The sequence below is a fragment of the Solanum lycopersicum genome, chromosome 2, assembly GCF_036512215.1.
Source record: "Solanum lycopersicum chromosome 2, SLM_r2.1".
NCBI lineage: Eukaryota > Viridiplantae > Streptophyta > Magnoliopsida > Solanales > Solanaceae > Solanum > Solanum lycopersicum.
The window spans coordinates 46,710,026-46,851,037 of record NC_090801.1 but is presented as its reverse complement, the minus strand read 5'-3'; the positions used below and the strand labels follow the sequence as shown (position 1 = coordinate 46,851,037).

General features: G+C 31.3%; 2 protein-coding genes and 1 pseudogene across 2 annotated transcripts; all 3 read left to right on the top strand.

Moving 5' to 3' along the window:
• Nucleotides 1-44,230: 44,230 nt before the first annotated feature.
• Nucleotides 44,231-78,630, top strand: LOC101253737 (glycosyltransferase BC10-like; annotated as a pseudogene).
• Nucleotides 78,631-81,713: 3,083 nt separating this feature from the next.
• On the top strand, nucleotides 81,714-95,351 carry LOC138342094 (protein RGF1 INDUCIBLE TRANSCRIPTION FACTOR 1-like). Its single transcript, XM_069294280.1, has 4 exons — nucleotides 81,714-81,719; nucleotides 94,095-94,361; nucleotides 95,058-95,210; nucleotides 95,325-95,351. Exons 1-4 carry the CDS (start codon nucleotides 81,714-81,716, stop codon nucleotides 95,349-95,351), a joined length of 453 nt encoding a protein of 150 aa, XP_069150381.1.
• A 17,451-nt stretch (nucleotides 95,352-112,802) lies between these two features.
• LOC138342297 (protein RGF1 INDUCIBLE TRANSCRIPTION FACTOR 1-like) lies at nucleotides 112,803-115,635 on the top strand. Its single transcript, XM_069294636.1, has 3 exons — nucleotides 112,803-113,063; nucleotides 113,751-113,903; nucleotides 115,517-115,635. Exons 1-3 carry the CDS (start codon nucleotides 112,821-112,823, stop codon nucleotides 115,598-115,600), a joined length of 480 nt encoding a protein of 159 aa, XP_069150737.1. The 5' UTR covers nucleotides 112,803-112,820; the 3' UTR covers nucleotides 115,601-115,635.
• Nucleotides 115,636-141,012: the final 25,377 nt, after the last annotated feature.

Sequence of the window (141,012 nt, the reverse complement as noted above, 5' to 3'; positions counted from 1 at the left end):
AGGAAAGGCTTGTTTAATCTTGGGGAACATTCATACTATTGAATAAGTTTCTTAGGAAAGTGCCTAGCACGACTCAAGTTTATGTGTATGTATCACTTAAGAATATTATTGTAGTAATATTTATCCTAATTCATGTATTATTATTTTGATATTTTACTTTCCCCATTTATTATATTTTTCCAACATATTTATGCACACATGAGCACTATAAATCAATATACAATTAAAAACTTATTAAAATTTGGTGACTTTAAAAATTTAGCATATATCACACAAATTAAGACAGAGAGAGTAATATATTTATTTTTTAAAATTATGTCAATAGTCCTATAAATCAGTATAATTAACAACTCAAAATACTTTATAGTTATGTAAAAAATTAATGAGCACTCTTAATTGCATTTGTAACATATAATTTGAAACAAATAAAATAACATATAATAATCTTGTACTTGGATATGCATTATATGATAATGTTGATTTTAGAACAAGCCCACTATAGTTTAAAGGTAAATGATTTATGTTTTTCCATCAAAGTTATATCATCTAATTTCACCATCTCTAAATATACATGATTCACGTTATTTCACTTCTAACACGTCACTTCTTATTGAAAAAGATGATATAAAATCCTACATACATTACTAAAATTGTCCATATAATTCAAAAATGGAAAAACTATGAATGTGCTTACTCCAAATCAAATAAAGTTTTTAAGAATATAAATAAAAATGTCTTATCATTAAAGCGTAGTAATCTATTAAAGGAAAATTAAAAGATAATTTAGTGAAAAAAATATAACTCATTTACCTTTCAATTATGTAAAACAAATTATAAAATGAAACTTGAGTGGAAAAAAACTTAACTCATGAACCTTTAAAATTAGAGTCAAAATATATTTAAGGTTTGTAAATCTCTAAGAAAAATACATAATAGGAGATTCATTTATATACATAACCACGAAATAAAAAAAAATATCACTGTCACGCCCGAGCCTATACACTGGGTGTGGCCGACACTCGAAGACCATTGTTGGCCTCGAAAGGACCCTTGTTTTGTCTTACTTACTCAACAGAATACTTAAACATAAGAGAGATAACTCCAAGATATATAATTACTTAAACAATATTTAAAATAACAATGTAAAGATAATTGAACTACTATCTGTCTATCAAGCCTCTAAAAACAACTAAGATGGATGTTGGGAAAAACCCCACAACATCCTAATTAAATACACTAAAGATAATAAAAGAGTCTTCCAGAATGTAAGGAGGCTTCCCAACTGACTCGGGAGTGCTCAACTGGATCAACTGTGTCCTAGTGTTGATCCTCGTTATCTGTGTCTACATTATAATACGATGCAGGACAACTGGTGTCAGTACATTAAATATACGAGTATGCGAGTTGGAATGATAAACAACATAGGTTTGACAGAGGTTCTGAAAGAAACATATACCTTACTCTTCTCAACTCATGAATATTGAACTAAGTTCATTTCATTATAAAGCAATTTATTGAATACACTATACAAAACATGTTTTGGTACATGGATGTCATCTATGTGTATACAAAAGAATACAACGTAACTCTAAATGTATGTAAAAATACAATAAACTGATGTAAATCAAAATACAAAAATTTCTCTGGGCGATTATTTAACAAACAACCATCACTATGAGCCTAAGTGATGGTACAATGCTTTACCTCATATTGACAAGGACCATTCTAAACTTTGACTTGAGTATAGATCTTGAACTCACTAACTAGATGTACTAGTCTATGCTAAAAAGTACCAAGAAATCATCTAAAAAGTATGATCCTTTCTCTGCCCATGATGATTACATGGTTTATGGGGCTTGAGTTATATGAACTCGTGTCCACATATCAGTGCTCAATACTACTCCCAAAATATACTTAGCTCATATGTGTTTGAAACAACTTCTTCTATGGTTTTAGATAATTGCTCAAACTTAGCTTCAAAACTCTCTAGGAAATCATAGTCTCATTTTTACTGAAAAACTAGCTAAATGGCTCTTTTGGAAATCTCAGTTTTTGTTGTTTAAATGTGAAAACATTTACAAATTTCTTAGGGAATACTTAGTTGACTTATTAACTTTTGAGAAATAAACTTAACTCATTACTCAACTTCAAAACATAAGTCTTAAGCAAATTTAAAATGTGTGTGAAAGACTTATGAAAACATGAAATGGACCTCTCTACTTGACTCTTGACTTCACTTGACTTTGATCTTAATCGTTTTTACTTGACTTTTAACTGATCTTTCAATTGAATTGTAGATTCAAGTATTTTTATTTGTGTTTGAGACGATTTCATGTTGTTTGGGAATGATTCCAGTAGCTAAACATGAGAATATACAAAAATAAAAATTTAAAGGTGGGGCCGCGATGCAGAGGTTAAATTAAATTTTGATTCTGAAAGCATTTCTTTGGGGAAAACACCTCTTGTCAGCTTAGCAAAGTAGAGCAGAATTTTTCAATTCTGAGAATAGTCGTGCGATTTGAGGCAGAACACCTCGTGTCAGCTCAGCAACGTAGAGCAGAATTTTTCAATTCTGGGAATAGGTCGTGTGATGTGCTCCAATGCTCAAATTTTGCATGTTGAAATTACTTGTTTGATTTTCTTCCCAAATCCACCAAATCTCAGTTCTTTTACTTAAATCATTTTAGATAGAAATACCCAGCAAATTTACATAGGAATCTAACTCGAGACGACTCTAAAAAATGACGTAATGAACTCAGAAACTTCCTGACTCAGGCAAATTCAAGAACAATATATGAATTAAAGAATAGGCCTTACAATCATCAATATTCAAACTGTTAGGATCGAATTCACGCACACACACTAGATGAATGAAGAACACAAGAACTTTCAAGATAAAGAGATGAGAAATCTAGAGAGAGAGAGAAAACCCAATATTTTGTGGTAACACTCCATGAGTAAACTTCCACGGCGGTGAGGTATATTTATATGAATAAATCAGAGTATTTTTGGTTACAGAGAATAATAGAGAATAAATAGGAAATCCTAAAATAGAGAATAAATAGGAAAGCCTAAAATTAATCAGGCTCCACTACCTAACAATTCTCCCACTTGGAGACTGACTCAGTCATCCAAAAAATACATTCTCACAAAAAAATCTCTTCATCATCAATGTCTTTACCGCACTGCAACATCTGTAGCAACAACTACAGAAGACCAACCAAGGTTTTACATAACCTCAGTTTCCCAACATCAACACATTTCGTCAACATGTCTGCTGGGTTCTTTGCACCCTCTATCTTCTCCAAGCACATATCACCATCCTCCCTGCCCTGCGAGTGAAATGGTATCGCCTTCTGATGTGCTTTGTCTTCGAATGATAGACTGGATTTTTCACCAACTATATGTCACTCTGGCTATCAGAGTAAAGAATCTTCTCGCTCTGCTTCTTGCCCAATTCCTCAAGATAATCTGCCAGCCATATCATCTCTTTCCCAGCTTCAGCTATTGCCACATACTCAGCTTCAGTAGATGAAAGAGAAACACACTTCTGAAGCCTGGCCATCCAACTCACTACTGTTCCACCTATGGTGTAAATGTACTCGGATGTACTCTTGCTCGAGTCAACATCCCCACCAAGATCAGCATCCACAAAACCCTGTAGAGTCACATTGCCTTTTCCAAAACAAAGTGAAGTACTGGATGTACCTCTTAGATATCTTAGAAGCCACTTCACAGCTTCCCAATACTCTTTCCCAAAGTTTGCCATGTACCTTCTAACAACTCCCACTGCATGTGCTATATCAGGTCTAGTGCAGACCATAACATACATCAAACTACCAACTGCTGAAGCATATGGAACAAGTGTTATGTGATCACGCTCCTTGGAAGTCTTCGGTGACTGCTCCTTTGACAATTTAAAGTGATTTGGCAATGGAGTAGTCCTGGGTTAAGCATCATTAACCCTGAATCTGCTCAGCACCTTCTCAATGTACAACTCCTGAGATAGATTTAAAGTGCCAGCAGATCTATCCCGAGAAATCTTCATCCTAAAAATTTGCTTTGCTGGAACCAAATCTTTCATCTCAAACGCTGCAGACAACCTTGTCTTCAGATTGTTAATCTCCCTCATACTAGATCCTGCAATCAACATATCATCCACATATTAGAGTAGAAAGATATATGAATCAGTGTATTTCTTGAAGTAACAACAAGGATCCTTTTCAGCTTTGCAGAATCCACTCTTGGTCATAAAGGAGTCAAACTTCTTGTACCACTGCCTTGGTGCTTGATTTAGTCCATACAAGCTCCTAGTGAGCTTGCACACCATGTGTTCCTTGCCTGGAACCACAAATCCTTCCGGTTGCTGCATATAGATCTCTTTGTCCAGATCTCCATGTAAAAACGCTATTTTTACATCCATTTTCTCTAGATGCAAATTCTCTGATGCAACAACACTCAACATAATTCGAATAGAGGTTAACTTCACACAGGAGAGAATATTTCAGCATAATCAATACCTTTCCTTTGTGAATATCCTTTAACCAGTAAACGAGCCTTAAACCTTCTTTTGCCATCTGGTTTAGTCTTGATTCTGAACACCCACTTGTTCAGCAAAGCTCTCTTCCCGGCAGGTAGCTCAGTCAACACCCATGTGTCGTTCTTCTCAAGTGACCTCATCTCATTACCCATGGCTTGCTCCCACTTGATCGAATTCTCCACCCGTAGGGCCCCATCAAAAGACTTTTGTTCCCCCTCTTCAGTCAGTAATATATAGTGTAATGACGGTGCATACCTATCTGGTGCCCTGATGGATCTGGATGATCTCCTTAACACCTGCTCAGGTGTAACTTGCTCCACTTCAAATTCTTCAGTAGGAGTTGGTTGAGTATCTGCTTCGACATCTCTGGGGTTACTCTTCTCTAACTCAACCTCAACTCCCACTTGCTTTGTAATCTCTAGAACCTTCTGCTCTCTGTCCTTGTAAAGGATAGACTCATCAAATGTCACGTCACAGTGTCTCAGGATCTTTCTGTTCTTGTCATCCCTAAACTTGTAACCAAATAGATCAGAACCATAGCCTATGAAGTAAAACTTCACACCCTCGGTATCTAGCTTGTCTCTCTTTTCTGGATCAACATGAACATAAGCAGTGCAACCAAAAGTCCTCAAGTGTGAGTACTTGAGTTCTTTTCCTGTCCACAACTCTTCTGGAATCTTGAACCCTAAAGGAACTGATGGTCCCCTGTTGATCAAGTATGCAGTTGTGCTCACAGCATCCGTCCAAAGTGTTTTGGGCAGCCCACAGTGTATCCTCATACTCCTTGCACGCTCATTCAATGTTCTGTTCATCCTCTCAGCAATTCCATTCTGCCTTGCTTTACCAGGAACTGTTCTCATCAATCTGATTCCCTCAGCTGCACAGAATGACTTGAACTCTGATTTTTCATACTCTCATCCATTGTGAGACCTTAGGCATTTGACTTTCAAACCGGTCTGATTCTCAAGTTCAGCTTTCCGCTTCTTGAAAGTTGCAAACACATCTGACTTATGCTTCAATAAGTAAACCCATACCTTCCTGCTGAAATCATCAATGAAGGTAACATAGAATCTGGATCCTCCAAGTGATGATACTGGAGATGGTCCCCAAACATCTGTATGGACCATTTCCAACTGCACTTTCTTTGGCTCTTTAGGAATCTTTGTGAAGCTTACTCTTTTCTGTTTGCCCATAACACAGCTCTCGCAATGACCCATATCAACAGACTTCAGACCCTCTAATGCTCCTTTTGCAACCAACATCTTCATTCCTTTAGTACTCATGTGTCCAAGTCTGTTGTGCCACAGACATGAACGGAAGCACCTTTAGCAACAGCGGCCATGTTTATACATCCTGCAGTGGTGTACGAGGTTCCAGATTTGGTGCCACGAGCTACTACCATAACACCTTTCACGATCTTCCACGAACCTTTCCCAAACTCTGTTGCATATCCCGTGCTATCCAACTGACCAACAAAGATAAGATTTTTCTTGATCCCAGAAATATATCTTGCATCCTCCAATGTCCACTAGTTTCCCGAGGTGGTCTTTATGCAAACATCCCCCTTTTCTTCAATCTCTAAGGCTTTATTGTCAGCAAGATATACTTTTCCAAAATTTCAAGATTTGAAATTTTGGAACAACTCCTTGCTTGGAGACGAATGGAAAGATGCACCAGAATTCAAAATCCATGATTCAACCGGACTAAGGATTAGAGCATCCCCAATGTCTTCTGATGAATTTACAAAATTATTGTCATCTCAAAATTTCTGATTTTGTTTCTTCTTTGGCTTTGTACAGTTCGTCCGAAAGTGCCTTTTTTCTCCACAGTTCTAACAAGTCACGTTTGATCTGTTCAGGGATTTTCCTCGATTCGTTGATTTTGATTGACTATGTTGATTTTGGCCTTTTGTCTTACTTCTCCCCCTTTGATCAACGCTGAGAGCACTGCCTGATGAATCTCCCACTTCTCGTTTGCGAATACTTTCGCTAAGAACAACATCACGGATTTCATCAAACTTCAGTTTCTCAAATCCATGAGAATTGCTAATCACAGCAACAACAGTATCTCAAGACTCGGGCAGAGATGACATCAAAATCAACGCCTTAATTTCATCTTCGAAATTAATATCCACAGAATTGAGTTGACTCACAATCATATTGAACTCGTTTATATGATCAGAAATGGATGCAGTTTCAGACATCTGTAAATTGAACAATCTACGCATCAAATATACCTTGTTCATAGCCAATGATTTTTCATATATGTTTGATAGTGCCTTCAACAGACCAGACGTAGTCTTCTCCTTCACGATGTTGAACGCCACGTTTCTTGAAAAAGTCAACCGGATCAACCCTAGATCCTGGCGATCCTTGAGTTTCTACTTCTCTTCCGTCATTGATTCCGGCTTCACCCCGGTCAACTGTTCGTGAAGATCTTTCTGGTACAGATAATCTTTGATCTTCATCTTGCAGAAACTTAAATTGGATCCATCAAACTTCTCGATTCCAAGCTTCGAACTATCCATCTTCTGTGATCGTGTTGAGTCTCCTTAGCTCTGATACCAGTTGTTAGGATCGAATTCACGCACACATACTAGTTTAATGAAGAACACAAGAACTTTCAAGAGAAAGAGATGAGAAATCTAGAGAGAGAGAGAAAACCCAATATTTCGTGGTAACACCCCGTGAGTAAACTTCCACGGCGGTGAGGTGTTTTTTATTAATAAATCAGAGTATTTTTGGTTACACAGAATAAATAGAGAATAAATAGGAAAGCCTAAAATAGAGAACAAATAGGAAAGCCTAAAATAGAGAATAAATAGGAAAACCTAAAATTAATCAGGCTCCACTACCTAACACAAATACCATTAAGATCAATCAAAACGGAAATAAATATGTTTGGCTCATGGGAGAATGATTCCAACTTTAGGAGAGTCTCACATACCTAATCGAAGTAAATCCTCGGCAAAACGACGACCAAACTAGAAGTATTTTGGCGAATCTTATCATTTTCTTCTTCTTGTTATCTTCTCCTTTCTTCTTAGCCTTAACATGAAATTTCAAGATTGCAAAAAATAAAATAAAATCGGATTTGACCCATATTAAGCTCCTTAAAACATATCAAAATAATAGGGCATGGAAAAGACTAAAATACCTTTTAAATCCCATATTGGATATTTCCATAATCCAAACGGCCAACTTTTGGAATGGCATAACTCACTCATACAAACTCAGAAGGGCGCCAATGCGGCGGCAGCATTCCAAGAGATTTTCAAACCATACCCAGAACTACACCTAACTCATCCTGAGCTAGGGTTATGGTCATTTAAAGTTTACCAAAAACTCATTTTTAATTTACTTAATATTTACTAGATTACCTTACACTTCCCAAAAGTAACTATTTTTTCAGATTTTAAACTATTCTCCGGTTCTTCCTAGTTGAGAAATGTTACAATCATCACTTATAAAGTGCGCAAGTTTCTTCACAAAGTTTATCAAACCTATTCTGTTAAGCCATCTTCATTCACCAAACACTTTTTTACTGACACAAATTAATTTTATGCACTGAGAAAAGACTCAACATAAGGTAATAATATCTACAGAAAAATGATTTGTAGCTTTCAAAAAGATATGGGCATGTGTTGTAAAGAAAGAACACAATCTTTCTAATACAAGGTGAGCACATGTTGCTATTGTTGCTTATCCCCCACGTTCCATACCATGTGTATATGATTTCTCCAACAACTTTGACACAATAAAATAGTTCCTCAATTATGTGAAGTCTTCTATAGTCAAAGTGGGTCATTGATTTGATTGTCTTTATGAAAGGATTTATTTATTTCTCTTTATATTATTTAGTATTAGCTAAGAGAAATTATCACCTAGTTTATGAGTGATCATTTTATCTTAACTAATACTAAACAATATAAAACAAATAGATAAAATCCTTATCTTAAGGCAATAAAACAAATGACCCCATTTGACTGAAGAAACCTTCACATTATTGAAGAACTTATTTATTGTATGAAGGCAATCATAAATATATTGTATGACACCCTGCGATTAAGCCTAAATTGCAACATGTGATCCTATTCTAATAGAAAGTTCGTATACTTCCTTTACAACACTTGTTCATAGCTTTTTTAAAGCGACAAAGTGTTTTGCTTTAGATATTATCACCTTCTGTTGAGTCTTCTATATGTACATGAACTGAATTTGTGCTATTACAAAAGTTTTTAGTGAATGGATATGGGTTGACATAATAAGTTTGAGAAACTTTGTCAAGAAATCGGTGCACTATAAAGGTGAAGATATCTGTTTTTATTTCATGGTTATATTAAGTATATATCTGAATTTCTTATTATGTTTTTTTCTTTGAGAATTACAATCTATAAAATTTGTTTTGAATCCAATTTTAAAAATACACGAGCTACGCTTTTTCAAATCATCTTCTGATTTAATTTTTTTTAAGTTTAACGGTACATGAGTTACACTTTTTCCATTAAAGTAGCATCTAATTTTCTTTTTATATACTACTCTACTACTTCCAATATAGGATATTCGGAAAACTTTATTTAATTTTAAGTAGGCATAATCGTAATTTTTTCATTTTTAGATTATATGGATAATTTTAGTTATATTTGTAGGATTTAACGTCCTCTAATTATATATGATGTTATGTGCTACATTGGAAAAATGTATACATTTAGAACAAGAGAACAATTAGATTATATATGTAGGATAAAAAAACGTAAATCATATACCTTTAAATGGTGTACATTGGTTTTGAGAAGCAAATGTTAGAATTTTCAAATTCAAACGAGGCCCAAAGCAAGAAATACAATTATTTTCCCATTTCATTGTGTATACTAGCACTTGGATCAGGCTCCTTGGACAACCCAGAATACTTTTCTGAAAAAACATAATGATTGTGATCATATTGTTTATTTGTCCAAACTTTTTTGTGGATAACCGTGACGACCTTACTAATGACGTGGCTTGGTTCGGAGTGGAGAAGATCTGTATTTCAAGTCTAAATGAGGCCCAGAACAGGATATACTGAATTTATAGTCTTCCTTTGTTAAAGTCCATGCATTTTGGGATATTAGGGATCCTAACGTGGTTTCAGAATTGTTGATTGGCGTCTGTGACGAACATATAATTGGTGTGTGTTGGTCCAGAGGGGAAAAATTCTATATTTTTAAGTTCAAACAAAGTTTAAAACTTAAAATACCAAATTGCTTTTTTTGGCAACAACAATGAAGATATATTACCAACAACTAAAAAATCTACATTTATTTAGGGTCTGACTCATCGAATATCCTCAATCAAATGTCAAAGAGTATCATCATATTGATACCGATATTCTGTACCTAGTTTAAGTTTATTTAGGGCCTTTCAATACCAACTACTATCATTCAGTGATGTATGTACAGAAAAATATTCATCATAATTTTAGATAAATTACATCAACCCACGTAACCCAAAGATCTTCTTTCTAAGTTATGAGTATAAAAATTAGCTTCCCCGCTACAACATAGTTTCATATCTTGCAACATTTAACTTTCAGACCCCGCCCCACCCCACCCCCTGATTTTTTAATTTGACGGACTCTATCCCATGCTATCAATGTTACTTTACTTTGCTCTTTTGGGATACTCCAAAAGAAATCTCTACATATTCTATCCACCTCCTTAACAACACTTTGAGGAAGGAAAAAAAAATAAAACCCAATATTTGTGCACTAAAAATAACATATATGTTATTTCAAAATCACGATTTATATAAATAACATTACTTAACAATTAAAAATATATTAAAATTAAGTGACTTTCGAAATTTAGCTTATGTCACACAAATTAAGACAGAGAGAGTAACATATAAGTGCTTTAAAATTATGTCAATAGTCCTATAAATTAGTATAATTAACAACTCAATATATTTTAAAGCTATGTAGAAATTTAATGAACTCTCTTAATTTCATTTGTAACATATAAATCGAAACAAATAAAATAACGTGAATTGAGTTTCTACCTGCATATGCATAATACGACAATAGTTGATCTCTAAACAAGCCGTTGTATTTTAAAGGTAAATGATTTATGGTTTTATTCCATCCAAGTTATATAATCTATTTTTACACTATCTCTAAATGTACATGATTTAATGTTTTTCAAGCACACCACTTCTTATTGAAGCAGAGGACATAAAATCCTACAAATATTACTAAAATTGTCCATATAATCCAAAAAAGGAAAAATTATGAATGTACCTACTCCAAATTAAATACAGTTATTAAGAATAAAATTAAAAATGTCTTTTTTTAAAAGCGCAATAATCTATTAAAGGAAAATTAGAAAATACTTTAATGGAAAAAAATATAACTCATGTACCTTTCAAATAGGATTTTTTTTTAAAAAAATGTAACTTATGTATGAAAAAATGTAACTCATGTACCTTTGAAATCAAGAAAAAATATATTTAAAGGATTGTAAATCTCTAACAAATACACATCATAGGAAATTCATTATATACTTAACATTACCGCGGAAATAAAATGAATATCATCACCTATAAAGTGAGCAAATTTCTTTTCAAAGTTTCTCAAACCTATTCTGCCAAGCCATCTTCATTCACCAAACCAATTTTTAATGACACAAATTAATATCTCAAGAAAAGATTCAACAGAAGATGATAATATCTAAAGAAATAAGATAAAACAAATTGATAAATCCTTATTTAAAGGCAATCAAATCAATGATCCCATTTGACCGTAGAAGTCTTTTCATCATTGAGGAACTTATTCATGGTGTCAAAGCTGCTGAAGAAGTTATGAAGATATGGTATGCCACACTTTGATTAAGCAACAATAGCAACATGTGATCCTATTCTAATAGAAAGTTTGTGCACTTCCTTGGCAACACTTTTCCATAGCTTTTAAAAGCTACAAAGTGTTTTGTTTTAGATACTATCACCTTTTCTTAAGTCTTCTGTCGGTACATAATCTGCATTGGTGCTATTACAAAAGTGTTTGGTGAATGAATATGACTTTAAATAAAAAGTTAGAGAAGCTTTGTCAAGAAATTTGCGCTCTATATAAGTGATGATATTTGTTTTTATTTCGTGGTTAAGTTAAGTCTATATATGAATTTCTTGTTATGTTTTTTCTTTGAGATTTGCTATATATAAATATATTTTGAATCCAATTATAAAAATACATGAGTTATGCTTTTTCCATTCATCTTCCAATTTTAATTTTTTTTTATAGTTTAAAGGTACACGAGTTACATTTTTTCCATTAAAATAGCTTTTATAATTTTCTTTTAATATACTACTCTGCTTTAAAGATATGATATTCTTAGTTATATTCTTAACACTTTATTTGATTTTGAGTAGGCACGGTCGTAATTTTTCCTTTTTTTTGAATTATATGGATAATTTTAGTACTATTTGTAGGATTTAACGACCACTAATAAATATGAACTGATGTGCTACAATGGAAAAAATGTATGCATTTAGAAGAAGAGAAAAATTAGATTATATATCTAGGATAAAAAAACCTCGTAAATCGTTTACCTTTAAATGGTGTTCGTTGGTTTTGATGGGCAAATGTTAGCATTTTAAAATTTAAACGAGGTCCAAAGCAAGAAATAATTTTTTCCCATTTTATCGTGTATACTAGCATATGTATCAGACGTCTTGGACCATCACAAATATGTTTCTCAAAAAATATAATGAGTGTGATCACACTGTTTATTTTTTTGTGGATAGCCCTGACGGCATTATTAATGATGTGACTTAGTTCAGAATGGAAAACGTGTCTATTTCAAGTCCAAATGAGGCCCACAATGGGATATACTAAAGTTCTCATTTTACCTTTGCTTAAGTCCATGGATTTTGGGTTATTAGATCGTGACTTGGTTTCAGAAAAATAATAGATTGTCGTCCATGACGACCATATTAATGGTGTGGGTTGGTCCTTAGGGGATTACTTATATATTTTCAGGTTCTAACAAAGCTTAAAACGAAAAATACCCAATTTCTATATTTTGGCAATAAACTATGAACATTTATTACCAGCAACTAAACTATTTATATTTAGGTCCTGACTCATCGAATATCCTAAATAAAATTTCGAAGTGTATCTATGTTGTTGATACCAGTTTTTCGTACCTAGTTTAGTTTATTTAGGGTCTATCATTAGCAGCTACTATCATTTGGTTTTGTATGTACACAGAAATATTCATCATTATTTTAGGTAGGTTTTATCTACGCACTTAACTCTAAGAGCTTCTTTCTAAGTAATGAGTACCCAAATAAGTTTCCCCACTACAAGGTAGTTTCATATCGTGCAACTTTTTAAGTTCAACCCCCCTCCCCCCTTTATATAGTTTGACGGACTCTATCCCATGCGACAAATGTTACTTTACTTTTCTCTTTTGGGATACTCCAAAATAAATCTATGCACTTTCTATCCACCTCCTTAACCACAATTTGAAGAACGATACATACATAAACCAAATATTTGTGCACTAAGAATAACATATATGTTATTTCTAAATCATGAGTTATATAAATCACAATAATTAAAAATTAAAAACATATTAAAATTAAGTGACTTTTGAAATTTAGTGTATGTCACACAAATTAAGGCACAGAGAGTGACATATAAATTCAATAAGATTATGTTAATAGTCCTATAAATTAGTATAATTAACAACTCAAAGTATTTTAAATCTATGTAGGAATTAAATGAACTCTCTTGGTTTCATTTGTAACATATAAATCGAAACAATTAAAATAGAGTATATTGACTTTCTACTTGCATATGAATAATATGACAATAGTTGATTTCTGAACAAGCCCACTGTATTTTAAAGGTAAATGATTACGTTTTTTCCATCCAAGTTGTATCATCTAATTTTGCACTATTATCGAATCTACATGATTTCGGTTTTTCAATTCCTGCACATCACTTCTTGTTGAAGTAGAGGACATAACATCTTACAAATATTACTAAAATTGACCATATAATCCAAAAATGGAAAAATTATGAATGCGCCTGCTCCAAATCTGATAAAGTTATCTAGAATAAAATTAAATATGTCTTATCTTAATAGCTCATTAATCTATTAAAGGGAAATTCTAAGATACTTTAATGGAAAAAATATAACTCATGTACCTTTAGAATTGGAAATTTTTTTAAAAAAAATATAACTTATTGGGGAGGAAAATGTAACTGATGTATCATTAAAATCGAGTCAAAATATATTTAAAGGATTGTAAATCTCTAAACAAAATACATAATAGGAAATTCATTTATATACTTTGAATAACCATGGAATAAAAATCAATATCATCACCTATAAAGTTAGCAAATTTCTTCACCAAATTTCTCAAACCTATTGTGTCAATCCATCTTCATTCACCAAACCAATTTTTAATGACACAAAATTAATATTGTGCGCCGAAAAAAGACTCAACAGAAGGTGATAGTATATAAAAGTAAAATGTTTAGTAGCTTTCAAAAAGATATGAGCAAGTGTTGTCGATGAAGCACACAAATTTTCTATTAAAACAGGAGCACATGTTGCTATTGTGGCGTATTCCCCGGGTTCCACACCATTTATTTATGATTCCTCCAACATCTTTGAAATAATATATAAGATCCTCAATCATGTGAAGGCTTTTGTAGTCAAAGGGGGTCATTGATTTGTTTGCCTTTAGAAAAGGGTTTATCTATTTCCATTTATCTTATTTATTATTAGTTAAGAGAAATTATCACCTACTTTATGAGTGATCATTTCTCGTAACTAATACTAAATAAGATAAAGCACGTAGATAAATCCTTGTTTAAAGACATTTAAATCAATGACCCCATTTGACCGCAGAAGCCTTCACATCATTGAGGAACTTATTTATGGTGTCAAAGCTGCTCGAGGAATTGTAAACATATGGTACACCACCTTGGGATTAAGCAACAATAGAAACATGTGATCCTTTATAAATAGAAAGGTCGTGTATTTCCTTGACAACACTTTCCCATAGCTTTTCGAAAGTTACTAAGAGTTTTGCTTTAGATAATATGACCTTATGTTGAGTCTTCTGTCGGTGCATAATCTGAATTTGTTCTTTTACAAAAGTGTTTGTGAATCAATATGGCTTGAAATAATAAGTTTGAGAAGCTTTGTCAAGAAATTTGTGCACTATATAGGTGACGATATTGGTTTTTTTTTATTTTGTGGCTAAGTTTAGTATATAAATGAGTTTCTAATTATGTTTTTTCTTTGAGATTACAATCTTCAAAATATATTTTGATTCCAATTTTAAAAACACACGAGCTACGCTTTCTCCATTAATCTTCCAATTTTATTTTTTTTAAAAGTTTAAAGGTACATGAGTTACATTTTTTTCATTAGAGTAGTTCCCAATTTTATTTTAATATACTACTGTGCTTTCAATATAGGATATTCTTAAAACATAAATTTATTTTGAATAGGCACTGTAATGATCCAAAATTTATTGAATAAATAGGTACTTACGGTAATTTAATTATTAATTAAAAATCTAAAATTTTAAGGGCAAAATGGTCCTTTCACGTATTAATTAAAATAAATCAGATTTGTATTAATCTAATTTAAATCCTATTTGACTAAGTCTTGAATTTGGTCTTCTAATCCTAATAACACTCTATCTCCCTCTCACTTTCTCCATATCTCTCTCGTTAGTTTCTGCCAATAATAATTTCAAGAACTGAAAATACATCAAGAGTTATTCACACATGAAGAACTCACATTTTTATGTAAAAGACAAAGTAATCAAAACGTCAAGACTAAGAGAGGTTCGTCGAGTGAGGGGTACTTTGAAGTAAATTGGGAGTGGTTTAGAGGAGTTTCTGGGCAGCAACATCAGCGTTTGAACATCGCTTAAGGTATGAGTTCTATTCTCTCTTGGTCCCTTTCCCAAGAGACCCCTTAAGGTTCAGAATATTCATTCCGAAAACTAGGATTGTTCCCCGTTGCATGTCCCTGTCACTAGCGCCCATTGAATTATAGGTTGGTTATGTTTGCTGGTAGAAAGCTAGGGATGAAACATCTTTTCCTGATGTTTATGTGTTTATATGTATGTTTAGAATTATGTGACTTATGTTGATGTTTTAGAAAATGTAACAATGTGTGTATGTGTGTGTCGCCGTGGCTATTGATCTGGGTTTAGGATTTGAAATGACATTATTGTTCTTTATATTTCATGTACACATGTTGATGTAAATGTGATGTTTATATGAGTTGAAATGTGGCTGATTTGAGGGATAATCTCTTGTTTAAACGAATCCATCAAAACGCACCTAAAACGTTCTAAATGCACTACAAAATTCCCCTAAGAACTAAGGTGTAACTTGATAAAAGGATGCTGAAAAATTAAAACAAAATTTCCAGCTTTTTGTGATTAATTTCGATCAGCAAAGAGGGTTCAAAATGTAGAAAAATGAATCAAAACAAGTGAGGTCATGGAGGATGGAACCCGTGACTTCACCATGTTAAAAACGATGAAAATAAAGAAGTAAAAATAAATGTGGAAAGTGGGGATTGAACCCACAACCTCCCTATTGTAGCAATTTTAATTCTAAAAATCAAAGGGGTTGTGGGGGTTCGAACCCCCAACCCTTCTGTTGATTTATAGTAAAATTAAAATTGAAAATTTATGCCTTCATGTAAATATTGAGATTTAAATTAGAATTCTAATTAAAATAGAAAATTAATTCTTTCATGTAAATATGGAGATTTAATTTAGAATTCTAATTAAAATAGAAAATTAATTCTTTCATGTAAATATTGAGATTTAATTTAGAATTCTAATAAAAAATTGAAAAGTAATTCTTTCATTTAAATATTGAGATTTAATTTAGAATTTTAATTAAAAAATGTTGAGATTTAATTTAGAATTCTAATTAAAATAGAAAATTAATCCCTTCACGTAAATGTTGAGATTTAATTTAGAATTCTAATTAAAATATAAAATTAATACCTTCTTGTAAATGTTGAGATTTAATTTAGAACTCTAATTAAAATAGAAAATTCATTATTTCATGAAAAATTTGAGATTTAATTTAGGTTCTAATGTTATGAATATTAGAAATAAAAACAATGAAAAATATAAATGATATCCAAGTGATTCAAGATTTGTGTTCCCGTGTCCAAACCTCCGTATTGATAAATAAGTCATAGGTGAGTAAAATATTCAAGAATAATGACATCTACTTAGATAAAAAATAACGATCTTGGAATATATACAAGATAAATAAGTCTTGTAATACATAACCTAAGGAAAGTAAGAATCACTTAGTGAACTATGAATAAAGCCTCATGGCTTGTACGCATAGACACATAAGTGTAACATATGTTCAAAAATAAGTGAAGCTAAGATATACGTAATGAAATGATGAATCTTACGAGGGTTAAGTACGAATGTAAGATACACTAAATGTCAAAGTGCATTGGCATATGATGAGATGAACTATGAAATGAAGAAATGAACATTCACGTAAGAAGAGGTGAGTAACTATGAAAAAAAAAGTGCTAATAATGAAGAATGTGGTGACAATCATGATGTGAGGATAATGTATATGATGAGAGCAATCTCAAATGAGCCTACGTAAATATTACGAATACGTACTCACCAATGAGAGTCTAAAATAATGAAGAGACCAGTCTCTATGAACACTCTAATGAAAATATTGAGTTTAAAACACTTAATACTAATGATGAGATGAGAAATCATCTAATGATCTATGTTGTCCTCATACTGGAAGCTAACTTCCATGATGTATGAGTTGAATGTAATGGAACTTTACCGATAGTCTTGCTATGAGCGGTGATGCCTTTTTTCGGGAATGGCGGAGGTTCATGTAACTCTCATAAGATGAGACCGTCCGGCTTGCCGGGTATGGATCTCCATACATCTCCTAGTCTTTGAACCTATACTGCCAATATAGGGTTCTGGCGGGGTTAAATTCTCATATACGCTAGCATGTTATTGAGTCACTTTAGCCGGTGATTCCACCTCTTTTCGGTGTGGGGGAAACACTAGATTTCATGATGCTCACATGATCTATGTCGGTTAAAGTTAAAGTTCCCAATGAATGAATGAGGTCAGCCTCAAATGAATCATATAAAGAAACGAATGATATCGAAGGTGTTAGGATAGTATTATAAAGACTTGAGCTAGATTCAGGTAATGACATTAGGTTATTCCTAATCATTGCACAGCAAAACCGATGAAAGTCTTAAACTACATCATAGGTATAGCTGGTGTTCACACTGGCCTATGAATGAACTGAAATGAGTTACGTATGAATGAATGAAGCAGACTCTGTGTTTGCTAAAAAAAGGCTCCCTAGTTGAGGTCCCATATGTTGAGCCCTCATTTTGGAAAGTGTTAAGGTCAAGTCCATGATAACAAGGTCTCATGGCATATTAATGAATAATATGAAAGAAGCTATGTGTTATATGTTATGTGTTATATGAAGGTGTTATGTGTTGTGTGCCATACTATAATTATAATGATGCATGTCACTCTCATGGCATAACTTTCCCAATCTCAATTTGGCAAGTCCACTGACTTGACTTCCAAAAATCATGTCATTAGAAAAAAGCTATTCTTTCTCATGCATGTTCCTGGTTTGTGCTTGCACAAATCCATAGTTAGTACAAGTGTGTACTAATTCCATACAAACATCCACTTTTAGGTCCAGGCACAGTGGACTATAGAGCTACAGGTTCGTTGTTATAGCTATCTGGACGTCAAAATACATCCGGAGTTTTGTAGGTCCTCACGCTTTCGAGGATGCTATTGTTTACATTCTAGCATAGTTTTAGAGTTGAGCTAGTGGAGTATGTTCCACTAGCGTTTCTTTCCTGTTTTGGTTCAGACATTGTATTGGTGCTATTTTGGCCGATATACAATTAATACTTAATGAATTTCTTTTTTAGTTGGTTAACTCTTATGATTAGATGGTTGATCATAAACTATTACAAAATATTAAGAATATTTAGCAAGTATGATTAAAGAATCAAAAATTTCAATTTTTTTGCTTAAATTAACCTATGTAAAGTAAGAATGATGTAAGTAGGCTTAATTGCGACTCTGAGAGGTCAACGACGCCGGTCTCGTCTAGGGTCTAGATTTCGGTCGTTACAAAGTTGGTATCAGATCCCTAGGTTATATTCCGACAATAATGAGTTCACATCAACCACATTGAGTAGTTTCTAAGTCATGGTAGTGAAGTGCACCACTATCCTTGATTAGAGACTGCATAATGCTTAGGAAAAATTTCCCTTTGTCACGACCCAAATCGAGCCGCGAGTGGCACCCACACTTACCCTACTATGTGAGCGAACCAACCAATCTAAACCCCATCATTTAAAAAATAATGAACAAAATACACTGTGGAAGACTTAAAACTCATTAACAAAATCAATTAATAACTTCTAATAACTCAAACACTTATCATTCCCCAAACTCTGGAAGTCATCATCACAAGAACATCTATCCTCAAATTACTAAAGCTAAGAGTGTCTAAGAAGCTAAACATAAATAATAGCTAGTCTATGCCAGAACTCCAAGGCATCAAGACATGAAGAAGAAGATCCAGTCCAAGCTAGAAGCTTTAGCTCACTCTGAAATCTGACGTGATAAAGACTGGCTAGAGTTGCGGTTGAGTTGAAGACGACGGTACGTTTGCTGCACTCCACAATGAACAAAAAGAAAACATACAAGTAGGGGTCAGTACAAAACACGAGTACTGAGTAGATATTATCGGCCAACTCAAAATAGAAAACAGTATATATCAGATACTATCATAAAATCGACTACAATACTCAACAGGTAGCAACAACAAGTACAAGAATCATTGATAATAACGCCAAGTACACCCATGAGGACGCAAGCCTCCATACCATACTCATTTGGGAAATAGGTTCATTAAATCTGAGTATATTAGCAAAATTCAAGATTCATTCTCTTTACTATCCTGGTGTCGGAACGTGACACTCCGATCCCCTAATGCTACGTGTCGGTTCGTGACACCCGATCCCCCTATTACTACGTGTCGGTTCGTGACACCCTATCCCCCTAATACTACGTGTCAGTTCGTGACACCTGATCCCTCTAATACTACGTGTTGGTTCGTGACACCCGATCCATTAATACTACGTGTCGGTTCGTGACACCCGATCCCCTAACCCCATTCTTTTAGTTCATCAAGCCTTCTTTTATACCAAGGCATCATCATTAATGAAGAGGGTTTTAGGTTTAAGCTTCACAACCTTATCTTTCCAACCCATTACAATTACATAGTCACATCATGCAAGCATACAATTAAGCATATAGAAGACTTTACAAAACTACCCAATACATATCATTCGCTATTAAGAGTTTACTATGAAAAGCATAAAAATCATAACCTACCTCCACCGAAGAATTGTGATCAAGCAAGCTAATCCTCAAAATCTTTGCTCTCTTCTTTGTTCCTCTCTCTCGAGATCGTTTCTCCTTCTTTCTGTTCTTTCTCTTTTTCTTATTCAAACCCTTATTGTTTTACCCTAATTAGCATGTAATTAAGTATAAAGATTGTAAAAGTAACCCACTATTTATTCCAAGGTTATCTCCTTTAACCCTCAAGAAATTGGATTAATATTCAACCACTAACTTTATAATTATAAGCAGGAATAGTCCAAAACGCCCCTTAAAATATTTAACCGAAATCCGACCCAGTCCGGGTTACGCAGCCTGTGATGGGCCATCGTGACTGCGACGGTCCGTCCTGCTGATTCCGTTACAAAGTTCAGAGACTCAATTTATTTGAAGAGTCTGTGACGGCCCGTCATGACTGTGAAGGTCCGTCCTGCCATTTCGTCGCGAAGTTCAGAGAGTCGATCTCAGTAACCAAATTTCAAAATTCTAAGTGTTTTGGAACGAGACACCCTCGACGGTCCGTCGTGGGATCCGTCGACTCCGACTGTTATTACCAGAAATACTTTACTGCTCAAAACGACTAAACAGGTCGTTACAATAGATACCAATTTACCCATCGTTCGTCCTCGAACGATCACAAGAAGAAAAACAAGGGCGAGAAGGAGTACCTGAATCTGTAAACAGGTGTGGGTATCTTTCTTGCATATCAGCCTCCTTCTCCCAAGTGGATTCTTCAACGGGTCGATTCTTCCATTGAACTTTGACGGATGCAATCTTCCATGACCTCAGCTTGCGGACTTCTCTATCTAAAATAGCAACAGGCTCCTCCTCATAAGACAAATTTTCATCAAGCAGAACAGAATCCCAACGGATGATGTATTTTCCATCCCCATGGTATCTTTTCAACATAGACACATGAAATGCCGAATGCACTCCTGACAGTCCTGGGGGCAAGGCTAATTCATAAGCTACCTCCCCCACGCGCTTCAGAACTTCAAATGGACCAATATACCTCGGACTAAGCTTACCTCGCTTACCAAACCGCATCACCCCTTTCATGGGAGAAACCTTCTTCAAGACTTGCTCACCCTCCATAAACTCCAAGTCTCTAACCTTTCGATCTGCATATTCCTTCTACTTACTTTGAGCCGCTAAAAGCTTTTCTTGAATGCATTTCACTTTATCTAACGATTCTCTCAGAAGATCAGTACCCCACGGTATAACTTCAAATGCATCAAACCACCCAATGGGAGACCTACATCTTCTCCCATACAGTGCCTCAAATGGGGCCATTTCAATACTTGAGTGATAGCTATTGTTGTATGAGAACTCTGCTAAGGGTAAGAAGTTATCCCAATGAACTCCAAATTCTATCACACATGTACGAAGCATATCCTCCAACACTTGGATCGTACGCTCAGACTGACCATCGGTCTGAGGGTGAAATGCGGTACTAAGATCCAACCTAGTACCCAATTCAGCATGTAATGTTTTCCAAAACTTAGAAGTAAACTGCGTACCTCTATCTGATATGATAGAAAGTGGAACTCCATGCAGTCGAACAATCTCTGAGATGTAAAGTTTGGGTAACTTCTCTGCATTATAAGTCACCTTAACCGGAATGAAGTGCGCAGACTTAGTTAACCTATCAACAATCACCCAAATGGAGTCATACTTACCCATTTTCTTTGGAAGACCAACCACGAAGTCCATTGCAATTCTCTCCCACTTCCATTCGGGAATGGACATTCTCTGAAGTGTTCCTCCAGGCCTCTGGTGTTCATACTTTACTTGCTGACAATTTGGACATTTGGCAACAAACTCCACAATGTCACGCTTCATTCTACTCCACCAAAAATGTTGCTTTAGGTCACGATACATCTTGGTTGCACCAGGATGTATAGAATACCTTGAACTATGAGCCTCTGTAAGAATAGTGTGGATCAAATCATCGACGCAGGGTACACATACCCTTCCCTTAATTCTCAAAACACCTTCCTCATCGATTTTTGCTTCCTTACCCTCTCCTCGCAACACCTTATCTCGGATCTGAATCAGCTTCTCATCATTAAATTGCTTTCCTTTAATCTGGTCAAGAAAGGAAGATCTTGCCTCCACACAAGCCAAAAATCCTCCATTCTCATTTATTTCTAGCCTCATTAAGTCATTAGCCAGAATATGTACCTCTCTAGCCAATGGACGTCTGGAAACCTGTAAGTGAGCTAGCTTCCCATGCTCCCTGCTTTTCTACTTAATGCATCTGCCACAATGTTAGCTTTTCCCGGATGATACAAGATAGTGATGTCATAGTCTTTCAGTAGTTCCATCCACCTTCTTTGTCTCAAATTCAAATCTTTCTGAGTAAAAACATATTGTAGGCTACGATGGTCCGTGTATACTTCAAACTTAACCCCATATAGATAGTGCCTCCATTGCTTTAATGCAAACACTACCGCAGCCAACTCCAAATCATAGGTCGGATAGTTACGTTCATGCACTTTTAATTGCCTCGAAACATAGGCAATTACATTCTTCTCTTGCATTAGCACTGCACCCAAACCCGAATAGGATGCATCACAATAGACAATGAAATTCCTACCTTCCACTGGTAGGGTAAGGATTGGTGCGGTAGTCAATAAAGTCTTGAGCTTCTGAAAGCTTTCTTCACACTCGTCCGACCATACAAATGGAACACTCTGCTTAGTCAAATTTGTCAACTGGGAAGCAACGGAGGAAAATACCTTGACAAATCGGTGGTAGTAGCTAGCTAAACCAACAAAGCTCCTTACCTCTGTAACATTAGTAGGTCTTCCCCAACTCTTTATTGCTTCGATCTTCGAAGGATCCACCATCACTCCATCCTTAGAAACTACGTGCCCCAAGAAGGACACTTTTAGCCAAAACCCACACTTAGAGAATTTGGCATAAAGCTTTCTCTCCCTCAATATTTCCAATACCATTCTCAAGTGCTCCTCATGTTCTTTCTTTCTCTTTGAGTATACCAGTATATCATCAATGAACACGATGACAAAGAGATCCAAATAGGCCTTAAAATCCCGTTCATTAAGCTCATGAACGCAGCAGGGGTATTCGTAAGCCCAAAATACATTACTAAGAACTCATAATGTCCATATCTAGTCCGAAAAGCAGTCATGGGCACATCCGTTGCCCGTATTTTGAGTTGATGATAACCAGACCTCAAATCGATTTTTGAGAAGGTACAAGCACCTTGTAACTGATCGAACAAATCATCAATGCGAGGAAGAGGATACTTGTTCTTAATAGTTACCTTGTTCAGTTGCCTGTAATCTATGCACATCCTAAAACTTCCATCCTTCTTCTTCACAAACAAAACCGGAGCACCCCAAGGGGATGCACTTGGTCTAATAAAGCCTTTGCTTAACAACTCTTGAAGTTGGGCCTTTAACTCTCTTAACTCAGCGGGAGCCATCCTATAAGGGGGTATGGAAATGGGGCGAGTACCTGGCTCCAGATCAATGCAAAAGTCAATATCCCTATCCGGTGGCATACCAGGAAGGTCTGCAGGAAACACATCCAGAAACTCACGGACTATCAATACCGACTCAATTGAAGGTACTTGGGTAGTGTCATCCCTGAGATGTGCCAAGAAAGATAAACACCCTTTACTAACCATTCTCTTAGCACGAAGAAAGGAGATGATACGAACTGGAGTGGAAGTGCAGTCGCCCTCCCACACTAACGGATCTATCCCAGGCTTGGCTAACGTCACAGTTTTAGCATTACAATCCAAGATTGCAAAATTTGGAGATAGCCAAGTCATACCCAGAATTACATCGAAATCAACCATTTCTAAGATAACCAAGTCTACATGAGTATTGCTCCCCACAAAAGTCAAAAGACAAGACCTATACACCTTTTCAACTATTATAGACTCACCCACCGGAGTAGAAACACGAATAGGCATGTGAAGCAATTCACAATGTAAATTAAGACCATTAGCAAATGAGGAAGATACATATGAAAATGTGGATCCAGGATCAAATAATACAGAAGTCATGCAATCACAAACCAAATGATTACCTGTGATAACAACATCCGATGTCTCCGCTTCAGATCTCCCAGGGAAAGCATAACAATGGGCCCTATCACCAGTCTGCCCGTTGCCCCTACCATGTTGTGCCGCAGTAGTTCCAGTTTGCCCGTTACCCCGGCCGTTTTGGTGACCACCATTACCTCGGCCACCACGTCCTCCCGAATAACGGCCTCTTCCATGACCACCTCTACCTCTGATTATTGGGGGTCTGTAACTCGGTTTTGGACAATTCGTCCTAATATGTCCAGTCTCTCCACATCCATAACATTCTCTGGATTCAAGCATAGGTCCCTGTGAGAACGACGGAGTCTGGGGATAACTTCCAAAATCAAAGAAATGTTGACCGGTCTGCGGTGGACCCCCAACTACAGTCTATAGTGAAGACTGAATAGGTCGGGCTGGGTAACCTCCTGAACCCTGCCCTCTGGAGTAAGAACCATTAAACTCACCTCCCTTACGAAACCTTTTTGATGTCGATGCCATGGTTAAGTCATCTGGCTTCACTCCTTCCACCTCTATCATGAAGTCTACCACTTCTTGAAAGGATTTTGCTATAGCCACTACCTGTAAGGCTGAAATCTGCAAATCTGACCTTAACCCCTTAACAAAACGGCAAATCCTCTCTTGTGGACTGAAACAAAGCTGGGTGGCATACCTGGATAATGCACGGAACTTAGCCTCATAAGCAGTAACCGTCATCCTGCCTTGCTCTAGGCTTAGAAACTCATCTCTCCTCTTATCCCTCAAAGTACGGGGTATATACTTCTCCATAAAAAAGCTAGAGAATGATGCCAAAGTCATAGGTGGTGCCTCTGTTGGTTGACACTCAACATGTGACCGCCACCACATTTTGGCGTTCCCTTGAAACTGATAAGTCACAAACTCGACGCCAAATCGTTCTACTATACCCATCTTATGTAGTAGCTCATGACAGTCAACCAGAAAATCGTAGGCATCCTCAGATTCAGCACACTTGAAGACTGGAGGTTTCAATTTCAAGAACTTACTGAAAAGTTCATGCTGATCACTTGTCATTATAGGCCCTGTAGTCAACCGAGGAAACGTGTCTATTTCCAATGAGGCATCCATGCGGGGAGCCACAGTAGCCGCATGTTGTACCTCCGGAACCTAAGGTGCTGGTGCTGAAAACACTGGAGGTGTCTGGACTTGATCCGATAACCCGCTAAGATAAGCAAGAACCTGATTGATCATCTCTGGGGTAGGTTGGGGTGGTAATTCCTCATTTTTCACTTGCTCATTTTCCCCTTCCTCACCCTCTCTTACTACCTCCTCAGTCGGTGGAGGAGTCACCTCCCTAGTACCAGATGGGCTAGGTGCTGGTCCTCTTCCTCTAGAGGGCGTCCTCCCGCGACCTCTACCGCGGCCTCTTGCCACTACTCCTCTTCGAGCTACAGCCCCAGCGGCTGGCTCAGATGCATCTTGTCTTGCCGATGTTGGTGTTGGCGCAGTTGTTGCTCTAGTTCTAACCATCTGCGAAATAGAGTGAAGATGGTCAGATACCAATTTGTATCACCTAGATACCAATTAGATCCAAGTAATAGCACGAAAGAAAGAAAGAATGGAATTTTCCTAAAGTCTTATAGCCTCTCAAAGAAAAGTAAAGGCGTCCCCCTACCGTTCCTTAAGACTCTACTAGACTTGTTCTTGTGTGATGAGACCAACGAACCTAATGCTCTGATAACAAGTTTGTCACGACCCAAATCGAGCCGCGAGTGGCACCCACACTTACCCTACTATGTGAGCGAACCAACCAATCTAAACCCCATCATTTCAAACATAATAAACAAAATACACTGCGGAAGACTTAAAACTCATTAACAAAATAAATTAATAACTTCTAAAAACTCAAACACTTATCATTCCCCAAAATATGGAAGTCATCATCACAAGAACATAAAATACACTGCGGAAGACTTAAAACTCATTAACAAAATAAATTATAACTTCTAAAAATTCAAAATAGAAAATAGTATATATTAGATAATATCATAAAATCGACTACAATACTCAACAGGTAGCAACAACAAGTACAAGAATCATTGATAATAACGCCAAGTACACCCATGAGGACGCAAGCCTCCATACCATACTCATTTGGGAAATAGGTTCATTAAATCTGAGTATATTAGCAAAAGTCAAGATTCATTCTCTTTAATATCCTGGTGTCGGAGCGTGACACTCCGATCCCCTAATGCTATGTGTCAGTTCGTGACACCCGATCCCCCTATTACTACGTGTCGGTTCGTGACACCCGATCCCCCTATTATTACGTGTCGATTCGTGACACCCGATCCCCCTAATACTACGTGTCGGTTCGTGACACCCGATCCCCCTAATACTATGTGTAGGTTCGTGACACCCGATCCATTAATACTACGTGTCGGTTCGTGACACCCGATCCCCTAACCCCAATCTTTAGTTCATCAAGCCTTCTTTTATACCAAGGCATCATCATTAACGAAGAGGGTTTTAGGTTTAAGCTTCACAACCTTATCTTTCCAACCCATTACAATTACATAGTCACATCATGCAAGCATACAATTAAGCATATAGAAGACTTTACAAAACTACCCAACACATATCATTCGCTATTAAGAGTTTACTATGAAAAGCATAAAAACCATAACCTACCTCCACCGAAGAATTGTGATCAAGCAAGCTAATCCTCAAAATCTTTGCTTTCTTCTTCGTTCCTCTCCTCTCTCTCGATCGTTTCTCCTTCTTTCTGTTCTTTCTCTTTTTCTTATTCAAACCCTTATTCTTTTACCTTAATTAGCATATAATTAAGTATAAAGATGGTAAAAGTAACCCACTATTTATTCCAAGGTTATCTCCTTTAACCCTGAAGAAATTGGATTATTAATATTCAACCACTAACTTTATAATTATAAGCAGGAATAGTCCAAAACGCCCCTTAAAATATTTAGCAGAAATCCGACCCAGTCCGGGTTACGCAGCCTGTGACGGGCCGTCGTGACTACGACGGTCCGTCCTGCTGATTCCGTTACAAAGTTCAGAGACTCAATTTATTTGAAGAGTCTGTGACGGCCTGTCATGACTGTGACGGTCCGTCCTGCCATTTCATCGCGAAGTTCAGAGAGTCGATCTCAGTACCCAAATTTCAGAATTCTAAGTGTTTTGGAACGAGACACCCTCGACGATCCGTCGTGCCTATGACGGTCCGTCGTGGGATCTGTCGACTCCGACTGTTATTACCAGAAATACTTTATTGCTCAAAACGACTAAACAGGTCGTTACACCCTTCTTCTGATCTTATCGTGCTTTTCCAAATATATGAATTCTTGGTGTTATGAACGTGTCTAACATTAATCCTTATTGTTTTCAGAGAATGAAAACTTGGTGAACAAAGGGTCTGAGAACAGGAAGGGCAGCAACTAGGGGTAATCAGAATCAACCCCAAGCTCCAGCTAAAGGAGTGGACATGCCAGTTAACCCAGCTAGGTTGACTTATGCTGTGGTGAGGGAATCTCTATCATAGATGGCACAGGCCATCACGATGCAGGATCAAGCTATGACTACCAAAGTCAACCGGCAGGATGTTCAGAGGAAGAACCCACCAGTTCGCAGCATGGCTGACAGACTGCGAGATTTCACGAGGATGAATCCTCTTATATTCACAGGGGCTAAGACTTCAGAGGATCCTCAGGAGTTTATAGACGAGGTGCATAAGATTCTGGTGGCCATGGGACCATTGATATAAAGAAGGCTTAGCTGGTTTCCTACCAACTCAAGGATGTTGTACAAACTTGGTGCAAGATGTGGCAAGATAGCTGTGTCCTAGGTGGAGTGCCAGTCACATGGGAGCTGTTCAAGACAGCATTTCTGGAAATATTTTTCCCAGAGAGATGAGGAAGGCCAAGGTTGAGGAGTTCATCAACCTTAAACAAGGATCTATGACAGTTAGAGAGTATTCCCTGAAGTTTGTGAAACTATCAAGGTATTCCACTTCTCTTGTGTCTAACAGCAGAGACGAGACGAGTAAATTCCTGACAGGAATTGCTGAGGATCTCGAAGACGAATGTACGAAAGCTATGCTGCATGACATCACGGACATTTCCAGGCTTATGGTCCATGTCCAACAAGTGGAGGAAAGCTGAAAGAGGAAACACACTAGGGTAGGGAACAAGTCAAGGCAAGCTGAGGAGAATTTTTCAGGGAAGAGTGGTACTGAAATCAGGGATAAGCCACAGTTTAAGAAGAGAGACTTTCACCAAGGGGAGTCAAGTTCATACAAGGGTCTCCATGATAGGAATTATGAGTCTACGGTTAAGAGAAACAATGAAGTAGATACACCTCAGGAGAGACCACCTTGCAGGAAGTGTGGCAAACTACAAGGAGGAGAGTGTATGAGGGGCACTAATGCTTGTGATAGTTGTGGCAAACCGGGTCACATGGTGAAGGATTGTTTGATTAGGAGAAGTCAAGAACAAGGGAAGAAGAGAGTTCAGTCTAATGGTCTAAGTGAAGAGGCTCCAAGGAGTCAACGATTCTTCGGACTCAAATCTAGGGGTGTAGGAGCAGGAACTTCTGATGAAGTCTCGGGTGAGTAGACATAATTATTCTTTCATGTATTTGACTGTGTATGGTATGTATGCACTAGTATGAGGTTAGAATTCCTACTTATAAGGCTTTAGGTCCTTATCTCTTCGTATTTGTTGATATTGGCTAATTGCGTATAGCGATTAAGTTATGATCGGATTGGCATTACGATGTGTAAAGGTAGTGTCATTCAGGGACTAATGTTCCTAAGGAGGGGATAATGTAACGATCCAAAAAAAATTAAATCGAATAAATAGCTACTTAAGGTGATTTAATTATTAATTAAAAATCTAAAATTTTAAGGGCATAATGGTTCTTTCACGTATTAATTAAAATAAATCAGATTTGCATTAATCTAATTTAAATTCTATTTCACTAAGTCTTGAATTTAGTCTTCTAATCCTAATAACACTCTATCTCCCTCTCACGTTCTCCATATCTCTCTCTCTCATTGGTTTCTGCCAAAAATAATTTCAAGAACTTGAAATACATCAAGAGTTATTCAAACTTGAAAGAACTCACAAGAATTTTTAAGTAAAATACAAAGTAATCAAAATGTCAAGGCTAAGAGAGGTTCGTCGAGTGAGGTGTACGTTGAAGTAAATTGGGAGTGGTTTGGAGGAGTTTTCGGGCAGTAACATCAGCGTTTGAACATCGGTTAAGGTATGTGATCTATTCTCTCTTGGTCCCTTTCCCACGAAAACCCTTAAGGTTCAGAATATTCATTCCGAAAACTAAGATTGTTCCCCGTTGCATGTCCCTGTCACCAGCTCCCATTGATCATAGGTTGATTATGTTTGCTGGTAGAAAACTAGGGATGAAACATGTTTTCGTGATGATTATTTGTTTATATGTATGTTTGGAATTATGTGACTTATTTTGATGTTTCCGAAAATGTAATGTGTGTATGTGTGTTCGCCGTGGCTATTGTTCAGGGTTTAGGATATGAAATGGCATGATAGTACATTATATTTCATGTACACATGTTGATGTAAATGGGATGTACATATGAGTTGAAATGTGGCTGATTTGAGGGATAATCTCTTGTCTAAACGAATTCATGAAAACGCACCTAAAACGTTCTAAATTCACTAGGAAATTCCCCTAAGAACTAAGGTGTAACTTGATAAAAGGATGCTGAAAAATTAGAAGAAAATTTCCAGCTTCTAGTGAAGAATTTCGGTTAGCAAAGCAGGTTCAAAATGTTGAAAAATGAATCAAAACAAGTGAGGTCATGGAGGATTGAACCTGTGACCTCAAGATGTTAAAAACCATGAAAATAAAGTAGTAAAAATAAATGTGGAGAGTGGGGATTGAACCCACAACCTTCCTATTGTAGAAATTTTAATTTGAAAAATCAAAGGGGTTGTGGGGGCTCGAACCCCCAATCCTTCGGTTAATTAATAGTAAAATTAAAATACAAAAATTATCCCTTCATGTAAATATTGAGATTTTAATTAGAATTTTAATTAAAATAGAAAATTAATTCTTTCATGTTGAGATTTAATTAAGAATTTTAATTAAAATAGAAAATTAATTCTTTCATGTAAATATGGCGATCTAATTTAGAATTCTAATTAAAATATAAAATTAATTCTTTCATGTAAATATTGAGATTTAATTTAAATTTCTAATTGAAAATAGAAAATTAATTCTTTCATGTAAATATTTAGATTTAATTTAGAATTCTAATTAAAATAGAAAAATTTATTTCTTTCATGTAAATGTTGAGATTTAATTTAGAATTCTAATTAAAATAGAAAATTAATCCCTTCACAAAAATGTTGAGATTTAATTTAGAATTCTAATTTAAATAGAAAATTAATCCCTTCATGTAAGTGTTGAGATATAATTTAGAATTCTAATTAAAATAGAAAATTCTTTAGGAGAAATGGTCTGGTGGACCCTTATACTTGTATCGGTTTGTATTCTGAACTCTTTTACTTATACATTTGTCATCTGAACCCTTAAACTCAATTGAAATGAGACTTTTAATCCCTTTCGACCATGAGTGTATCTCCTTCTCCTTTATATAATTGACATGCCATATCCACATCACATATACTAATGCCCCATCATAATTATTTCAAAACTATTTTTTAAAAATTATTAACCGAAATTATTTAATAAAATATAAAATAATAATATTTTAATTTATCATTGACATTTCTAATTCTCCCTATTTTCACTATTTCACGACAAAAAGAAAGTCATCGCTGGTGTCATCACCATTTTTACCATCGAATCACATATACTTTCTCCCTCAAGTAGTAATTTGGAGCCTAGCCATGCTCAATGAAATGTGCAAAGGCCATTAAGGAAGCAATTACAAACTTCTCAGCAATAACCGAAGGCAAATTGGACAAATCCTGGCAATTTCTTCATAATCCCAAAACCAGCAGCACCATTCTTCGTCTCCCCCACCTTCTTTTCACCATTTCGTACAGACCGTTCTTCCAATTAAACTTATCTTGGCTTTATAAGATGATTCAGTACCACCATCGGCATTTGACATTAAACATGATTTGTGCATAAGGATTCATTTTCTTGGAATTTGTCCATGTTAGACTTAAAGCCTTTGAACTCCTCATCAGTACCCAAGAATGACACTCTTTACGATATTTGTTGTTGTACACACCAAGAATTGGAGTATTGTGGATAAATGGATGAACCTACTCGTTACACCTCCATACATGGATTGACGCAAAACTCTCGCTTCTGCAAATTTTTACCAAAAAAAACTCCAACATCAATGGAGAATCTGAAGATCTCATCAAGAATGTCGCTTTTGCAACTTTCTCCCTCACCCGTCTTCATCTCCGTCGCACACCATAACTATTTAAATGTCCTTCTCCAAAGTAACAACAACCTAAGCCAACGCACAACAAGATCTGTCCACCGCATAATCAAATCTGGCCAAACTTTTCATAAGAGGTAAGTACTTCTTGTTCTTGTAAACTTCTCTAAGAGTTGTTTTATGCTTCCGTGAGATGACAGTCAAAATCTGTGCAATTGACAACCTTACCACCTTGATTTTGGATAGATTGTTAAGAGCACCATCGGTGACCTTTGCAACACGGAGAAAAGCAATCTCCACCTTCAGATCTAAGCCAAAAAGTCTGTCTTTGACTTATTCTTCGACTCATGAACCTTTATTATCACCATGGTTGTTGCTCTTTGGAGGTTACTGCTCAGATGTGGATGGAGATTGAAAAGCAATTAAGGTTGGAAGAAAAAATAAATTTTTAATTAATTAATTTTTTAGAAAAAATATTTCTTTTATATTTTAATATTTGTTTCAATTAAAAAAGTTGTTCACTCGGCTTAAGATGCGTGAAGTCACAAATTTTCGCCAACTCACCCATCTTAAAAATACATAAGCTTGGTCAATATTTAGAGGAATTTGTTAAATTGTGTTTTCTTGAGTTTAAGGGCTCAAATGACAAAAATGTAAATAGAAGGATTTAAAACACAAACTGATACAAGTAAATAAGGGTCTTCCAGACCATTCACCTTGTTTTTAAGACTCAATTTTCAAGTTAAGTACAGAGTAAAGAGTTGAGTTCATTTTCAAAAAAAATGTTATAAGGCAACTAAGTATTCCCCAAGAGTTCATAAATGATTTACATTTGAGAAAGAAAGGGAACATCAATTCCAAGAGATCCTTTGATCTAAGATTTGAGTAATTATCTCAAACCAAAGAAAAAAGTTGTTTTAAAAACATATGAGCTAAGTATATTTTTGGGAGTATTATTGATCACCATATGGGGATGTGAGTTCATATTAACTCAAGTCTCCATAAATCATGTACTCATCATAGGTATTAAAGGATCAGAGTTTTTATATGATCGCTTAAGTTAATCTAGTGGATCCACTCTGTTGAGTAGTTATATGTGACGGCAAAGTATAGGACAGTTCTGGCAACGTGGGTAAGATGTTGTTATACCACTTAGGCGGATAGTTGTGGTTATGGATTAGAGAATCTCCCGCAGAAACTATGTTACTTGATGGTATCATTACAGTTGAGTTTGTTATTGAATTCTTCAATGACTAATATATATATATATATATATATATATATATATATATATATATATATATATATATATATACACTATATATACACACACACACACACACACACACACACACACACACACACACATATATATATATATATATCACTGTCACGCCCGAGCCTATACACTGGGTGTGGCCGGCACTCGAAGACCATTAGTGGCCTCGAAAGGACCCTTATTTTGTCTTACTTACTCAACGGAAGACTTAAACATAAGAGAGATAACTCCAAGATATATAATTACTTAGCCAAAAATACAATTTAAGTCCTTAAACAATATTTAAAATAACAATGTAAATATAATTGAACTACTAACTGTCTATCAAGCCTTTAAAAACAACTATGATGGATGTTGGGACAAACCCCACAACATTCTAATGAAATACACTAAAAATAATAAAAGAGTCCTCCGAAATGTAAGGAGGCTCCCCAACTGACTCGGGAGTGCTCAACTGGATCAACTGTGTGCTAGTGTCGATCCTCGTTACCTGTGTCTATATTATAATAAAATGCAGGCCAACTGGTATCAGTACATTAAATATACGAGTATGCGAGTTGGAATGTTAAACAACATAGGTTTGATAGAGGTTCTGAAAGAAACATATACCTGACTCTTCTCAACTCATGAATACTGAACTAAGTTCATTTCATTATAAAGCAATTTATTGAATACACTATATAAAAACATGTTTTGGTACATAGATGTCATCTATGTGTATATAAAAGAATACAACGTAACTTTGAATGTATGTAAAAGTACAATATACTGATGTAAATCAAAATACAAAAATTTATGTGGGCGATTATCTAGCCAACAACCATCACTATTAGCCTAAATGATGGTACAATGCTTTACCTCATATTGATGAGGACCATTCTAAACTTTGACTTGAGTATTGATCCTGAACTCACTAACTAGATCTACTAGTCTATGCTAAAAAGTACCAAGAAATCATCTAAAAAGTATGATCCTTTCTCTGCCCATGATGATTACATGGTTTATGGGGCTTGAGTTATATAAACCCGTGTCCCCATATCAGTGGTCAATACTACTCCCAAAATATACTTAGCGCATATGTGTTTGAAACAACTTCTTCCATGGTTTTAGATAATTGTTTAAACTTAGCTTAAAAACTCTCTTGGAAATCATAGTCTCATTTTTACTGAAAAACTAGCTCAATGGCTCTTTTTGAAATCTCAGTTTTCCTTGTTGTTTAAATGTGAAAACATTTACAAATTTCTTAGGGAATACTTAGTTGGCTTATTAAATTTTGAGAAATGAACTCAACTCATTGCTCAACTTCAAAACATAAGTCTTAAGCAAATTTAAAATGAGTGTGAAAGACTTATGAAAACTTGAAATGGACTTCTCGACTTGACTCATGACTTCTCTTGACTTTGATCTTAACCGTTTTTTACTTGACTTTTAACTGATCCATCAATTGAATTATAGATTGAAGGATTTTGATTTGTGTTTGAGACGATTTCATGTTGTTTGGGAATGATTCTAGATAGCTAAACATGAGAATATACCAAAATAAAGATTTGAAGGTGGGGACGCGATGCAAAGGTATAGTTAAATTTTGATTCTGAAAACATTTTTTTGGGGCAAAACACCTCGTGTCAGCTCAGCAACGTAGAGCAGGATTTTTAAATTCTGGGAATAGTCGTGCGATTTGAGGCAGAACACCTCGTGTCAGCTCAGCAATGTAGAGCAGAATTTTTCAATTCTTGGAATAGGTCGTAATTTCACCTCCCTAACCCCTATCTTAAAGAGAAGATGGTTGTTTATCTCCTGAGTGAATTCAAACCTAGGGAGATAATCTAAGCCTTGCTTCTTCTGGTCGGCTCGTATTAGAATGTGCTTTATTACAGGTAGTCATTGCCCCATTCCTTCGACAATAGGATAGGGAAAGAAAATCCATAGACGAGACCAACTGGGACCGAACCTTTCTATCTTCTTCTTTCACTTTTTGTTCCCGCCTGCCGCTACCATATAGTATTCATCACTACCTGGTGATAAATAAAGCATCCGTACCCCGGTTGACCTCTCAGAAATTTCATAAAAAGGGCTTGTGCTCCAATGCTCAAATTTTGCATGTCAAAATTTCTTGTTTGTTTTTCTTTTCCAATCTACCAAATCTCTGTTCTTTTTCTTAAATCATTTTAGATACAAATACCCAGCAAATTTACCTAGGAATCTAACTCGAGACGACACTAAAAATGATGTAATGAACTCAGAAACTTCCCGACTCTGGCAAATTCAAGAACAATATATGAATTAAAGAATAGGCATTACAATCATCAATATTCAAACACCTTTAGGATCAATCCAAACGGAAATAAATATGTTTGGCACATGGGAGAATAATTCCAACTTTAGGAGAGTCTCACATACCTAATCGAAGTAAATCCTCGGCAAAACCACGATGAAACTAGAAGTATTTTGGGGAATCTTATAATTTTCTTCTCTTCTCCTTTCTTCTTAGCCTTGACATGAAATTTTGAAGATTGCAAAAAATAAAATAAAATTGGATTTGACCCATATTAATCTCCTTAAAACATATCAAAATAATAGGGCTTAGAAAAGACTAAGTACCTTTTTAAATCCCAGATTTGGATATTTCCATAACTCAAACGGCCAACTTTGGAAAGGCATAACTCACTCATATAAACTCAGAATGGCACCAATGTGGCGGCGGCGTTCCAAGAAATTTTCAAACCATATCCAGAACTACACCTAACTCATCATGAGCTAGGAGTTATGGTCATTTAAAGTTTACCAAAAACTCATTTTTAATTTACCTAAAAATTACTAGATTACCTTACACTTCCCAAAAGTAACTATTTTTTCAGATTTTAAACTCTTCTCCAGTTCTTCCTAGTTGAGAAATGTTACAATCATCACTTATAAAGTGCGCAAGTTTCTTCACAAAGTTTCTCAAACCTATTCTGTTAAGCCATCTTCATTCACCAAACACTTTTTTACTGACACAAATTAATTTTATGCACTGAGAAAAGACTCAACATAAGGTAATAATATCTAAAGAAAAATTCTTTGTAGCTTTCAAAAAGATATGGGCAAGTGTTGTAAAGAAAGAACACAATCTTTCTAATAAAAGGTGAGCACATGTTGCTATTATTGCTTATCCCCCAAGTGCCATTCCATGTGTCTATGATTCCTCCAACAACTTTGAAACAATAAAATAGTTCCTCAATTATGTGAAGTCTTCTATAGTCAAAGTTGGTCATTGATTTGATTGTCTTCATGAAAGGATTTATTTTATTTCTTTTTATATTATTTATTATTAGTTAAGAGAAATTATCACCTAGTTTATGAGTGATCATTTATCTTAACTAATACTAAACAATATAAAAACAAATAGATAAAATCCTTATCTAAAGGCAATAAAAGAAATGACCCCATTTGACTGAAGAAGCCTTCACATTATTGAAGAACTTATTTATTGTATGAAAGCAATCATAAATATATTGTATGACACCCTGCGATTAAGCACAAATTGCAACATGGGATCCTATTCTAATATAATCGTATACTTCCTTTACAACACTTGTTCATAGCTTTTTTAAAGCTACAAAGTGTTTTGGTTTAGATATTATCACCTTCTGTTGAGTCTTCTATATGTACATGAACTGAATTTGTGCTATTACAAAAGTTTTTGGTGAATGGATATGGCTTGACATAATAAGTTTGAGAAACATTGTCAAGAAATTGGTGCACTAAATAGGTGAAGATATTTGTTTTTATTTTGTGGTTATGTTAAGTATATATCTGAATTTCTTATTATGTTTATTTTCTTTGAGATTTACAATCTATAAAATTTGTTTTGAATCAAATTTTAAAAAAACACGAGCTACGCTTTTTCGAATCATTTTCGGATTTTAATTTTTTTTTAAGTTTAAAGGTAAATGAGTTACATTTTTTCCATTAAAGTAGCATCTAATTTCCTTTTAATATACTACTCTACTACTTCCTATACAGGAAATTCGGAAAACTTAATTTAATTTTGAGTAGGCATAATCGTAATTTTTTCAGTTTTGAATTATATGGATAATTTTAGTAATATTTGTAGGATTTAACGTCCTCTAATTATATATGATGTTATGTGCTACTTTGGAAAAATGTATACATTTAGAACAAGAGAACAATTAGATTATATATGTAGGATAAAAAACGTAAATCATTTACCTTTAAATGGTGTACATTGATTTTGATAAGCAAATGTTAGCATTTTCAAATTCAAACGAGGCCTAAAGCAAGAAATACAATTATTTTCCCATTTCATCGTGTATACTAGCACTTGGATCAGGCGCCTTGGACCACCCAATATATTTTTCTGAAAAAACTTAATGATTGTTATCACACTGTTTACTTGTCCAAACTTTTTTGTGGATAACCGTGACAACCTTATTAATGATGTGGCTTGGTTCGGAGTGGAGAACATCTGTATTTCAAGTCTAAATGAGGCACAGAACAGGATATACTGAATTTGTAGTTTTACCTTTGTTAATGTCCATGCATTTTGGGTTATTAGTGATCCTGACGTGGTTTCAGAGTTGTTGATTGGCGTCTGTGACGACCATATAATTGGTGTGTGTTTGTCCAGAGGGGAAAAAATCTATATTTTGAAGTTCAAACAAAGTTTAAAACGGAACATACCAAATTGTTATTTTTTGGCAACAACAATGAAGATATATTACCAAAAACTAAAAAATCTACAATTATTTAGAGTGACTCATCGCATATCCTTAATCAAATGTCAAAGAGTATCATCATATTGATACCAATATTATACCTAGTTTAAGTTTATTTAGGGCCGTTCAATACCAACTACTATGATTCAGTGATGTATGTACACAAAAATATTCATCATAATTTTAGATAAAGTACATCAACTCACTTAACCCAAAGAGCTTCTTTTTAAGTTATGAGTACCAAAATAGTTTCCCCACTACAACATAGTTTCATATCTTGCAACATTTAACTTTCAAACCCCCCACCCCACCCCACACCCTGATTTTTTAATTTGACAGACTCTATCCCATGCTATCAATGTTAATTTACTTTTCTCTTTTGGGCTACTCCAAAAGAAATCTCTACATATTCTATCACCTCCTTAACAACACTTTGAGGAAGGAAAAAAAAAATAAAACCCAATATTTGTGCACTAAAAATAACATATATGTTATTTCAAAATCACGAGTTATATAAATAACATAACTTAACAATTAAAAATATATTAAAATTAAGTGACTTTCTAAATTTAGCATATGTCACACAAATTAAGACAGAGAGAGTAACATATAAGTTCTGTTAAATTATGTCAATAGTTCTATAAATTAGTATAATTAACAACTCAATATATTTTAAAGCTATGTAGAAATTTAATGAACTCTCTTAATTTCGTTTGTAACATATAAACCGAAACAAATAAAATAATGTAAATTGAGTTTCTACCTACATATGCATAATACGATAATAGTTCATTTCTAAAGAAGCCTGTTGTATTTTAAAGGTAAATGATTTATATTTTTATTCCATCCAAGTTATATCATCTATTTTTACATTATCTCTAAATGTACATGATTTAAAGTTTTTCAAGCACACCACTTCTAATTGAAGCAAAGGACATAAAATCCTACAAATATTACTAAAATTGTCCATATAATCCAAAAAAGGAAAAATTATGAATGTACCTACTCCAAATTAAATAGAGTTATTAAGAATAAAATTAAAAATGTCTTTTTATAAAAGCGCAATAAACTATTAAAGGAAAATTAGAAAATACTTTAATGGGAAAAAATATAACTCATGTACCTTTCAAAAAGGAATTTTTTTAAAAAAAAAAACTGTAACTTATGGAGGAAAAATGTAACTCATGTACCTTTGAAATCAAGTCAAAATACATTTAAAGGATTGTAAATCTCTAAGAAAAATACATCATAGGAAATTCATTATATACTTAACATTACCGCGGAAACAAAATTAATATCATCACCTATAAAGTGAGCAAATTTCTTTTCAAAGTTTCTCAAACCTATTGTTCCACGCCATCTTTATTCACCAAACCAATTTTTAATGACACAAATTAATATCTTGCACCAAGAAAAGATTCAACAGAAGATGATAATGCCTAAAGAAAACTGCTTTGTAGCTTTAAAAAAGATATGAGCAAGTGTTGTCGATGAAGCACTTTCCATTAAAACTGGAGCACATGTTGCTATTGTGGTATATTCCCCGAGTTCCACCCTATTTATTTATGATTCATCCAACATCTTTGACACAATAAATCAGTTCCTCAATCATGTGAAGGGTTTTGTAGTCAAAGGGGGTCATTGATTTGATTGCCTTTAGGAAATGATTTATCTATTTCTTTTTATCTTATTTTGTATTATTTAAGAAAAATTATCACCTATTTTATGAGTTATCTTTTGTCGTACATAATAACAAATACGATAAAACAAATAGATAATCCTTATTTAAAGGCAATCAAATCAATGACCCATTTGACCGTAGAAGCCTTTTCATCATTGAGAAACTTATTCATGGTGTCAAAGCTGCTGGAGGAGTTATGAAGATATGGTATGCCACACTTTGATTAAGTAACAATAGCAACATCTGATCCTATTCTAATATAAAGTTTGTGTGCTTCCTTGGCAACACTTTCCTATAGCTTTTTAAAAGCTACAAAGTGTTTTGTTTTAGATACTATCACCTTTTCTTTAGTCTTCTGTCGGTACATAATCTGCATTTGTGCTATTACAAAAGTGTTTGGTGGATGAATATGACTTTAAATAATAAGTTAGAGAAGCTTTGTCAAGAAATTTGCGCACTATATAAGTGATGATATTTGTTTTTATTTCGTGGTTAAGTTAAGTCTATATTTGAATTTCTTGTTATGTTTTTTCTTTGAGATTTGCAATCTATAAAATTTTGAATACAATTTTAAAAATACATGAGTTATGCTTTTTCCATTCATCTTCCAATTTTATTTTTTTTATAGTTTAAAGGTACACGAGTTACATTTTTTCCATTAAAATAGCTTTTATAATTTTCTTTTAATATACTACTCTGCTTTAAATATAGGATATTCTTAATAATATTCTTAAAACTTTATTTGATTTTGAGTAGGCACTATCGTAATTTTTCCTTTTTTTTAATTATATGGAAAATTTTAGTAATATTTGTAGGATTTAACGACCACTAATAAATATGATTTGATGTGCTACAATGGAAACATGTATGCATTTAGAAGGAGAGAAAAATTAGATCATATATCTAGGATGAAAAAAACCCCATAAATTGTTTACCTTTAAATGGTGTTAGTTGGTTTTGAGGGGTTAGCATTTTCAAATTCAAACGAGGTCCAAAGCAAGAAATAATTTTTTTTCCATTTTATCGTGTATACTAGCATATGTATCAGACGCCTTGGACCACCAAATATATGTTTCTCAAAAAACATAATGAGTTTGATCACACTGTTTATTTGTCCAAAATGTTTTGTGGATAACCGTGACGACATTATTAATGATGTGACTTAGTTCGGAATGGAAATCGTGTCTATTTCAAGTCCAAATGAGGCCCAAAATGGGATATACTAAATTTCTCATTTTTACCTTTTCTTAAGTCCATGGATTTTGGGTTATTAGATCGTGACTTTGTTTCAGAAAAATTGTAGATTATCGTCCGTGACGACCATATTAATGGTGTGGGTTGGTCCATAGGGGATAACTAATTTATTTGGTTCAAACAAAGCTTAAAACGAGAAATACCAAATTTCTATATTTTTGCAATAAACAATGAACATTTATTACCAGCAACTAAACTATTTATATTTAGGGTCTAACTCATCGAATATCCTAAATCAAATTTCAAAGTGTATCTTTGTTGTTGATACCATCTTTTCGTACCTAGTTTAGTTTATTTAGGGTCTGCCAGTACCAGCTACTATAATTTGGTTTTGTATGTACACAGAAATATTCGTCATTATTTTAGGTAGGTTTCATCTACACACTTAACTCAAAGAGCTTCTTTCTAAGTTATGAGTACCCAAATAAGTTTCCCCACTACAACGTAGTTTCATATCGTGCAAATTTTTACGTTCAACCCCCTCCCCCCTTTTTTTTAGTTTGACGGACTCTATCCATGCGACCAATGTTATTTTACTTTTCTCTTATGGGATACTCCAAAATAAATCTATACATTTTCTATCCACCTCCTTACCCACACTTTGAAGAACGATAAATACATAAACCAAATTTTTGTGCACTAAGAATAACATATATGTTATTTCTAAATCATGAGTTATTTCTTTCCTTGCAACTTCTAAAATCTTCTAGACTCATCAATAAACACATGACCATTTTTAGTATACCCCTGATAAGCCTTGCTGGAGGAAGAGTGTACCACAATTATTCTTTTATCAATGTTGAGATCAAACTTCTCTTTATTATCATTTTGGTCACAAATATGTACCATTTATCACTTAAGTCGAAAGTTTCTTGAAAGATTCAAAGTCTGCATATTTCACCTGAAGGATGGTCTAATCTGCTTCTCCTTAACATCATCGTCACAACCTTTGTCATTTGCAAATATTATTTTATGCAGACTGAGACCAGGTCCCTGACACAGGTTTGTGCAGCAAAGCAACACTCTTGAGCACGTTTCCTTAATCATACCTCAGCATTCATACCTTGAGCATTAAGTTCAGTGAGACTATCACAATGAGCAGTAAACATATCAACAATATACATGTCTTGCATCTCTTTTCTATCAAAATCATCGCCCAAGAGAGCAAGTTTGTGACAAAACAGTTATCTGATAAGAGCTTATCTTCATTTCATTCATCACAAATCTACACCAAGAATGTAGCATTTCTTGCCATTCGCCAAAAGAGATACCTCCACCTTGAAGTGTCTTGAGAGAGAGGAAGTTTTGTAACCTTCTTAGTCATGTGTTTTGAACATCTACTATTTATAAACCAACACTAACTGTTTCCTCTCTTCTGCACCAGAATTACTTGTTAGACTTAGGAACCCACTTCAAACGAGTTCCCAATAACTGTCAAAAGGCTTAACAAGATACCTTCCTGTCCAAGGAGGCAAAGTTTTCTTGCTAAGAGGATAGCGAGGACCAGATCCCTTGCACTCCATTTCCACATAACTGTCGGATCTGACAAATTTAGCATGAAGACCAGGTCCCCTTTCTTTCTTTTCTTGATTATTTTCAGATCGGACAAACTTTTTATGCCTTTCTTTAGCTCTTTTCTGCTGTTTAGAATAATTTGACGAACTTCCTTAAAATTTTTCCAAAATTGGACAATCTTTCTTAAGATTTCCATCTCAACCACAATTCTCAGACAATAGATTGTCAGCATCAGGAACTTTTTTGCTTCGAGGATTGCAGAAGGATTTTATCTTGTCACAACCTACCCCTCTTCTACTGTTGTTGTCTTGACCGATCAGATTTGTAAGAATCTTAGAGGAATTGGTCCATTTGAGAGAATTTTCCAATTCTTTTTGTACATGGATCAGGTCCCTCTCTAACTCAAGATTTCTTTCTAATGCAATGTTGTTCTTCATTTCAGCAGTGTGCATCCTATTCTCAAGCTCCAGTTGCAAGTTGCTTGCCTCATTCTTTCCTTTAAAAGTTTTATTAGTCACCCCTTTTATCTTTTTTCTTTAGTTCTAGATTTTCAGCTTCTAGAATAAGCATTTGACTTTTAATATCAGATACTTGGGAAACTAATGCAATTTCCCATATTGAGAGATATCTAGACTGTTGTTTATGAGATCCTTCTCACTTGTTATTTCACTTATCAAATCAAGTAATACAACTTCTAGCTTTCTCAACTTGCTAGTAGAAAAGGTATTCAAGTTTTGCTTGAAATAAGATAGAGTTACCTTTTCATCAGCATCTTCCTTACCTGACTTTGCCATGAAATCATTATCTGTGTGTTCAGAATCATCTGAATCACTTGAGGACTTTTTCCATGTAGCCATATTCCTTTTTAATGCCCTGAAGAAGACTTCTCTTCTGCTTATCTTGGGACGGACCTGGTCCCCCCTCTTTGTCTTTACCTACTGCAGTCGTGACAAATTTCATGTGGTCAGCTTTGTGCACAGAAAAGTTTCCAATAGAGTGACCAGATAGATAACTCATGCCACACACTTCACTTGAGCTGGTAGCCTTGTCATGATTTTCTTTCTTAGGATTGGACTCATAAACCAGATCAGTCTTCTTGTCTTTGCCCTTGAAAAAGAGCCCCTCATTTTTTCTGTGCATCTCATGAACTTAAAGATGCTCAAATAATGTATGCGTCGTCATTACATCATGTTCTCTTGTCTCATTTCCAGTTACAAAATCATTTGTACAAGATCTAGGAAGAATTTACAGTATCTTAAAGACTTGCTTGACAATAGGAACAAGTTTTTCAAGAAACATGAGCTCATCTGTGATGTTTACGAATCTAGTGCGCACTTCATGAATGAGTTCACCTTCATTCATAGTGAAACCTTCAAACTGAGTAGTAAAGAGATCTAGCTTAGATTTCCTTATTTCCTCAGTGCCCTCATAAGTTGTTTTCAACAAATCCCAGATTTCCTTGGCTGATTCACAAGATGAAATCAGATCGTATTCATTTATACTAAGGCCACATATCAGTAGCTTCCTTGCTTTGTGATTTTTCTGGACTAATGGTTTGTCAGAGTCATTGTATTGTTTTCTAGTTTTTGGAATGACTCTTGTGACCTCTCCATCTTTAACCTCCATAGTTGGCACATAAGGACCTTTACATATGACTTCCCATACTTCACTGTCCTCAGCCATTAGATAGTCTCTCATCCTAATCTTCCAATATTTGTAGAGCTTGTCATAAAAAAGAGGAGGCCTTGTGGGATACTGATTTCTTTGCTTATTTAGTAGTGAGCCATTTTTCGCAGGAATTTCTCTCTTGGTGTTAACCAGATAGAGAGCACCTACTCTGATACCACTTGTTGGAAAATGTGCGTCCATTACCAGTCAACGGACCAGGTCCCTTGACATAGCAAAAACAGTGCAGAAGATTAAACAATATGAAGAACATAACACAGACAGTTTACGTGGAAACCTACTTGCTCAAGGGAGTAAAACCACGACCTGTCACACAAGATTTTCAACCGTTTTTACTAATATCCACTAGAAAAAGTGAAACCCGATTACAACAACGTGAGAAAAAACTATTAATCTCACAACCAAGCAATAATTCTACTTCTTGAAGAGCCTAAGCAGATTTTACTCTGCCCACTAAGCTATCACCACTAGACAACTTAGGATTCAACTAAGCAACAAACATGTTGCCCACTAAATCACCACACTCTGGATGACTTAGGATTTTTACTAAGCAACACAAAAGGTTGCCCACTAAATTAGTTTGACTCAACTCACTTAGACTTTTCAACAAACCAAAGAATCTGAATCCTTTATGGATCAGGAACAGATTCACAATGTAAGCATGGAAGAAATAATCCTAAGACAACTAAGTAGCTTGCAGCTCTATCAGGTCCCTGTTGCTCTTAGGATGATCCTTCTTGAAGATGACATTTGCTTTTGAACTTTTGGATTTTTGAAATCCAAAACTTTTGTTTGCCAAAACTTATGTTTGTGTTGTTGGAGAAGAGACTATATTCAAATGGACACAAACCCTTGGGACGAGGCTATTGGCTGAGAGTCTGCTGTCATAAAAAGTTGTGCACCAACCCCTCAGACTTGGCAGCTTTGACAGCTGTCTTTTCATCCTTTTCACGTTGCAATTTTGCGGGGACCAGGTCCCTTACAAACTTCTTTGTGAGTTCTTGAAAAGGCCAACCTCTTCCATTCTGATTGGTTCAGTACGCTGGCACCTCAGCTACCACTGACAGGACAACTTTACAGTTGTACACTATTTTCTATCAGATGGAGAGAACTCTGCCTGGGACCATGTCCCTGCATTTGTGAGATACTGAAACATACAATCTTGCCGCTCTTCTTATTGGTGTAGGACACTGCACTTTTCACCTACCACCTGACATGACAACTTTTACGATTGTACCCTATTTGTATCTGGATGAGAGAACTCTACCAGGGATGTAAAGAAAATATGGATTTAATGAAATTCAATATTTCAGAGACTAAATAATATGATGGAGCATTGGTAAATCTAATTAGATGTCCTCTATTACTCTTTATTTTATGTTTGCTGAATGCTGACACTGCTAAGTATTCGATATATATACATTCAGAGCCTGGTTTGTGTTTAATGAGTCTACAACGATGTCGCGTTTCTTTCATGATCGCCAATTGAAAAATAGCATCAAGGAGATACTTGCTGTCATTTTTTTATAAACAAAGAAGATCTCATCCCTTTGTTATGTTCCATATTAGTTAGAACGTAAACGTCATGAAGTGAACTTATAGGAGCCTTCATTTGTGTTTTTTTCTCCCTTTCTCTTGATATGTCTATTACTTTTGGTTCTCGATGATTATCAGCAGCATTATCCAGATATACCTTGAGTTGGTCTATTTCTTTGTCGACTAGTTTCTCCAACTGTAAGTTATTTCGAGTATTCTTACAAAAATGAGGAATATTTCTGCGAATATTTTGCTGATAACTGAGCTTTTTGTCATGCACTTTCTTTTCCATTTCAATTTCTTTCGTCTTAGCCAGATTGATATGAAGTGTAATGTGTAGGTAGGTTGGGGAGAAGCAAGTATGATTGGAGCAGAGAGATTGCTACTTAATGAAGCTCTTAAGGATTCTGCTAATACAAGATTCGTTCTCTTGTCAGAAAGGTTTACTTACACTTAAGATGCATGATTAATATCTCACGAATATGTATTTGTTGGCAAGATGTTCGTTTCACATGCATTTACATCAGTGCTTGATCAATGATCATTTTAGCTGTTGATTACTAGCTGCCTTACGAAATAGGAATATAGCTTTTTAACCAAAGTTAACAGGAGAAATAGTTCATTATCGAGTTGATTCCATAGATAGTCACTCCACTAATACTTACTATTATCTCAGAGAGTTTTTTTTGTTGTTGAACAAAATTGGATCCAAGAAGAAATATGACTCTCTGAGATAATAACTTTTAGTTGAGTGTTTGTTTGAGAAATCAATCCTTCATTATAATATAAATAAACACGACAAAAAAAGCTAATACCTCTTCGGATTATGTTGATAAAATGACCTACCAAACATTCATTCATTTCAACTGTACATTACTTTAGGCGTATCTGAAGAATAAGTATTTTTGAACTTTTGATTGCTCATCTCTATTTAATAACCTATTCAAACTTCTTTTTCTTGGTTTCCACCTTGATTTAATGGGCGTCATTTAAATCCGAATGGGTACAACAACCATAAGGTCTTAGGTTTCAGTTCAATGGAATGACATCATATATTGCTTTTCAACATGCTGGAAAGTTGGAGTAAGAAATGGTTAACCCTATCATGATTTTGCTGAATAGACGTGGACATGACATGACTATGATTCTTGACAAAGTAAGAACGAGAGAGAACTAGGGAATAACGATGAAAAAGTATAGGAGACCAGTAACTATTGAGTTCACAAATGAATTAGTCAAGATTAGCAAATACTAGATTGGGGTAAAACAGGACAAATATTTTAAATGGAAACTTGCAGAGCTTTTGTATGTATACAATGTTCCTGCTAAGGCTTGCAAAAATTCTCAATATGCAGTGACCTTTTATCCATGTATTCGTCTTCCATTTTGTTCATCTGTATGGTTTGAACTTTGGGTTGAACATTTATATAATTATGTATTTTTGAATTTGCAGCTGCATTCCTTTGTACAACTTTAGCTATCTATACAGCTATTTGACGGCTTCCCCTAGGAGTTTTGTTGACAGGTAACATGTGTAATTTAGTAGTTGATTCATGATTCAGAGGACTTGGTAGGAAGAACGGCAGTAGCTTTAATAATAATAAATTGCATTTTCAAATACGAGAAAAATCTACTATTCTTGTTTTTCCTTTTTGTTCTAACCAACGGATTAAAAATTCTGTTTATGGTATTGTGTAAAAGATCTCAAAGTTTCTACATTAGTAGCAAAACAATAAGTTGATATTTGTCTTCCAGCTTTCTTGATAAAAAAGAAGAGCGGTACAGCCCAAACATGACACCATATGTACCAATGAGCAAATGGCGGAAGGGATCACAGGTAGGATTTGAGTTATATACACTTACAATACAAATTGCACTATTTGTGTAAAAATAACATGTAAAGCATGTTGTTTCCTCTTATTTTAGGCAACTTCTTGTAATTATCTGATAGTATAAAATTTCTTCTATATTCTCCGTGACATAGAAGTTCTGCGACATGTCTACTTCACTGCCATAATAGAGTAGTTCTTCTCCTTGTCTTTCTAGCTAAGCATGACGGATTAAAAATCCAGGCAGAGTGTGGAGTATTTTAGGACCAAATGTGCTTAGATACACCTAATTCTCAGGTAGCTAAAGGCACAAGATTATGCATACATCAGAATCTTGAAATTCGATCATCAAAGAGAATTAAACAATAATCAGCTTTGACATTGTAAACATCTGAAGAAGTTAATAGCAACTTATAAACTAAAGAGAACTAAAGTTAACGCACAAATGTATTGCATTTGTTTTACTGCTCAATTCTATTGCATGAGAACTGTGATATATGTACCACTTTTGTTACTGCTCAGCTAAATGATACTCTTGTTCTTTCTTCTTCTTTTGCTTATTAATCGATATAATAGGCTTCCTACTTCTATCAGTTTTAATTTGACATTTTAGTCCAGTGGATCACGTTAATCGGGAAGCACGCAGAAGTTGTTGCTGATGACGATGTTGTCTTTCCTGTTTTCAAGATGTTCTGCAAGGTGTGCATCATAATGTTCTTTCCCTTAATTTCTAAATAAAATTTCAATGCTAGAATTCATCGACTTTAACATCTCTGTTTTCAGACCTTGTAATATATCATGCATAAAAGATACAACTGCATTCCAGATGAACACTACGTGCAGACATTATTGGCAGTAAGTAATCAATTATTTACCTAAGGTGCTTTTCTATTTCAGACTTCTTGTATGTTTGTTCTTGCTCGTAATTGGCAAAATTCCTTCTTTATTGTTTGAGAGAATCATCATGTATTCCAGATGAACACTACGTGTACTTGCTTTTTTGCTTCTTTTTTTTGTGAATAGATGCATGATAGTGACGGAGAACTGGAACGTAGAAAAATAACCTATACAGAGTGGAATAGGAAAAAAATGGTTGGCATCCTATGACATTTAGCTATGCAGATGCAGGGCCCGAAAAGATCAAGAGAACAAAGGTATACTTATCAGGCAGATATATAATATTCGATCGTCTTCCACTTAAACATTTGGCTACATTCATCTCTTTCATGATTTGAGTTTTATCATGTACGCTGACCGTGTAAAAGAATTTTTACACTAGCAGATTATCTAAAAGAATGTAGCCTATTACAGCTTCTATATACCGTTAGCATATGTAAGTTAAATCTGTGTGTTATCTAGTTGGTTCAGTTTTCTCTGGTTAGTTTTGCTTCAAACCATTTGTCCTTCACAACTGACTGGTTTATGCAACTTGGAACCTACTGACAGGATATCGACAACGTTTACTACAAGACTGAGTACAGAGTGGTGCCATAATAATTCTACACTGGTACCATGTTGTCTGTTTGCAAAGAAATTTTCACAAGGAGCTGCAATGCATCTACAGAGTAATTTATCAGTTTGATGCCTCTGCTCTAATGGACCCAACGCCATGATTTTCATCGTTGATTTTGTTTCTAATGCTTCATGTTTACATCTTTCATGAACCAATTTTGCTTTGTAGGTCAGACGATCCTTACAGCCGTTGAGATCTTAGTGGTCGTTTGGCCACCCTATTGACTACAAAAGCCAGAAATACAAAAATGAATATGTGTTACTCTGCTTAAGTGCATATGTAACAGATAATTTGTGGAAATTAAAGCCGGCTCTTATTTTGGTCAACCAATAGGATCTGACTGTTTCGGCATGGAATGTGGTGGGACAGTTAGGAGCCTCGAAAACGAAGAAACTATACATGAAAGAGCTTCGTTTTTAATATAATAGGCTTACCAAGCACAAATTTGTAATTATTTGAGTTAACTAACATAATCATAATCATTCACATTTCAGTTATTAAGTTTGTATCTTAGTTATTAACTGTATTTTTTTTTTCAATTGGTCTGAACCGATCTGAGTTAATAAAAACTTAATATCTAAAAAAATTTCTCAAGCTCGAAAAGCTTTGTTCAGTCGCATTGCGCAGAAATGAATGCCTAAGGTAGTTCTTTAGCACTTTGAGGTTCTCCTTCACATTTTTGTAATCCTGCAAATGATAGCATAACTCTTTGCATAAACTTAAAAATTCTACTGTGTACTAGTATCAACAATATAATACTCCCTCCGTTTAAAAAAAAATGTCCCTATTTTCTTTTTAGTTTGTTTAAAAAAGAATGTCCCTATTTCCTTTTTAGTTTGTTTAAAGAAGAATGACCCCTTTCCTATTTTGGCAACACTTTAACTTTAACTTTCTACGTGTCATGTTTAAAATCTCAATATTAAATGACATTTTGATATATTTGACATAACTTTAATTTAAAACCACAAGATTAATATTCTCAAATATCAAACCTTTTGAATTCATCTCATTATTTCAAATTACCAGATGAACTCACATATCGACATACCAATTCTATCTCATTAACAAAACACAACTCCATGTCCAAACACCTATTAATATAACCATTGAATATTGAATAGTCAACTAAAAAAGAGAAAGGACCAAAAGGCGGAATTGATAGATTGCGTGCTTCATATTGATAGTTTAACTTTATTTTTTTTAAAGTCAATAGTCATATGTTTCTTGTCTTAACTAAATTCTTGTATTACTTCCTTTTGTTGAGGCATCACATATCCATTAAAAAAAGGTTTAGGACATAAGTTATACATCACTTTTTCCATAAAGTTATTTTAAAATTAATCTTGAAAATATGAATAAATCAAAGTAAAATTATAAATATGAGCAATTAACTCTTGAAATATTACCTAGAAAATGTAAATGAGAGACAAAAATAAAAAAGAAATTCAAAAACTCAAACTTTGAACAATTTACTTATTTTAAATTATAAAGAGAAGACTCAACAAGTAACTTATTTTGAAATGGGGGAATATTAATGAGAAAACATGGTTGGCTACTTGGAGACCTATTGATAATAGAGAAAAAATTCAAATATGCCATTAAACTTTGAGAAAAGACTTGTGCATGTTATTCATTAAAAAAATTGACTCATCTATGTCATTTTTTCATTTGAGAAAAGGTCATCTATGTCATTATTTGTAAAATGAAAATAGTTTCAATTTTGCAAAATTATTTTTTACACGCGGTCAAATATGATTGTGTTAATTAAATCATTTTTTTTAAAATGAAAAAAGATTCAAAATGTCACCAAACTTTGAAAAAAGTCTCATCTATGTCATAAGTTGAAAATTTAGCTCAAATATGTCATTATGATTAACAAGTAATGACATTAATGAGTCTTTTCTTAAACGACAATGATATAAATGAGCCAAACTTTTACCGAATAACATAAATAAGCTTTTTTACAAAACCCGATAATATATTTAAGCATTTTCCGTTGATAAGAGATCACAAGGAAAAAGGAAAACACAGAGAGAGAAAAGAGAGAGGAACCATCTTGTTGAAATTTAAGTGACATGTCTTTATATTTAGGGCATAGAATTGTAACCCTAAAAGAAGATACATCTAAACAGGAAGGACTAGATCTTACTCTCTATTACAATTGAGAATTAAATAAGAAGTAACTAGAAAACTAGTTACTATTTGCAAAAAAAAAATTAAAAAAATAACAAAACATGGTGGCAATAAAGGTGAAAATAGACCTAAGGTGGATCATGATCTATTAATCTTGATCTTCTTTTTCTTGAGTAAAATTATGGAATTCACTAATTAAGTTAACTTTTGATTATATTCCTCTCTGCATAATTTCCGAAACCAGAATTTTTAATTAGAAAAATAAATTTACGTCTAGTGCCCGATGTTTAGCTACAAAAGTTGATCCTCGATAAATAAAATGTGTCAAACAAATAAAAAATGATTATTTTTTTTATCTTTTTTAAAAAATGGAGGTAAGGAAAAGAGAAATTGAAGAGGTATTACAAACGAATTAAACCTTCATCAATAAGGTGAAAGTTCAGATATATCAAATCTACTGAGTTACTATGATTTCTAAAACAAAAAGTAAAAAGAGAAGACATTTTATTAATTATACTTTCTTCAAGCCATATATCTAAAGGTGATTTTTCAGTTTAACTAATGAGATTTGACTTGGGATTAAATCACCTTTACTACCTCATGAGCTCAAACAATATCTGGAGATTTAGAAATCAACATAAGAAATTTCCTCTTAACATCCTTGGTTAGTTGTCACTATAGGCACTTGCTCTACAACACTTTCAAGGTTCATCTCCTTTTTCCTTGTTTACACAAACATAATTGAAGTTTTCCAGAAATTCCATTCCTTCTTAGGCCAAACTTTCATGACTTGAATTTTGATGCCACAATATTCACATTGATAGAGACTACTATTAAGCAAAATTTCATTCTTGACAAAAAAAATTCCCTATAAATACCATTTGGTATATTCTCCTTTTATTTTCAAATCAAGCTAGAGATCAAACTTTAAGTATTACAAAACTCCTTAATTACTAATAAAATGAATTCATTCAAGTTCTTATTTGTTATGTTACTATCAATTTCCATAACCATTGCTCTCTTTCCTTCATTATCTAGTCAAGAATTACACCTTGAAGCCCTAGATGCATCTTATTCGCGAGGAAAGACCTCTTTTCTTTCCCCAAAACAACGATATGTTGCAACCTGTGATAAATACCCTAGGGTTTGTGCTGCAAAGGGCAGTCGAGGGCCAGATTGTTGCAAAAAACAATGTGTGAACGTCCTCAATGATAGATCCAATTGTGGGAAATGTGGTAACAAGTGCAAGTACTCTGAGAGATGCTGCCAAGGGTGGTGTGTGAACATATATGTTAACAAGAAGCATTGTGGCAAGTGCAACAATGAATGCAAAAGAGGTAGTTCATGCTCTTATGGAATGTGCAACTATGCTTAATTAATTATGTGATTACACTTTAGGTGTATAGAAGTTAAATTCCAATCAATTATATACATTTAAGTAAAATGTGTTGGTTTCATGTAAGGTATTTCATTATTTGTCGTATGGGAATTAATTTATGTTAAGAATAATAATTTCATGTTTAGATCTTCTATTTAGAAGTATATGTATAGCTATTTGTTTTTGTGTCCAAGTATATAATTAAGCAGACTAAAAAACTTTCTTTTTAGATGGTTCCAAATTGTAATACCCAAAAATTTCTAAACTAAGATCTAAATAATTTTTCATATGCATATAGACCGGATACTTTCCTAATGATGCATTGGTGCTAAGATCCAATTTTTAAGCGTGGTGAGTGTATTAGATGTGAATTAAGATCTAAAAATTCTCTAGCACAAAGTTGAGTAGGAAGCTTCCTTACCGATTGAGTTTCACTACAAGATTTTACTTGAGTCAACTTCAAACAATCATATATCTCTTAGAATATGCAGAGTTATGTGTCTCATTAGCTATCAAGTTAAAGGGTTACGAGTTTTCTTTCCAACAACACCAAATTTGCATCAATTTGAGTCCAAGAGTAAAGAGTTACAATCGTTTTATAACTACAAATATTCCAATCTGAGAATTTTGTTCCCGATTTCCACGAATTGAAAACTACCTTCCGTGAAGCCATTTACGAGCAGTGGTTCTAGCTCATGCAATTGAACTTAAAGTTCTCGCATGAATTCCAAGAAACAACCAATCCATGAGTTGTGTATCATTCTACAGACCCATGTATATCATATATATTAGTTGTATATCAATGTTTTAAGATTTCACAAGAACAATATTTTGAGTTTTTTTCCTCACTTTTCACTCTTTGGTCTATCCCAACAGCTCCCAAGAGCTCTCTTAAACCCTACTAAGTCATGGTAAGTGTTTTCCATGATCTTAAAACATAAATCCAAAAATTTCAATAAGATTCAAACATCAAATCCTTTTTCCATCTTTAGCGAATATAAAAAATTCAATTCTAGGATTTGAGAATTCTTAGAATTGAATTTTATTGAAAAAACGTCACGAATTATTCCTTGAGAATCAAGATAAGCACACTCTCACAATTTTTAGTGATTTTGACTTCTAATTATGTAGCCTAAGCAAGAATCTACCATAAAAAAACATGGGATTTTCAAGAAATGAACCCAAGAATTTCAAGAAAAAATTCGTCATCTGGTTAAGGTTCTTCTTCCAGATTTATGTGGAGAATTTAAGTTAAGTTTGACTATCATAGTGAGGAACTAAATTCTTCTCCACGCCCTGTATCTACAATTTCAGTTAGTAAGATCAAAGCTAACTTTTTTACCCAAAGTTTGTGATTTTCAAATTGCTCTATTTTCCTATTGAATTGATTCTTGATTTTATTATTGAAATTATAGTTACTTCATATAGTTTATGATCTTCGATTTATGGTTCATGCTGATTTTACCACATGAACCCTTTCTAGCTAAAAGTTATTTGAAAACCTTGTCATGGTAATTTGTATGTATTGTTTTCATGAGTAAAGTAAGTTTCAAAATTTTAAAGAAGTCTTTCAAGAAAAAGTTCAAGAAAGTATATTTTGATTGAAGTGCATTATTTTAGAAAGTTTCAAGAACATATTTTTCTTCAACTGATTGTTTTAGAAAAATTCAATATATTTTAACATCATGATGCATATTTTCCGAAAGAAAGAATAGACATATTCTTAAATAATGATCAACTTTATAAAAAAGCATAGTCAAGTTTTATTAAAGTTTAGTTCTAAAAAAGTATTAATAAGCATAAACTTAAAGTATCAATTTTTCAGTTTTTTTCTCTCTTAAAATGAAATCTCTTTCTTAAATGGGATATCATACAATTATTGAATAATATTACGTTATTTTGATAGTAGTATTTAACACCGAGTTGGGTAAGAGTTCATATAATTCAAACCCCACAATTGCGCCACCAATATAGAATAACGTCATGTCTTTGATTCAGGTAATTCCTCAGAGAGTTCATAGTCAGGGCTTAGAGATTAGATCTATTAGTTTAGTTCGTTCTTTAACTTGACAAGGTATAGGATGACTCTGTCTACAGGAAAAAGACGTTGTACCATCATGATGCTCAAAGTGATGGCTGTCGATTAGAGAGATTTTCCAAGGAAAGTAAAGTCAATATTATATTAAGTATTCCATGTTATTGCATACATTCAGTTTTAAAGTTTTGTTGTTAATGTACACATGCATGTTTTACTATTCGGTTGACCTTATTGTAATCTATCTTTACAGTTCTTTATTTAGCTAAGTATGTTCAGTTTCAACCAATTGTTTTATTCGATTATTTTACATGACATACATTTTATGTACAGATGTTATTCGATGTTGAATCATTTTATGACGTGGATTCAATTACTTTGTTAATGTGACAAATGGGTCCTTGTCCATGATCTTGCATATTTATACTACTTCTACATGAAACAACCCTTACAATCGCATGATTGGCTATAGATTGGTTTATGGAGCAAGCCTTACATAATATTTTCTCGATAAGAACATTATTACTAAAAAATTAGAGAAAAATGATGACCAAAAGAGACGGATTGTGTCGCCTGTTTGGTCAAAATCCACGGAAAAATGATGCAGTCAAGTTTGTTGTTTATTGGCTTGATGCTTTTTAAAGAGCACCGGGCAACATCAGAAGACTGCTTCGCTTTCTGTTTTTTTAATAAAAAATATTTTCTTGAATAATGTGACGCTGTCTCTCGATTTTTTTATAGTTTTCCCACCAAAAAGCAATGTAGTTAACATGCAACCTTCATGTTATTAGCACGACACACTAACCAAGTGAGGTTATGGGCATCAATATTGATTTTTAGCTAATATTAAGGCAAAATTATGCGGATAAATAAACATATACTAGTTAATTAGTTAACATAGCTATAGCTTGAATCAATTACAACTCACAACTTAATTAACCTGTAATTACGTCGCTTATACATATACAAATGCAAATTATACATACATACATACATACATACATATACAAATGCATATGTATTCTCACTCATCTCTCTCCTCCCTCTCCCAATCTCGCTCGCCACTCTCCATCCTCTCCCACTAGCCTCTCTTCTCCCTCTAATGTGTAACTACAAATCGTGATTAGCAAACTATAGCTATAAAATATAATTAACTTATTTTTGAGTGAACATATGCGAAAATTCTCCCACCATTAATCGGATGTTTTTTCCAAATAATGTATAAGAAAATATTTTTTTATAATAAAGTAATAATTCTAAACCACAAAGTAAAGGACTAGTGTAAAAAAAGAAAGTGAAAGTGCTTTGACAGATAAAAATAAAATTGTAAGATTAGAGTTAGTATCAACAATCGACAACTCTTAACTCCATAGATCTATAAAACAAATATAAAAATCTTCGTCAAATGTGAGTGCTGCAAAAGAAGAAGAATGCTCTGTTTCTGGACTAAACTAAAAGAGGAGTAGAAAAGAAAGAAGAAGAAGAAGATAGATTAAGAATACCAAACAACTGCTTAAGAATTTTCAAAGGCACTAACATCTCTTTGAGTAAGCAAGCTAGGAAGGTTCAAAATCGAATATCAGATTAATGTATCATGTATAAAATGTAATGTATCTTACTTAACGATTAATGTATCAGATAAGTGTATCATGTATAAAATGTAATGTATCTTATTTAACGATTAATGTATGTCGTGCATCAGAGTAATGTATCAGCACTTATATTTTTGTATCAGTTTGAGAGATTTATGTAATTATAAACTTATAAGCGACAAATAGTAATTTTGCCTTAAAAGTATGTGATTTGTGTCTTTTGCTTTTTTATTATGTTTATACCATTTTGTATATAAAGTTCTTGACTTAGAGTTTGATTTCCTACTTTTATTTTTGGTTGAACAAAATGTAACTTGTGAACTCATGTGCATAGTTTATTTGGTTTGTCACCTTGTTTCTTAGTGATTTTCAATGATTTTTTTTGTGTCAAATCTTAAAGATTAAAACGTAACTGAACCGAACCGATAAACCAATAACATAAAAATCAATATCTTAATGATTCTATAACGGTTTAGCATCTCTACAAACCGATAAGCAATAAATCAAATCGATAAACTTTAAAATCGAACCGGGCGATACACAACCCTAAAAACCATTAACATTATAGATTAATTTAAATCAAGTCTAATTCTATATATGTACCTTTTGTACTAATTATGATTAATGAATGTATCTATTATCACTTCAATTTATTGCTTAAACATGATAAATTAATGTGATATTATGCACACACTCCATGCACAACATGTCTTTTCTTTTTCTCTTTAGTCATTTTTAGATAATTCTATTAATATTTGAATAAGTGTGTTGCATGTGTGTTTCAGGAGAATTTTCATAAATTTGTTAGAATAATTAAAATTTTATGAAAATATACATGTAACGAATAATAAAATGCAATAATTACCAACATATCTTTGAATATGGAAAATAGTATCAACTAAGGAGCATATCTTAATGTTTAAAATCAAGTTCTTTTAAGCAACCAACGGTAAGTTTTGAATTTTGGTTAGTAATTAACAAACTTTCAATAAAGTTACAAATAACTAATCAATCAGAAATTTATAAAAAGTTAAATTTAAAAAGTTTAATAGATTAAAATACAAAATAAAATAAAATAATACAATGTACTCATCTTTCTTAAAACTTTAATCATACAATATATATAGATGTAAGCAAAAATACATAAATAGTACATAATTTTCCAACTTCTCGTTGACTGCTTCTATCACAACCAATAAAAATTCAAGATCCTTCTTTGTTGAGTCCAACTAAAGTATGAATCAATAAAAAAAAATATAAATGTTTCACCACTTTAACTATAGAATGAAAATAATACCTAAGGATCTGTGAAAAAAACAAGATAATTTATATTAATGAAGCAAAGAAATAAGGGGGTTTAGGGTATTAAGATTTAGGATTGTAGTTATTTCTAAGTGTTAATGCAATCAAGAAATAAGGGTTTCAATTATTGAAATTTAGAGCTTGTTTATATTCCAACATGTAAAGTTACTAAAAAATTTGTTATTCATTTAATGCATTAAGATGAATGTATGTTACTTCATGAAAACGTTGATGACTTTCTAATTCACCATCCTCTACTATGATGTGAACGTTATGAAAATGAAAAAACGTGAATTATGGAATTAATCTTTTGAATAAAGGAATTAGAAATAAGAAATACTTTCAAGTAGATTATTAAAATGCTCTGTCTCTCTCTCTCACTATCTATCTATCTATCAATCTATCTATTTATCTATCTATCTATCTCTCTCTCTCTCTCTCTCTCTCTCTCTCTATATATATATATATATATATATATATATATATATATATATATATTAAGTAAAATTGAAGGAGAAAAATAAAAATAAATACACTTTTGAATTAAAAAAATGTAAATAATAAATTTTTGTAAAAGAATAAGAATGTCAACAATTTCTTATGCATATTTTCATCTTTTAATTTTCGACTTAACACCTTTTCACTTCAATAATAATAATAATAATAATAATAATAATAATAATAATAATAATAAAAACAACTATTATTTAATTGATTAACTATTTTATATATTTTTACTAAGTATATTTCAATTTTAACTTTTTTGTTTCCGCTTTTAGTAATATATGATAGATGTTAATAAAGAAAAAATAAACTTAGTGAATATAACTTAGTGAATATTCTAATATTACCTCTCAAATGGATATATCCATATTGTTTGAACTAGACCTCCGAAGAGGGGCTCTTGTACAAGGTGAATTGGAAAATGCTCTATCACATCAAAGAAACCACATGAAAAGATCTTCTCTAACTTAGTAGTAATAACATGAATATTTTCTTTCATCTTGTCTTAACTATTCTCCAACAACTTGCCAGAAACAAATCTTTAGAGAAAAGACTTATCACTGTGATTGATTTTCACATCCTTTCGGATAGATGACTAAAAGTGATAGAAATTAAAGTTTTTAACGTTAATAAGCAAATTCGAACCATTTTTTTTTAATATTTGTTTCTTGATTTAAAATCTACCAAAGATCTATCTGATTAGAAAATAAGTAAAATGTTCGATGGTCTTACAAGCAAAGAAAACACGAGATACAAAAAATAGAAAAAACAAATTATTTCAAGAAACAATCAATTGCAAATACTTATCTGCCACACTGATTAATCATGTGTCAAATACTTAACCTTGAATAAGGAGTCAATATTAGCTCCTCGGACACTAACAAGACTACTTAATTGTAGAGCTGTCCATATGGGTTGACCCACCCATCTGGGCTAATCCATATAGACTTTGAAAATTTACGGGTCAAGTTGGGTTAGCCCATATTTGGTGTGGGTGAGAGAATAATTGGCTCAAACCACAAGTACGTGGGATGTCCGGATCGACCCTCTTTTCTTTGAAATATTAACCTAATTGTTTTTCAATGATCATAATAAAATACAAAAATTATGACAATATTCCATAGGTTACGACCTATTTATTGATTCCCTAGAAATTTTAGGTAGTTTTTGTTTTATGTAGTACATATGTTATTATAAACATAATTTCCATTTAAATTGTAATACTCCGAACTTTAAACAGATTTTGAGTTAAAACTCTTGTTATTTTTTTATACTCTATTTGATTTTTAATTTTAATTAGTATTTATTTGGTTCATGAGCTGACCCTATCTATATTTTTCAAGCCCCACAAATTCACAAACTTATTCAGGCTGGGCTAAAAAACTCTTTATCTTAAATGAACTTCGAAAATCGCAGTTCACCCTTAATAAATAACGAGTTAGGTCAGACCGACCCAATGGACCTAGCCCATATTGACGGCTTTAATTAATTGACTATCTCTAATTCAATTAAAAGCATTAAGAACACATGGATATAGCTATACAAGTAATTCTTCATTTCTAGCTCAAATGGCCAAAATATTCTTATTTTGAGAAACACTTATATTAAAATCAGTTTTTAAAAAAATAATAATTTATGTTTAGCTAATTATTTGAAAAGTATTTTTAAGCACTTTGATAAGAGATTGTGTCCAACCTTCTCATGTGCTTAGCCCCTGGAAATAAAGAAAATGGTGTGAGGTTATTATATGATTGAATAAAGGGTACATACAGAGTTCAACGAAAATTTTGTTAAATATGAGATTGATAGTTAATAATGACCCCATATTAAAAGAGGTTGACAAGAAGGTAGTTTTGGTCATACATATATCTAGAGTTTGGATTTAATTTCTCTTCTTCTTTTGATTTTTCAATTTTTTTCATTCAAGTAGTAAATCCTGTTCTAAGTTTTGTATAAAATTTTTGTTATCAATAAAAAATTGAAAGCTATTAACCCGTTGAGGTTTTATTCATAACTTATGTCCTCTTACAAAGTACAAAGTTTCATAATTTCAAATATTAATACAAAGTGACAATATAGTATGGAAAAAAAAATTTAGTTTAACCCATTAAACATGACTAACCCCTTAAGAGTCAAGGGTTGGGCTAACTAGTATTTTCTCTTAAAACCCCAACCTCTAAATCAGACCTAAAGGTAAACCAATCTGACTTAGAATCGGAACGGTTAATACTGACCTTTAAGAGGCAAGATATGTGCTAGCTAGTATTTTTTGAAGGCCTTACTTAATTAAGCATATTTCTATATTTTATATGTAATATTTTCTTGTTAATTTACATTACATAACTTTATTGACAAATCAACAAGTTTCCACCTAAAAAAATTATTAATGGATTCGATGACCATTTATCACATACTTATATTATGAGTTGCATCTCAAGAAAATATTGTTGAATCATTAACAAACTTGACATGTAAAGAGAGAATCAATGAATTACCTCTTCCTTTTCTTTTCTTTTCCTTTTAAGTATAAATCAAAATTAACACACACAATTACTTGGTAAAATCATAGATGTGTACAAGCCCATTACTTGGAGATACATTAAGTGAGAAAGTTTGACTTTACATATGGGATTGTTTGGGGGGAAACTTTAAATGGAGGACTTGAATAGATAAAGAGGAAAATACATATGGGATTGTTTGGCAAGCAAAATGAAATGACAATATTGTCCATTACATACATATATACAATACCTCATTAACTCTAGGTTTTATCAATTTGAAAATCTGTCTTGGATCCATCGCCTCTCATCTTAAGGGTAAAACTGGTAAAAATGTTCCTCATTACCTCATTGAACATATCTCTATTGTCTCTTGAAATATAAAGGACAATTAGAAAATTGGAGGCCCAAATTTGTCCTTATGTTCTTCTAAACTAAATTTTATTTGACTAAAAAATTGTCTTTATTACTTCAATTGTTGTCTTGCCAACTAAGTACACTTCAAGGAAACAATACATTTGTAATAAAATCCTACTACTAGTTTTATATGTCTTCTTCAGAAAGTTGATACACTCTAGAGAGGAGAAAAGTGGAAGAAAAAAATATGAGTAGCTCTGCTTCATCACCTTTTGAAACAAATGAGCAGGTACATACATATATATATGTGTAGTATTAGTAATTTTCAATTACTATTTCTTTGGTTTAATTCATTCAAAATTGATTGTTTGTTTCTCTGTTTTTTGTTTGAGATCTAATTCTTACCATTTTGTTTATGCATTTGTATCTAAAAAAGGAAATAGAAAATTATTTTTTCCTTTGATTGTTGATAAAATTTCATGAGGCTGACTATATGTTTGATAACCTCTTAATTGATTTTATATAAAAGAGGGCGAATTTTCAAGAAATTGAATTTAGATCTACTATATGAAGTGGTGCTATGAAAGAACTTACTTCGAATGAAGAAACTTAAATTATTAGTTCCTTATGTTTTGATTGACAAATTTATTAGCCCTATTTGTAAATTACCCCTATTCCTATTAGGGAGGTCAGGCAATAAAAGACTTGATGAACCGTCCAAATTTCTGATATCAAATAAAAGCTTACTCAAGTCTTATAGTCATTCATTTATTTAGTACTTCCATATGAATGACTAAATAAAAAGAATTAAGCTCACACGTCGTAAAAATTTTGTTTGAGTCTTATAATCATTAATTTGTTCAGCCAATGTCACCTCTTTCAAGTTTTGTGAGGTGAGTGACCCTAGCTCTATACAACTTTCCTTCCTTGTATAATTGGTGTGCATCATTAAGGGTGTGATCATACAGATTTTTTTTTCATAATTCTTAACCAATATCTCATATGAACCTTGTAAATGGAGAAAGATTGTTAAGGAAATTTTCCCCTCTATGGAATCTATGTGTCCCAAATCTAAATTAGTTTGTTTTGAATGTACCTAATGTCTCTCTAAAAAACGGTCTGTCACAAAAGCTATAGGTGATGTGGTTTCTCTCTGTGATGGAAAGATAATAGATTGGGTTTAAACAAATTCCACGAGTAATAGGATCACTCGATGTGCAAGATAAGATGAAATATCTCATGCTTAAGTTTGAGATTATTTTGAAAGTAGTTTATTCCAAATTCCATATTGGATAAATTAGTTTAAGAATTATAATCAAAATTATATTCTCGAGATAATTTAGTCTGCATATCAAAAGATCTTTTTAAGTCGCACAGACAACATATTAAGGAGAAAGTGGACCAAAAATATATATATGATTTGGTTCATGTTTTTTGTTCTTTAAAGATCATTGACATGGATAATGTCATCAACTCAGAATTTTATGAAAGTGTTTCTCTTTTCTGTTACACTACAAGTTTATCATCAATCAATAGTATCCTACGAAAATCTTAATATACATTTTTTTTATTATAGATAAAATGTAGGTAGATGTTCTTAGAACTTCAACTAGAAAGAAGTGAAGTCTTTGTTTCTCCTAAAACTTAAACTCTAAACTAGCTAAGTCCCATCAATTGATTGGATTTGGTTCATTCCTAAACAAACCTTAGTAGATTTTTAAGTCTTTAAAGTTCATTAATCTTCATTAAACAATTAAACAATTGTTGGATGAGACGCTTGATAGATACTTAGCTTGATAAATATGTTATTTTATTCATAGTTCTTTGATATGTGTATGTTTGATGATAATATCGTTTCAAGTAAAATTTACTGTTCAAAATAATGAGAAAGACTGTTCAAGAGATAATTCGCTTAATAAATATTTTTAATGTTCTTCATAATTCTTTTTGATATATGTATATTTGATGATGATATCGTTCAAGTAAATTACTGTTCAAATAATGAGAAAGACTATTTCAAAAGATAATTAGCTTGATAGGTATTTTTTATTTTCTTGTACTATGTATTTTTGATGATAATATTACTTTACTATATTTTAAAAAGTGAGTAAAACCTTTTGCAATCCAAGCAGATCACTTGAAAATATCATAATCTGTTATTGTAATGATTTTTGCAGCGAGAATTGAAACCTGGAAGGAGTATGCCAACATGGCTAGGACCACTTTTGAAGAAGACTTTCTTTGGGGAATGTTTGGTGCATGATGGACTTCAAAAGAATGAAAGGAGCAAGTACTGTATCACATGTGATTCCGATTTATGCAAGTATTGCATCTCTACAAACAAACACAATGATCATGACCAGCTAAAGATTTATCGACATGTTTACAAAGACGTCGTTTCTCTCGAGCAGATGAAGAAGTATATTGACTCCAAACTAATTCAGGTAAATTTAAATTGATATAGACAGTTACAATTAGAAATGAAAGAAGATTACATATATTGGTTATGAATTGATGCTCCGGATATTAATTTATTTAAACATTTGAATGATAAGTAAATATAAGTTAATGAGATGTTAATCAGTTGTTATTATTTTGGATGTTGTTGTAAAAGTTTTGTTTATTAATATAAAAGTTAAGATTTTTAATTCAAAGTTGTAAAATATTTATGATAAAAGCGAATAGTTTTTTATACATACATACATGCATAAAATTTGTACTTTTTATTATAATCATTTATTTTAAGTGATAATAAATACGTAAAATGATTACTAATTTTTTGGGAGCCTTTTGTCTAAAAGCAAGTGTTTTACTAGCTCTTTTCTTGATCCATCTCTATTTGGATCCACTAATTAAGTCATATTGTATTTAGAATTGAGCTTGAACAAAATGACTAAAGTTTATTCTTTTTCTCTTAGAACTTAAGATCCATAAGGTTGATTTTCTTGAGTTTGCCTGAAGTTCATGTACTTATAGATGAGGTTCAACTATTTTTTGTTGAACTTAAGTCATATATAAATTCAGACATTTTTATTTCACACATGTATATATAGTCTTACAACAAAGATTTATTGTTTTCTTTTTTACATAATTAACATCTATATGTTAGTGATGAGATATATATAATTTTCTATGTGCAGACATACAAATGCAACAAGAAATGTATAATTGCTTTGAATCCTCTGCCACATTCTCGGTCTGGCTCTTTAATTGCTGGAGATCCTACTTGTCTCACTTGCAAAAGGAGATTGCATGACCCTGAACGGTTTCAATTCTGTAGCATTGCTTGCCCGGTACTTTTCTCTCCCTCCGTTTCAAATTTAGTGGTTGTTTGACGATGATTTTTATTTTATTATTTTACATTTTTTTGAAATTGAATTCTGGATACTATGCTTGATTAAAAACAGTCTCTTTACTTTTACGAGGTAGTGTGTAAGGTTGAGTACTTTCTACTCTCTCTAGGCCTTAGTTGTTAAATTTCACTAGATATGTTATTGTTGTTGTTGTATAATCCTAAATAGAATGTGGAAATTGAAAAAACGTACTCCCACTCTCATAATTTATGTGATATTGTTTGAATTGACATGAATTTTAAGAAAGAAAGAAAGACTTAAAGTGTTTGGTCCAAAATCTCTCATTAAAGCTAAAGTGAGTATTTTAAAGCCAAATTATAAGTAAAGATATAACTGTACTAAATGTGATGAATCAATCTCAGTCCAACATGGAACGTGACATCACAGAATCAGGTATTAGGTAAACAAGAAGTAATAAGATCAAAAGACCTTCACAAAGGTTGAATTGAGATTCATACCCAAATAGCAACTAGTAAAAAGGAAGAGAAGTTGGAAATATAGATTAGACTTATTGTTGTATGAAAGTCTAGTTCTACCCAAATCTCTAGAGTGTGTTTGGTATGAATGAAAATATTTTTTGGAAAATATTTTCCAATTTTCTCATTTTTGGTTGAGTCAAAAGTATTGGAAAATGTTTTCCAAATCAACTCATTTTCCTCAAAATTAAGGAAAATGACTTCCCTTTAAAAATTAAGGAAAACATTTTCCAAAACTCTTCTCCAACTTCAAATTACATATTTTTTGGCAAAAAAATCAATTTTAAAAATATTTTCAATTTCAAAATAAATATTTTTCACCCAATCCCTGACCCCCCATTCCACTCACCCACCACTGACCAGCCCCCCACCCCTCCCAAAAAAATTTGAGGTCGTTTTTTAAAATATTTTTATTTTAAAACTCCTCCCTCCCTCCCTCCCCCCGCCAGCCCCCTACCAGCACCCCCCTCCAAAAAAAAATTATTTTTAAAAAATATTTTCAACTTCAAAATTTTATTTTTTCACCTAACTCTGCCACCCCCGGCAGCGCACCACCCCACCCACCCACCACACCCCCCCCCAAAAAAAATTATTTCTAAAAAATATTTTCAATTTCATAAATTATTTTCTACTCTAGTAAAAATAAAATATTTTTCTCAAAAAATATTTTCATTCATAAATCAAACACTAAAAATTATTTCTAGAAAATATTTTCTACTCACCACCAAACATGAGAAAATGAATCCAAAATCTACTTGTTTTCTAGAAAAACATTTTCGAGGAAAACATTTTCCATGGAAAACATTTTCCTCATACCAAACACACCCCTAGTCTTACTTTTGATATTTCTATATGTTTGTTTGGGTTCTTTTATTACTGTTTTAGTTGTAACATCAACTTTTGAAATTGTAATTGAACTTTAGTTTTATTAATATAGTTGAGAAGTGGTTATTGTTATATTTTATTTGAGTTCTTTATACAAAATATAGGGGAAACCCCCTGTTTTTGAGACACATAAAAAAGTAATGAGACACTTAAATTGAGGTAGATAAAATATTATTATACATTTACACTGCCAATCCACAAATATTTTTGTGAATAATATATATTATGATGGAATTTGTTGGTGGAAGAAAAATGGGGAAAGATTGCTGAGACGAAGCGGAAGCGCAAGAGGAAGGGAATTCCTTGCAGAGCTCCTTTAAAATAAACATGCTTTGCTTTAATTTGATCATTTTAAAATACTTTGCTTGGATAATTTTAAACTGTGTGATTTTATGTTGCAACTAAAAAAATGTATGTAGTTTCAACTATTTTTGTTTTAATTTAGACTGTTAAACCTAGTTCTTGCATGTATTGTCATTGTGGTTAAAAGTATGTGTGGACGCATGATGTCTCTTTTAAAGAGCCTCTTATTTTTAATTATAAGGTAGTTTTCTTACTCGAGCTCAAAAAAAAAAATTAAGTCTCCATCGAAGTTTTCAGTCTAATATCTTCATAGTGTTAGACTAGTTCATCTTCACGCTCTACATCTCAATTTAGTCAGTAGCAAGTTGAATCTAATCTTGTGCTCAAATATGATATCTAACTTTTAGAAAAAACTTATTTATATTATCCATTAAAATTTTGACTCAACTATGTCAACGTCATTTGAGAAAAGACCCATCGATTCCATTATTTTTTAACTCTAATTCTTGCAGAACTATTTTTTAACCTCAAAAGTACCCCAAACTATTCAGTTCTAAAGAAATAAAGGTGTCATATGGAAGCTTACAATTGCAAATCGTGTTTGTGATAAATTAGATGACAAAAATTTATACTAAAAACATAATATTATTATATGGTTTGATCAATCGACCTACACATGAAAACTAAGATAAACTCTATTCGGAGAATAATCTCCTCATAAACAAAAATTTTTAATGACTACATAGTAGATTCTATTATTTTGGTCTGGTACGAGAAGAGGGGTCTTTAATTTATAGAGTTCCAAACTTTTTTTCTAAGGAAAGAATAAACTAAATATGTAAGAAAATTATATTTTTCTTTTTAAAAAAGTAAAAGCAACTATGGTAGGCTTTCCTTCAAAATAAAAATAAAACTCAAATACGGTAAATACGAGTACATTTTATCGACTATTTGGTTTGCACAAGTAGACACTTGAACTTGTATGAATTTGAACAAAAGATACATTCATCCTACATAGAACCCTACATGGAAATTGTGTCCTATGTGGCGTACTATGTGTATTATGTCATGTAGGACACATGAGTCTATCTACTTGTTCAATTTTATACTTGTTTAAGTGTTAACTTGTGCACAATCAAAGTTGGAGGACATAGCTCTCCACTAAAGCCATGTTAAGGGTTATATTTATACATTATGTTTTATTTAATGAAATCCATCAAGAGTAAAAGTTTTTCATTTCAAGAATCAGATAACAATTATTATTTTCTAGATATTTAGTTGCTCTAAGATTATGAACATTGAATAGCACTTAAATATCTATTCCAATCCTTGTAATAGAAATTTTCCATAGACATTAATTTTATATCAACCAACTTCAAAAGGTACTAACAAAATGTGAAATGCAATCAGGGAGCATATGTAAATCTTGTTCTACACACAAGGAAATAACATTAGTGCATTACAACACATAGTGAAACCAGAGAAATCCCATCATTCTTCATTGCAGCCCATGCAATCAGCAAGGAATTGATACGTTGTCCAAACATATAACTGTTAATAAAACACTTTTTACTTTATCAAGAACAAAAATCTCTAATGTTCCACATGCAAGCTATCCCCATACATGATCTATGTTTAATATGTAGAAAAAATCACTTTGGTTAGAAATCACAAGCCTGATTTAAGGAAAAAGATGAGATCTATTTCCCTCCTAGCGAAATTTGCGACATAGATACTCTTAAGAACTTTACTCAAAGTAGCGTAATTTTCTTCTAGAAATGTTCTATGCTTGCAAGGAACCTTTGGTTATGTCAACATTATTGATAAAGTGAAAGAAAATTCAGCCTTTGGTTGTCTAGATATGTCAACATTTTTGACAAAGTGAAAGAAGATTCAGCCTTTGGTTTTATAGATATGCAAAACAAAGGGAATGTATCCTAAAGAAAATATTCGATTAGATATTACCAACATGGAAACCACTAAATTTTGTCAAAGAAAAATAAGAAATTATCTATTAGCAACAAGGAACCAAAATTATAGATACTATCTTAGACCTTAACCATTGTTCCATAATAGTTGTGGTTCCTTCTTTTCCCCTCCTTGAAACACTTCTCAATTCTCAAGAATATAAATAATGTTAAGTGCATTTAGTTTATCATCATTCTTCGAGTCATTTTATTGTAATGACTGAGTTTGAAGCTGACTTGTCTTGGTGGGATAAGACGAGTGTCATCACGTCCATTTTTGGATCGTGACAAAATGGTATCAGATCCTAGGTTCATAGGTCTCACGTGTGTATAAGTCGAGTCTAAGTAAAGTCTCAAGGATTGGTATGGAAACGCATGTACTTATCTTCGAGAGTATATAGTGACTTTTAAGAAAAAACTACACTTCTTGAATCTCTATCGTGCATCCTTTGTCTGTTCAGATTGGTATCACTTCATTCCGTTCTCTCTCACTTATGTGATGACTCGTGCGTAGTTCCTAATGTGAGTAGTTGGTGTCATGCATGCCTTGGATGTTTAATATGGTACTAATGTTGAAGTGATATACTTGCAAGAAGATGTGTGGTCACGTTTAGAATGTTCAGTGATTCGAAGGAATTGTGTGAGGTTATGGTTTGATAATTCCCTTTGAGGATAAATAAATGATTGGTTTGAGCAATGGTTTAAGGGACTTCATGAGCGTCTTATGTTATTCTTATTTTTTTGGCTAGTCATTTAGTAGTGGGATTAATACTTGTGTGGTATAGATAATATGTGGAGTAGTTTGACAATTGAGAGTGGAATGATTAAAAGGATGAATATATAATGAATAGTGTAACCTTGAAAAATACAGTTAGTAAAGTTGTCAGAAAATGAATGGGTGCTTAGAGAATGATGAGAGCAATGTTACATCAATTAAGTTTAGAATTTCTACTGCGATTTTATATATTAAGTGTATAAAAAAAGGATCATGATACGATTATCACAATGGTACCAATTCTTACTTTGTTAAAGTTATGGATCTGATCTACGAAGGAATGGATAACACTTTGGATGAGACTAAGCAAATTTGGTAGTGCATTATAGTTACTTAATTGACAGAAATGTGTGGGCTATTTGTGTACAATCTTCTCGATAGGTATCATGTGTTCTAATGGTGGATCCAACAAACTTTTGCATGTGGTACTTGTTAGGACCGAAATAAGCAGGTGTAAACGCGGAAGCTAGCAAAGCAAACCTCAAAAGACCACGAGAAAGAAGACAACGAGAAATATACCAAAAGACACAGAGATTTAACGTGGTTCGGTCAATCGACCTACGTCCACAAAGGAGATGAGCAATCCACTATAAATATGAGAGTACAAAATACAGAGGGAAACAACCTCAACCAATTCACTCAGAATACATGGGAGGTTCACACAAGTGATAACATATCAAGCTTGTGACCCATAAATTCTCCCCCTAACCAAAACTCTCAAAGCCCTTAAAACTACATCGTGAATGCTGATTAAGTTAAAAGGAACATGCCTCTATTTATAGAGTCCTAAACCTTTTCCTACCAAAAAAAGGATTAGTCAATTCAAAACCTTTTCCTAAAAGGAAAACCTATTTATGGTAAGAAATCAAGGCAAATAAAACCCAACAAATCTCCCCCTTGACCTGAATTTCGTACAAAATAAATTTGTCCACCTTCTTTACTTAATCTTCAACGACTTGCTTCTCCTCTACATAATCTCCTTTGCAAAATTTGTGTCTCAACACAGAGAACCTCTCTGAAACAATTTCTCAGACAAAATCTTCATTACTGTCAAAAAGTTTGCAGCTAGATCTACACCCCGTCAAGTTGAACACATCTTTCTAACTTGGTTCAATCATCGTTTATCGAACCACAAAACCTGACTACATTATTGAATCTGGCTCTGATACCACTTGTTAGGAACTAAATAAGCCGGTGTAAACGCGGAAGCTAGCAAAGCAAACCTCAAAAGACCACGAGAAAGAAGACAACGAGAAATATACCAAAAGATACACTGATTTATCGTGGTTCGGTCAATCGACCTACGTCCACAAAGGAGATGAGCAATCCACTATAAATATGAGAGTACAAAATACAGAGGGAAACAACCTCAACCAATTCACTCAGAATACATGAAAGGTTTACACAAGTGATAACATATCAAGCTTGTGACCCATAAATTCTCCCCCTAACCAAAACTCTCAAAGCCCTTAAAACTACATCGTGAATGCTGATGAAGTTAAAATGAACATGCCTCTATTTATAGAGTCCTAAACCTTTTCCTACCAAAAAAAGGATTAGTCAATTCAAAACCTTTTCCTAAAAGGAAAACCTATTTATGGTAAGAAATCAGGGCAAATAAAACCCAACAGTACTAGTGTCATATGAAAATGAATACGTCGTTTGTAAGCGTGAATACTAACTACTCAAGAAGTTATCAATTGTAAAACATGATTATATAATAAAATTTGATATTGCATTCGTATTTGCATAACCAACTAGCTTGTTACTACGGAGGGATGGGTTAACCATTATTTATTAGGAAGCTTTTAGTGGTAAATCTTTGTAACAGTATTTATGTGTTTAGGTTGTGAAGGATATCTTGAGGATTTTAAATAAGTGGTAATTTCTTTGTAAGCTTCAGAGTAATGGATTGATATCGGAATAAAAATCTTATGGATAAAGAAAATTTTCAAATAATTTACTGTGTGAAGACAATTAAGAATTATACAAAGGAAGTACATATAAAAAGTTAGGTATGTCCTTTGGATGGCTGGAATAGCAGGGTTTGAGGTGTCATGTTGATGAAAAGGTTGACTTCGTGGTGATGATCAACACTAACTAAGCATGACGCTGATAAGGATTTGTGATAGATTGTGATTGAAATGTAACTATATGATAAGGATTGTTGGTTTAATGAATGTCGTATTATATTGATGACTTGTGAGTATCTAAAGTTCTGATTTGCTACTATTTGGTAAGTAGTGTATTTAATGAAAAGTTATATGACGTGTTGGGACACCACTCAAATAGAATTGAAATGAGTTATAGCTACAATGGAGAGACTTAGTATAATGTAGATTAGTCTATGAAAAGAGGATATCAAGAACAAAGATATTTACTTTGAGTGCAAGGACAAAAGATATATTTTCAGATAGTAGAAAATTGAGTTTAGAGACACGTAGTTTCATCCACTTTTCTCTACTTATGATAACAGTGTTACGGGCTAATCATATTGGTAATAAGAAATATTGGATAAAATTTGAGAAATTAGTGTAAAGATGTTCAACCGAATGTGATGATAAATTCATTTGTGATTTTGAGTTTGATAATGAGTATGGTTTTAGTATAAGGAGAGGTGATCAATGACAAGCTAAGATACATGAATTCATAAAATCATCAAGGTATGAGCTAATGTTGATAGATAAAAGGATTGGGTTACATAATATCATCGATGTATGATCTAATGTTGATAGTAAAAAGGATTGCGTTACATAATTGTATTCAAAATTCAAGTTTTTCACAATGAGTTTATGTTTGTGGTTGTGTGTTTTTCAAGTTATGGATTGGTAAGATAAGAAATGATCGACTGCATTGAGTGTGAAGCATTTGGAAGGACTTTAAAAAATAATTTGAGTCCTAAATTGGGTTACTTTTGATTGTTTTATCTATGAGGGGTTTCACGTAATGTTTTGGTTTAGAGGATAAGGTAAAAATATCATGAGTTGGGTTACTTTTGATTCTTCTACCTAAGAGGGGTTTCACGTAATGTTTTGGTTTAGAGGATAAGGTAAAAATATCATGAGTTGTTGGCCAAATGATGGTAAGAAAGTCAGTGAAAGGAAAAAAAGTTTGGTATATTGAAGAGTTTAAGGTATTTAAAATTTGCATCATGGGCAGAATTAAGATATGTTAAGGGATAAGACCTCTCATATAGACTCTTGGTTCGAAGTTGAAGGTGCATGGATTTTCATATATAAGTTATAATACGACTATGTATGTGAATTGATTCAGTATAGTTTGACTTCTATAAAGATTGACTTTTGATTTGGCTGACAAGTAATGATGGGAAGATTATATGTGGTTATGCCGAACTAGATTGTTAAACTTATGATAGGTAACTTATGGATATAACGGTGCGGACCGATGGTTCTACATGGTTAATGAATATATCGAGGGGATCGAAACTGCTTTGTTCAGGAGACAATACAGACGGTTATGCATTTGATAGTGAGTAAAGATTATGAGCTTATAATATACAAAAATGTTGGAGTGACCTAGAATTTTTTTCTAGGTTTTGGATGAGATATATGAGGTTTGAATGTTAATTAGTTGCAATTTTTTATGTGAAAGATTGTGTGGAGTCGACATTATGTGTGATTTAATAACTTTATCTCGATGGAATAGTACAATTAGATTTGGAATTAGTTCTATCAGCCTCGAGTAGGACCTGTGCCTATCATGGTATGCTTAATTGGAAAGAGATGGAGCAACAATTCATTTTTTTTAAGGTTACAATTTGTTTGATAAGAAGACTTTGATACTCATGAAGATTTGAGAGTAAGGTAAATGGATGGTGGGGTTATGATGTTTGTTTGTAATAACATTTGTAGCTCTAATGGAATATTGTGACAGTATGTAGGTTTTGCATAAATCGAGTGTATGAATGATTTCAATAAAGACCAAAATGATTGATTGTTGGTGGCTAAAAATCAAGGAGATGGAGTAAGATGAATGAAAATGTTTGATATGAGCACTATGAAAAAAGTATCTTGTGTTATTCTACCTTGCTTTAGTATATTCTTATAGAACCACCTTTTTCTACAGGACATTCTTTGAAGTATGATTCACTATTTATGCTACACGTATTTCTACATTTATGGGTAAATCCCTACTGGTGGATCGGATATACCAATTGTCACGACTTGAGTTTACTCCCTGGACGTGACCAACACTCAAAGACCATTTCTGGTCCTAAGCGAACCCTCATCCTGCCTAACTACAAGAGGAAGACTAACTTAAGCGTACAAAAGCTTAAAAACTGAACAAAATTCATGAAATCGAAATACAAATATTTAACTCAAATGAATAACTCCTAATAAAATAATATATTCAACTCGCCATATAATAGGCAACTTAAGTCTTTAAAAAATTAATAAAATAAATGAAAAATACAAACTCCTAAACTATACTGACTATCTATAAAGCCTCTAACTGACAATGATGGAAGTCGGGATAAGACCCACGACATCCTGACTAAATTGAAAAGTAAAGAAAATCCTTCGGAAGCAAGGATTCTCACCATAGCTAACTCAAACACTTGGATGTATCAACTAACTCCTGTTGATGATCCTCATTACCTATGTCTACATCATCAAAAGATAAAAGCCAAATGGCTCAGCCCCTGGAACGTATTAATAAGTAAGGGCTAAAACATAACATAAGCTTTGAAGTTGATAGAAATGGAAACATACTTATCTCTTTTGGAACCTACTCAACTTAAGAAATACTTAAGGATACTGGAAACCAATCAGATGTATTCAACTCAGAAGTACTCTCAAGGACAAGATACTCAACTCAAATATTAGATGTTCAACTTAAAGATTAGATACTCAAGTCAAAGATATGATATTCGATTTCGTGTACTCAACACTAGATAGTCAACTCAATATAAAGCAAGAATACACATGCAATATGTAGAAAGCTTTATAAAACATTAAAAACAACTTAGTTCGTTAAAGAAAATGCAATAGCAAACTCTTCTTTACTCATATAATAAAGTAATATAGTTTCTGTGGGAGATTCTTTAACCGACAACCACCACTATGAGCCTAAGTGGTGATACAACGTTTTTCCCACGCTGCCAGAACTGTTCTATACTTTGCCGTCATATAAAAATCTTAACTTAGTAGATCCACTAGCATAACTTATGTGATCATCCAAAAAGTATGACCCATTAATATCTATGATGACTACATAGGTTATGGAGACTTGAGTTATTATGAACTCGCATCCCCATATCAGTGCTCCATACTACTCCTAAAAATATACTTAGCTCATGTTTTTTTAAAACAACTTCTTTCTTTAAGTTAAGATAATTTCTCAACACTTTAGATTTAAAAGCTCTTTTGGAATTGATGCTCCGTTTTCTTGCTCAAAACTCTTTTGGAAATCTTAGTTTCCGCTTATCTTAAATGTGAAAACATTTATAAATTCTTTGGGAATACTTAGTTTCCTATATATTTTTGAGAAGTGACCGCAAATCTTTACTCTTAGCTTGACTTGAAACTTTTAGTCTTAAACAAAGTTAAAACGTCTGTAAAAGACTTTTGAGAACTTTATAAACTTTTTTTTGACTTGTTTCTTAATTTCAAAACTTGACCCTAAGCTTTTCTTGAATTGAAGTATTAATTAAAGGTTCATGATCTCATGATTATGGATAATTTCATAATTTTTAACTTGGAGGGTTCATGCGAAATTATGAGCATGGACTACTCAACTTGAGAACTCAAAGGTACTCCTCATCTCAAGATTGTTTGATTTATAGGGTTCATGCGGAATTATGGGCATGAACAATTCAACTCAAGGACTTCATGGGTAACATGTAATAGTTTCATGATTAGAAATATAATCACAAAGAAAATAAGGAACTCAATACTCAAGACTTAGAACTTGAACATACTACTCATCTCAAAGGTACTCAACCAATGGGGTTCATGCGGAAGTTATCAGCATGAACGACTTGACTCAAGGGTTAAATCATGTATACCAATCTTCTCATTCTCATACTTACTCAAATCTTAGTTCAAATTAATAGTTGATCTCAAAGAATTCACAATTGAACTCAAAAGATTTAACTCTCTCTTCAATATGAAAATTAAGAGTTATGATTCGTAATATGAAGGATCTCATGATAAAAAAGTAGACTCATGAATAAATTCTCTTTATCCTCATACTCACTTGCTCGAGTCTTGAAACAATTTACTAGATGTTGTAGTAGACTCCACAAAAAGACTCACAGGGACTCTCTCAAAAGGTTTAGAAGAATTCTCAAAACTTCATATTAACTTTAACTTGAATTTGAATTATTAATTAAATGTTATGATTAATGTTATGAGTCATTTATAAGTGTTTAGAAGTAGTTTAAAGTGTTTAGAATCAAAAGGAGTGAAGATACACTTTGAATGAGCTCAAACGGGACAATCGACGGAAAAGGAATGGGGACAGGCGACACTGGAGTTTTCCGGGTGCAGGGCGATAGCCCCTAACTTCAGAGACATCATTTGGGCGAACTGCAGGCGCAATTTCCCAGCCCCTTGGGCGCATATGGAGTGTGCCGGGCCAGTATCTCCCCAGGTAAGCTTTCGACGAATTTCACCTCTCGTTTTCTGACCCTAAATTGCTTTTAATTGATTTTTTTTCTCAAATTTTCTTTTAGATTCAATTACCCGACCTAAGTACACTATAATGCACTAAAAATACACTCCAAACAATCACTCTCATCTCAACAAATCATCAAAACCCTAACAAGATAAGATTTATAATGAATCTCAAGAACATCTATCAAGAACTTAAATCATTCAACTTTTTGAGAATGAAATTACACTGAAAATAACATGTTTGGAGTATGAGTGAACAAACCCAACAAGATAAGATTTATAATGAATCTCAAGAACACCTATCAAGAACTTAAATCATTCAACTTTTAAGAATGAAATTACACTGAAATTAACATGTTTGGCGTATGGGTGAACAAACCCAACAAGATAATATTTATAAGGAATCTCAAGAACACCTATCAAGAACTTAAATCATTCAACTTTTTGAGAATGAAATTACACTGAAATTAACATGTTTGGTGTATGGGTGAACAAACCCAACACTATGGAAGCTTACATACCTCTTAGGGATTAAAGTCATGACGAAAATCTACAACATAACACTAGACTCGCGACGAACACTTGACCTCTCCTCTTTCTTCTCTTTTCTCCTCTTTCCTCTTCTTTCTCTGCTTGAACTCTCAACTAAAACCTAGGTGTATATGAGACGGGCTTGATAAAAAGAAACGGGGTTTGGCTTATGGATTTTGGTTGGGACAAGTATTTGAACATTTTGGTGTGCCTGTAAAGAAGTGGCGGATTCAAACCATTTCTGATGTCATGGGGATGGTGGATTATATGAACATGCCTGGTACGCCTAAAAAGGTTGATGTAAAATCTCAACGGTTAAGGGCTTCTCTCACTGCTATAGAAGAGGAGATGGAAGCATCAAAAATGGCTCACTCAGTAGAGATGGAACAGATTTAGCTTGCTCATAAGTTGGAACGAGAGGAATTGATTGATGAGAACAGTAGGATTAAGGAAGAACTCACTCAGACTCTGGCTGCTTTACATCACGAAAGAGAAGTGAATTCTTGGCATCTACAAAGTATCATGGGTTTGCTAACGAAGGGATCCTCAACCTCTTCCACCTCTGTGGCACCCTCTGTTTAATCTATCATTCCTATATGCATTGTCTTATAATTTTTGTTCTTGACTAGTTAAGACTAAAGTAGACATTACTATTTTTGTATGTATATTGGTTTTATGTCTAACTCTTGATGTAACTAATGACTATGTCTGATGCTCTATTTTTGTATGCATATGTACTTTGGTTTTCAATTTTTGGCTAATGGCAAAAGGGGGAAGCAGCATGCAGATGAAATGCAGATGATATAAAGTCTTCTATATATTGATATGTTGTGTACCTATTCAAATTCAAATGCAAGCTGATTATTTGCCATAGTCAAAAAAGGGGAATTTGTTAATCTTGAGATTTTGAAAATGGCAAAATTGTATTGAACAGGTAACGCAACATGTTCCAATGAAATACTGCAGCGTGTATGCAAGTGGCAGCGTACGAGTTGTGCTTAGTTATATATTGAAACTTATATGTACGTTTTTGTTTATCGTAATTTACTTGGTTAAGGAAAACTACTGAAAACAAATTTGAGTGCAATAAGGTTTTGATTAAAGTCCAAATAGAAGTCAACAAGGATTTGTAGAAGACAAATACGAGTTGATTTGTACAAGGATTGGTTGAATTTCTGAATTATTAATAGGGAGCTATTTGTATCAGAAAAAATTGCGCACTTACAAAGAGAGGAGTTCAAAACACGATCAAGAGATTTGAGAGAGTTTTGATAAATACTTTTGAGTGCTGCGAGTTGAGTGAAAAAGTTGTAAGATTGTATTCAAGAGTCTTGTTTACAATTTGGGTAGTAGATTGCTTGACAAGTTATAGTACTTGAAAAGCATTGAAAAGATAGAAAACTAGGGAGTAGTTTTTTGTCTTGAGTAGAAGGAATTAGAGTTATAATTCCTTAGGTGCTAAAGCATTGTAATCTTTGTATTACTTGAAATTTACGAATAATACAAAGTGCTGTTCAAAATAATTATTGTTAAGTTTTCAAGCAAACAGAAACTAGTAGTTTGTACGTGTTCCTTTGAAGAATTCAGGAGGGTAGAATTCCAACAGTTTCTACATTAAAGTTCTTATCGTTTTATCTTGAATGTATCTTCCCTTTTTCTTCAATTCGTATACGGTCTTTTAATGGATTAGGGAAACTTTCATGTAAAAATTAGTAGATGCTTTAATTTCCAGCTTCTGAGTAGTTTTTATTTTCTTTTGCATCCATTAGAATATTTAATGGGGATGTGAAGAAAATATGGATTTAATGAAATTCAATATTTCAGAAACTAAATAATATGATGGATCATCAAAGAGAATTAAACGATAATCAGCTTTGACATTGTAAACATCTGAAGAAGTTAATAGCAACTTATAAACTAAAGAAAACTAAAGTTAATGCACAAATGTGTTGCATTTGTTTTACTGCTCAATTCTATTGCATGAGAACTGTGATATATGTACCACTTTTGTTACTGCTCAGCTAAATGATACTCTTGTTCTTTCTTCTTCTTTTGCTTATTAATCGATATAATAGGCTTCCTACTTCTATCAGTTTTAATTTGACATTTTAGTCCAGTGGAACACGTTAATCAGGAAGCACGCAGAAGTTGTTGCTGATGACGATGTTGTCTTTCCTGTTTTCAAGATGTTCTGCAAGGTGTGCATCATAATGTTCTTTCCCTTAATTTCTCAATAAAATTTCAATGCTCGAATTCATCGACTTTAACCTCTCTGTTTTCAAACCTTGTAATATATCATGCAGAAAAGATACAACTGCATTCCAGATGAACACTACGTGCAGACATTATTGGCAGTAAGTAATCAATTATTTACCTAAGGTGCTTTTCGATTTCAGACTTCTTGTATGTTTGTTCTTTCTCGTAATTGGGAAAATTCCTTCAGTATTGTTTGAGAGAATCATCATGTATTTAATCAGCTCTACGTGTACTTGTTTTTTTGTTTCTTTTTTTTTTGTGAATAGATGCATGATAGTGACGGAGAACTAGAACGTAGAAAAATAGCCAATACAGAGTGGAATCGGACAAAATTGGTTGGCATCCTATGACATTTAGCTATGCAGATGCAGGGCCTGAAAAGATCAAGAGAACAAAAGGTATACTTATCAGGCAGATATATAATATTGGATCGTCTTCCACATAAACATTTGACTACATTCATCTCTTTCATGATTTGAGTTTTATCATGTACGCTGACAGTGTAAAAGAATTTTTAACACTAGCAGATTATCTAAAAGAATGAAGCCTATTACAGCTTCTATGTACCGTTAGCATATGTAAGTTAAATGCTGTGTGTTATCTAGTTGGTTAGTTTTCTCTGGTTAGTTTTGCTTCAAACCATTTGTCCTTCACAACTGACTGGTTTATGCAAATTGGATCCTACTGACAGGATATCGACAACGTTTACCACGAGACTGAGTACTGAACAGAGTGGTGCCATAATAAGTCTACACTGGTACCATGTTTTCTGTTTGCAAAGAAATTTTCACAAGGAGCTGCAATGCATCTACAGAGTGGAGGAGTAATTTATCAGTTTGATGCCTCTGCTCTAATGGACCCAACGTCATGATTTTCATCGTTGATTTTGTTTCTAATGCTTCGTGTTTACATCTCTCATGAACCAATTTTGCTTTGTAGGTCAGAAGATCCTTACAGCCGTTGAGATCTTAGTGGTCGTTTGGTTGTTAGTTAAGATATAATTATTCGTGTATTAAAACTAGCATAAATAGTACCATGCATGTTTGGTAGCATTTTAATTTCTATGTATAAAATGCAGCTTAGTTAATACTTTATAATGTGTCATAACTATTAACATGTATAAGTTGCGAGGGAATGTATGTATTATTTACGCAAGGTATAAGATGAAAAACCAAAATACATAAACATGACCCTTAACTTGACTTCAACAGATAACTATGCCCTTCAACTTTAAGTGTGCACAAGTAGACACTTAAACTTTGTATAAATTGAAAAAGTAGACAAATTTGTCCTACATGACATAATACTGGAGGACGCACGTAGGACACAAAATCGCCATGTAGGACGAATGTGTCTATTTGTTCAATTTTTTTTATACAAGTTTAAGTGCCTACTTGTGCATATCCAAAGTTAAGGGCTATAGTTATCTATTGACGTCAAGTTAAGTGTCATATTTATTTATGTATTATGCCATGATTAAAGTTTGCATAGCTAGTCAATGGGTTACAACCATCCAAACAAGGTGTAGGTTGCTAAAATTTTAAATTTTGATAAATATCAAAGATACCCCTTAATTAAGTTAAAAGTTGACTAATTATAGCATAATATTTCACAATCAGGTTAGTTAGAAAAACATACTTTGTCCACCCTATTGACTACAAAAGCCAGAAATACAAAAATGAATATGTGTTACTCTGCTTAAGTGCATATGTAACAGATAATTTGTGGAAATTAAAGCCGGCTCTTATTTTGGTCAACCAGTAGGATCTGACTGTTTCGGCATGGAATGTGGTGGGACAGTTAGGAGCCTCGAAAACGAAGAAACTATACATGAAAGAGCTTTATTTGTAATATAATAGGCTTACCAAGCACAAATTTGTAATTATTTGAGTTATCTAACGTAATCATAATCATTCACATTTCAGTTATTAAGTTTTTACTTTTTATGTTTGAATCTTAGTTATTAACTGTATTTTTTCACAAATTTGTATGTTTTGTTCAGTCGCATTGCACAGAAATGAATGCCTAAGGTAGTTCTTTAGCACTTTGAGGTTCTCCTTCACTTTTTTCTAATCCTGCAAATGATAGCATAACTCTTTGTATGAACTTAAAAATTCTATTGTGTACTAGTGTCAACAATATAATACTCTCTCCGTTTAAAAAAGAATGTCTCTATTCTCTTTTTAGTTTGTTTAAAAAAGAATAATCTCTTTTCTATTTTGGCAACACTTTAACTTTAACTTTTCACGTGGCATGTTTAAAACCACAAGATTAAAGTGCATTTTGGTACATTTGACATAACTTTAATTTAGAATCACAAGATTAAAAAGTCTTATTTATTTTCTTAAACTCGGTTCCAAGTCAAACTAGGTCATCCCTTTTGAAGCGGAGGAAGTAATATTTATCTACTAATAAAAATAATAGTTTTGTAAAGAATTAATTACTCCATCTGTACCTATTTACTTGCCCATTTCCTCTTTTAGCTATCCCTATTTATTTGTTCATTTTTACAAATCAATAAAAGATAAAAAAAAAATCTTTTATATCCTCATTTAAACTTTTTTAAAATTTCCAAGTTTTAATTAATTCATTCTTTTTGAAACCATAATTAATAAGGGTAAAATTATAACTTCACTATGCTAATTATTGCCATCTTAATATGTGTATTATTTTTAAAGTGAACAACTAAATAAAAACGAAGAGAATAATATAGTGACATGTGATGAAAACGAGATAACTTTGTGTAAATAAAAAAATATTTACGTTATTGATGAGATTAACGGCTATATAACCAATATAAATGATCCAAAGGTTGGTAAGAATAAAGATATCCACGGTATATTTTGTTTTTATATGAAATAAATAGTTGACAATATGTAAAATTGTGGAGCTTTTTATACAAATATAAATTTGTAGATTAATTTTATATTTTTAAACATATATTTAAAATCACGATTCTCAAATATCAAACCTTTTGAATTCATCTCATTTTTTCAAATTACGAGATGAACTCACATATCGACATACCAATTCTATCTCATTAATAAAACATAATTACATGTCCAAACACCTATTAATATGACCATTGAATATTGAATAGTCAACTAAAAAAGAGAAAGGACCAAAAGGCGGAATAGATAGATTGCGTGCTTCATTGATAGTTTAACTTTTTTTTTAAAGTCAATAGTAATATGTTTCTTGTCTTAATTAAATTCTTGTATTACTTCCTTTTGTTGAGGCATCACATATCCATTAAAAAAAGGTTTAGGACATAAGTTATACATCACTTTTGCTATATAATGATTCTAAAATTGATCTTGAAAATATAAATAATTCAAAGTAAAATTATAAATATGAGCAGTTAACTCTTGAAATATTACCTAGAAAATGTAAATGAAAGACAAAAATAAAAAAGAAATTCAAAAACTCCGTAGAACTTTGAGCAATTTACTTATTTTAAATTGTGAAGAAAAAACTCAACAAGTAACTCATTTTGAAATGGGGGAATATTAATGAGAAAACATGATTGTGTTAATTAAATCATTTTTTTAAATGAAAAAGATTCAAAATGTCATGAAAAAAGGCTTATCTATGTCATAAGTTGAAAATTTAGCTCAAATATGTCATTTTGATTAACAAATAATGACATGAATTAGTCTTTTCTCAAACAATGATATAAATGAGCCAAACTTTTAATAAATAACATAAATAAATTTTTTTGCGAAACCCGATAATATATTTAAGCATTTTTCCTTGATAAAAGATCACATGCAGGAAAAAGGAAAACACAGAGAGAGAAAAGAGAGAGGAACCATCTTGTTGAAATTTGAGTGACATGTCTTGATATGTTATATTTAGGGCCTAAAATTGTAACCCTAAAAGAAGATACATCTAAACAGGAAGGACTAGATCTTACTCTCTATTACAATTGAGAATTAAATAAGAAGTAACTAAGAAAACTAGTTACTATTTGCCAAAAAAAAAAAAAAGATCACAAAACATGGTGGCAATAAAGGTGAAAATAGACCTAAGATGGATCATGATCTATTAATCTTGATCTTATTTTTCTTGTGTAAAATTAAGGAATTCACTAATTAAGTTAACTATTCCTATCTGCATAATTTCCGAAACCTGAATTTTTAATTAGAAAAATAAATTTACGTCTAGTGCCCGATGTTTAGCTACAAAAGTTGATCCTCGATAAATAAAATGTGTCAAACAAATAAAAAATGATAATTTTTTTTTAAAAAAAAATGGAGGTAAGGAAAGGAGAAATTGAAGTGGTATTACAAACGAATTAAACCTTCATCAATAAGGTGAAAGTTCAGATATAACAAATGAACTGAGTTACTAAGATATCTAAAACAACGAGAAAAAAGAGAAGACATTTTATTAATTATACTTTCTTCAAGCCATATATCTAAAGGTGATTTTTCAGTTTAACTAATGAGATTTGACTTGGGAATAATTCACCTTTACTACCTCATGAGCTCAAACAATATCTGGAGATTTAGAAATCAACATAAGAAATTTCCTCTTAACATCCTTTGTGAATTGTCACTACAGCCACTTGCTCTACAACACTTTCAAGGTTCATCTTCTTTTTCCTTATTTACACAAACATAATTCAAGTTTTCCAGTAATTCCATTCCTTCTTAGGCCAAACTTTCATGACTTGAATTTTGATGTAACAATATTCACATTGATAGAGACTACCATTAAACAAAATTTCATTCTTGACAAAAGAAATTCCCTATAAATACCACTTGGTATATTCTCCATTTATTTTCAAATCAAGCTAGTGATCAAACTTTAAGTATTACAAAACTCCTTAATTACTAATAAAATGAATTCATTCAAGTTCTTATTTGTTATCTTACTATCAATTTCCATAACCATTGCTCTCTTTCCTTCATTATCTAGTCAAGAATTACACCTTGAAGCCTTAGATGCATCTTATTCGCGAGGAAAGACCTCTTTTCTTGCCCCAAAACAACGATATGTTGCAACCTGTGATAAATACCCTAGGGTTTGTTCTGCAAAGGGCAGTCGCGGGCAAGATTGTTGCAAAAAACAATGTGTGAACGTCCTCAATGATAGATCCAATTGTGGGAAATGTGGTAACAAGTGCAAGTACTCTGAGAGATGCTGCCAAGGGTGTTGTGTGAACATATATGTTAACAAGAAGCATTGTGGCAAGTGCAACAATGAATGCAAAAGAGGTAGTTCATGCTCTTATGGAATGTGCAACTATGCTTAATTAATTAAGTGATTACACTTTAGGTATATAGAAGTTAAATTCCAATCAATTATATACATTTAAGTAAAATGTGTTGGTTTCATGTAAGGGATTTCATTATTTGTCGTATGGGAATTAATTTATGTTAAGAATAATCATTTCATGTTTAGATCTTCTATTTAGAAGTATATATATAGCTAATTTGTTTTTGTGTCCAAGTATATAATTAAGCAGACTAAAAAACTTTCTTTTTAGATGGTTCTAAATTGTAATACCCCAAAAATTTCTAAACTAAGATCTAAATAATATAGACCGGATACTTTCCTAATGATGCATTGGTGCTAAGATCCAATTTTTAAGCGTGGTAAGTGTATTAGATGTGAATTAAGATCTAGAAATTCTCTAGCACAAAGTTGAGTTGGAAGCTTTCTTACAGATTGAGTTTCACTACAAGATGTTACTTGAGTCAACTTCAAACTATCATATATCTCTTAGAATATGCAGAGTTATGTGTCTCATTAGCTATCAAATTAAAGGGTTACGAGTTTTCTTTCCAACACCACCAAATTTGCATCAATCTGAGTCCAAAGTAAATAATTACGATCGTTTTATAACTACAAATACTCCAATCTGAGAATTTTGTTCCCAATTTCCACGAATTGAAAACTACCTTCCGTGAAGCCATTTACGAGCAGTGGTTCTAGCTCATGCAATTGAACTTAAAGTTCTCGCATGAATTCCAAGAAACAACCAATCCATGAGTTGTGTATCATTCTACAGACCCATGTATATCATATATATTAGTTGTATATCAATGTTTTAAGATTTCACAAGAACAATATTTTGAGTTTTTTTCCTCACTTTTCACTCTTTGGTATCCCAACAGCTCCCAAGAGCTCTCTTAAACCCTACTAAGTCATGGTAAGTGTTCTCCATGATCTTAAAACATAAATCCAAAAATTTCAATAAGATTCAAACATCAAATCCTCTTTCTATCTTTAGTGAATATAAAAAATTCAATTCTAGGATTTGAGAATTCCTAGAATTGAATTTTATAGAAAAAACGTCACGAATTATTCCTTGAGAATCAAGATAAGCACACTCTCATAATTTTTAGTGATTTTGACTTCTAGTTATGTAGCCTAAGCAAGAATCTACCATAAAAAAACATGGGATTTTCAAGAAATGAACCCAAGAATTTCAAGAAAAGACTCTGCATCTGGTTAAGGTTCTTCTTCCAGATTTTTGTGGAGAATTTAAGTTAAGTAAGACTATTATAGTGAGGAACTAAATTATTCTCCACCCCCTGTATCTACAATTTCAGTTAGTAAGATCAAAGCTAACTTTTTTACCCAAAGTTTGTGATTTTCAAATTGCTCTATTTTCCTAATTGATACTTGATTTTAGTATAGAAATTATAGTACTTAATATAGTTTATGATCTTCGATTTATGGTTCATGCTGATTTTACCACATGGACCCTTTCTAGCTAAAAGTTATTTGGAAACCTTGTCATGGTAATTTGTATGTATTGTTTTCATGAGTAAAGTAAGTTTCAAAATTTTAAAGAAGTCTTTCAAGAAAAAGTTCAAGAAAGTATATTTTGATTGAAGTGCATTATTTTAGAAAGTTTCAAGAACATATTTTTCTTCAAGTGATTGTTTTAGAAAAATTCAATATATTTTAACATCATGACGCATATTTTCCGAAAGAAAGAATAGACATATTCTTAAATAAAACATGATCAACTTTATAAAAAAGCATAGTCAAGTTTTATTAAAGTTTAGTTCTAAAAAAGTATTAATAAGCATAAACTTAAAGTATCAATTTTTCAGTTTTTTCCTTTCTTAAAATGAAATTTCTTTCTTAAATGGGATATCATAAAATTATTGAATAATATTACAATATTTTGATAGTAGTATTTAACACCGAGTTGGGTAAGAGTTCATATAATTCAAACCCCACAATTGCACCACCAATATAGAATAAGGTCGTGTCTTTGATTCAGGTAATTCCTCAGAAAGTTCATAGTTAGGGCATAGAGATTAGATCTATTAGCTTAGTTCGTTCTTTATCTTGACAAGGTATAGGATGACTCTGTCTACAGGAAAAAGACGTTGTACCATCATGATGCTCAAAGTGATGGCTGTCGATTTGAGAGATTTTCCAAGGAAAGTAAAGTCAATATTATATTAAGTATTCCCTGTTATTGCATACATTCAGTTCTAAAGTCTTGTTGTTAACGTACACATGCATGTTTTACTATTCGGTTGACCTTATTTTATTCTATCTTTACAGTTCTTTATTTGGCTAAGTATGTTCAGTTTCAACCAATTGTTTTATTCGACTATTTCACATGACGTACATTTTATGTACAAATGTTATTCGATGTTGAATCGTTTTATGACGTGAATTCAATTACTTTGTTAATGTGACAAATGGGTCCTTGTCCATGATCTTGCATATTCGAGTATACTACTTCTACATGAAACAACCCTTACAATCGCATTATTGGCTATAGATTGGTTTATGGAGCAAGCCTTACATAATATTTCTCGAGAAGAACATTATTACTAAAAATTAGAGAAAAATGATGACCAAAAGAGACGGATTGTGTCGCCTGTTTGGTCAAAATCCACGGAAAAATGATGCAGTCAAGTTTGTTGCTTTTTGGCTTGACGCTTTGAAAGAGCGCTGGACAACATCAAAAGACTGCTTCGCTTTCTGTTTTTTTAATAAAAAATATTTTCTTGAATAATGTGACGCTGTCGCTCGATTTTTTTTATTATAGTTTTTCCCCCAAAAAGCAACGTAGTTAACATGCAACCTTCACGGTATTAGCACGACGCTCTAACCAAGTGAGGTTATGGGCCTCAATATTGATTTTTAGCTAATATTAAGGCAAAATTATGTGGATAAATAAACATATACTAGTTAATTAGTTAACATAGATATAGTTTGAATCAATTACAACCCACAACTTAATTAACCTGTAATTACGTCGCTTAGACATATACAAATGCAAATTATACATACATACATACATACATACATACATACATACATATATATATATACATACATACATATATATATATATATATACATATACATATATATATATATATATATATATGTATCCGCTCTTCATTCTCTACCCTCTCTCCTCGTTCTCCCAATATCTCTTGCCTCTCTCCTCCCTTTCCCACTCTAGCTCGCCAGATATACAAATGCATATGTATTCTCACTCATCTCTCTCCTCCCTCTCCCAATCTCGCTCGCCTCTCTCCATCCTCTCTCACTAGCCTCTCTTCTCCCTCTAACGTGTAACTACAAATCGTGATTAGCAAATTATAGCTATAAAACATAATTAACTTATTTTTGAGTGACCATACGCGAAAATTCTCCCACCATTAATCGGACGTTTTTTCCAAATAATGTATAAGAAAATATTTTTATAAAAAAGTAGTACTTCTAAACCACAAAGTAAAGGATTAGTGTACAAAAGAAAGTGAAAGTGCATTGTCAGATAAAAAAAAATTGTAAGATTTGAGTTAGTATCAACAATCGGCAACTCTTAACTCCATAGATCTGTAAAACCAATATAAAAATCTTCGTCAAATGTGAGTGCTGCAAAAGAAGAAGAATGCTCTGTAGAAAGAAAATTAAGAAGAAACCGTATAAACAAGAAACGCTCAACAATTCACACGTTGTAACTATTAGGACTACCATGGAATATTTTTGTTTATCACATCCTATATATACCAAACGACTGCTTAAGAATTTTCAAAGGCACTACCATGTCTTTGAGTAAGCAAGCTAGGAAGGTTCAAAATCGAACCGAAATTGATAATTCGAATAAAAAAAAGTTATTGGTTTATCAGTTTTAAGTTATTGTTAGTGGTTTTAATAATGTTTATAATTTTTTTTGTTATCGGGTTATTGATTCTTAACGGTTTAAAATTTTTCTTAACGGGTTAATCGATAATTAATCCCATAGTAAATTTAAATAATGGAAAAATGACGGAAATCCCACCTTTAAGTTTTCTTATTACCATTATCCCCTTTAGTTTTACAAATCCCCAAAATCTCTTAATTTCACGCATCAGATTAATGTATTAGCTCATCAAAATAATGTATCTCGCGCATCAGATTAGTGTATCTCGCACATAAGATTCATGTATCATGTATAAAATGTAATGTATCTTACTTAACGATTAATGTATCAGATAAGTGTATCATGTATAAAATGTAATGTATCTTACTTAACGATTGATGTATGTCGCGCATCAGGGTAATGTATCAGCACTTATATTTTTGTATCAGTTTGAGAGATTTATGTAATTATAAACTTATAAGGGACAAATGGCAATTTTGCCTTCAAAGTATGTGATTTGTGTCCTTTGCTTTTTATTATGTTTATACCATTTTGTATATAAAGTTCTTGACTTAGAGTTTGATTTCCTACTTTTATTTTTGGTTGAACAAAATGTAACTTGTGAATTCATGTGCATAGTTTATTTGGTTTGTCACCTTATTTCTAAGTGATTTTCAATGATTTTTTTGTGTCAAATCTTAAAGATTAAAACGTAACTGAACCGAACAGATAAACCAATAACATAAAAGTCAATATCTTAATGATTCTATAACGGTTTAGCATCTCTACAAACCGATAACCAATAAATCAAATCAATAAACTTTAAAACCGAACAAGGCGATACACAACCCTAAAAACCATTAACATTATAGATTAATTTAAATCAAGTCTAATTCTATATATGTACCTTTTGTACTAATTATGATTAATGAATGTATCTATTATCACTTCAATTTATTGCTTAAACATGATAAATTAATGTGATTTTATGCACACACTCCATGCACAACATGTCTTTTGTTTTTCTCTTTAGTCATTTTTAGATAATACTATTAGTATTTGAATAAGTGTGTTGCATGTGTGTTTCAGGAGAATTTTCATAAATTTGTTAGAATAATTAAAATTTTATGAAAATATACATGTAACGAATAATAAAATGCAATAATTACTAACATATCTTTGAAAATGGAAAATAGTATCAACTAAGGAGCATATCTTAATGTTTAAAATCAAGTTCTTTTAAGCAACCAACGATAGGTTTTGAATTTTGGTTAGTAATTAACAAACTTTCAATAAAGTTACAAATAACTAATCAATCAGAAATTTATAAAAAGTTAAATTTAAAAAGTTTAATAGATAAAAATACAAAATAAAATAAAATAATACAATGTACTCATCTTTCTTAAAACTTTTATCATACAATATGTATAGATGTAAGAAAAAAATACATAAATAGTACATAATTTTCCAACTTCTCGTTGATTGCTTCTATCATAACCAATAAAAATTCAAGATCCTTCTTTGTTGAGTCCAACTAAAGTATGAATCAATAAAAAAAAAATATAAATGTTTCACCACTTTAACTATAGAATGAAAAGGATACCGAAGGATCTGTGAAAAAAACAAGATAATTTATATTAATGAAGCAAAGAAATAAGGGGGTTTAGGGTATTAAGATTTAGGATTGTAGTTATTTCTAAGTGTTAATGCAATCAAGAAATAAGGGTTTCAATTATTGAAATTTAGAGCTTGTTTATATTCCAACATGTAAAGTTAATAAAAAATTTGTTATTCATTTAATGCATTAAGATGAATGTATATTACTTCATGAAAACGTTGATGACTTTCTAATTCACCATCCTTTACTATGATGTGAATGTTATGAAAATGAAAAAGCGTGAATTATGGAATTAATCTTTTGAATAAAGGAATTAGAAATAAGAAGTACTTTAAAGTAGATTATTAAAATGCTCTCTCTCTCTCTCTATCTATCTGTCTATCTATTTATATATTAAGTAAATTGAAGGAGAAAAATAAAAATAAATACACTTTTGAATTAAAAAAATGTAAATAATAAATTTTTGTAAAAGAATAAGAATGTCAACAATTTCTTATGAATATTTTCATCTTTTAATTTTCGACTTAACACCTTTTCACTTCAATAATAATAATAATAATAATAATATTAATAACAACAACTATTTAATATTAAATTGATTAACTATTTTATATATTTTTACTAAGTATATTTCAATTTTCAACTTTTTTGTTTCCGCTTTTAGTAATATATGATAGATGTTAATAAAGAAAAAATAAACTTAGTGAATATAACTTAGTGAATATTCTAATATTACCTCTCAAATGGATATATCCATATTGTTTGAACTAGACCTCCGAAGCGGGGCTCTAGTACAAGGTGAATTGGAAAATACTCTATCACATCAAAGAAACCACATGAAAAGATCTTCTCTAACTTAGTAGTAATAACATGAATATTTTCTTCCATCTTGTCTTAACTATTCTCCAACAACTTGCCAGAAACAAATCTTTAGAGAAAAGACTTATCACTGTGATTGATTTTCACATCCTTTTGGATAGATGACTAAAAGTGATAGAAATTAAAGTTTTTAACGTTAATAAGCAAATTCGAACCATTTTTTTAATATTTGTTTCTTGATTTAAAATCTAACAAAGATATATCTGATTAGAAAATAAGTAAAATGTTCGATGGTCTCACAAACAAAGAAAACACGAGATACGAAAAATAGAAAAAACAAATTATTTCAAGAAACAATCAATTGCAAATACTTATCCGCCACACTAATTAATAATGTGTCAAGTACTTAACCTTGAATAAGGAGTCAATATTAGCTCCTCGGACACTAACAAGACTACTTAATTGTAGAGCTGTCCATATGGGTTTACCCACCCCATCTGGGCTAATCCATATAGACTTTGAAAATTTACGGGTCAAGTTGGGTTAGCCCATATTTGGTGTGGGTGAGAAAATAATTGGCTCAACCCACAAGTACGTGGGATGGCCGGATCGGCCCTCTTTTCTTTGAAATATTTCTTTTATAATTTTTTAAATTAAATTATAGTTTAAAAATATTATCATAAATATCGATAAGACAATATTACATGGTGTTAGTGTTAGTGCTTGTTAACTAAATCCACAAATAACATTATCTTTATAATATTTATTATGTTTGATTTCAAAGAAAAGTATAAATAACTAAATAGAAATATTAACCTAATTGTTTTTCAATGATCATAATAAAACACAAAAATTATGACAATATTCCATAGGTTACAACCTATTTATTGATTCCCTAGAAATTTTAGGTAGTTTTTGTTTTATGTAGTACATATGTTATTATAAACATAATTTCCATTTAAATTGTAATATTTCGAACTTTAAAAAGATTTTGAGTTTAAACTCTTGTTATTTTTTTATACTCTATTTGATTTTTAATTTTAATTAGTATTTATTTGGTCCATGAGATGTCCTTACATATATTTTTCAAGCCCCACAAATTCACAAACTTATTCAGGCTGGGCTAAAAAACTCTTTATCTTAAATGATCACCAAAAATCGTAGTTCACCCTTAATAAATAACGAGTTAGGTCAGACCGACCCAATGAACCTAGCTCATATTGCGACTTTACTTAATTGACTATCTCTCATCCAATTAAAAGCATTAAGAACACATGGATATATCTATACAAGTAATTCTTCATTTCTAGATCAAATGGCCAAAATATTCTTATTTTGAGAAACACTTTTATTAAAATCAGTTTTTAGAAAAATAATAATTTATGTTTAGCTAATTATTTGAAAAGTATTTTTAAGCACTTTGATAAGAGATTGTGTCCAACCTCCTCATGTGCTTAGCCCCTGGAAATAAAGAAAATGGTGTGAGGTTATTATATGATTGAATAGAGGGTACATACAGAGTTCAACGAAAATTTTGTTAAATATGAGATTGATAGTTAATAATGACCCCATATTAAAAGAGGTTGACAAGAAGGTAGTTTTGGTGATACATACATCTAGAGTTTGAATTTAATTTCTCTTCTTCTTTCTTCTTTTGATTTTTCAATTTTTTTCATTCAAGTAGTAAATCCTGTGTTCTAAGTTTTATATAAATTTTTTGTTATCAATAAAAAATTGAAAGCTATTAACCCGTTGAGGTTTTATTCATAACTTATGTCCTCTTACAAAGTACAAAGTTTCATAATTTCAAATATTAATACAAAGTTACAATATAGTATGAAAAAAAATTAGTTTAACCCATTAAACATGACTAACCCGTTAAGAGTCAAGGGTTGGGCTAACTAGTATTTTCTCTTAAAACCCCAACCCCTAAATCAAACCTAAAGGTAAACCAATCTGATTTAGAATCGGAACGGTTAAGACTGACCTTTAAGAGGCAAGATATGTGCTAGCTAGTATTTTTTGAAGGCCTTACGTAATTAAGCATATTTCTATATCTTATATGTAATATTTTCTTGTTAATTTACATTACATAACTTTATTGACAAATCAACAAGTTTCCACCTAAAAAATTGTTAATGGATTCGATGACCATTTATCACATACTTATATTATGAGTTGCATCTCAGGAAAATATTGTTGAATCATTAACAAGCTTGACATGTAAAGAGAGAATCAATGAGTTACCTCTTCCTTTTATTTTCTTTTCCTTTTAAGTATAAATCAAAATTAACAAACACAATTACTAATTTGCCTTGATTTCAAATTCACTAAATCTAATTTCTTCATATATGGTAAAATCATAGATGTGTACAAGCCCCTTACTTGGAGATACATTAAGTGAGAAAGTTTGACTTTACATATGAGATTGTTTGGGGGGAAACTTTAAATGGAGGACTAGAATAGATAAAGAGGAAAATACATATGGGATTGTTTAGCAAGCAAAATGAAATGACAATATTGTCCATTACATACATATATACAATACCTCATTAGTTCTAGGTTTTATCAATTTGAAAATTTGTCTTGGATCCATCGCCTCTCATCTTAAGGGTAAAACTGGTAAAAATGTTCCTCATTACCTCATTGAACATATCTCTATTGTCTCTTGAAATATAACGGACAATTAGAAAATTGGAGGCCCAAATTTGTCCTTATGTTCTTCTAAACTAAATTTTATTTGACTACAAAAATTGTCTTTATTACTTCAATTGTTTTCTTGCCAACTAAGTACACTTCAAGGGAACAATACATTTGTAATAAAATCCTACTACTAGTTTTATATGCCTTCTTCAGAAAATTGATACACTCTAGAGAGGAGAAAAGTGGAAGAAAAAATATGAGTAGCTCTGCTTCATCACCTTTTGAAACAAATGAGCAGCTACATACATATATATATATGTGTAGTATTAGTAATTTTCAATTACTATTTCTTTGGTTTAATTCATTCAAAATTGATTGTTTATTTCTATGTTTTTTTGTGTGAGATCTAATTCTTACCATTTTGTTTATGCATTTGTATCTCAAAAAGGAAATAGAAAATTATTTTTTCCTTTGATTGTTGATAAAATTTCATGAGGCTGACTATATGTTTGATAACCTCTTAATTGATTTGGTATAAAAGAGGGCGAATTTTCAAGAAATTGAATTTAGATCTACTATATGAAGTTGTGCTATGATTTTATTCTTATAAAACTAATAGATGATAATATATTGGAAATTTTCAGACTAATTTTATGAGAGAATTACATTTTATTGTAATTTAAGATTTATTTCAATAACAAAATTTCTAATCAGTCAAGAATTTCTACTAATTAGAGGGTATAATTGAGTGATGTAACAGTTAAATATTTCAATAAGCCTATTATAACTATACTTGGTAGGAGATCCATTGTGGTCAAGGGTACTCCTCTATCTTAAGTGTATTTTGAGTTTGAAAGAACTTACTTCGAATGAAGAAACTTAAATTATTAGTTCCTTATATTTTGATTGACAAATTTATTAGCCCTATTTGTAAATTACCCCTATTCCTATTAGGGAGGTGAGGCAATAAAAGACTTGATGAACCGTCCAAATTTCTGATATCAAATAAAAGCTTACTCAAGCCTCATAGTCATTCATTTATTTAGTACTTCCATATGAATGACTAAATAAAAAGAATCAAGCTCACACGTCGTAAAAATTTTATTTGAGTCTTATAATCATTAATTTATTCAGCCAATGTTACCTCTTTCAAGTTTTGTGAGGTGAGTGACCCTAGCTCTATATAACTTTCCTTCCTTCTATAATTGGTGAGCATCATTAAGGGTGTGATCATACAGATGAAATTTCATAATTATTAACCAATATCTCATATGAACCTTGTAATTGGAGAAAGATTTTTAAGGAAATTTTCCCCTCTATGGAATCTATGTGACCCAAATCTAAATTAGTGTGTTTTGTATGTACCTAATGTCTCTCTAAAAAATGGTCTGTCACAAAAGATATAGGTGATGTGGTTTCTCTCTGTGATGGAAAGATAACAGATGGGGTTTAAACAACTTCCATGAGTAATAGGATCACTCGATGTGCAAGATAAGATGAAATATCTCGTGCTTAAGTTTAAGATTATTTTGAAAGTAGTTTATTCCAAATTCCATATTTGATAAATTAGTTTAAGAATTATAATCAAAATTATATTCTCAAGATAATTTAGCCTGCATATCAAAGGATCTTTTTAAGTCGCACAGACAACATATTAAGGAGAAAGTGGACAAAAAATATATATATGATTTGGATCATGTTTTTTGTTCTTTAATAATCATTGACATGGATAATGTCATCAACTCAGAATTTTATGAAAGTGTTTCTCTTTTCTGTTACACTATAAGTTTATCATCAATCAATAGTATCCTACGAAAATCTTAATATACATTTTTTTATTGTAGATAAAATGTAGGTAGATGTTCTTAGAACTTCAACTAGAAAGAAGTGAAGTCTTTGTTTCTCCTAAAACTTAAACTCTAAACTAGCTAAGTCCCATCAATTGATTGGATTTGGTTCATTCCTAAACAAACCTTAGTAGATTTTTAAGTCTCTAAAGTTCATTAATCTTCATTAAACAATTGTTGGATGAGACGCTTGATAGATACTTAGCTTGATAAATATGTTATTTTATTCATAGTTCTTTTGATATGTGTATGTTTGATGATAATATCGTTTCAAATAAAATTTACTGTTCAAAATAATGAGAAAGACTGTTCAAGAGATAATTCGCTTAATAAATATTTTTTATGTTCTTCATAATTCTTTTTGATATATGTATATTTGATGATGATATTGTTCAAGTAAATTACTGCTCAAATAATGAGAAAGACTGTTTCAAAAGATAATTAGCTTGATAGGTATTTTTTATTTTCTTGTACTATGTATTTCTTATGATAATATTACTTTACTATATTTTAAAAAGTGAGAAAAAACCTTTTGCAATCCAAGCAGATCACTTGAAAATATCATAATCTGTTATTGTAATGATTTTTGCAGGGGGAATTGAAACTTGGAAGGAGTATGCCAACATGGCTAGGACCACTTTTGAAGAAGACTTTCTTTGGGGAATGTTTGGTGCATGATGTACTTCAAAAGAATGAAAGGAGCAAGTATTGTATCACACGTGATTCCGATTTATGCATGTATTGCATCTCTACAAACAAACACAATGATCATGACCAGCTAAAGATTTATCGACATGTTTACAAAGACGTTGTTTCTCTCGAGCAGATGAAGAAGTATATTGACTGCAAACTAATTCAGGTAAATTTAAATTGATATAAACAGTTACAACTAGAAATGAAAGAAGATTACATATATTGGTTATGAATTGATGCTCCGGACATTAATTTATTTAAACATTTGAATGATAATTAAATATAAGTTAATGAGATGTTAATCAGTTGTTATTATTTTGGATGTTGTTGTAAAAGTTTTGTTTATTAATATAAAAGTTGAGATTTTTAATTCAAAGTTGTAAAATATTTATGATAAAAGCAAATAGTTTTTTATACATACATACATGCATAAAATTTGTACTTTTTATTATAATCATCTAATTTAAGTGATAATAAATTTGTAAAATGATTACTAATTTTTTGGGAGCCTTTTGTCTAAAAGCAAGTGTTTTACTAGCTCTTTTCTTGAGCCATCTCTAGTTGGATCCACTAATTAAGTCATATTGTGTTTGGAATTGAGCTTGAACAAAATGACTAAAGTTTAATCTTTTTCTCTTAGAACTTAAGATCCATATGGTTGATTTTCTTGAGTTTGCCTGAAGTTCATGTACTTATAGATGAAGTTCAACTATTTTTTGTTGAACTTAAGTCATATATAAATTCAGACATTTTTATTTCACACATGTATATATAGTCTTACAACAAAGATTTATTGTTTTCTTTTTTACATGATTAACATCTATATGTTAGTGATGAGTTATATATAATTTTCTATGTGCAGACATACAAATGCAACAAGAAATGGATAATTGCTTTGAATCCTCTTCCACATTCTGGGTCTGGCTCTTTAATTGCTGGAGATCCTACTTGTCTCACTTGCAAAAGGAGATTGCATGACCCTGAACGGTTTCAATTCTGTAGCATTGCTTGCCAGGTACTTTTCTCTCCCTCAGTTTCAAATTTAGTGGTTGTTTGGCCATGATTTTTATTTTATTATTTAATATTTTTTTGAAATTGAATTCTGGAAACTATGCTTGATTAAAAACAGTCTCTTTACTTTTACGAGATAGTGTAAGGTTGAGTACATTGTACTCTCTCTAGGCCCTAGTTGTTAAATTTCACTATATATGTTATTGTTGTTGTTGTATAATCCGAAATAGAAAGTGGAAATTGATAAAACGTACTCCCTCTCTCATAATTTATGTGATATTATTTGAATTGACATGAATTTTAAGAAAGAAAGAAAGACTTAAAATGTTTGGTCCAAAATCTCTCATTAAAGCTAAAGTGAGTATTTTAAAGCCAAATTATAAGTAAAGATATAATTGTACTAAATGTTATGAATCAATCTCAGTCCAACATGGAACGTGACATCACAGAGTCAGGTATTAGATAAACAAGAAGTAATAAGATCAAAAGACCTTCACAAAGGTTGAATTGAGATCCATACCCAAATAGCAACTAGTAAAAAAAGAAGAGAAGTTGGAAAGATAGATTAGACTTATTGTTGTATGAAAGTCTAGTTCTACCCAAATCTCTAGAGTGTGTTTGGTATGAATGAAAATATTTTTTGAAAAATATTTTCCAATTTTCTCATGTTTGGTTGAGACAAAAGTATTGGAAAATGTTTTCCAAATCAACTCATTTTCCTCAAAATTAAGGAAAATGACTTCCCTTTAAAAATGAAGGAAAACATTTTCCAAAAGTCTTCTCCAACTTCAAATTACATATTTTTTGGCAAAAAAATAAAAAATCAATTTTAAAAATATTTCAATTTCAAAATAAATATTTTTCACTCAATCCCTGACCCCCCCCCCCCATTCCACTCACCCACCACTGATTAGCCCCCCACCCCCACCCCTCCCAAAAAAATTAGAGGTCGTTTTTTAAAATATTTTTATTTTAAAACTCCTCCCTCCCCCCGCCAGCCCCCTACCAGCACCCCCCTCCAAAAAAAATTTATTTTTAAAAAACATTTTCAACTTCAAAATTTTATTTTTTCACCTAACCCTGCCCACCCCCGGCAGCGCACCACCCCACCCACCCACCACACCCCCCAAAAAATTGTTTCTAAAAAATATTTTCAATTTCATAAATTATTTTCTACTCTAGTGAAAATAAAAGATTTTTCTCAAAAAATATTTTCATTCATAAATCAAACACTAAAAATTATTTCTACAAAATATTTTCTACTCACCAACCAAACATGAGAAAATGAATCCAAAATCTACTTGTTTTCCAGGACAACATTTTCCATGGAAAACATTTTCCTTCATACCAAACACACCCCTAGTCTTACTTTTGATATTTCTATATGTTTGTTTGGGTTCTTTTATTACTGTTTTAGTTGTAACATCAACTTTTGAAATTGTAATTGAACTTTAGTTTTATTAACATAGTTGAGAAGTGGTTATTGTTATATTGTATTTGAGTTCTTTATACAAAATATAGGGGAAACCCCCTGTTTTGGAGACACATAAAAAACTAATTTTTTAATTTCCGTTAAATAAAGGGTATATGTGAGCCATTTTGTAACGGCAGGGGTATATGTGAGCCGTTTGTATAACGGTAAGGGCATATATGAGCCACTTTTATAACGAGAGGTATATCAGCTCTAAATGACAAAGTTGAGGGGTATATCAGATTCTTTTCTCTTTTTTAAAAGTCAATAGTCATATGTTTCTTGTCTTAATTAAATTCTTGTATTACTTCCTTTTGTTGAGGCATCACATATCCATTAAAAAAAGGTTTAGGACATAAGTTATACATCACTTTGCCATATAGTTATTTTAAAATTAATCTTGAAAATATAAATAATTCAAAGTAAAATTAAAAATATGAGCAATTAACTCTTGAAATATTACCTAGAAAATGTAAATGAGAGACAAAAACGAAAAAAAAATTCAAAAACTCTGTAGAACTTTGAACAATTTACTTATTTTAAATTATAAAGAGAAGACTCAACAAGTAACTTATTTTGAAATGGGGGAATATTAATGAGAAAACATGGTTGGCTACTTGGAGACCTATTGATAATAGAGAAAATATTCAAATATGTCATTAAACTTTGAGAAAAAAGACTTGTGCATGTTATCCATTAAAAAATTGACTCATCTATGTCATTTTTTCATTTGAGAAAAGGTCATCTATGTCATTATTTGTAAAATGAAAATAGTTTCAATTTTGCAAAATTATTTTTTACACGCGGTCAAATATGATTGTGTTAATTAAATCATTTTTTTTAAATGAAAAAAGATTCAAAATGTCACCAAACTTTGAAAAAAGGCTCATCTGTGTCATAAGTTGAAAATTTAGCTCAAATATGTCATTATGATTAACAAATAATGACATGAAAGAGTCTTTTCTTAAACGACAATGATATAAATGAGCCAAACTTTTACCGAATAACATAAATAAGTTTTTTTACAAAACCCGATAATATATTTAAGCATTTTTCCCTTGATAAAAGATCACATGCAGGAAAAAGGAACACACAGAGAGAGAAAAGAGAGAGGAACCATCTTGTTGAAATTTAAGTGACATGTCTTTATATTTAGAGCCTAAAATTGTAACCCTAATAGAAGATACATCTAAACAGGAAGGACTAGATATTACTCTCTATTACAATTGAGAATTAAATAAGAAGTAACTAGAAAACTAGTTACTATTTGCAAAAAAAAAATTAAAAAAATAACAAAACATGGTGGCAATAAAGGTGAAAATAGACCTAAGGTGGATCATGATCTATTAATCTTGATCTTCTTTTTCTTGAGTAAAATTAAGGAATTCACTAATTAAGTTAACTTTTGATTATATTCCTCTCTGCATAATTTCCAAAACCAGAATTAATTACAAAAATAAATTTACGTCTAGTGCCCGATGTTTAGCTACAAAAGTTGATCCTCGATAAAAAAAAATGTGTCAAACAAATAAAAAATGATTTTTTTTTATCTTTTTAAAAAAATGGAGGTAAGGAAAAGAGAAATTGAAGAGGTATTACAAACGAATTAAACCTTCATCAATAAGGTGAGAGTTCAGATATAGCAAATCTACTGAGTTACTAAGATTTCTAAAACAAAAAGTGAAAAGAGAAGACATTTTATTAATTATACTTTCTTCAAGTCATATATCTAAAGGTGATTTTTCAGTTTAACTAATGAGATTTGACTTGGGAATAAATCACCTTTACTACCTCATGAGCTCAAACAATATCTTGAGATTTAGAAATCAACATAAGAAATTTCCTCTTAACATCCTTGGTTAATTGTCACTATAGCCACTTGCTCTACAACACTTTCAAGGTTCATCTCCTTTTTCCTTATTTACACAAACATAATTCAAGTTTTCCAGTAATTCCATTCCTTCTTAGACCAAACTTTCATGACTTGAATTTTGATGCCACAATATTCACATTGATAGAGACTACTATTAAGCAAAATTTCATTCTTGACAAAAAAAATTCCGTATAAATACCACTTGGTATATTCTCCATTTATTTTCAAATCAAGCTAGAGATCAAACTTTAAGTATTACAAAACTCCTTAATTACTAATAAAATGAATTCATTCAAGTTCTTATTTGTTATCTTACTATCAATTTCCATAACCATTGCTCTCTTTCCTTCATTATCTAGTCAAGAATTACACCTTGAAGCCCTAGATGCATCTTATTCACGAGGAAAGACCTCTTTTCTTGCCCCAAAACAACGATAAGTTCCAACCTGTGATAAATACCCTAGGGTTTGTGCTGCAAAAGGCAGTCGAGGGCCAGATTGTTGCAAAAAACAATGTGTGAACGTCCTCAATGATAGATCAAATTGTGGGAAATGTGGTAACAAGTTTAAGTACTCTGAGAGATGCTGCCAAGGGTTGTGTGTGAACATATATGTTAACAAGAAGCATTGTGGCAAGTGCAACAATGAATGCAAAAGAGGTAGTTCATGCTCTTATGGAATGTGCAACTATGCTTAATTAATTAAGTGATTACACTTTAGGTGTATAGAAGTTAAATTCCAATCAATTATATACATTTAAGTAAAATGTGTTGGTTTCAAGTAACGGATTTCATTATTTGTCGTATGGGAATTAATTTATGTTAAGAATAATAATTTCATGTTTAGACCTTCTATTTAGAAGTATATGTATAGCTATTTGTTTTTGTGTCCAAGTATATAATTAAGCAGACTAATAAACTTTCTTTTTAGATGGTTCTAAATTGTAATACCCCAAAAATTTCTAAACTAAGATCTAAATAATTTTTCATATGCATATAGACCGGATACTTTCCTAATGATGCATTGGTGCTAAGATCCAATTTTTAAGCGTGGTAAGTGTACTAGATGTGAATTAAGATCTAGAAATTCTCTAGCACAAAGTTGAGTAGGAAGCTTCCTTACCGATTGAGTTTCACTACAATATTTTACTTGAGTCAACTTCAAACGATCATATATCTCTTAGAATATGCAGAGTTATGTGTCTCATTAGCTATCAAGTTAAAGGGTTACGAGTTTTCTTTCCAACACCACCAAATTTGCATCAATTTGAGTCCAGAGTAAAGAATTACAATCGTTTTATAACTACAAATACTCCAATCTGAGAATTTTGTTCCCAATTTCCACGAATTGAAAACTACCTTCCGTGAAGCCATTTACGAGCAGTGGTTCTAGCTCATGCAATTGAACTTAAAGTTCTCGCATGAATTCCAAGAAACAACCAATCCATGAATTGTGTATCATTCTACAGACCCATGTATTAGTTGTATATCAATGTTTTAAGATTTCACAAGAACAATATTTTGAGTTTTTTTCCCTCACTTTTCACTCTTTGGTCTATCCCAACAGCTCCCAAGAGCTCTCTTAAACCCTACTAAGTCATGGTAAGTGTTTTCCATGATCTTAAAACATAAATCCAAAAATTTCAATAAGATTCAAACATCAATCCTCTTTCTATCTTTAGTGAATATAAAAAATTCAATTCTAGGATTTGAGAATTCCTAGAATTGAATTTTATAGAAAAAACGTCACGAATTATTCCTTGAGAATCAAGATAAGCACACTCTCACAATTTTTAGTGATTTTGACTTCTAGTTATGTAGCCTAAGCAAGAATCTACCATAAAAAAAATGGGATTTTCAAGAAATGAACCCAAGAATTTCAACAAAAGACTCTTCATCTGGTTAAGGTTCTTCTTCCAGATTTTTGTGGAGAATTTAAGTTAAGTAAGACTATCATAGTGAGGAACTAAATTCTTCTCCACGCCCTATATCTACAATTTCAGTTAGTAAGATCAAAGCTAACTTTTTTACCCAAAGTTTGTGATTTTCAAATTGCTCTATCTTCCTATTGAATTGATTCTTGATTTTAGTATTGAAATTATAGTACTTCATATAGCTTATGATCTTCGATTTATGGTTCATGCTGATTTTACCACATGGACCCTTTCTAGCTAAAAGTTATTTGAAAACCTTGTCATGGTAATTTGTATGTATTGTTTTCATGAGTAAAGTAAGTTTCAAAATTTTAAAGAAGTCTTTCAAGAAAAAGTTCAAGAAAGTATATTTTGATTGAAGTGCATTATTTTAGAAAGTTTCAAGAACTTATTTTTCTTCAAGTGATTGTTTTAGAAAAATTCAATATATTTTAACATCATGATGCATATTTTCCGAAAGAAAGAACAGACATATTCTTAAATAAAACATGATAAACTTTATAAAAAAGCATAGTCAAGTTTTATTAAAGTTTAGTTCTAAAAAAGTATTAATAAGCATAAACTTAAAGTATCAATTTTTCAGTTTTTTTCTCTCTTAAAATGAAATCTCTTTCTTAAATGGGATATAATACAATTATTGAATAATATTACGTTATTTTGATAGTAGTATTTAACACCGAGTTGGGTAAGAGTTCATATAATTCAAACCCCACAATTGCACCACCAATATAGAATAAGGTCGTGTCTTTGATTCAGGTAATTCCTCAGAAAGTTCATAGTTAGGGCTTAGAGATTAGATCTATTAGTTTAGTTCGTTCTTTATCTTGACAAGGTATAGGATGACTCTGTCTACAGGAAAAAGACGGTGTACCATCATGATGCTCAAAGTGATGGCTGTCGATTAGAGAGATTTTCCAAGGAAAGTAAAGTCAATATTATATTAAGTATTCCATGTTATTGCATACATTCAGTTTTAAAGTCTTGTTGTTAACGTACACATGCATGTTTTACTATTCGGTTGTACTTATTTTAATCTATCTTTACAGTTCTTTATTTAGCTAAGTATGTTCAGTTTCAATCAATTGTTTTATTCGACTATTTTACATGACGTACATTTTATGTACAGATGTTATTCGATGTTGAATCGTTTTATGACGTGGATTCAATTACTTTGTTAATGTGACAAATGGATCCTTGTCCATGATCTTGCATATTCGAGTATACTACTTCTACATGAAACAACCCTTACAATCTCATTATTGGCTATAGATTGGTTTATGGAGCAAGCCTTACATAATATTTCTCAAGAAGAACATTATTACTAAAAAATTAGAGAAAAATGATGACCAAAAGCGACGGATTATGTCGCCTGTTTGGTCAAAATCCACGGAAAAATGATGCAGTCAAGTTTGTTGCTTTTTGGCTTGACGTTTTTTAAAGAGCGCCGGACAACATCAGAAGACTGTTTCGCTTTCTGTTATTTTAATAAAAAATATTTTCTTGAATAATGTGACGCTGTCTCTCGATTTTTTTATAGTTTTCCCCCCAAAAAGCAACGTAGTTAACATGCAACCTTCACGTTATTAGCACGACGCTCTAACCAAGTGAGGTTATGGGCCTCAATATTGATTTTTAGCTAATATTAAGGCAAAATTATGCGGATAAATAAAACCAATATAAAAATCTTTGTCAAATGTGAGTGCTGCAAAAGAAGAAGAATGCTCTGTTTCTGGACTAAACTAACAGAGGAGTAGCAAAGAAAGAAGAAGAAGAAAATAGATTACATATTGTAGAAAGAAAATTAAGAAGAAACCGTGTAAACAAGAAACGCTCAACAATTCACACGTTGTAACTATTAGGACTATCGTGGAATATTTTTGTTTATCACATTTTCAGTCCTGGATATGAAAAAAAAAATTATTGAGAGTGTCACTCTTAAGTAGGCGAAAAATCTTATTTAGGGAAGAAAAAAAGAAAGAAAAATGAAACTAAACATAAGGTATATTATTCTTGGTGCTAATGATATGCTAAAACAATTGTTTTCCTAATAACTTTTTCTTTTCAGAAATATAATATTTCATGTATATGTATGTATCTGACGGAATAAATAGATGTATTTTAAATATATAAGGCTAATTAAAGTGTAATTTAATATCTACATATTTGACACTCTCCTCTCTTTCACATTCTTTTCTTTATATATCTGTATTTTTTAAAAAAAAATTCAAATTTCAAAAAATTTATATATATTTGTGTATTTGATATCAATTCCATGTATATATCTATCCAAATTTAAATTCATCCGATATTTCTAATATCAATTTTATCAATATATTTTATATTAATTATGTAATGCATTTTTACATAGATATATGTATACAGTATTAAAATCTTAACCAAAACTTTCATCAACATATCTCTACTCAATTATATATAAGTCTAATATTAAAATATGTGTTGATACACATTATAAACCAAGTAAAAAGATATAAGATTTTTTCCTCTTCAACTAAAATCAACTTTTATCATCATTAAATTGCCTCAAAATTGACGTATAATCTTCAAAAATAACATTCTCAATCGTTTGTAACAACACATAAGACCAAACAAATAGTTAACAATTTTTCAAACCCCATTTTTGACTTCCAAATTTATTTTATCAACTTAATAATTTTGATTAAGCAATATACTTTATTTATTCAAACATTAATATATATTAATTTTAAATTTTAAATTTACTAACTTGAATAACTAAAATTCTAAATTAATTCATAATAAATTTAAAATTTTAATTTCACCTTTTTAAAAATTCTAAATTAGATCTTTTTGATAGATTACTCTTCTTTCAATTTCTTCCTATTTTTACGTTGATTGCATAATAATCTCTAAGCTTAATTTGAATTCATTGATCACTATCTATAGACTCTCGACTGTTTTTATTATACTATTTCTAAGGGATAATGCACAAGTACTCTCTCAAAATATGCCTGAAATCTCAGAGACACACTTATATTATACTAAGGTCCTATTATTTATTTTATTAATAATTTTCTACCCCTTTTCGGCCGACATGGCACTATCTTATGGGCCCAACGCTGGTTGATTTCTTTTAAAGCTAGTGCCACGTAGGCCGAGAAGGGGTAGAAAATTACTTATAAAATAAGTTCAGGGGGTAATAAGACCTTTGTATAGTATAAGTGTGTCTCTAGAATTTCGAGTATAGATTGAAGGGGTGTTTATGCATTTTCCCTTTTTTTAAAGTTATATTAAAATGATTACTTTTAATATAAGTTTTAAATTAAATTTGTACGATTTTTTAGAAGATCTCACCCTATTAAAAATATCTAACACCTTATAAGTGACTTTTTTAATCACTAACAATATAAAACTTTATTTGGACATCAAAAAAACATTATTTTTCACTTTGCACGAGTCAAACATTTAACTTATCAATTTATGATGAATATACTATAACGAAAATAATTTTTAGCGATAATAAATATTAATATTAAAAAATGTTAAAGTTTTTATCGGTACTAATTAAGTGTCATTAGAATTTTCTTTACTAAAGGTTTAGAAACATATACAAAAAAATACTAATTATCACTAAAAATACATATTTAACGATAATTAAAAATTAATTATCGCTATTAATCATTTTTAATGCAATGATATATTATACAACTATGGTTACATTATTTAATTATTAATGGGAATATGAATAGAGAAATAGGCAATAGCATACTCCATCCATAATGATGATGTATAAAGCGTAACCTCCATATACTACAAATTAAAGTAATGAAGCCATCAACCAATCATAATTATTTTTTATGTCATAATCGCTTTTGGATATACACACGGTAAATTTATATTTTTTCATTTTAATAGCTTATAAATCACATAGAAGTTTTTTTTTTTATATTAGACAAGTTTGATAGGCGAGCTCAATCTAGCAGACAAATTTTTTACTTTCTCTAACAAAAAATTTCAAACATAAAACCTCTAACATGAAAATCTCAAACTAAAATCACTAGATCATCTCGAAAGATCTCAATCAATCAATAATTTAGCCGTTACTTTTTGGATAGGATAGACTTATGTCAATTTTTGACCCCTTTAATTTGTTCAACGTCACAATACAAATCTTGAGTATAATTTTTTTTTCCTTTAATTGTGCCCAATAGAAAAAATAATAGTTCCACTATAAACTTGTAGTTAGTTGTCAAGAATATTTTCCTAACGATATTGAGCTAAAATAATATGTTTTTATTGAATATCTTAACGTTACGCTATATTTTTTCCAATTGCTACCAAATAGTATTTTTCTCCTATCTCTGTCAACTTTATTGTAATTTAATTTGCTCAGCCTTTTATTTCAAACAGTTTAACAAGGTCTTAGACGTAACTCACATCCCAAAAGCTAGCTCAAATGGAAGAGCATTTCAAACCTTATAAAGAGTTCACACATCTCATTCATCATCGATGTAGGACTTTTTGTCCTAGATACCATGTAAAATTAGGTCTTAGGTCGGAGGATTGCCCAAACCTTATAAAGAGTTCACCCATCTCATTATTCACCGATGTGAGACTTTTTATCATTCTTTAACACAACATATATTAATTATTAATTAAACTTATGTAAATATTAGTAGTTACATAAGGCTTAATTATATAAAATTAAATTATTGTTATGTTGGTTATATTATTTCATATTATCGACATATCAAATAGTAGAATGCATAAACTCATAATATGTACCTATGTTATTATTTAATATGCGATTATAAAATATCGAATCGAAATTGATAATTCGAATAAAAAAAAGTTATTGGTTTATCAGTTTTAAGTTATTGTTAGTGGTTTTAATAATGTTTATAATTTTTTTTTGTTATCGGGTTATTGATTCTTAACGGTTTAAAATTTTTCTTAACGGGTTAATCGATAATTAATCCCATAGTAAATTTAAATAATGGAAAATTGACGGAAATCCCACCTTTAAGTTCTCTTATTACCATTATCCCCTATTAGTTTTACAAATCCCCAAAATCTCTTATTTTCATGCATCGGATTAATGTATTAGCGCATCAAAATAATGTATCTCGCGCATCAGATTAGTATATCTCGCACATCAGATTAATGTATCATGTATAAAATGTAATGTATCTTACTTAACGATTAATGTATCAGATAAGTGTATCATGTATAAAATGTAATGTATCTTACTTAACGATTAATGTATGTCGCGCATCAGATTAATGTATCAGCACTTATATTTTTGTATCAGTTTGAGAGATTTATGTAATTATAAACTTATAAGGGACAAATGGTAATTTTGCCTTAAAAGTATGTGATTTGTGTCCTTTGCTTTTTTATTATGTTTATACCATTTTGTATATAAAGTTCTTGACTTAGAGTTTGATTTCCTACTTTTATTTTTGGTTGAACAAAATGTAACTTGTGAACTCATGTGCATAGTTTATTTGGTTTGTCACCTTGTTTCTAAGTGATTTTCAATGATTTTTTTTGTCAAATCTTAAAGATTAAAACGTAACTGAACCAAACCGATAAACCAATAACAGAAAAGCCAATATCTTAATGATTCTATAACGATTTAACATCTCTACAAACCAATAACCAATAAATCAAATCGATAAACTTTAAAACCGAACCGGGCGATACACAACCCTAAAAACCATTAACATTATAGATTAATTTAAATCAAGTCTAATTCTATATATGTACCTTTTGTACTAATTATCATTAATGAATGTATCTATTATCACTTCAATTTATTGCTTAAACATGATAAATTAATGTGATTTTATGCATACACTCCATGCACAACATGTCTTTTCTTTTTCTCTTTAGTCATTTTTAGATAATACTATATTATCACTTCAATTTATTGCTTAAACATGATAAATTAATGTGATTTTATGCACACACTCCATGCACAACATGTCTTTTCTTTTTCTCTTTAGTCATTTTTAGATAATACTATTAGTATTTAGTATTTGAATAAGTGTGTTGCATGTGCGTTTCACGAGAATTTTCATAAATTTGTTAGAATAATTAAAATTTATGAAAATATACATGTAACGAATAATAAAATGCAATAATTACTAACATATCGTTGAATATGGAAAATAGTATCAACTAAGGAACATATCTTAATGTTTAAAATCAAGTTCTTTTAAGCAACTAACGGTAAGTTTTGAATTTTGGTTAGTAATTAACAAACTTTCAATAAAGTTACAAATAACTAATCAATCAGAAATTTATAAAAAATTAAATTTAAAAAGTTTAATAGATTAAAATACAAAATAAAATAAAATAATACAATGTACTGATCTTTCTTAAAACTTTAATCATACAATATATATAGATGTAAGCAAAAATACATAAATAGTACATAATTTTCGAACTTCTCGTTGACTGCTTCTATCACAACCAATAAAAATTCAAGATCCTTCTTTGTTGAGTCCAACTAAAGTATGAATCAATAAAAAAAAAATATAAATGTTTCACCACTTTAACTATAGAATGAAAAGAATACCTAAGAATCTGTGAAAAAAACAAGATAATTTATATTAATGAAGCAAAGAAATAAGGGGGTTTAGGGTATTAAGATTTAGGATTGTAGTTATTTCTAAATGTTAATGCAATCAGGAAATAAGGGTTTCAATTATTGAAATTTAGAGCTTGTTTATATTCCAACATGTAAAATTAATAAAAAATTTGTTATTCATTTAATGCATTAAGATGAATGTATGTTACTTCATGAGAACGTTGATGACTTTCTAATTCACCATCCTTTACTATGATGTGAACGTTATGAAAATGAAAAAGTGTGAATTATGGAATTAATCTTTTGAATAAAGGAATTAGAAATAAGAAATACTTTAAAGTAGATTATTAAAATTCTCTCTCTCTCTCTCTCTATCTATCTATCTATCTATCTATCTATCAATATATATATATATATATATATATATATATATATATATATATATAGTAAATTGAAGGAGAAAAATAAAAATAAATACACTTTTGAATTAAAAAAACGTAAATAATAAATTTTTGTAAAAGAATAAGAATGTCAACAATTTTTTATGAATATTTTCATCTTTTAATTTTCGACTTAACACCTTTTCACTTCAATAATAATAATAATAACAACAACAACTATTTAATATTTAATTGATTAACTATTTTATATATTTTTACTAAGTATATTTCAATTTTCAACTTTTTTGTTTCCGCTTTTAGTAATATATGATAGATGTTAATAAAGAAAAAATAAACTTAGTGAATATAACTTAGTGAATATTCTAATATTACCTCTCAAATGGATATATCCATATTGTTTGAACTAGACCTCCGAAGCGGGACTCTTGTACAAGGTGAATTGGAAAATGCTCTATCACATCAAAGAAACCATATGAAAAGATCTTCTCTAACTTAGTAGTAATAACATGAATATTTTCTTTCATCTTGTCTTAACTATTCTCCAACAACTTGCCAGAAACAAATCTTTAGAGAAAAGACTTATCACTGTGATTGATTTTCACATCCTTTCAGATAGATGACTAAAAGTGATAGAAATTAAAGTTTTTAACTTTATATAAGCAAATTTGAACCATTTTCTTAATATTTGTTTCTTGATTTAAAATCTAACAAAGATATATCTGATTAGAAAATAAGTAAAATGTTCCATGGTCTCACAAGCAAAGAAAACACGAGATACGAAAAATAGAAAAAACAGATTATTTCAAGAAACAATCAATTGCAAATACTTATCCGCCACACTAATTAATCATGTGTCAAGTACTTAACCTTGATAAGGAGTCAATATTAGCTCCTCGAACACTAACAAGACTACTTAATTGTAGAGCTGTCCATATGGGTTGACCCACCCCATCTGGGCTAATCCATATAGACTTTGAAATTTACGGGTCAAGTTGGGTTAGCCCATATTTGGTGTGGGTGAGAAAATAATTGGCTCAACCCACAAGTACGTGGGATGGCCGGATCGGCCCTCTTTTCTTTGAAATATTTCTTTTATAATTTTTTAAATCAAATTATAGTTTAAGAATATTATCATAAATATCGATAAGACAATATTACATGGTGTTAGTGTTAGAGCTTGTTAACTAAATCCACAAATAATATTATATTTATAATATTTATTATGTTTGATTTCAAATAAAAGTATAAATAACTAAATAGAAATATTAACCTAACTGTTTTTCAATGATCATAATAAAACACAAAAATTATGACAATATTCCATAGGTTACTACCTATTTATTGAATTCCTAGAAATTTTAGGTAGTTTTTGTTTTATGTAGTACATATGTTATTATAAACATAATTTCCATTTAAATTGTAATATTTCGAACTTTAAACAGATTTTGTTTAAACTCTTATTATTTTTTATACTCTATTTGATTTTTAATTTTAATTAGTATTTATTTGGTCCATGAGCTGACCCTATCTATATTTTTCAAGCCCCACAAATTCACAAACTTATTCAGGCTGGGCTAAAAAACTCTTTATCTTAAATGAACTCCGAAAATCGTAGTTCACCCTTAATAAATAACGAGTTAGGTCAGACCGACCCAATGGACCTAGCCCATATTGACGGCTTTACTTAATTGATTATCTCTAATCCAATTAAAAGCATTAAGAACACATGGATATAGCTATACAAGTAGTTCTTCATTTCTAGCTCAAATGGCCAAATTATTCTTATTTTGAGAAACACTTTTATTAAAATCAGTTTTTAGAAAAATAATAATTTATGTTTAGCTAATTATTTGAAAAGTATTTTTAAGCACTTTGATAAGAGATTGTGTCCAACCTCCTCATGTGCTTAGCCCCTGGAAATAAAGAAAATAGTGTGAGGTTATTATATGATTGAATAGAGGGTACATACAGAGTTCAACGAAAATTTTGTTAAATATGAGATTGATAGTTAATAATGACTCCATATTAAAAGTGGTTGATAAGAAGGTAGTTTTGGTGATACATACATCTAGAGTTTGAATTTAATTTCTCTTCTTCTTTCTTCTTTTGATTTTTCAATTTTTTTCATTCAAGTAGTAAATCCTGTTCTATGTTTTATATAAAAATTTTGTTATCAATAAGAAATTGAAAGCTATTAACTAGTTGAGGTTTTATTCATAACTTATGTCCTCTTACAAAGTACAAAGTTTCATAATTTCAAATATTAATACAAAGTTACAATATAGTATGAAAAAAAATTAGTTTAACCCATTAAACATGACTAACCCCTTAAGAGTCAAGGGTTGGGCTAACTAGTATTTTCTCTTAAAACCCTAACCCCTAAATCAGACCCAAAGGTAAACCAATCTGACTTAGAATCGAAACAGTTAAGACTGACCTTTAAGAGGCAAGATATGTGCTAGCTAGTATTTTTGAAGGCCTTACGTAATTAAGCATATTTCTATATTTTATATGTAATATTTTCTTGTTAATTTACATTACATAACTTTATTGACAAACCAACAAGTTTCCACCTAAAAAATTATTAATGAATTCGATGACCATTTATCACATACTTATATTATGAGTTGCATCTCAAGAAAATATTGTTGAATCATTAACAAGCTTGACATGTAAAGAGAGAATCAACGAATTACCTCTTCCTTTTATTTTCTTTTCCTTTTAAGTATAAATCAAAATTAACACACACAATTACTAATTTGCCTTGATTTCAAATTCACTAAATCTAATTACTTCATATATGATAAAATCATAGATGTGTACAAGCCCCTTACTTGGAGATACATTAAGTGTGAAAGTTTGACTTTACATATGGGGTTGTTTGGGGGAAAACTTTAAATGGAGGACTAGAATAGATAAAGAGGAAAATACATATGGGATTGTTTGGCAAGCAAAATGAAATGACAATATTGTCAATTACATACATATATACAGTACCTCATTAACTCTAGGTTTTATCAATTTGAAAATTTGTCTTGGATCCATCGCCTCTCATCTTAAGGGTAAAAGTGGTAAAAATGTTCCTCATTACCTCATTGAACATATCCATATTGTCTCTTAAAATATAACGGACAATTAGAGAATTGGAGGCCCAAATTTGTCCTTATGTTCTTCTAAACTAAATTTTATTTGACTAAAAAAATTGTCTTTATTACTTCAATTGTTGTCTTGCCAACTAAGTACACTTCAAGGGAACAATACATTTGTAATAAAATCCTACTACTAGTTTTATATGTTTTCTTCAGAAAATTGATACACTCTAGAGAGGAGAAAATTGGAAGAAAAAATATGAGTAGCTCTGCTTCATCACCTTTTGAAACAAATGAGCAGGTACATACATATATAAATGTGTAGTATTAGTAATTTTTAATTACTATTTCTTTGGTTGAATTCATTCAAAATTGATTGTTTATTTCTGTGTTTTTTGTGTGAGATCTAATTCTTACCATTTTGTTTATTCATTTGTATCTCAAAAAGGAAATAGAAAATTATTTTTTCCTTTGATTGTTGATAAAATTTCATGAGGCTGACTATATGTTTGATAACCTCTTAACTGATTTTGTATAAAAGAGGGCGAATTTTCAAGAAATTGAATTTAGATCTACTATATGTAGTTGTGCTATGATTTTATTCTTATAAAACTAATAGATGATAATATATTGGAAAATCTTCCAGACTAATTTTATGAGAGAATAACATTTTACTATTATTTAAGATTTATTTCAATAACAAAATTTCTAATCAGTCAAGAATTTCTACTAATTAGAGGGTATAATTGAGTGATGTAACAGTTAAATATTTCAATAAGCCTATTATAAATATACTTGGTAGGAGATCCATTGTGGTCAAGGGTACTCCTCTATCTTAAGTGTATTTTGAGTTTGAAAGAACTTACTTCTAATGAAGAAACTTAAATTATTAGTTCCTTATATTTTGATTGATAAATTTACTAGCCCTATTTGTAAATTACCCCTATTCTTATTAGGGAGGTGAGGCAATAAAAGACTTGATGAACCGTCCAAATTCCTGATATCAAATAAAAGCTTACTCAAGTCTCATAGTCATTCATTTATTTAGTACTTCCATATGAATGACTAAATAAAAAGAATCAAGCTCACACGTAGTAAAAATTTTGTTTGAGTCTTATACTCATTAATTTATTCAGCCAATGTCACCTCTTTCAAGTTTTGTGAGGTGAGTGACCCTAGCTCTATACAACTTCCCTTCCTTCTATAATTGGTGTGCATCATTAAGGGTGTGATCATACAGATGAAATTTCATAATTCTTAACCAATATCTCATATGAACCTTGTAATGGAAAAAGATTGTTAAGGAAATTTTCCCCTCTATGGAATCTATGTGTCCCAAATCTAAATTAGTGTGTTTTTAATGTACCTAATGTCTCTCTAAAAAAACGGTCTGTCACAAAAGCTATAGGTGATGTGGTTTCTCTCTGTGATGGAAAGATAACAGATGGGGTTTAAACAAATTCCATGAGTAATATGATCACTCGATGTGCAAGATAAGATGAAATATCTCATGCTTAAGTTTGAGATTATTTTGAAAGTAGTTTATTCCAAATTCCATATTGGATAAATTAGTTTTAGAATTATAATCAAAATTATATTCTCGAGATAATTTAGTCTGCATATCAAAGGATCTTTTTAAGTCACACATACAAGTTCATGTTTTTTGTTCTTTAATAATCATTGACATGGATAATGTCATCAACTCAGAATTTTATGAAATTGTTTCTCTTTTCTGTTACACTATAAGTTTATCATCAATCAATAGTATCCTACGAAAATCTTAATATACATTTTTTTTATTATAGATAAAATGTAGGTAGATGTTCTTAGAACTTCAACTAGAAAGAAGTGAAGTCTTTGTTTCTCCTAAAACTTAAACTCTAAACTAGATAAGTCCCATCAATTGATTGGATTTGGTTCATTCCTAAACAAACCTTAGTAGATTTTTAGTCTTTAAAGTTCATTATCTTCATTAAATAAAGTTCAAGAGATAATTCGCTTAATAAATATTTTTTATGTTCTTCATAATTCTTTTTGATAAATGTATATTTGATGATGATATCGTTCAAGTAAAGTACTGTTCAAATAATGAGAAAGACTGTTTTAGCTTGATAGGTATTTTTTATTTTCTTGTACTATGTATTTTTTATGATAATATTACTTTACTATATTTTAAAAAGTGAGAAAAACGTTTTGCAATCCAAGCAGATCACTTGAAAATATCATAATCTGTTATTGTAATGATTTTCGCAGGGGGAATTGAAACCTGGAAGGAGTATGCCAACATGGCTAGGACCACTTTTGAATAAGACTTTCTTTGGGGAATGTTTGGTGCATGATGGACTTCAAAAGAATGAAAGGAGCAAGTACTGTATCACATGTGATTCCGATTTATGCAGGTATTGCATCTCTACAAACAAACACAATGATCATGACCAGCTAAAGATTTATCGACATGTTTACAAAGACGTTGTTCCTCTCGAGCAGATGAAGAAGTATATTGACTGCAAACTAATTCAGGTAAATTTAAATTGATATAGACAGTTACAACTAGAAATGAAAGAAGATTACATATATTGGTTATGAATTGATGCTCCGGACATTAATTTATTTAAACATTTGAATGATAATTAAATATAAGTTAATGAGATGTTAATCAGTTGTTATTATTTTGGATGTTGTTGTAAAAGTTTTGTTTATTAATATAAAAGTTGAGATTTTTAATTCAACATTGTAAATATTTATGATAAAAGCAAATAGTTTTTTATACATGCATAACATTTGTACTTTTTATTATAATCATCTATTTTAAGTTTTAATAAATTCGTAAAATAGTTACTAATTTTTTGGGAGCCTTTTGTCTAAAAGCAAGTGTTTTACTAGCTCTTTTCTTGAGCCATCTCTATTTGGATCCACTAATTAAGTCATATTGTTTTTGAAATTGAGCTTGAACAAAATGACTAAAGTTTAATCTTTTTCTCTTAGAACTTAAGATCCATATGGTTGATTTTCTTGAGTTTGCCTTAAGTTCATGTACTTATAGATGAAGTTCAACTATTTTTTGTTGAACTTAAGTCATATATAAATTCAGACATTTTTATTTCACACATGTATATATAGTCTTACAACAAAGATTTATTGTTTTCTTTTTTACATAATTAACATCTATATGTTACTGATGAGATATATATAATTTTCTATGTGCAGACATACAAATGCAACAAGAAATGGATAATTGCTTTGAATCCTCTGCCACATTCTGGGTCTAGCTCTTTAATTGCTGGAGATCCTACTTGTCTCACTTGCAAAAGGAGATTGCATGACCCTGAACGGTTTCAATTCTGTAGCATTGCTTGCCAGGTACATTTCTCTCCCTCCGTTTCAAATTTAGTGGTTGTTTGGCGATGATCTTTATTTTATTATTTAATATTTTTTAAAAATTGAATTCTGGAAACTATGCTTGATTAAAAAACAGTCTCTTTACTTTTACGAGGTAGTGTGTAAGGTTGAGTACATTCTACTCTCTCTAGGCTTTAGTTGTTAAATTTCACTAGATATGTTATTGTTGTTGTTGTATAATCCTAAATAGAATGTGGAAATTGAAAAAACGTACTCCCTCTCTCATAATTTATGTGATATCGTTTGAATTGACATGAATTTTAAGAAAGAAAGAAAGAAAGACTTAAAATGTTTGGTCCAAAATCTCTCATTAAAGCTAAAGTGAGTATTTTAAAGCCAAATTATAAGTAAAGATATAACTGTACTAAATGTTATGAATCAATCTCAGTCCAACATGGAACATGACATCAGAGAATCAGGTATAGGTAAACAAGAAGTAATAAGATCAAAAGACCTTCACAAAGGTTGAATTGAGAACCATACAAAAATAGCAACTAGTAAAAAGGAAGAGAAGTTGGAAAGATAGATTAGACTTATTGTTGTATGAAACTGTAGTTCTACCCAAATCTCTAGAGTGTGTTTGGTATGAATGAAAATATTTTTTGGAAAATATTTTCCAATTTCTCATGTTTGGTTGAGACAAAAGTATTGGAAAATGTTTTCCAAATCAACTCATTTTTCTTAAAATTAAGGAAAATGACTTCCCTTTAAAAACTAAGGAAAAGATTTTCCAAAACTCTTCTCCAACTTCAAATTACATATTTTTTGGCAAAAAAAAATCAATTTTAAAAATATTTTCAATTTCAAAATAAATATTTTTCACCCAATCCCTGACACCCCATTCCACTCACCCACCACTGACCAGCCCCGCACCCCCACCCACCCCCAACCCTCCAAAAAATTTGAGGTCGTTTTTTAAAATATTTTTATTTTAAAACTCCTCCCTCCCTCCCTCCCCCCGCCAGCCCCCTACCAGCACCCCCCTCCAAAAAAAAATTTATTTTTAAAAAATATTTTCAACTTCAAAAATTTATTTTTTCACCTAACCCTGCCCACCCGCGGCAGCGCACTACCCCACCCACCCGCCACACCCCCCCAAAAAAATTGTTTCTAAAAAGTATTTTCAATTTCATAAATTATTTTCTACTCTAGTAAAAATAAAAGATTTTTCTCAAAAAAATATTTTCATTCATAAATCAAACACTAAAAATTATTTTTAGAACATATTTTCTACTCACCAACCAAACATGAGAAAATGAATCCAAAATCTACTTGTTTTTCAGGAAAACATTTCCGAGGAAAACATTTTCCTTCATACCGAACACACCCCTAGTCTTACTTTTGATATTTCTATATGTTTGTTTGGGTTCTTTTATTACTGTTTTAGTTGTAACATCAACTTTTGAAATTGTAATTGAACTTTAGTTTTATTAATATAGTTGAGAAGTGGTTATTGTTATATTGTATTTGAGTTCTTAAATACAATATTGAGGGAGATAAAATATTATTATACATTTACATTGCCAATCCACAAATATGTTTGTGAATAATATATATTATGATGGAATTTGTAGGTGGAAGCAAAATGGGGAAAGATTGCTGAGACGAAGCGGAAGCGCAAGAGGAAGGGAAATCCTTGCAGAGCTCCTTTAAAATAACATGCTTTGCTTTAATTTGATCATTTTAAAATACTTTGCTTGGATAATTTTAAATTGTGTGATTTTATGTTGCAACTAAAAAAACGTATGTAGTTTCAACTATTTTAGTTTTAATTTAGACTTTAAAACCTAGTTCTTGCATGCATTGTAATTTTGGTTAAAAGTATGTGTGGACGCATGATGTCTCTTTTAAAGAGCCTCTTATTTTTAATTATAAGGTAGTTTTCTTTCTCGAGCTCAAAAAAAAAATTAAGTCTCCATCGAAGTTTTTAGTCTAATATCTTCATAGTGTTAGACTAGTTCATCTTCACGCTCTACATCTCAATTTAGTCAGTAGCAAGTTGAATCTAAGCTTGTGCTCAAATATGATATCTAACTTTTAGAAAAAACTTATTTATATTATCCATTAAAATTTTGACTCAACTATGTCAATGTCATTTGAGAAAAGACCCATCGATTCCATTATTTTTTAACTCTGATTCTTGCAAAACTATTTTTTAACCTCAAAAGTACCCCAAACTATTCAGTTCTAAAGAAATAAAGGCGTCATACGGAAGCTTACAATTGCAAATCGTGTTTGTGATAAATTAGATGACAAAAATTTATACTAAAAACATAATATTATTATATGGTTTGATCAATTGACCTACACATGAAAACTAATATAAACTCTATTAGGAGAATAATCTCCTTATAAACAAAATTTTTTAATGACTACATAGTAGATTCTATTATTTTTGTCTTGTACGAGAAGAGGGGTCTTTAATTTATAGAGTTCCAAACTTTTTTTCTAAGGAAAGAATAAACTAAATATGTAAGAAAATTATATTTTTCTTTTTAAAAAAGTAAAAGCAACTATGGTAGGCTTTCCTTCAAAATAAAAATAAAACTCAAATACGGTAAATAAGAGTACATTTTATCGACTATTTGGTTTGCCCAAGTAGACACTTGAACTTGTATGAATTTGAACAAAAGATACATTCATCCTACATAGAACCCTACATGGAAATTGTGTCCTATGCGGCGTACAATGTGTATTATGTCATGAAGGACAAATGAGTCTATATACTTGTCCAATTTTATACATGTTTAAGTGTTAACTTGTGCACAATCAAAGTTGGAGGAGATAGTTCTCCACTAAAGCCATGTTAAGGGTCATGTTGAGTGCATTTATTTTAACATCATTCTTTGAGTCATTTTATTGTAATTGCTGAGTTTGAAGCTGACTTGTCTTGGTGGGATAAGACGAGTATCATCACATCCATTTTTGGATCGTGACAAAATGGTATCAGATACTAGGTTCATAGGTCTCACGTGTGTATAAGTCGAGTCTAAGTAAAGTCTCAAGGATTGGTACGGAAACATATGTACTTATCTTCGAGAGGATATAGTGACTTTTAAGAAAAAAACTACACTTCTTGAATCTCTATCGTGCATCCTTTGTCTGTTCAGATTGGTATCACTTCATTTCATTCTCTCTCACTTATGTGATGACTCGTGCGTAGTTCCTAATGTGAGTAGTTGATGTCATCCATGCCTTGGATGTTTAATATGGTACTAATGTTGAAGTGATATACTTGTAAAAAGATGTGTGGTCACGTTTAGAATGTTCAGTTATTCGAAGGAATTGTGTGAGGTTATGGTTTGATGATTCCCTTTGAGGATAAATAAATGATTAGGTTGAGCAATGGTTTAAGGGACTTCAAGTCTTCAAAAGTCAAAGAAAATTTGTCCAATTGATGATTCGGGAGCTCAAAAAAAGGAATTTCTTTTTCGCTTTTAAACCTGTTTGCATAGGCTCGTGCACTGATTTACGTTCAATAATCCCAGGGGCTTCATCTAAGTAGAGTGAAAGAGCGTCTTATGTTATTCTTATTTTTTTGGCTAGTCGTTTAGTAGTGGGATTAGTACTTCTGTGGTATAGATAATATGTGGAGTAGTTTGACAATTGAGAGTGGAATGATTAAAAGGATGATTATATAATGAATAGCGTAACCTTGAAAAATACAGTTAGTAAAGTTGTCAGAAAATGAATGGGTTGCTTAGAGAATGATGAGAGCAATGTTACATCAATTAAGTTTAGAATTTCTACTGCGATTTTATATATTAAGTGTATATAAAAAGGATCATGATACGACTATCACAATGGTACCAATTCTTACTTTGTTAAAGTTATGGATATGATCTACGAAGGAATGGATAACACTTTGGATGAGACTAAACAAATTTGGTAGTGCATTATAGTTACTTAATTGACAGAAATATGTGGGCTATTTGTGTACAATCTTCTCTATAGGTATCATGTGTTCTAGTGGTGGATCCAACAAACTTTTGCATGTGGTACTAGTGTCATATGAAAATGAATATGTCGTTTGTAAGCGTGAATACTAACTACTCAAGAAGTTATCAATTGTAAAACATGATTATATAATAAAATTTGATATTGCATTCGTATTTGCATAACCAACTAGCTTGTTACTACGGAGGGATGGGTTAACCATTATTTATAAGGAAGCTTTTAGTGGTAAATCTTTGTAACAATATTTATGTTTTTAGGTTGTGAAGGATATCTTGAGGATTTTAAATAAGTGGTGATTTCTTTGTAAGCTTCAGAGTAGTGGATTGATATCGGAATAAAAATCTTATGGATAAAGAAAATTTTCAAATAATTTACTGTGTGAAGACAATTAAGAATTTTACAAAGGAAGTACATACAAAAAGATAGGTATGTCCTTTGGACGGCTGGCATAGCAGGGTTTGAGGTGTCATGTTGATGAGAAGGTTGACTTCATGGTAATGATCAACACTAACTAAGCATGACGCTAATAAGGATTTGTGATAGATTGTGATTGAAATGTAACTATGTGATAAGGATTGTTGGTTTAATGAATTTCGTATTATATTGATGACTTGTGAGTATCTAAAGTTCTGATTCGCTACTATTTGTTAAGTAGTGTATTTTATGAAAAGTTATATGACGTGTTGGGACACCACTCAAATAGAATTGAAATGAGTTATAGCTACAGTGGAGAGACTTAGTATAATGTAGATTAGTCTATGAAAAGAGGATATCAAGAACAATGATATTTACTTTGAGTGCAAGGACAAAGATATATTTTCAGATAGTAGAAAATTGAGTTTAGAGACACGTAGATTCTTCCACTTTACTCTACTTATGATAACAGTGTTACGGGCTAATCATATTTGTAATAAGAAATATTGGATAAAATTTGAGAAATTAGTGTAAAGACGTTCAACCGAATGTGATGATAAATTCATTTGTGATTTTGAGTTTGATAATGAGTATGGTTTTAGTATATGGAGAGGTGATCAATGACAAGCTAAGATACATGAATTCATAAAATCATCAAGGTATGAGCTAATGTTGATAGATAAAAGGATTGAGTTACATAAAATCATCAAGGTATGATCTATTGTTGATAGTAAAAAGGATTGGGTTACATAATTGTATTCAAAATTCAAGTTTTTCACAATGAGTTTATGTTTGTGGTTGTGTGTTTTTCAAGTTATGGATTGGTAAGATAAGAAATGATCGATTGCATTGAGTGTGAAGCATTTGGAAGGACTTTAAAAAATAATTTGAGTCCTAAATTGGGTTACTTTTGATTATTTTATCTATGAGGGGTTTCACGTAATGTTTTGGTTTAGAGGATAAGGTAAAAATATCATGAGTTGGGTTACTTTTGATTGTTGTACCTAAGAGGGGTTTCACGTAATGTTTTGGTTTAGAGGATAAGGTAAAAATATCATGAGTTTTTGGCCAAATGATGGTAAGAAAGCCGGTGAAAGGAAAAAAAGTCTGGTATATTCAAGAGTTTAAGGTATTTAAAATTTGCGTCATGGGCAGAATTAAGATATGTTAAGGGATAAGACCTCTCATATAGACTCTTGGTTCGAAGTTGAAGGTGCATGGATTTTCATATATAAGTTATAATACGACTATGTATGTGAATTGATTCGGTATAGTTTGACTTATATAAAGATTGACTTTTGATTTGGCTGACAAGAAATGATGGGAAGATTATATGTGGTTATGTCGAACTAGATTGTTAAACTCATGAAAGTAACTTATGGATATAATGGTGCGGACCTATGGTTCTACATGGTTAATGAATATATCGAGGGGATTGAAACTTCTTTGTTCAGGAGATAATACAGACGATTATGCATTTGATACTGAGTAAAGATTATGAGCTTATAGTATACAAAATTGTTGGAGTGACCTAGAATTTTTTCTAGGTTTTGGCATTACATATATGTGGTTTGAATGTTAATTAGTTGCAATTTTGTATGTGAAAGATTGTGTGGAGTCGACATTATGTGTGATTTAATAACTTTATCTCGATGGAATAGTACAATTAGATTTGAAAATTAGTTCTATCAGCCTCGAGTAGGACCCGTGCCTATCATGGTATGCTTAAATGGAAAGAGATGGAGCAATAGTTCATTTTTTTAAGGTTACAATTTGTTTGATAAGAAGACTTTGATACTCATGAAGGTTTGAGAGTAAGGTAAATGGATGGTGGGGTTATGATGTTTGTTTGTAATAACATTTGTAGCTTTAATGGAATATTTTGACAGTATGTAGGTTTTGCATAAATCGAGTATATGAATGATTTCAATAAAGACCAAAATGATTGATTGTTGGTGGCTAAAAATCAAGGAAATGGAGTAAGATGAATGAAAATGTTTGATATGAGCACTATGAAAAAAGTATCTTGTGTTATTCTACCTTGCTTTAGTATATTCTTATGGAACCACCTTTTTCTACAGGACATTCTTTGAAGTATGATTCACTATGTATGCTACACGTATTTCTACATCTATGGGTAAATCCCTACTGGTGGATCGGATATACAGATTGTCACGACTTGAGTTTACACCCTGGACGTGACCGACACTCGAAGACCATTTCTGGTCCCAAGCGAACCCTCATCCTGCCTAACTACAAGAGGAAGACTAACTTAAGCATACAAAATCTTAAAAACTAAAAAAATTCATGAAATCGAAATACAAATATTTAACTCAAATGAATAACTTCTAATAAAATAATATATTCAACTCGCCATATAATAGGCAACTTAAGTCTTTAAAAAATTAATAAAATAAATGAAAAATACAAACTACTAAACTATACTGACTATCTATAAAGCCTCTAACTGACAAGGATGGAAATCGGGATAAGACCCACGACATCCTGACTAAATTGAAAAGTAAAGGAAATCCTTCGAAATCAAGGAGGCTTACCATAGCTAACTCAAACACTCAGATGTATCAACTAACTCCTGTTGATGATCCTCATTACCTATGTCTACATCATCAAAAGATACAAGCCAAATGGCTCAGCCCCTGGAACATATTAATATGTAAGGGGAATCTAAAGCATAACATAAGTTTTGAAGTTGATAGAAATGGAAACATACTTATCTCTTTTGGAACCTACTCAACTTAAAATATACTTAAGGATACTGGAAACCAATAAGACGTATTCAACTCAGAAGTACTCTCAAGGACAAGATACTCATCTCAAATATTAGATGTTCAACTTAAAGATTAGATTCTCAAGTCAAAGATATGATATTCGATTTCGTGTACTCAACACTAGATAGTCAACTCAATATAAAGCAAGAATACACATGCAATATATAGAAAACTTTATAAAACATTAAAAACAACTTAGTTCGTTAAAGAAAATGCAATAGCAAACTCTTCTTTACTCATATAATAAAGTAATATAGTTTCTGTGGGAGATTCTTTAACCCACAACCACCACTATGAGCCTAGGTGGTGATACAACGTTTTTCCCGCGCTGCCAGAACTGTTCTATACTTTGCCGTCATATAAAAATCTTAACTTAGTGGATCCACTAGCTTAACTTATGTGATCATCCAAAAGTATGACCCATTAATATCTATGATGACTACGTAGTTTATGGAGACTTGAGTTATTATGAACTTGCATCCCCATATCAGTGCTCTATACTACTCCTAAAAATATACTTAGCTCATGTGTTTTTAAAACAACTTCTTTCTTTAAGTTAAGATAATTTCTCAACACTTAAGATTTAAAAGCTCTTATGGAATTGATGCTCCGTTTTCTTGCTCAAAACTCTTTTGGAAATCTTAGTTTCCTCTTATCTTAAATGTGAAAACATTTATAAATTCTTTGGGAATACTTAGTTTCCTATATATTTTTGAGAAGTGAACGCAACTCTTTACTCTTAGCTTGACTTGAAACTTTTAGTCTTAAACAGTGTTAAAACGTCTGTAAAAGACTTTTGAGAACTTTATAAACTTTGTTTTGACTTGTTTCTTAATTTCAAAATTTGACCGTAAGATTTTCTTGAATTGAAGTATTAATTAAAGGTTCATGATCTCATGATTATGGATAATTTCATAATTTTTAACTTGGAGGGTTCATGCGAAATTATGAGCATGGACTACTCAACTTGAGAACTCAAAGGTATTCCTCATCTCAAGATTTTTTGATTTATAGGGTTCATGCGGAATTATGGGCATGAACAATTCAACTCAAGGACTTCATGGGTAACATGTAATAGTTTCAAGATTATAAATATAATCACAAAGAAAATAAGGAACTCAATACTCAGGGACTCTCTCAAAAGGTTTAGAAGAATTCTCAAAACTTTATATTAACTTTAACTTGAATTTGAATTATTAATTAAATGTTATGATTAATGTTATGAGTGATTTATAAGTGTTTAGAAGTAGTTTAAAGTATTTAGAATCAAAAGGAGTGAAGATACACTTTGAATGAACTCAAATGGGACAAACAACGGAAAAGGATGGGGATAGGCGACATTGGCGTTTTCCGGGTGCAGGGCAATAACCCCTAACTTCATAGAAATCATTAGGGCGATTTGCAGGCGCACTTTCCCAGCCCCTTGGGCGCATCTGGAGTGTGCCGGGCCAGTATCTCCCCAGGTAACCTTTCGACAAATTTCACCTCTCGTTTTCTGACCTTAAATTGCTTTTAATTGATTTTTTTTCTCAAATTTTCTTTTAGATTCAATTACCCGACCTAAGTACACGACAATACACTAAAAATACACTCCAAATAATCACTCTCATCTCAACAAATCATCAAAACCCCAACAAGATAACATTTAATAATGAATCTCAAGAACATCTATCAAGAACTTACATCATTCAACTTTTTGAGAATGAAATTACACTGAAATTAACATGTTTGGCGTATGAGTGAACAAACCCAACAAGATAAGATTTATAATGAATCTCAAGAGCAACTATCAAGAACCTAAATCATTCAAATTTTAAGAATGAAATTACACTGAAATTAATATGTTTGGCGTATGGGTGAACAAACCCAACAAGACAAGATTTATAAGGAATCTCAAGAACACCTATCAAGAACTTAAATCATTCAACTTTTTGAGAATGAAATTACACTGAAATTAGCATGTTTGGCGTATGGGTGAACAAACCCAACACTATGGAAGCTTACATACCTCTTAGGGATTACAGTCATGACGAAAATCTACAACATAACACTAGACTCGCGACGAACACTTGACCTCTCCTCTTTCTTCTCTTTTCTCCTCTTTCATCTTCTTTCTCTTCTTGAACTCTCAACTAAAACCTAGGTGTATATGAGGATTATAAAATTGCACTTTATAGTATTATACCCTTAATACCTTCCTTAAAATAAATTTTATCTGATTGGGTAAGGAAAATACCAAAATATCCGTCACTGTATTCAGCTAATTTTCCTTAACTAAACACCCTAACTTCAAAAGGTCATATCACACTCATCTGAACCCGAAACTTAGAAATAGTGGTGGCATTGGAAAGATAATCCAAATATATATCCTATTTTGTATTTTAACACACCTAACTCATCTTGTGGTAGGAGTTATAGTCATTTCAAGTAGACCCAAAACTCATACTTTACTTTAAACCTCGAGAATTTCAGATTTTTCTATTTCCAAGTTAGTTCTTTTAGAACTTAAGGTGCTATATCTAGTGACCTTAATACTTGATAACATTTTAATTACTTGGTAAAATATCACTCCCTACGAAGAACAATTTGAGTCTTAGCTCAAAAATATTCCCGGTTGTAACACTAATCCTCTTATTTCCTCTTGATATGGTATGATCCTTGGGCGGACTTTATCATTTGTATTATGACAGATTTGGTGTTTTTTTTAATCATATATCAGATCATATTATATTATAAGTGAGAATCCTATATGTCAAAAGTTGAATTACAAAAATGTCCTTATAATATCATAATATTTATGGACAAAAATGTAAATGTACATTATTTATAAATAAAAACTATTGTATTTTCTATTAAACACTATAATTATTGCATATTTGTGAACAAAAATATAAATACACATTGATTATAATAAAAAAATAATATTCTCAAAATGAAGAACTTACCATCTATGACATGAATTAATCTAGATATAATGAACATTTGTAATTAAATGACAAAAGGAAATCAAAAGTTTTGTAACAGTTAAAATGACCCTATTTTTATACCCTTAAAGGATGAAATTAGTCGTATGACATTAATAAAAATATATTAATTAGACTTCTTGGAATTAATAATATTGCTTCAATTTTTATATGTCATTTATGTGAAGTCTTTATAACTTCAAAAGTTATACTTTTCAAATTCCAATACCTTTAATTCATTTCCGCATCTTCTTTTTTCAGATTTTTTTTTTATCAATTATTTAAAAAACTAAGCATATTCTATCTTATTTACTCCCTCCGTCCGGTATTGTTTGTCATGGTTTCTATATTTAGAGTCAAATTATAAAAACTTTGATCAACATTTTAAGATGTATTTTTTCATCATATTAATATGCAAAAAATTGTAATTTATAGTACTTTTCATATATTTTTAGAATATCTATTTTTTTTAAAATATCGAATTAATGTGTTCCAATTTACCTTTGAAAATTAGTCAAATTGACTTTCGATAAGCGCAACATGACAAACAATTCCGGACGGTAAGTAATAAATTTCCTTAAATCTTAATTAATAATATATTTAATTTCTTATCAGTTACAAATATTATATATTTTCATATTAACTTCAATTGTATTTGTCTTCTCAGAGCTTCTCTAAAGTTGCATCATATTATAAAAGTTCAAAACTTAAGATAAAAAATAATCAAATTTTCAAGAGTTTTTTCTCTTTATAAGTTTCTCCAACTCTTTCATCCCTTCCCTTTCGTAGGCAATCTATTTAGTTATTTGACGTGTTTGTAGTTGTATCTCTTTTGTATAGACTATTCATTTGTAAGAATTTATTTGTTGCAATTAATCGTTACTCTGATAATATGTTTTTTGTACTTTTTAATTGTCAATATCACTATTCATTGTTGATTTTTGTTTGACTTTATGTGTTTTTTCTTCTTTTTCTTATAAACACACGCTAACAATCTATTTGATTTTCTTCCTTCCACAGATTTACGATTAATTTCTATCTATGTGGTTGGACTTTGAAGCTCTTCACGGCTTGCAAGAATGATGAGGGGGGTGGTAAGTTAGTTATCAGTTTCTCATTATTTTCACAACTTTTTACCATATAAATTATTCTAGCTAAATTGTGTTGATTAATATATCGATGTAAAGAGCTTGAAGTAAGAATGCAAAAAAAGGACAAGAAGTACGTAGTAAAATATTGTATATGAAATAGAGAATGCATTGAATTCATATATTTTCACTAATTAATATGTGAAAAGATGGATAAAGAATGATTAAATCTCATTGAACCCATCAAAACAAAGTGTGATTCGATAATTTTTCTAATAACAAATATATTTTTAATTTTTTGTACAACACTCTAATCCTTATACTTACTTATTATTTATAAGAAATGATTAAAATGTGATTGATATACAATTGAATATTTTTATCTTGATTTTTAAATATATATATATATATATATATATATATATATATATATATATATATATATATATATATATATATATATTATTCATATACTAAATTAATATATTATAGATCATTTTTTAATTTTAATTTCTAGCAATATCTCAACAGTTTTATTTGCAGATTAGTACGTTTTCAGGTTGATGCATCATTACTTTAATTATAATAATGACTAAATAATGAACTAGGAGAATAATTTAGATTTTGAGAGTGTTTAATTAATTAATGTAGTCTTATTAAATACTAAGCAATGGCTCCTATAAAATATTTAAGAATAAATAGTACATGTAATCAGAATATGATATTGGTAAATCACTTAAACTATTTGTCATTGATATGCTCTTCAAAACTCAATATAGAATTGAATTTTCATATTAATATTTGCATGTTTGCCTTCTTAATAAAGCTTTCACTAAATATATACTTTATACTTTATCATCCCATTACATTTTCTTCATTTACAGAAATCTGATAGTTATTTATAGTTCACTTATTTTGATATAATAAAATACGAAAAATGAAGTGTTGTAAAAATAATTAATTATAATATTAGTAAAAGCTCTTTAAAAAGTTTTCATTTCTCCATCATATGCAAAATATTACAAAATAAAATACTACAGAGTTATTGTAAATATATTGTTTAAAAGTGCAAGTCAATAATTTTTAGGTCTAATGTTTATTCATTATGTGTATTAATACTATACACCTTCATTTTCTCCTCACTAATCTCCCACACCTGTATAATCTTTTCCACATTCTCAAGAAATTAATGTCATATTTAAGACACCCTTTGATTTTACTTAATCATATCCTACAAATGGTGTCATTGTGTACATTATAAAGAGACTTTTGCCCACTTGGAAGAAACAAAAAAATATCTCTAACTGTCACTATATTTCTGTTGGTTTTATCTTTCAGTATTATTAGTTTTAGCTTCATTTTTATAACACTAAGCACTTTATTACTCATATATTCTTTTGTTGCTTACAGAAACAAAATATATTGTGTACAAATTCTTACTACTTCTAATGGAGCTTGCAATGAGAGAAGGCATATTTGAATCTTCAAAGAGACTGAAATCAATCTTTTGACGATCAAGTTGGAATGTTAACAACTTAATTAGTAAACACAATCAATTTTTATATCTATGAAGTTAGACTTATATAAATTTTACATAATAGTAGGGATCAAACGTTCAACACACGTTTCCAAGACTACTTATTCTATAAGTGGGAAGAGCTCAAGTCAAAAATTAAATTACGATTTTACCCTTCCATAAATTAAAATATTTTAATAAATTTAATGAAAATAGTAATAACTTTTGAATTTTCTTACATTAATTCATATATATATATATATATATATATATATATATATATATATAACATCTAATTAGTTAAATATTAAGTAAAGCATATCATATTGTTATTATTATATCTATTGAATTAAACATTAAATAATAATAATAATAATAATAAAAGTGGTAAGTGTATTTTAACTCTTTTATAAACTAAAAAATTAATTAATATAAGTTTTGGCACACCATTTACATTTATACCCAAAAACTATTCTCATTATTATCATTTCATTAAAATCTAATTAACAGTTCTTTGCTTCAACTTCATTCTATTTATTTGTTTTTAGAAAAAAATTACTAATCATGCAATTCTAATTTTACTCGAAATTTAGTTTAGAAAATCTATATATAACTATATAGTTGGGAAATGAAAATGGTGATTTCACACCTCCAAAACTCAAACATCTATATATGTTTTTCTTTTTTTAGATTTTTTTAACTTTCATATGTATTCAATAAAATCTTAATTTTGAAATGATTTCCTAATCAAAATGATTAAAGTATGATTTTTGAGTCTTAAATAAGGGAAGATGAGGAGATTTTGGAACTGAATTACTTCTTTTACTATATACAATAAATAAATCTTAAATAAGGAGAGGAAGAAATTCAATTTAACTGGATAGAGTAAACAACTTTAATGACTCAAAGTAAAAAAGATATAGAATAAAGCTGGCAAGGGAGCTTAGCATTGAATAAATAATAAAACGACTTCTATGGTAAATCCCCCATGCCCCCCTCATTTTTATTCACAAATTCAATGAGATCTCTTTGTATCATTTTGCCAACCGTTAGTAGAAGTACATATACCATTATAAGTATAAATTATATCTAATTTGCTATTTATTTTTGTCCTTTTCAACTTTCTATTTGACCACTCAACTTTTAATCTAACTATATATAGTGGTCTCTGAGTTCATTCAAATTATACTGTGGTAGTTTTTAAATCTTTTTCTATCTTCAGAGAATTTTATATCACATGTTGAAATTAAATTAAATCAATTACCAATGATGATGATGATATTATAGTTTTCTTTCTATTTAATTCCACGAGTTGATGGAAAATTTTGGTATGTTTTTATCTAATAGATTCATTGTTACTTTATCGTTCGTAGAGGTTATTTGCTTATTGCCCTTTTATATGCATTTATTTATTGTACCATATAAATTTTGGTTTATATTATTTTCTTTTTTCTACCATTAATATCTCAGAAATGATTGTATTGTATTTCATAATTCATTTATATATGTAAAACTTGACAAAAATTTCTTTGTCAAAATTTCCAGATGGCAGTATATATAACTTAGAATGAGCCAAAGAAGATGAAGGGTACATATACATGTAACTTTTATTTATAAATGTCAATTAAGTACTTAAACAATGATCATTTTTTATAAATACTTTTATTTTGTAGGTGTAGACTATGAAATTGATAGTGATCTACTAGTCATCCTAAGGAAGACATATGTTGATCGAATTTATCTACAACAATTAAAACACCACTCTTCTTCGACAACAAGTTCTCGATATGTATGCATCTGTAAAAAAAAGTGGACGCTATTATTCCTTAAAAAAAGGGCGGGAACTTTGGCATTTAATATCTTTAAACTTTAATGCCGAATTTGAATAATGTGTTCTAATATATTAAAAAAGAGTTTTTAACAAGTTGAATACTTGGTATATTATAAGAATTGTATAATTGAAGTCACTATATTATTAGTTTACAAATTCACTTTATAACAATATTTTTGTATGATGTGTTTTTATCATAATATTAGTTGAATATGCTCACTGTTCATTGATTCGAGTTTGTATTTTACACATCGACACTTATATTTTAAAAACATTTATACTAATTAGCACGATATACACGTGCAATGCACGTGTTTGAGAACTAGTATTATTATAAGTGGGAAGAATTTAATCCCAAAGTTAATTTACCATTTTGACCCTATAGTATTTAGTTACTTATTAATTTATTATTTAAATATTAATTTATTATAAAAATAAATTTGGCCGTAATTAAGTTCTGCAGAAACGTAAAGGTTCTCCTATACCTCCCTCGATCAGCCTAACAGTTGTATTAAATATTAAATTCTGCAGAATGATTTTAGAGATGTAGAAGCAAATGTAACAACAGTAGTTTGGTATATTGATATTCCAACATGTTGTTGCATCTTCTTATGGGAACGTAGAAATATTTGTATTCATTCTCATGTGTGGCCTTGCTCTTGCATTCAATACACCAACTTGTTTATCAAATATCTTAAATTTATGGGTCAAAATCTTCTAAGGAATGCCCTCCTTCTTATTTGGCAATTTTGCTCCTGACTCGGAAGTATATATTAATATGTATTTTGCAGGCTACAATATCAATCATTGATTTGCAATTTTATTTTTTAGTTTTATTCACCATTCAAAAAAAAGTATCTTGGGCAATCATACAACGAATTCTTCTGTTTTTTATCGTTATATGTGTACAATTGTAGTTTTGGTGTTTTAGTGAACGTGAAGTTTTATGTTCTTTTTCTATTATTTTTTCACGTTGCATGTGCTTTACTTTGCTGGAGAGAAGACTACGTGAGGTCGTTTCTTCAGGTTAATCTACTCTCCTCACCTTGACTCTTTGCTTTTACTCTGTTTTAAGGCTAATTGAAAATATATTAACGTCGTTAGATTCTTGAAATTAGGATCACCTCAATTAAAGTATTGATGGTAGTTGTGAAATGTTTTTCCGATATTTAGTTTTGATGGTAATGTCTTATGTTTTGAATATCTAATGAGTTTTGACTATATACATTTCATTAGAAACACTTGTCTCCTTGATAGCTGTATTTCAGGAGCTTTGATATCTGAGGCATTTGTGAATAACATATTAGTCAATTTAGGACATGCATGCTTGTCTTATAAGCCCCTGAATATTAAAATCATTTTACAACAACCCCAACAAAGAATCAAAAAAGGCATATATTAAATCATATTTGGATATTCAGATAATAAAAAATTGAGTCTTGGAAAAATATCTTCAATCTTTTGCAGGATTTTCTTTACTTTATGTTTACACCCATCACAGTGTATATTGAAATTAAGGACATGAGTCTGCATGCACAAGCAAAGCCAGTCAAACTGTACAAGAGAAACAATACACATAAAAATGTGAATAAACTCATAACACTTTTTGATCTTTCCTTCAACCGGATACTAATTACTTCATAAAATGGAAACTCAAGCAACCCCCCAATTTTTTTTTATACACACACATTAATGGAATGACCCAATTGAGGAAATAACAAGTACCTTGATCTTCCAGAACTCTTCTTTACTCATATCTCCAACCTAATGAACAAAAAGGATAATCTTGAAATGAGACAAGATGAGATTTTTATAGCTAACAGATCTGGAAATAAACCAAAGACAACTAAAAATCAACACAAAAATGATGAATTTACACGCACTATAAAACTCAAACACACCTTTCTTCATTCTTTTTTTATTTTTCCTCATATGGTTTCTACCAAAAAAATACAAAGCGTAAAATGTGAATGAACAAAAAAATCTTGATTAGAAAGAAAAGAAAACTGAAGTGATTTAGAGAATCTAGTTCATTTTTCAGTACATTTACTATCTCTTCGCGTTGTAATACTTTTAATAGGTTTCTTCCTTTCAACACCATCAAAATTGGTAACGTTTCTCCAACATGAATATATTTGCTTCAATTAACGTGATATTTATACTATTGTTAGTTGAAGTTGCTTGCTTTTAAAAGTAAAAAAAGAAGAATTAGCATGTCTAGTGAACATTATATTCTTCAGCATCCTTATTGTTCGACAAAAGAATACTAATTAGACACAAAAAAATTAACATTTACGACACAAATATATATTGTATTAGTACATCCTAACTACTACAACCTTACAATGATAACTGTGGAAGAGCTCAAAAATCAATGCCTAACTATTAGCTAGTTCAAGAAATATGCAACATCATGGGTGATTAAAGTATTAGTCATTCTACGGAGATTAACAAAAGAGTATAAAAATGCTAACGGTGAGGATATTCGTCTGCAACTGATATTTGTCGACGAAGAGGTAACTCTATTTTAATATTTTATTATATTCATTACATAATATGTTGCCCGTATTTTATCTTACAAGATTCAATTGTCACATTAATGTTGATGTTTACTCATTGGTAAAAGCAATATAATATCTATACAAGGATATATATATAAAGGTCATGAATGTATCTCGAGAAAGAATGTTATAACTTAGCATGGCTTACACATGCAACGCACGTGTATATGTCTAGTAGTAGTAATATACACGACCTTGCTTATGAGAACTTATAGAAGAGCTTGTATGAATAATTATGTTATTCAACAATGTTGTTGAAAGTTCTCCATCTTGGGTGTACCTCTTGTTGGGTGGTTACTTGATCTTGTTCTTTCTTGGGTAAGATAAGTTTAATTCTCACTTGATGAGTACCCAATATCTAAAGATCATATTTTTATAGCTTAAGCTTGTGGAAAAGTTAAGTTGTGAAAAAGGAAACTTGATAAGATCTCTGATAGTTTATGCATTATGAGTATGTGGTGGTTGGTTCAAGATTACTTCTGGTCTTAGCCGGTATCAATTCCAAATGTCATCTTAGTTATGTGAGGAAAGATTTGTCTTGATGGTTGTGTTATGGTCCAGGGGTTTTAATCATAATTGATTCATGTGTTAGTGTCTGGTTTGGTAATAGCTCCTGATTTGTAGGTCTGTCAAAGCTTGATTCAAAAGTGCAGTTATTAGAAGTTGATCTTGAAGGAATTGCCTCGATGAAGAACTCGCTTAGAGAGATGTACACTGACTAATAGGTCATAACTCAAATTTTTATTAACATCGGTTATCCTTTTTTTTCTCTTACTTATGTTCGTGAAAAAATATGATCTTTAGTGGTGGATAATGTAATTACCTGAAAAGGATACATTTTAGATACTTTTATAGAATTACGATTCTACCCCTCGCAATAGTTGCCCCTAGTTATTTTATATGGAAAAGGGTTAAAATACACTTAAACTATCTGAAATAGTTCATAAATACCTTAAACTATATTTCGACTCAAAACTACCCTTTCCGTCAAACTATTGGGTCAAAAGTGCCCTTCTTATTAATGGAATTATGTGGACGCCATATGGATGTCACATGGCACGCTAATAGAGTTCCACTGCCACATAGTCAAAAAGAAAAAGGGTCAAAATTACCCTTAAACTATCTGAAATAGCTCATATATACACTTAAACTATATTTCGGCTCAAAATTACCCTTCCCCTCAAACTATTAGGTTAAAAGTGACCTTCTTATTAGAGTTGTTAAATGTCACATGGATGCCACATTGAACGCCAATAGGGTTCCACTTCCACATTGACTAAATCCCTAAATTTTAATTACTCGTTTTCCCCTCATTTCATTATTTTTCATAAACGATTTCACCCCTTCTCCCTCATTTTGCGACTAAGGTTTCATAATTTTCTTTGTCACTGGGTTTATAAGTAGATATTCGTGGTTGTAGGTTAGTAAAATTTTTTTCTTCTTTTATTGTGTTTACAACCGCGAAAATTCACTTTGAATCTTAGCTCCAAAAAAAGTTATGAAACATTAGCCGCAAAATGAGGTAAAAATTGTGAAATCCTAACTATCATACTTTGAACTCGTAAACATAATCAAATAAGAAAAAATATTTACTAACCAACTACCATGAATATCCACTTTGAAACTCAGCCTCGAAGAAAGCTACGAAACTTTAGCCGCGAAATAAGGGAAAAGTTGTGAAATCCTGACTATCATGCTTTGAAATCGTAAACATAATAAAGTAAGAAAAAAGATTTACTAAACTACAACCATGAATATCCACTTTGAAACCCAGCCACGAGAAAATTGTGAAACCCTAACCGCGAAATAATGGAGAATGGGTGAATCATTCCGGAAAAATAATGAAATGAGGGGGAGGGGGAGTAATTAGATTTAGGGATTTAGTCTATTGGCAGTGGAACCTTATTGGCATGCAATGTGACATCCACATGAAATTTAACAATTGTGTTAATAATAAGGGTACTTTTGACACAATAGTTTGATAGGAAGGGTAATTTTGAGCCGAAATATACTTTAAGGGTATATTTGAGCTATTTAGAATAGTTTAAGGGTATTTTTGACCCTTTTCTGTTTAGTATATGTGGCATTTGAACCCTATTTGCATGCAATGTGGTATCCACATGGCATTTAACAACTTCCGTTAATGAAAAAGGTATTTTTGACCCAATAGTATGATGGGAAGGATAGTTTTGAGCCGAAATACAGTTTAATGGTAACTTTGAGCTATTTAGAATAGTTTAGGGATATTTTTGAGCCTTTTCTGTAATTTATATTAGATGGTAATGTTGATTTAAGAATTTTAAACTATTCGATAACTACGATTTCTTAAATGATATATATTTATTTAGTTAATAATAATGGGTAAAGACTGAAATTCATTTAAAACCCTATATTACTTGATCTATATTTATTAAAATAAATAATAGGGGTTAACAATTTTAAATCCTAACTTTAAGAGGAAATAAAAGCAAGGAAACTGGCGGCATCGCTAACTCGTGAACAAAAATGCTATGTTCATGAATTTGGATTTCTAGTGAATCTTCAATTCCTTCTTATAATTATAACATATAATTCATGTTTTAATATATTGAGATGGATAATTAAATATTAGATGTATTATACTTTGTGAATGACTTTAGACTTGTGTTATTTCAAGAGAAACTAGTACATAACCCTAGACTTTAAAACTGAAGAAAAATTGAAAGAGTTGACATGTTAATTCGCATCAAGACTAAACAAAGTAATTTTAGATTGGATAAGTTCTTTATTCTAAACTAGACACATAGTAATATGATGTTGTTAGTCTTAAATCTTATTGTGGTCATGTATTTGAATAGATTGTTTTGAGTTGGAAGTTCAACGAAAGGGAAAGACTCAAGTCTCGGAGTGGATTGAATGATTGAGGCAAGTGAATTTCTAAACCCTTGTTAAGTGTATGGGACTCGGGTATTTCCTAATAATATGTGTTTGGGGATAATGAAACTTGGTGATGGGTTGACTTGAACACATTGATTAATTCTAATGATGAAAAATGGATAGTAAAAAGCAATGTGATTAATTATTTGTGTGCGATGTGTTGAGAAAAACTTGAAAGGCTTGTTGAATCATTCTTTATGTTGTATCATGATTATGTTGTTGTGAATTTTGCAATGTTATGAAAATAGTCATCTCCTCATTATTTGTGTGAACTTATCATTCGCATTGTTCAAGGACATGGCTGTGATAAATGTTATGTGAATTGATAAAGAATAAGAAATTAAAGAGGTTTTACCATTTCGAGGGATGTATCACGAGCCGTGATGGATACTATATTTCAAAGGACGTATAACGCGTTGCGGTGATTACTATTATCGAGATTCGTATTGCGTGCCACGATAGATGCATGTACAGATATATCCCTCATGGGTCCCCAACTAAGAGACAGCGGGTGTGTTTCACTAGGTGAGACATGCATCACTAAACTTGATATTGCATTCCATTACATTGCACATATTTATCATTAGAGAACTTGATATTGTGTTTTGCTGATCTTGTGAGTGCCTTTCTGTGAAACTTTGATTGATGAATATTGAGCTTGTTGTTGAGGATATGTAATTTTTAGAGTATTGGTGTTGAGTTGTATAACATCTCACAATTTGAAATAGCTAAGAATAAGCTAAAAAATTAAAAATATTCATTTTCGGAAAGAAAAGAAAAATCTGAAAAATTTGTCTAAGCGTGTTTGATCATTTTTAAAAAATATATAATAATAATAATAATAATAATAATAATAATAAAATATATATATATATATATATATATATATATAGAAAATTCAATATTTATAAGTTGATTGGTATTCCCCACAAAAAACCCTTCAATAACATTCTTGGATCTCCTTATTTTCCTAAAAACAAGTAAAAGTTATATTTTAAAAAGGGCAACTTTCATATATAGCAAATACAAAATTTATATTTGTATGCTATAGTAAAATTTGCTTAATTGTGCTCCATAGCATATATATATATATATATATATATATATATATATAAGAGAAAAGCAAAAGAGAATTGGGCAGAGAAAATTTTGTATTGTGTAATTATAATTATATAGGACGATTATATTTAATTTGAATTTGTATAATGAGAAAGAGAGAAAGACAAAAGAGGTTTGCGCAGAGAATATAAAATTGAATCAAATTGTATAAAACGAGAAAGAGAAATTATATACCATTTGAATATGTATAAAACGAGAAAGAGAGAAATGCAAAATAAACTGGGCAGAGAAGTACTTTTATTGTATAATTATAAGTGTATAAGACGAAGATATATGTATTTACATATGTATATACAATTTTCTCTTACTTTATACAAACAGAAACACAATTTATACAATTCGTTTCTATTGTATAAGCGATAGAGGCAAGGGTGGCGAGCAAGATCTGGGAAAGTGGAGAGCGAGATCTGAAAGAGGGGAGAAAGGGAAACGAAAATATATGTATATATATAATTTTTCTCGCTTTATACAAATAGAAACACATTTTATACACTTGTGTTTGTATAAAAGTGAGAGGAAGCGAGCGAGAGATGGAGAGAGAGAGAGAGAGGAGAGTGGCAAGCAAGAGTTTGAGAGAGAGAGATGACGGACAAACAGTTTGCTACGGGACACAACTAAATCAAAGTGTAATTACAATATTTAATTTGATTTATTAGTTTGTCATTATATACAATTTTTTCATTTTAAAATTATGTTTAAATTGAACAAAAAATACCTTCGCTAATAGTTCAATTTTAAAATGTTCTTTCATGTTAACTGATCCAAAAATATATTTATTGGGTCAAAAATGCTCTTTTGCTAATAAATGTATTGTATTATTTGAACAAAAACACATTATGAACAAATTTAAGCAGGTTATGTATCGCTGTTAAAGTGGGTTTAGAAAATGATTCCACACTTATAAAAAAGTTTTGACCATTAAAAATACACAACATAAATTTTTAATTGAAAACATATGTAGAACATACCAATAATAATCAAATACTTAGTAGATATGAAGTGTAATATCTTTTATAATAATAATTTACGGAATTACTTTTTCAATAATAATAATTGTTATGTCAAATATAGAAAGTTTGTCCCACTGTAACGGTTAAAAGGAAAAACTTTTGAGAAAAGAAAAAAAAACTTCGAGTATAGCCATAATTATTTTTCTTTAAAAAAACAAAAAGTATTATGTATATAAAGAAATGTTGCTTTAATGTATAAGAACGACATGTGTCATGTTTAAGAAATAAATAAGTTAAAAAAAAATGCAGATACAAAAATAAATCTTTATTATTTGACTAAAGTGCAACAACCCTTTCAAACAAGTTATTGTGAACTTTAGCTGACAAGCACTGAGGTGTCACCTTTCTTTATTTTTAAATCAATAACATTCAATTTAATTTCACAATCATACAATATACTAATAAATCATTGTTACCCATTATGTCATTAGACTACCAAATTTCCTTTTGAGAGAATTTTTCTTTAATAGACCTTTTTTTTTTTTTGTGATTCACTTACCTATATGCAAAATTCTCTTTACTTTGATTTTGTTTAATAAAAACAATTTTGGGCAAGTAAGCTAGTGGACCTCGACAAAATTAACGTAATTTTTGCTTTAACTAAACTAGTTTGAGTATAATAACTACCATTAGTTAATAATTAAATAATCATTTTTCCAATATGAACTTTTGATAGCTCTTTAAAATGGCTATTTGCATCATTATGGAAAAATTCATAGCTATCCCGACATATGTCCGAAATCTCATAGACACATTTATATTATACTAAGATCATGTTACCCCGATATATATTCGAAATCTCATAGATATATTTATATTATACTAAGGTCATGTTACCCCTGAACTTATTTTATAAATAATTTTCTACCCCTTTTTCGGCCTACCTGACACTAGCTTAGAAAAAATGTCAACACGTGCTGGGTCCACAAGATAGTGTTTCGTAGGCCGAAAGGGGATAGAATATTATTTACTATAAAATAAGTTGAGGAGAGTAACAAGAGTTTAGTATAGTATAAGTGTGTCTATGAGATTTCTTACATAGGTTAAGTAGATATTTGTGCATTTTTGGGATCATCATATTTTATTTTTATGTATTATTGTAATTGATATGCCAAAAGTGTAGCTTAATGTAATTAAACTATAAATACATCAACCACTCTCCTTCTTCCTTCTGTATTCACTCATTATTCTCTTTGCAAAAAAATTTAAATAATTCTTAAGAGATGTTTATATAAACTAGTTTCCCTCATCCTCTTTGTTCACTCATTGTTTTCTTTGTATAAAAAAGTTCGTTACTTCCACAGAAAAATAAAAAGGCAATAGATGATGATCAGGAGGCGCATTTTATGGGCGAGTGGCGGCAGCTACGCAACTGAAATGTTTTTGTAAATAGGAATGTGGCATGTTGTAACCATTTCAATATTTGTATATGTATCTTCTGTAACATTAATTTAGAAAATTTCCATCGTCTTCATTTTATTTTTCAAACGCTTCTAAATTTTATTAGATGATTTTTTGTTTGGTTGTTTGATTGAGAAAGGAAAATACATAATTGAGATAAGTTGTTTTGTCTTTCCTATTTCAGCGAAATTAGCAAATTGAAACGTAATATATATTACATGGGATTTTGTCATACTATATCAAGTATTTTATTATCTTTTCACTTCTCATGAAAAATATGTTTTTAATATGAATGAATAATGTGATATTCTTCCCTAATTTTATATTAATATAGTGTATCTTTTTTAAAGACCATGTTCATGGGTATTTAAAATTTAATAAATGTTATTAAAAAAGAAAGTTTCAGACAAAAATGCAATGAAAAATAACTTAAAATGAGAATGAAAAAATATCCTGTGTGAAAGAAAAGAAAAGAAAAGAAAAGAAAAGAAAAGAAAAGAAAGAAAAAGATATTGAATGTTTTTATTATATAAATCATGATTAAGAATTTATTTTAATTAATCAATTAAATTTTAATCATTGAATTTAACATATGTCATCAATTTTAATTTAAACACGAAATATTGATTTAAACCATAACACGACCACATGTCACCTTACTTATTTTTTTAAGTAAAAATATTATAACTAAAGATTATGTTGTAACTAAATTAACAAATCTCTCTTCTAATGGTTCGCTTACCTTTGAATATTGTTGATTTGTTTTGAACTTAGGCTTAGTGAAAACATTTTATTTTTATAAGCAAATTTAGAGGACCTTACGTGATTTGAAACCATACAATTTTTTCTTTTTGTTCTATCAAATGGCAAAGAAAAATAACAGCGATGTAGTGGCGGTAATAGTAATTGAAAAATCAAATGAGGTATTGTATAAAGGTGTAAGAAAGAGGTCACAGAAACGTATAGAGCTGAGATTACAAACCTCACCGACAAGGTACATATTTGGCTTAGTACTTTCAAATATCTAAAGAAGTTGCAAGGGCTTATCATACGACCCTAAAGCTAAACTTAATTTTATGCCAAACAAATGAGGATAATATCGCAAAATGCTAATTAATAATGTCGAAACTTAATTATGTCTTGTTCAATGTATCATTTTTCTGTCTTTTGTTTTTCTATCATAATAAATTATGTTTTGATGAATTTTTATAGTCCAACTTTTGGAGGTTGTAATTTGTCTTTTAGTTTCATCATAAGAGAGTAACTCTTATTTATTTTTTATTGAATTTTAGATCATTAAAAAGAATTAATAATTATATGGTTAACCAAACAAACTACTATTAAAATCACCATGAGACTAATTATAGTACTCAATTCTTTTAATCAAAAGAAGAAGAAGAAATCACCTCTTTTAATTACAAAATACATTTGTAATTCAATATTTGTAAATGAATTGGTGTTTCCCTAAAAAATCTTTAAAACTAGTTTTTGAATCTCCTTATTTTATTAATAACTTGAGTAAACATTTAAAAAACGAGAAGGAAAAAATTATATATCTGTTACCTTTATTTTCATTATCTTCATTTGATGAAGGTGGGTGGGGCGTTGTCCGTTGGAAAATTAGAAAAAGATACCTAATAAAAACATGCAATTTCATAATGTTAGTGTATTAACATGAAAAAACTAAAGTAAATGTGTACATATAATTTGTACCTATCAAAATGAAACATAAAAATGTTGCTTGATAAAAATGTATTTGTTTCAAGGGGTGATTTTTATTTTTTTTTGAAAAATAAGTCTGTTTAATACTTAAAACCTAATTTTTATTCGGGAATACACTAAGAAATATCACCCCAAAATACTTACAGACAACCTAAATACTAATGAGTTCGGTATGAGAATTATTATTCTTACTATTTATTTAGATAAGTCACAAAAATTATTTTCAAGCAAATTATATGCACAATGTATATTACTAAAACAACTCAAATGCCTTGTAAATTCATTACTAGAGCAATTGTATCTGTTTGCGGAACGACTATATGAACCAGTCTTTTATTTAACTCACTAAGTCTCTCTATATACAAAATATATTTTTAAATAAAATTCATTCAATACTTTCATATAGCAGAGAGAGAAAGAGTTACATCTATAACGACAATGATTGAGGTTCGCTATAGGGATGTAAAGAAGAGGCCAAAAGAGAAGTACGGAGTTGATATTAAAAATTCCATCCTGAAGGTACATGTCTAGCTTGGGACTTTTGATACGAAGTAAGTGACAACAAGACCATGTGATAAGGCCGCGGCGATGTATCGCAACCCTAAGCGCAACTTAACTTTTCAATGACAGATGAGGATAACCTAGAAAATTCTAATATAAATAACGAGAATTTTCACCACGAGCTCAATCTTGAATTCAGGCTTACTTAAAGTGAAACGGTTCATATATATATATATATATATATATATGGCACAATTGCAGCAACTTTGGATGTCAAATGATCAAATGTATACATCTTAACTTCCGGTTCAAAACCATTCATCTTCAAATCATCAGGACATATTGCTCTTACACCACATTCCCCTTCTATTAGCCTCTTCCATGTGGTTTCCACTACACATCCAAGGGGAGTCACCGTCTCTACACCTGAAGCAAAACCACCAACCAAAAGACCCAGGCTTTCCAAAACCAGCTATACTAACTTCGAGCACAACATGCACCTGAGCAGAATCTGTAGGAAATATGGAAGGAAAAAAAATATCTTAAGAAAATGCTCAAATTTATTATAGGCTACTTAAGGCCACTTGAGATTATTACAATCATCAACTACATCACTATTTATACTATTTCTCTTGGAGGCGGTTCTTCATTATCTGAATCTGAGATTTCTCCCCCTCGAGAGACATCTTCATCTTTCTCATCCTCTTCTTGATTTGAAGATATAATAGCAGTATTCTCTATCTTTTTATCCTCCCAATTCCATTTTGTTTTTCATCAAAAATGACATCTCTACTAACAACAAGTTTGTTAGTTTTGACATCAAGAAGCCTATATCCTTTTGTAGCATCACTATAACCAAGAAAGACACATTTTTGACTTTTTATATCCAATTTTATTCTTTTCTCAGCAGGTACATGAGCATAATAAATACACCCAAAAATTTTAAAATGACTTACAGAAGGTTTAATTCCACTCCAAGCTTCAACTGGTGTTAAATCAGCATTTCTGAAAGGAAAACTTGATGAAGAGATTTATGTTGAGGAACCTCAAGGATTTTTTGTTCAAGGGGGAGAGGAAAAGGTGTATAGACTAAAAAAAACCTCTTTACGGGCTGAAGCAAGCTCCAAGAGCCTGGTACAATAAAATTGATACATAATTTCTGAAAAATAATTTTTAGAGAAGTAAAAGTGAAGCCACTTTGTATGTGAAGAAAGAACATGGCAGCATTATCATTGTTTGTCTCTATATGGATGATTTGCTCTTTACAGGAAATGATGTAAAG

Bases quoted from the DNA above. Each gene is read 5' to 3' on its own strand.
- LOC138342297 (XM_069294636.1), top strand. From the start codon at position 112,821: ATGCCAACATGGCTAGGACCACTTTTGAATAAGACTTTCTTTGGGGAA. The intron at 113,064-113,750 runs GTAAATTTAAAT...TTCTATGTGCAG, and splicing joins TTGACTGCAAACTAATTCAG to ACATACAAATGCAACAAGAA. The intron at 113,904-115,516 runs GTACATTTCTCT...TGGAATTTGTAG, and splicing joins TCTGTAGCATTGCTTGCCAG to GTGGAAGCAAAATGGGGAAA.
- LOC138342094 (XM_069294280.1), top strand. The intron at 94,362-95,057 runs GTAAATTTAAAT...TTCTATGTGCAG, and splicing joins TTGACTGCAAACTAATTCAG to ACATACAAATGCAACAAGAA. The intron at 95,211-95,324 runs GTACTTTTCTCT...GATTAAAAACAG, and splicing joins TCTGTAGCATTGCTTGCCAG to TCTCTTTACTTTTACGAGAT.